This window comes from Neophocaena asiaeorientalis, unplaced genomic scaffold (genome assembly GCF_003031525.2).
Source record: "Neophocaena asiaeorientalis asiaeorientalis breed wild unplaced genomic scaffold, Neophocaena_asiaeorientalis_V1.1 scaffold147, whole genome shotgun sequence".
Taxonomy (NCBI): Eukaryota; Metazoa; Chordata; class Mammalia; order Artiodactyla; family Phocoenidae; genus Neophocaena; species Neophocaena asiaeorientalis.
Window position 1 is genome coordinate 348091 of NW_020173758.1, and position 142858 is coordinate 490948.

The 142858-nt window shown below is 42.7% G+C and overlaps 4 protein-coding genes, 1 long non-coding RNA gene, 1 other non-coding gene and 1 pseudogene across 8 annotated transcripts in view; 3 read left to right on the forward strand and 4 right to left on the reverse strand.

Annotated features, from left to right (window-relative positions):
• Nucleotides 1-13711: 13711 nt before the first annotated feature.
• Nucleotides 13712-33972, forward strand: LOC112403637 (uncharacterized). Of its 2 annotated transcripts, none has more exons than XR_003003950.1 (3): nucleotides 13712-14111; nucleotides 25522-25700; nucleotides 33465-33972. It is a non-coding gene; the product is annotated as an uncharacterized LOC112403637 (long non-coding RNA). The 2 variants fall into 2 exon arrangements; XR_003003951.1 differs by lacking the exon at nucleotides 13712-14111 and adding an exon at nucleotides 23348-24313.
• On the forward strand, nucleotides 14013-14097 carry TRNAR-UCU (transfer RNA arginine (anticodon UCU)). The gene is given in 2 exon segments: nucleotides 14013-14049; nucleotides 14062-14097. It is a non-coding gene; the product is annotated as a tRNA-Arg (tRNA).
• On the reverse strand, nucleotides 29232-42890 carry DNTTIP2 (deoxynucleotidyltransferase terminal interacting protein 2). Of its 2 annotated transcripts, none has more exons than XM_024751224.1 (7): nucleotides 42433-42528; nucleotides 39897-41554; nucleotides 38192-38330; nucleotides 35260-35355; nucleotides 34037-34201; nucleotides 31973-32082; nucleotides 29232-29957 (listed from the first exon to the last, which is right to left on the reverse strand). In XM_024751224.1, exons 2-7 carry the CDS (start codon nucleotides 41375-41377, stop codon nucleotides 29864-29866), a joined length of 2085 nt encoding a protein of 694 aa, XP_024606992.1. In that variant the 5' UTR covers nucleotides 41378-41554; nucleotides 42433-42528; the 3' UTR covers nucleotides 29232-29863. The 2 variants fall into 2 exon arrangements, with proteins under 2 accessions (XP_024606992.1, XP_024606991.1); XM_024751223.1 differs by having other exon boundaries at nucleotides 29672-29957; nucleotides 39897-41533; nucleotides 42433-42890.
• Nucleotides 42891-47332: 4442 nt separating this feature from the next.
• GCLM (glutamate-cysteine ligase modifier subunit) lies at nucleotides 47333-71253 on the reverse strand. The gene is made up of 8 exons (XM_024751243.1): nucleotides 71230-71253; nucleotides 65837-66205; nucleotides 62690-62755; nucleotides 61277-61361; nucleotides 57849-57908; nucleotides 56671-56873; nucleotides 55479-55593; nucleotides 47333-51430 (listed from the first exon to the last, which is right to left on the reverse strand). The coding sequence occupies exons 1-8, from the start codon at nucleotides 71251-71253 to the stop codon at nucleotides 51261-51263; spliced, it is 1092 nt and encodes a 363-aa protein (XP_024607011.1). The 3' UTR covers nucleotides 47333-51260.
• Nucleotides 71254-86864: 15611 nt separating this feature from the next.
• LOC112403646 (hemoglobin subunit mu-like) lies at nucleotides 86865-99342 on the reverse strand. Its single transcript, XM_024751244.1, has 5 exons — nucleotides 99296-99342; nucleotides 96986-97027; nucleotides 89740-90024; nucleotides 88705-88750; nucleotides 86865-86933 (listed from the first exon to the last, which is right to left on the reverse strand). Exons 1-5 carry the CDS (start codon nucleotides 99340-99342, stop codon nucleotides 86865-86867), a joined length of 489 nt encoding a protein of 162 aa, XP_024607012.1.
• A 463-nt stretch (nucleotides 99343-99805) lies between these two features.
• On the forward strand, nucleotides 99806-103687 carry LOC112403647 (poly(rC)-binding protein 1-like; annotated as a pseudogene).
• A 9715-nt stretch (nucleotides 103688-113402) lies between these two features.
• ABCA4 (ATP binding cassette subfamily A member 4) overlaps nucleotides 113403-142858 on the reverse strand; it is a 128896-nt gene continuing 99440 nt past the window's right edge. Inside the window, exons 32-51 of the mRNA XM_024751258.1 lie at nucleotides 142828-142858; nucleotides 141335-141440; nucleotides 141135-141209; nucleotides 140710-140879; nucleotides 138853-139030; nucleotides 135100-135215; nucleotides 133926-134073; nucleotides 130964-131087; nucleotides 130467-130596; nucleotides 127953-128073; nucleotides 127467-127529; nucleotides 126318-126424; nucleotides 124189-124330; nucleotides 120368-120502; nucleotides 119505-119608; nucleotides 119326-119418; nucleotides 117325-117574; nucleotides 115743-115829; nucleotides 114117-114183; nucleotides 113403-113730 (exon numbers count right to left, since the gene is read on the reverse strand). The exon at nucleotides 142828-142858 is cut by the window's right edge and continues 2 nt beyond it. Of these exons, the coding sequence (XP_024607026.1) occupies nucleotides 114148-114183; nucleotides 115743-115829; nucleotides 117325-117574; nucleotides 119326-119418; nucleotides 119505-119608; nucleotides 120368-120502; nucleotides 124189-124330; nucleotides 126318-126424; nucleotides 127467-127529; nucleotides 127953-128073; nucleotides 130467-130596; nucleotides 130964-131087; nucleotides 133926-134073; nucleotides 135100-135215; nucleotides 138853-139030; nucleotides 140710-140879; nucleotides 141135-141209; nucleotides 141335-141440; nucleotides 142828-142858 (2216 nt within the window). The 3' untranslated portion in view covers nucleotides 113403-113730; nucleotides 114117-114147. The remainder of the gene's footprint in view (nucleotides 113731-114116; nucleotides 114184-115742; nucleotides 115830-117324; nucleotides 117575-119325; nucleotides 119419-119504; nucleotides 119609-120367; nucleotides 120503-124188; nucleotides 124331-126317; nucleotides 126425-127466; nucleotides 127530-127952; nucleotides 128074-130466; nucleotides 130597-130963; nucleotides 131088-133925; nucleotides 134074-135099; nucleotides 135216-138852; nucleotides 139031-140709; nucleotides 140880-141134; nucleotides 141210-141334; nucleotides 141441-142827) is intronic.

Here is a 142858-nt window from a genome sequence, read left to right on the forward strand (position 1 = left end):
CTCTGTAAGCCCAAAGCTGCCTGCTAGGGCCTCTCCTCCTCCTCATTCCTTCTGTCTCATCCAAAAAAGGCACTTAATCCAGTGGAAAGCTTCCTTCGGGGCACTTGGCTCTGCACGCCCAGGTGGCCCTAGAGGGAGGACTCTGTCGTCCTGAGAAGGGTTCTGTGAGAGAGGCAGCTTTGTCAGGCTTGGCTGTGAACTGCACACCTGGCTTTTGTTCCAAGCCATACCCTTCCTGAGCTCTCAGGCAATCCATCAAAACTCAGAAGCACTGACTGAGATGCCTCAGCGGGTTTAGTCAGCTCTGGGATGGATTCCCTGGGTGACATTTACGTGGATGACATTAGCTCTACACCCAAGGTCAAGTCAGGGAGCCAATACACACGAAACCTCACTCAGTGATACAAGATAAAATAACTGAGTGCCACACCTATGTCCCCAAGTCAACCTCAAAGCCACAGTCATTTCCAAGGCTGTCACCTCTGAGCCTCCTCCACAGCTGGCATTTCCCCGGGCACAAGTCAGCCTGCAGTGCACTGGCCCTGGGCAGCCCAGCCCTTCAGAACTCAGCCTGCCCCACTCTGCTTTGCTTTTAGGAGCTAGGTAGCAGCCTCCATGGGCAAATGCTCCCTCCTACCCACAGGGAAGAAATGAATTTTGCAGCATTAAGCTCCTCCCTGGTGGAGCAAAGCAACCAAGGCATTTAAAAGTTTAAAGTCTCTCCAGAGAGAGAACCAGAGGTCATCCTGGAAGGAGACAGTAATATTTCTTTTGTGGAAAGCAAACAAGGTCACACTCCCTGCCTTTCTGCATTCTCTGCCTGCCCCTCCCAGTGGGGATTCAAGATGCCCTTTTCTCTATCCTGAGCTCGGTCTCCTGCCACCTCAGGGCCAGAGCTTTGGACCTTATTCTGCTCTCTCTTCGCCCCATTTCCATGCTGGCAGCTCCGCCAGCCTGGCCCCTCTAATCTGTGCCCGCTTCGGGACCCGGCCAAGAGCCTGTTTCTGCCTTGTCGGCCTGCATGCCAGCCCTCCTCTGCTCCCCCAACCACAGTTCCAGCCCAGTGGAACCGCTTCTGGTTTCTGGCTGGATTCATTTTTCAAAGCTTTCAAAGAGAATGAGAAGAAAATTCTCTCCAACTTTTGACACATAAAAGGAGTTTGGTAAATATGAGTTGAATTTGGTAAAGGATGGAAGGAAGGGAGGGAGGGAGGGAGGGACCTCAGGAGGAAAGAAGGAAAGGAAAGAGGAGGCGGAGGGAGAATCCTGTTCTCTGGACCTCCCTGCCTTCTTAAGGACTACAGAAAGCTCTTAAGCAAGGTGTCTGGGGTGGGTGGAGGGCAGGAGAGGAGAGACAGAGCGGAAGGGAGAAGCGGGCCCGGGGCTGGGAGCCCACAGCTTCCCTGTGTCTGCCCTGCTGACCGTCTCCCCAGGCCCTGGGAACGTTAGAGGCCCCACCCCGTGTCTTCACTCCTGCAGTCTCTTCTACCTGGGCTGCTCTTTTCTCTCCTCTTCACCTTTCTCATTCCTCCTCCTTCAAGACCACGTAAAAGTTTCCCTTGAGGCCTTCCCACCCGTTCCTTCCCCATCCCTGCAGCCAGGGGCTCTTTCTACTCTATCAGCCTTTGTCACATTCCCGTCTGTATTGTCTGTATGTCTCTCCCTTTCATGACTTCATTCATGCATGTATTCATTCATGTGTCATTTATTGAGGGCCTACTGTGTGCCGGCAATGATTGAGAGAGACCTGGCCCCCCAGCGCCACCAGGGAGGTCACAGTCCAGTGAGGGAGAAGAAGACTTCAGGAGATGATGGTGAATGTTTTGAAAAGGAAAGTCAGGGTGCTATGGGAATATATAAGAGGGGGTATACTTTAGTCTGGGGTTGGGAGCAGGACAGTCAGGGAAGGTCTCCCTAAAGATGGAACATTTGCTGAAACCTGCAGAATGAGGAAGGCATGGCCAGGGAGAGAGGGGTATGTGTGTGTGTGAGTGTGTATGGGTAGGAGTGTGTGTGTATGAGTGCATGTGCATGAGTGTGTGTGACTATGTGTGTGATTGAATGTATATGAGTGTGTGTGTGAATGTGTACGAGTGTGTGTGTGTGTGTGTGTGTGGGTGGGTGGCAGGGGCGGGGCCCCAGTTCAGACTGAACATGTGCATGTGTAAAATCCACACGGGGAAAGAGACAGTGTTTCAGGTGGGAGGAACCCAAGCAGAGCCATGTAGACGGCGGAGGGAGATAGGCTGGAGAGTCAGGTAGGACAAGACTGAAACACCAGCAAGGCCATGTTCCGTGCCAGCTCCAGAAAGGGAGGGTCTGTGACTTATTTGTTTTTGTATTCCTGGGGCCCCTGGGAATCACAGGTGCTCAAGAAATGTTTATTGAAAAAATAAAGAAATGAAAACACTTTAACTAGAGAAACAGAGTTTAACGGGACATAGGGATCTGAAAAATGAAACAAAACCACCCCTTGAGGCCAGCTGTGCCACCACAAGGGCCATTTCAACATTCAGCTGGGAGCCAGGAAGCATCACATCCATCTGACTGGCACAAGGACAGGTTTGTAGTGAGCACATACAGCCTGACTTGAGTTGGTGAAATTTTGCAAGACAAGAGTGCCATTCATCCAAAGCAGGCCTATCTGGAGCCCATGGGGGAGATCGGTGACATCTGCCAGGCTGGGACTTCACACAGCAGGGAAGTCTGGCAGACAGAAACCCAGCCAGGGGCTGTCTTGATGCCACTCAGAGAAAGGCTCTCTCTGCTTCTCCCCGCAGTCTTGTGGACCTCGGAGAGCCTGCAATTTTAGAGCGAGGGGGGACTCAAGCGATCATCTGGTCAGCTCCTAATTTTACAGACACTGATGCCAAAGAAGTTGAGTGACTCACCCTAAGTCAGTGGCAGAAAGAAGCTAGGTCTCAGGTCTCCTGGTCCTAGTCCTACATCCAGTCCTCTTATAAGAACATCTCAGGGAAGAAAGGAGGAAAAGAGAGAAGGAAAATAGAAGAACGGGGGGAGGAAACTACATTTGGGCTGTCCCATGGGAATTAAAACAAAGAGCAGATCTCCACAGTCAAGGGCAACTTGGAGTTCTACGCCTTGTAACATACACATAACCTGAGTTCAGGTGCCATGTTGGAAGGCAATGAGTGAGAACCCAGTGTTCATCTTTCTCAGCTGAAGGCTCAGCCTCTGGGAGGAGAGTTTCCATCCCATAGATCTAAGATGCCATTGGCTGAAGATATGACCACAGATCCTCCTACTTAGGGACGTTGTTCCGTCCCTAACCAGTAGCTAGGCGCTAGGATCTGGAACGAAACAGCCAAAGTTTGGCTAAGCCCTTACACTCGCATAATCTCCCTATACTTCTCACTTTCTTTCTCGCAGTAAGACTCCTGGGTTTTAGCTGGCACGTTGCTGCCTGAAATAAAGATTACATTTCCCAGCTCCTTGTGGCTAAAAGTTGCCTCTGTGACTAAGGTCTGATCAGTGGTATGTAAGCAGTGGGATCAGATGCAGCCTCAAGAAGTCAATTAAAAGCAGTGGTTCTCTATCTGGATAGATTTTGCCCTCCAGGGGACACTGGGCAATGTCAGGGGACATTTTTGTTTGTCACACTTGGGAAGGAGGAAGTTACACCGGCATCGGGTAAGTAGAGGCCAGGGATGCTGCTAAACAGGACAGACCCTACAACAATGAATTCTCTGACCGCAAATGCCAAGATTGAGAAACCCTGCCCTAAAGGGAGGGGGTGTGCTCATCTTGCTTCTCCCTCTTTACTACTGACTGGAGTGTGGACATAAAGGCTGGAATCTGAGCTGCTATCTTTGTTCATGCAGTGGAAGCCACATGTTGAGGACGGTGAAGTAACAAGATTGAAAAAATCTGGATCCTTGATGATCCTGAAATTGCTCTATCAGCTATGGAGGGCTCACTTCCAAACTTTGTTACCTAAAACAGAATGAAGTTTAAAATCTCTCTTGTTTTGGGCTTTCTGTCACTTCCAGCGGAACTTCACTGATAACCTTCCTCCCTCCTGCTCCTTTTGCATTCCCCTCGACTTCAGTGAGCCTCTGTGCACCCAGCCCTTGCTCCTGGTCTCTCTTCCCGTTGCACCCCTTTGTTGCTCCCAGCTTTCACCTCCAGATTTACTCAAGAGCCATATTCATCCATTCTCAGTTTGATCTACTTTGAATTCTGATTGATACCTGCTCCAGGATCCATTTGTTGCAGCTCTGTCAGGTCCTGCTCCTTCCAGATTCCCAGCCAATCAGTCTCTAGCCAGTCCTATGAGTAAGCCATATCAATTGGGTTCTAAACATTTCTTTGTAACCCAGTTTGCAACGTGGAGCCACGTTCTCCCAGACTAGGTACGGTCTGTAATGACCCATACGGTGTGGGTACCAGCCCAGCAGAGTGGAGGTCTGGCCAATGGGAATGGACCCTGGCCCTCACTTGAGGCACTACCAGCTAGGTATATGGGTCATATGGTCATATTTTAGCCTGAAGAATTCATCCATCTATTCATCTATCCATCCATCCATCCAACAGTTCATTCAACACTCGCATGAGTCATTTCAAGGCTCCAGCACGGAATCTGCTGTGACAATACCCTGGAGGTCTTTCCATTTATCATTATTGTTTACCACAGGCTGAAAAATGACAAATCCTTGGCCACCAAGGAGGACAACTCAGAGAAAGAGACAGGAAGGGCTGGACCTTCTCTTTATTTCTTTACATCTTCACATTGCTAGTGTTGGAGAACTTGATATTAACTAGCCCTTCAAATGAATTCAAATGTGAATTCATTTGTATAATGGTGGGGTCACATATATACAACCAAATTGTCAGGGATCTGTAAGTAAACCCTTTGTATTCAAGGGCAGATATTCCAGAACAAGGAGGGGAATTTCAGTCAGCATATTTGATACTGCCTGAGCCTGTCTACCTGACACCTTGAAGATATAACAAAATGCATAGAGTGGATTCTTTCAAGGGGAAAGTGGACAAGGACCAAAGAACAGTAAAACAAGGACCATTCCAGTGGATCTCCATGTCCTTCAGAAGAACTGGGATAAATTCTGAGTCTAGTCCCAAATTTCTGAGTCATGACTGTAAACCTGATATGAGGATGGAAGCTTCCAACTCAGTCAAAGTAACTTAGTGTGAGAAGAGCAAAACTGAATCACTTCAACTATCTTCCTTTTCAGAATATTTGTTGATTGGAGTGGAGGAGGGAGAGTATGTCTGCCATATTAAGAGGGGGCAGAAAGTAACATTAAAGATGCTGTGGAAGCCAGCCTCCCAGATGGACCCACCTCCTGTTATTCACACCCTTGTGTAGTCCCCTCCCACATTGTATTAGAGTTGATCTGTGTGACCAATAGAACACAGAAGTGATGGTATGTGACTTCTGTGGCTAGGTCATAAAAGACATGTGGCTTCCACTTCTCTCTTAGATCATTCACTCTGGGGGATGCAGCCCTGTAGAGAGGGCTGTGGTGAGGAACTGAGCCCTCCTGCCAACAGCCATATGAGTGAGTCATCTTGGAAGCAGATCCTCCTTCCCCAGTCAAACCTTTAGGTAATCATAGCCCCAAACAGCTTCAAGAGAGACCCTGAGTGTAAACCACTCAGCTAATCGGCTCCCTGACCCACAGAAACTGCAATAATACATTTTTGTGCATTCAAGCTGCTAAGGTCTGGGATAATTAGCTAACGCAGCCACAGGTAACTATTATACCCCTTACTGTCAGTCAGTGTATGTCAGCAGCTCAGTTACTTCTCACGACAATCCTGTGAAACAGAAATGATTTTCTCCATCTCAGAGCTGTGAAAATAGGTTCAGAGAGGTCAAGTAATTTCCCAGGGCCATACAACTGCCTTCAAGTCCCTCTAAACCATGCTGCCCCACACAGTCATGCCTCTCTGAGACTTTCTCCTCCTCCCCCCACTGACCTACAGAGGCGAACCAGGCTGTTCTGATACTGGCCTCAGGTTTAATGGTGAGATTATATGATCATAGGATGAGGAGTAGATGAGGGTTTGAAAACTACCACTGCCTGCAAAAATCTTATTCTTACATACCTTGTGAAGCAGTTTCAAGAACTTGGTAGAGATGAGGAGAAGCAAATGGCATTCTAAAATAATGGCAAATAAACGAAAGAACTAAAAATTGGACAGTGTTTCTAGTTAAAGTCAGAAAGTTGATGACACACAAGACCTCCATTGGGACAAAGGATTGTTGGTGTCATTTGTGGAGCTATGACACAGTCATGCCATGGAGAAACAGTTGAAGCCCTGAAAGCTTGAACACCTCTGGCTGGAGGATTTTATCAGTCACCTTGGGAGCCCAGGTGTGGTCTACCTGTGGCCCTGAGTCTATGTCAGACGGAGGAGGACAGCCTGGAGTGATTCTGCTGCCTGTTCTGGAGTGGACTCGACTGAGGTTCTATGGGACATCACTAGCAATAGACCTTTTCTTCCCCAGTTCCCCGCACAGTGGGAAGTAAGAGGGCATAGTTTCCTCTGAGGTCATTTTTTTGGCCAATAACTCAGATTGATTCAGAGCTTTTTTTTTTTTTTGCGGTACATGGGCCTCTCATTGTCGTGGCCTCTCCCGTTGTGGAGTACAGGCTCCGGAGGCGCAAGGCTCAGCGGCCACGACTCACAGGCCCAGCCGCTCCGCGGCATGTGGAATCTTCCCGGACCGGGGCACGAACTCGTATTCCCTGCATCGGCAGGCCGACTCTCAACCACTGCACCACCAGGGAAGCCCTGATTCAGAGCTTTCTGATGGAGTTTTGAGATCTGCTTATTAAGGACTTAATGCTTAAGGACTTAATGCTAATAACAGAAGTGGATTAATAAGGGTTTGAATACCTAAGCCCCAAACCAGTGCTTCTGAAACTTTAATGCAAATAAATCACCTGGGACATCTATTAAAACGCAGATTTGGATTCAGCAGGGCAGGGGTGGGGCCTGAGGTCCTGCATTTCTAACCGGCTCCCAGGTGATGCTGAAGCTCCTGGACCATGGTCAGCATTTTAGCAGGAAGGGCAGAAAGCACTTGTTCTCACACTTGCTTGCTTATGAGAATCACCTGGGATGGTTAAACAAATAATGATGCCAGGGCCCCACCCCCAGAAAGTCTGCTTTAATTGGTCTCAGGTGCATCCTGGGCATCAGGATTCTAGTGTGTGGCAGAGTTTCAGGACACTGGTCTAACAAGCTTGTTCCCAGTTGCTTGCTGGTTCCCTCCTGATCCCTTTCCTGGGAGAAGCAGCTGCAGTGCAGGGTAACTGGGGACTTGGGGCAGGTACCTGGACCCATCCTGCTTCATTCTCTGTGGCTCGCCTTCCCATCCCGGGACAGGGGCAATGACTCTGCTCCCTCAGGGGGTCAAGAGAAGGATGGAGCACATTCATGTATTCACGGAGAACTCAGTATAGCGTCTGGCACTATGCGTTATTACTTCATGATTACTCTCGACTGCTGAAGGCTTAAGATTAGTTAAGTTTTAACAGATGGTTATCCATTGTGGGCCAGGAGTGGGGAAATGCCTTTCTTTGGCGAGAACTTGGAAGGAAGAGAAGTGGGTCTGAGTGGATGGAATTCAAGACCTACTCCCACAAACTGGGTAATTGAAAGCAGAATTAAGACACCGAAGATCAACTTCTACTCCCACAAGATCATTCAGGCAACATTTCTGGACTGCCCACTCTGTACAGGACATGGTGCTAAGCCTTGGGGAGAATTGCCTAAACTAGAAAGCAAGGATATTTAGCTTTCTAGAACTTCTGGTTAAAAAAGACAAGCTAGGGAATTCCCTGGTGGTCCAGTGGTTAGGACTCCACGCTTTCACTGCTGTGGGCCTGGGTTTGATCCCCAGTTGGGGAACTAAGGTCCCATAAGTCACGTGGCACAGCCAAAAAAAAAAAAAAAAGGACAAGCTAGGCACGTGGTCCAGTAGCTTCCTGATTGCCTACAGGACTCATCCATTTACTCAACCAATATTTAAAGGCGCTTGCTGTGATCTATCCACAAGAAGGCATGTTCCTTCCCCCCAAGATGCTTATAGTCTCGGAGAGGATACAGAAAACAGATAGAAAATTATATGACTCCCAAGGTGCTTTGGGAACCCAGAAGAGGAGCCCCTCCCCACCAGCAGACCAGGCTGAAGAAGGTGGTCTGGGAAAGCTCGTGGAGGAGGTGATATGGGCTGATCAATTTCAGGTCCCCATAGCCTTGCATTCAAAGTCCTTCGGGATCTTTTTCCCACTGACTCTCTCAGCTGTTACCTCCTGGCAAGTCAAGTTCACTTCCATGTACCTATCCACGCTCTCCTGTCTTTGCTCAAGATTGCAGGGTACATGGGAGCAAGGAACGCATTTGTCTTCCTCACCACAGTGTCCCCAGAGACCAGCAGAGACCCTGGCATTTAACTGTGCTCAGTGCTTAAATGCATAAATGTGCTTTCTGCCGGCTCAAAGGCTGTGCATCTTTGAAGATCCAGGTCAGGCCAGGTTTGGCCTTTGTCTAGCCGTCCCGACAGCAGGTAGTGACTGCCACCTACAGGATGGTCCTATATCCTACCTGAACTCTTCCAGGCTTGGAAGCCTGTTCAGCAGCCCTAGTCAACCAGCCACGAGGTCTGGAATCATTGGTGCTGCCTGCCTCAGACACCGTATACCTGCTTCTGCCTTAGTTTCCCTTTGTGACTAGACCCCCTTCTCTGAATACCAGCCTACTGGTCCGAGACTTTCAACCACCTCTTCTCAAACCCTTCCCTTTGGGGACTGGATCATGTTCCATTTATCCTCAGCTGTGATTCTTGCCCTCTTGTGAATGGGCTGATGGCACAGAACCGGAACTGATCCAAGCCTGACTTTGTGACCAGTGCCCTGAACCCCAGTGACCTTCTCCACCAGTGCCTGCTGCAACCAAGGCCAAGTTAGCTGGAGCCTTTTAGACACGGTACACTGGACTGCTCAGCTGCTACCATTTCCCCAGCCCTGTCTTATCTTCTTCTTCCATCCCTCCAGTCTGTTTGCTAACCCTTACCTGGAATTCCTTGCATGCAAGTTGGCCCTAGGTTAGGTAGCTTTTTCCAAATGCTTCGCCCTCTCAGGATGTAATCTCAGTCTCTCTCCCTGAAGTCCCAAACCACTGTACCTGTCTCACTTGGACACCTTTTTACCTTCCACCACAGTTGTTTGTGTACCTGTGTCATCATTTCTGCTAGGCAGTAGGCCAGGCACATGTCTTTTTCTTTTGTATGGATATGTCAACTAGACCCTCAGTCACTGCTTGTTGAAGAGATGAAGTCGTAAGACCAAGCACAAATCCGATGAGATGTAACAGTCTCCCCGACCCTCGGGCCTCATTCCATTCAGCCTGTATATCACCGCCCTACATGAACCATTCTAAAACACAGCCATTCTCATGCCAAAAGAAACTGTAGCTCCCCATTGGCTATTGCATGAAATCCACGTGCCTCATCCTGAATCAAGCGTGCCCCAGCCCCTTTGCCACATGTGGCCTCAATCCGACTTGCCCAACCTCCTGACACTTCAACCCCCTCACCCCAGCTGTACTTTCTTCAGGACCCATTTGTCCCTCTTTTCTGTGTTAATATCGAAATTTCTTCATCCTGGCACTTTTTTTTTTTCCCTTCGCCTATTCCCATGTTGCCACCTAGTTTAGTTATTGGCCTGGCTGAAACTCAGCGCTAAGATTTTTAGGATGAAAAAAGCCATCATTCAAATGTTATGAGCAGATTTTGTCTGGCAAGAGAAGAGTCTTCACAAATCCTTCAGGGAAAGATTGTTTTCCCCTTGTTTTCGGAAACCACGTGGTTGGACACATGAAAATAAGAATCCACCCAAGGTTCTGGGGGGAGAACCGTGAGGGAACCATGAAGCTGGAGGTAGATGTTTTCAGTCTGAGAAGCTGAGCGGTCTGTTTGGTACATTATGTAGATGTGATGTCTATAGCTGAGTAGGAGTTGGGTAAGGAGGCGGAGAATATTTCTTGGGTTGCAACAAATTTAACTGATGCTATATCTGAACTTTGGTTTGTTCCTGCAAGATGTGAGATTTCTTTATTGAGAGTTGCTTGCTAATAATAACAACCAACAGTTACTACACACTTACCATGTGCCAGAACAGAGAGAAACCCTTGCAAGGATTAACTCCTATCGTAACAACTTTAGGATTTTTTGGATGAGGAAAAGACGGCTCAGAAAAGTTAAAGATCATGCCTTACAATTAGAGGCAGAACCAAGATGTGAACACCAGGAGTCTGACTCCACAGCCTATGCTCCTAACCTCTACTCTCAAGAGTCTTTGATTTTTAAAAATCTCATCCTTTAGCAGCCGCATAGCACGCAGGGAGATCAGGTCGGTGCTTTGTGACCACCTAGAGGGGTGGGATAGGGAGGGTGGGGGGGAGACGCAAGAGGGGGGGGATATGGGGATATGTGTATACGTATAGCTGATTCACTTTGTTCTACAGCAGAAGCTAACACAACATTGTAAAGCAATTATACTCCAATAAAGATGTTAAAAAAAATCTCATCCTTTAAAAATTTCTTTCTAAAAAGATAATTAGTATAGTATTTATTATATACTTATTACTTGGAAATGCAAACTAAACAATGTTTTACTGGTAGGGATACCCAATCACATTTTGACACTTTTTCATATGTCATCTTGCATTATTTTGCTTATTGTTTCATATTCACAGGTATTTCTTCCAAGGAATCTGAAGTATCCTTGAAGGTAGGGATTGTGTCTTAAACTTCCACTTTTATCTCCCACAGTAGGCCCAAATGTATCCTCCCTAAATACTCATTGAATTGAATTAAACTGGTACTCCAACGACCTTCTCCCTCTAGAGCAAAGCAAAGCAAGTGAAAATATTATAGAAATATATAGAAATAAAAAATATATAGAAATACAGTAGATTTCTAGAGCTTCTGGGGAAGGCTGAAGCTGCTTCCAAGCTCTGCAAATAGAACATAGAAATTTAAAAATAATCCTTCTGTACAAACATGAAAAACGTTATTGCAGACTCCCAGAGGTGTATAATGGATTTGAACTTTAAAACAGCAAGATGAAGTAGCGCTTAATTTAGGGAACTCAAATTGCAAACTGCAGCGATCAGCCCACTCACAGGCGGTTATAGTTCATGCTTTGGTTCCCTCTGTCGGTAGAAAGGAAGAGGTGTTGTTTTTTGTTTTTGTGTTTTTTTCCTGCAGGAATTCTTGGTTCAGGTTGTGTGATGGCAGCTGTTCACGGCATGCACTGCCTGAGAAAATTCAGCTCTTAGATTTAGGAAAGGGGAAGAGAAAACCTACTGGATCTTTCTCCTTAGATGGTAACTAAATACACATTTTTATTCCTTTTACATACTACCATTGCTGCCTCTAAAGCCAGACTCATTACAAACCACTCATTAATTGTCAGAGAACACACAGAGAGTTTGTTCTGCCATGGCTTTCCCAGGCTTCTAATTGTAAGGCGTAAAAAGTACACCTTGATTGCTCACAGCGTTGGTCACACAAGCCCGGTTTTCCCGCACTGTCTGCTAACCCCATATCTTGGTAATGTTTTCCATGACATAGACAAGGCGTTTTGATCTCAACTAGTGAAAGGAATCAAATATCTAAAAATTCTTTGTTTGATTTATTAAGTGGAATTAAGGACACACGCATCTTTCCTTAGCATGTGATTTCTTTCTCAATTCCCCCTTCCCAGAACTTTTATATATGAGTCTGAATTGTTACTTAATCATATCAATGACTCATCATTTGAGATTTGGCTCCAGTGCCCTCAGGAGAATTCCTTTGTATGGTATTCCAAGGAAGCATTAAGCATCACTCCTCCCCTGTTCAGCCATGTGCAATTCCAAGGACCAGTGAAGACTCTGAGATGCCACTAGTGCTTGACACATTTCAGAGTTCAAAAAAGATTTGTTTAAACCAATACAATTTGAAGTCATTTTCTATTTTAAGGGTTAATCTGGTATATGTCAGAATTCCTCCTTCCTGCATGTGAGGGTATTTGTTTTATTTCATTAATCTTAAAGGGGGCATAACAATGTTTTACATAAAATGCTTACTGTCAAGGAACTTTATTATGGTAGAATGAAAGAGACATGCCTGGCATCAATCAGGGCTCTGCCACTGTTTGGAGAGGCAATGAACGTGGGTCCTTAGCATCCTTGCACATTCTTGCTGAGTGTGCTAAGAATGTAAGATCCTGCTCATTTGGGCCATTCTTCAGAGTTGTGTTTGCAGTGAGCAACCTTGAAGGATGAGGGAATGTCCCTCTGTGGGACAAAGAGCAGGCTTGCTTACTGCTTGCTATAAACTGGTAGGTCCCCCAAGCTCCGCATTCCTCTTCTATAATGCCACCCATTTTGTGTGCAAGCATCCATCTGGGCCCACCTGCTTCGTTCCTGGGAGAACTGGGGTTCAGAGAACCGACACGATCATGTTGACACTGGCTAATGCAGATTCCTCAAAGTTCTTGACACACCAGGGAGGTGTCGCTACACAAGTTATTCAAACTCCTATAGCTGCAGTTTCCCTTCCTTATAAAGAGGACGATAGTATCTGGCTCATAGCATTGTTGTGGGGTGAAGTTAAATAAGAATGTACAGATCCCGACTCCACTAGACCCTTCCTGGGAGCTCCCTTCCCTCTTTAGAACACGGACGGAGCCTGCTTTGCTTTGATGCCTGATGTAGCTGAGCAGCGTGGAACGGAGTGGACCACAGGTCACAGCAGCAGCTCCGCAATTTCTACGTAGGCGGGGCTCAGAAAACCGCAAGCCGATTGGAGCGGGGACCAAAAGTTTTGTATGCAGAGGCGTTTGCAAGGCAGCCAGGCGATTTTACTTACATCGTCTCTTTCAAGTGGCTTCGGGGTCTTACTGATGCGAATTACAGGAGCACTGAAAAATACCCCCTCAGACCGACCCTCTGATTCGTGGCGACCGCGCCCTTTCGAGCAGCGGGTAGCTCGTCCGGACTCCGGCTGCGCCGCCTCCTTCGGATGCCGGCTGCCTCCGGAAAGCCACGCGGCTCCGCTCGGGCGCGCGCCCCCAGACCGCACACGCCCGCTCACGCATGCTCCCGGCGCTCCCACGCGCGCAGGCCCTTCACCGGCGCCGCCCACGCAGCCTCGTGCTCCGGGCGCGCGGGCTCCGCTGCTGCGCGGCGCCCCCGGAGGCAGTTGCCGGAGCTGGGATGAGCTATCGGAGGATGCTGCAGCGCGGGGCGCGTCGCCCCCCTCAGTCCACCAGAGCCCGGATACCTCAGAAATTCGGCTCTGGGTCTGTGGGGAGCGAAATGCAACCCAAACACCGTTTTACCGAACCCCGCGCAAATAAACACGCACAGGCACTCACACAGACGTCGCCGCGACCGGCGCTTGCCGCGGCGGATCCCGGCCGCGGGCGGCCCAGAAAGAGCCCGGGACCCGGGAGGGGCCGCTGCCCACGCCTCAAAGTCCAAGGTGTCGCTGCTCGGGATCGGCCGCTAAAAGGTGCGACGTAAGTGCCCGGCGTCACCGGCCCGGCTTAACGGCTCAACGGCGAGCCTGGGGCCTGCATCGCCGGGGCGGGGCCAGGCCGGGCGGAACCGGCCGCGGGAGAGCGGGTAGGCGGGGGCGATCAGGCAGGAAGGGAGCTGGGGAGGAAGAGCGCGGGCGTGATTTGTCCTGCGCGGCCAGGTACGGCGGTGCCCAGGGCGGGCCGGAGACGGGGCTGCGGCTGTCCTCAGACGCACCAGCCGGCACCCGGCGGACTCGCGCCCGCCCTTCGCTTGCAAGACTCGCCGGTTTCGTTAAGAGGCGGTCTCCGGGTGAGGACGGGCGCTTGCGGCCGGTGTGTGTCAGTGTCCTGGCCTCTGCGATACAGACCGACGGCTAAGGGGGCGGTGGGAAGGGCGCGGGGCCGTTGCCTCTGGCTTAACAGAGCAGATGCGCAGAGAGTCCAACAGGTGGCTCCGTGGCGCAATGGATAGCGCATTGGACTTCTAGAGGCTGAAGGCATTCAAAGGTTCCGGGTTCGAGTCCCGGCGGAGTCGCAGTTTTTCCCCCAGTACGTAATTTATTTTCTACACTTGTCATTTCTCTCATTTTCCTAAAGGGTTGAACTGGCCTCGCATCATCTGCCCACTGCCTTCGGCTTCTGCAGCTCTTTCACCTCTAGCCGCTCGCACCTCTAGTCTCTCCTTCCCTCTGCTTCCCTGGCTCAGTGGCTCTTGGCCCTGGACCCTGCAGACTCCGGAGCCGGAGCCGGGAACTGGGAAGAGCGGCCTGGGCGGCGGCGAAGCGAAGCCTCGCGGTTTCAGCCTGAGCAGAGCGCGGGGGAGGCCCGGGTCTAGGGTGTTTTGGGAGACCTGCCCCCAGGCCCCGGGGGTACGCCCCTCGCCAGGAGCGCGCGCGTGGCTGCTAGGGAGGGGTGAGCAAAGGACGAGGAAACGCGCCCACACAGTGAGCTGCCCCCCCAGCCCAGAAGGCTTACGAATTGACATGTACTTGAATCCCCAGTGGGATCCTGTCAGAAATGCAGATTTCTGGGCGTCACTCTCATTCAGTCGATCAAGGTGGGGCCCAGGAATCTGACTTTCGAATAAGAACGCCCTCTCCCCTTTCCACGATTCCGGTGCAAAGAGACCCGAGGTCCACTCTGCTTGTCAGCTGCTCTAGGCAGGGATGACTATCTTGTACTTCTTCTCCTGACAGTTCATAGCTTTGCACGAGGTTAGGTTTCCACCTCGCTAAAGGCGAATGAATGAATGAATGAAATTTTAAAAACCCATTGTAACAAACAATTCATGCAAAAAATACAAAATCCAAAATTGTCAGAAAAGGTACAGGGAAAAGTAAACATCCTTGTTCTTCCTATATCCCAGCCTTTCAATTCTCTATAAGCCATCAGTGAAAATGGTTTCTTGGCAGTATTTTCAGATTTATTTTATGCACATGTCAGCATTTCTATATCTATTCTCTTTCTTTATGTTTGTTGATGTTACTGATATAGGTGATATAGCATTACGATTGGTAGTATATTATGCTTGCTAGTTCACTTATTAATACAATAGAGCTGCCTTGTTCCATTGTACCTAATGATTTAATAGTCCCCAATAGTTGGTCATTTAAGTGTCCAGTATTTTCCTGTTACAAACAATGTTTCAGTGAACATCCTTATTCTTACATCATTGTACACAAGTGCAAACGTATCTGTAGGATAGATTCCTAGGAAGTTGAATTGCTGTGTCAAAGGTTTATTTGTGCATTCTTTGATAGATACTGCCAAATTGCTCTCATAGGGATTGTATCCATTTTACCCTCACTAACAATGATAAAAGTGGCATTTCAAATTAGTGTAGAAGAGGAAGAATGTTCATTATCAGTGGTTCTGGGACAAAATTCCCACTTCACTCCTTTTACAAAAGTATATTCCGGATGAAGAAAATACAGGTTTAAAAATAAAACCAGGAAAAGCACTAAAATAAAACGTGATGAAGTTATTTAATAAACTGAGTGCGATATAACCCCAAACCTAGAAGAATTTAAAAAATTGATAAATACAAATATATGAATTTCTCTAAGACAAAAAATAAAGTACCATAAACAAAATCAAAAGACAAACTGGGAAAGAATAATTACCATACATATCACAAAAAAAGGGCTGGTTTCCTTAAAATGTAAATAACTCCTACAAACCAGTAAGAAAACGACCAACGATGCAATAGGAAAATGACCAAACTCAAGAACAGATAAATTACAAAAAAGAAATACAAATTATTCTATGTATAAAAAGATGCTCACCTTCATTCATAACAAGACATGGATTGAAACTACAACTAGAAACCATCTTTCAGCTGTTTCATAACATGTAGGGTATGTTGTTGGTGAGATTTACATTTAATTTTCTTCTGTAAATGCAGCATTGTTTAAAATGGCCTCCGGAATTCCCTGGCAATCCAGTGGTTGGGACACCACGCTTTCACTGCCCGGGTTTGATCCCTGGTCAGGGAACTAAGATCCTACAAGATCCCTGCACGGTGGGTAAAAAAAAAAAAATTTTTTTAATAGAATGGCCTCAAGCTGGAAATAACCTACATGTCCATCAATAATGAACTGTTTGAAGAAAGTATGGTAGAGCCTTGTAATTGAACTGAATACAACGCAGACCTTTAAAAAATGAGGAAGATCCATATATACTGCTATGGAAAAATAACCAAGATTATATGAAAAAAATTGATACGTAAATGAGTACTTAATATTCTTTTTATGTTAAGTAATGCTAATAATAATAGTAGTAATAATGTATATTAGCATGACTGTGTGTGCAGAGAAAATTTCTGGAAGGATATATGTACGGTTAACAGTGCTGGGGCAGGAGGGACAGTGGTATGAAGGGTTGGGGGTCTTTTTACTGATTGCCTGTTTGTAATGTTTGAGTCGTTTTCATAATAAGCCTATCTTATCCTTGTAATAAGTTAATTTTAAAAAGATAGAGCAAAAGAATTCCTAAGCTAATGAGGAAGGAATAAAAAGCATTTGGTGCCTGTTCTTAAGTTCACTTTCTAGTAGTCAGCCCTGATACTGCTTATCCATTAAAGATTTTCTGAATTTGATTTAACAAACATTTATTAACTCCTTATGTTCTGCTCTGTGCTGGATCTCAGCCATAAATACACCCTTTAGGAGCTCCTCCTACTAAGCATAGAGAAATATGTCAACAAGATATCTCTTTACAAGGTGATTCCAGCAGGGACCATGTCCTGAAGGTCTTGTACACCATGTTAAGGAGTGTGGACTTCGCCCTAAAGGCAATAGGAAACCATTGCCTAGCTTTTTTCTTTTTTAAAGTTTCTTTTTTTTTAGATGTTGGGGGTAGGAGTTTATTAATTAATTTATTTTTGCTGTGTTGGGTCTTTGTTTCTGTGCGAGGGCTTTCTCTAGTTGTGGCAAGTGGGGGCCACTCTTCATCGCGGTGTGCGGGCCTCTCACTATCGCAGCCTCTCTTGTTGTGGAGCACAGGCTCCAGATGTGCAGGCTCAGTAGTTGTGGCTCACGGGCCTAGTTGCCCCGCAGCATGTGGGATCCTCCCAGACCAGGGCTTGAACCCGTGTCCCCTGCATTAGCAGGCAGATTATCAACCGCTGCGCCACCAAGGAAGCCCCACCTTTTTTCTTTTTAATTTTTAATTTTTCTTATAGAAGTATAGTTGAGTTACCATGTGTCAGGTGTCTGGCAAATTGATTCAGTTATACATATACATTCTTTTTCAGATTATTTTCCAATATAGATTATTACAAGATACTGAGTATAGTTCCCTGTGCTATACAGCAGGTCCTTGTTGTTTATCTATTTCATATATAGTAATCTGTGTCTATTAATCCCAAATTTCCCTCCCCCCCTTTCCCCTTTGGTAACCATAAGTTTGTTTTCTTTAGTTGTGAGTCTATTTCTGTTTTGTAAATAAGTTCATTTGTATCATTTTTTAAGATTCCACATATAAGTGATATCATATGATATTTGTCTTTCTCTGACTTCACTTAGTATGGTAATCTCTAGGTCCATCCATGTTGCTGCAAATGGCATTATTTTTTATGGCTGAGTAATATTCCATTATATATATATGGAATATATAATATTAATATAATATATAATATTCCCTGGTGGTCCAGTGGATAAGACTCCACACTCCCAATGCAGGTGGCCTGGGTTCGATCCCTATAAAAAATAAATATATTTTTTAAATTCTATACATACACACACCCCCCCCCATCTTCTTTACCCATTCTTCCATTGGTGGACATTTAGATTGTGTCCATGTCTTGGCTATTATAAATAATGCTGCTGTGAACATCAGGGTGCATGTATCTTTTTGAGTTAGAGTTTTCTCCAAATATATGCCCAGGAATGGGATTGCTGGATCATATGGTAACTCTATTTTTAGTTTTTTAAAAAACCTCCATACTGTTGTCCATAGTGGCTGTACCAATTTACATTCCCACCAACAGTGCACATGAGTTCCCTTTTCTCTACAACCTCTCCAACACTTGTTATCCCCTGTTTGTTTGGTTGGGGTTTTTTGTTGTTTTTTTTTTTCTGATAATAACTATTTTTACAAGTGTGAGGTGATATCTCATTGAGGTTTGATTTGTACTTATCTGATGATTAGTGATGTTGAATGTCTCTTCTTGTACTTATTGACCATTTGAATGTCTTTGGAAAAATGTATGCATTTCACTAATAATTAGTGATGTTGAGCATCTTTTCATGTGACTGTTGGCCCTCTGTATGTCCTCTTTGGAGAAATGCCTGTTTAGGTCTTCTGCCCATTTTTTTTATTGGGTTGTTTTTTAGATATTAAGCTGTATGAGCTGTTTGTATATTATGGAAGTTAATCCCTTGTTGGTAGCGTCGTTTGCAAATATCTTCTCCCAGTCCGTAAGTTGTCTTTTTGTTTTGTCTATGGTTTCCTTTGCTGTGCAAAAGCTTTTAAGTTTAATTTTGCCCCATTTGTTTATTTTTGTTTTTATTTCCATTACTCTAGGGAACAGGTCCAAAAAAATATTGCTGCGATTTATGTCAAAGAGTATCCTTCCTATGTTTTCCTCTAGGAGTTTTATAGTATCCAGTCTTACATTTAGGTCTTTAATCCATTTTGAGTTTATTTTTTATATGGTGTTAGAGAATACACTAATTTCATTCTTATACATGTAGCTGTCCCCTTTTTCCCAGCACCATTAATTGAAGAGACTGTCTTTTCTTCATAGATTATTCTTGACTGCTTTGTCATAGATTAATTTTGACCATAGTGTGTGGGTTTATTTCTGGGATTTCTATCCTGTTCTGTTGATCTAGGTGTCTGTTTCTGTGCCAGTATCATACTGTTTTGATGACTGTAGCTTTGTACTATAGTCTGAAGTCAGGGAGCATGATTCCTCCAGCTCTGTTCTTTCTCGGGATTATTTTGGCTACTATTATATTTGGGGTCTTTTGTGTTTCCTACAAATTAAAAATTTTTTTGTTCCAGGTCTGTGAAAAATACCATTGGTAATTTGGGATTGTGTTGAGTCTGTAGATTGCCTTGGGTAGTATGTTCATTTTAACAGTATTGATTCTTATAATCCAAGAACATGGTATATCTTTCCAGCTGTTTGTGTGGTCTTCAATTTCTTCCATCAGTGTCTTATAGTTTTCGGAGTGCAGGTCTTTTGACTCCTTAGATAGGTTTGACTCCTTAGATATCACTTATATGTGGAATCTTAAAAAATGATACAAATGGGGCTTCCCTGGTGGCGCAGCGGTTGAGAGTCCGCCTACCGATGAAGGGAACACGGGTTTGTGCCCCAGTCTGGGAAGATCCCACATGCCGCGGAGTGGCTGGGCCTGTGAGCCATGGCCGCTGGGCCTGCGCATCCGGAGCCTGTGCTCCGCGATGGGAGAGGCCACAACAGTGAGAGGCCCGCGTACCGCAAAAAAAAAAAAAAAATGATACAAATGAACTTATTTACAAAACAGATACCTAGGCATCTTATTCTTTTTTTTTTTTTATTTTTTTTATTTTTATGGCTGTGTCGGGTCTTAGTTGTGGCACGCAGGATCTTTGTCAAGGCATGCAGGATCTTTTGTTGCAGCATGCGGGCTCTTCATTGCAGTGCGTGGTCTTCTCTCTAGTTGTGGTGTGCGGGTTTTGTCTTCTCTAGTTGTGGCATGTGGGCTCCAGAGTGCATGGGCTCTGAAGTTTGTGGCACACGGGCTCTCTAGTTGAGGCGCACGAGTTCAGTAGTTGTAGCACATGGGCATAGTTGCCCCACAGCATGTGGGATCTTAGTTCCCCAACCACGGATTGAACCCATGTCCCCTGCATTGGAAGGCAGATTCTTTATCATTGGACCACTAGGGAAGTCCCTCTTATTCTTTTTGATGTGATGGTAAATGGGATTGTTTCCTTAATTCTTCATTCTGATACTTCGTTGTTAGTGTATAGAAATGCAGCAGGTTTCTGTATATTAATTGTGTATCCTGCAACTTTACTGAATTCATTGATGAGCTCTAGTCATTTTCTGGTGGCACCTTTAGGATTCTCTATGTATAGTATCATGTCATCTGCAAACAGTGACAATTTTACTTCTTCCTTTCCAATTTGGATTCCTTTTATTTCCTTTTTTTCTCTGGTCGCTTGTCTAGGACTTCCAAAACTATGTTGAATAAAAGTGGCGAGAGTGGGCATCCTTGTCTTGTTACTGATCTTGGAGGGAATGCTTTCAGCTTTTTATCATTGAGTATGATGTTAGCTGTGGGTTTGGATGTGTGTTCTGTATCAGCCCTCTGTCCACATTGTGGATTCCAGGCTGGAATAGCACAAGACGGGAGGCTCTACAACCAGTTCAGGGCAGTTAAGGTCATCTAGGTAAGAAAATTATGAGGGCTGGAACTAGGGAGGTGTTTGGGGAGTGTGATAAGTATACAAATTGGAGAGAGATTAAAGGAGTCCAAATTGATGGGACTTGATGAATTAAGGGATATATAGAGGAGAGAAAGGGAACAGTCAGAAAAGACTCCCATTTCTAATTAGGGCAGATGAGTGGATGCTGAAACAGTCACAAAGGAGACAGAAGGAGAGAGAAGTGGGTTTTTGGGAAAACTAAGTTCATATTTCTATGTGTTGAGCCTGAGGTCTCTGTGGAACATCCTGGAGAAGATGTACAGTTGGCGGTTGATATTCAATGCCGAGGACATGGCAAGCTCTCAATAAATATTTATTGAATGAAAGAACTAAAGGAAAGTAAATATGTAGGGAGAGAGGAAAGGAAAAGAAGAGAAGGTCTGCAGCTGAGGAGACTGGTCTAGGCTTGAGATTTAAAATTTATTCACCTACAGATGGCACTTTAAGCTCTGGACACAGGTGAGATTGTGCAAGGAGAGTATAGATCGAGTAAGGAGAGATGAAGGTTGAAGACAGAAACCCAGAGCACAGACAGTTGAAGGATAGGCAAAGAATGAGTTCTTCAAAGAGAAAAAAAAGGGTAGCCAGAGAGGTAGGAAGAAAACCAGGAGAAGAAAGCATTATCTCCAAGAACTGATGGAGCAAGTTTCCTCTTCAGGAGAACGGAGTCAAGAGGAAAAGGAAGACATCTCACATTTTTGTAAACACCTGCTTTATGCCAGCAACTTTATTTAACCCTTGCCATTTAATTATCCCTCCAGTCCTAAGAAGTATGAATTATCCCTGTTTTATGGATGAGAAAGTTAGGGTGCGAAGATGTTATGGGGGTAAGGTGAGGATTGGCCTCGGCTTGATGGAAAAGTGCCTGCTCTTCTGAGGCAAGTAGGAAGAGGGCAGAGGAAAAAGCATGAAGGTGGAGAAGGGAAAATCATAGGTGTTCACGTTTGAGGACCTATTTCCTTTGTGCCCTCTTTCACTGCTCTACCTCACACACCCAGGATTCCAGGAAGGTAGTCACAAAGTGGGAGCTGCCCCAAAGGTGGAGACATTCCCATCTTGTGCCACCTGTACCCAGTACAGACTCTAAAGACCAGCGGCTAGGGGTGGTTTCATTCCAGCTTCCTCTTGGGCTTTGTACAGCCATCAGCATTTTTAAAATATTCTACAACTTCATCCACCTTCTATTCTATTCTATATATATATATATATTTTTTTTTTTTTTTTGGAGAAATACAAAGTTGAGTAAGAGTGCATTTTCTTACAGCGTTCGTCCTAGTGAGGGAAGGGGGCCATGGATTGGTGATTCCATTAATTAGGGTTGGTTTTGCTATGAGTGACAGGAAACCAAAGTAACAGTGGATTTGGCGAGATAGAGGTTCCTTTTTTTTTTTTTTAATAAATTTATTTATTTTTGGCTGCATTGGTTCTTTGTTGCTGTGTGCAGGCTTTCTCTAGTTCCAGCAGGGGGGGCTACTCTTCGTTGCGGTGCACGGGCTTCTCATTGCAGAGCACGGGCTCTAGGTGCGCGGGCTTCAGTAGTTGTGGCACGTGAGCTTAGTTGCTCTGCGGCATGTGGGATCTTCCCGGACCAGGGCTCGAATCCGTGTACCCTGCACTGGCAGGCGGATTCCTAACCACTGCGCCACCAGGGAAGTCCAAGATAGAGGTTTCTTTGTCACGTGAAAGTCCAGGGAATGGCAGCTGCTTGATCATGAGACCCAGGCTCCTTATTCTTCCATCTTCAAAATACAGGTTCCACCTCATGGTCCAAGATGATTGCTCCTGCCCCTGCCATCAGGTCAGCATACTAGTTAGTGCGGAGAAGATAAAGGGACAGAGCCCCATTCCAAGCTCACCCTTCTTTGAAGGACACCTCCCAGAAGTTGTACATACCACATTCACTCACATCCCATGGAAAGGTGGGAATCTTAGCTTTTTTTTCTTTTTCCCCAAGGTGGACACAGTCCCAGCTAAAAACCATGTGTTCTGTAACTGTAGAAGAAAGGGGAAAAAGGCAGTTTCTGCTGTTGATGCTGAAATAGGCATGCAGATAGCTATAGTGCAAGGCTAAAATGAAAGTGTGACAGTTATACGCACTAGCTCTGCGACATGAGGCAGGTTATTTAACCTTTCTGTGCCTCGGTTTCTTCATTCATAAAACGATGAGGTTAATAGTAGCACCTACCTCTTCGGTTTACCTAAAGGTAAAACCTAAATCGTTACCTATATGTGTAATATGTTTCATATGTACATACATACATAATGGTTACATAAAGTAAGTTGAAAGTCCTTAGAACAGTGCCTGGCACTTAAGTAAGTGCTATATAGTGTTTATTAAAAACAAAGTAAAAATAAGCACAAATGGAAATTTCAAGAATGTACATATCGGTGGGGAAAAATCTGAAAAAATATCTTATGAAGAAATGTAGAGTGTCAGCTCAGTGATGCCTGGGATGGTCTCATTCCTTCCCTGGGCACCGCCAGCACCTGGCACATTGCCTTGCACAGAGTAGATGCTCAAACTGCTGGTTTCTGAATGGGCTTGAAAGGTCAGTAGTATTTTGTTAGGTGAGTTGGAGGCAAGGAAAATATTTTAGGTGGAGCTACCCATATGAACAAAGATAAAAGGTGAGAACTCACTGTACCCAGCACAGTAGCTGGCATGCACAGCACTTGGTATATGTTGACTGACCACTCAATATCAACTAGTTTGGTTTGGCTGAAATCTGTCGGGTCTAGGCAGGAAGACACATCACTTTAGAGAATTTAATATGGGGAATTGTCACACAGGTGATGAAAGTGTAGGCAACCCAGATATTGCAATAGTAGGAAACCTCTATCACCCCTAGTGCCAGGGGGATAATGAGAGGAGACGGTGTTCCCAGAACCCAGAATCCTGGGGTATCCAATGGTGGGAGGTTGCCTGGTGGGAGGTGGGAGATGGCAGAGCTGCAACCCAACCCAAGGCAGAGAGGGAGAGAAATACCCTGACTTCTTGCTTCTCCTCCCCTTGTCTTAGGTCAGTGTCTCGCTGCAAAGTCATTTGGCATCTGGGAAATGTCATTTCCTGTAGTCGAGAGCAGAGCAGTGAGAAATAGGCAGATGACCCGCACAAATGAAGTTTGGAGCATGAGCGGGGGAGTGATGTGGTGTCATTTTAGTCTTGAATGTCAGATCTTGAATGTAGGGGTTTCCTCATGTTTTGTTAGGCAGAGGTAGGCCATAGAAGGTAAAAAAGCAGAAAGGCATCATTAAAACTGTTTTAGGAAGGCTTCCCCAATGGGGAAGATGGAGAACAGGGAATAGTAGCTTCCCTTTGAGTACCTGTCACGTGCTAGGCACGGTGCTAAGCACTGATTCATCTCAGAAAGATGATGTATCTGGTTCTGGATATGTTGAGTTTGAGATGACGTCACGATACATATATGGGCGTATCACATAGAACAGGAACTGTGCATCTGGAGCAGGGGTGTAGAAGTGTAAGGATGGAGACTTTGGAGCCTTCCACGGAGAGGTGAGAGCAATGCAGAAGGAGAGGGAGGACAAGACATTCAAGTTAGACAGTATAGCGGAAGAAGATAAGAGGGTAGGCATTATGGGGGACCAACGAGCAGTGGGCAGAGTAAGAAAACCAGTGAAGGGAAAAAGAATAAAGGGATAGGAGAAGCTGAAAGTTCATCTTCTCGCAGGAGCAAAGGGAAGCTGGAGCTTCAAGAAGGAGAGTAAGGAGTGTCAAATAACATTTCCTCGCCAGAAGAGATGAAGACAGAGGGAAAAGCTATTGAATATAGCAGCTGGATGCATGGAGGAATCGTTTCTCTAGACAGGTGAGGTCACAGAAGGAAAAGTGGGCGTTTCCTTGGCTGGGAGTGGCAGGTGAGAGTATCAGAAAAAGAAAGAAAGAACAAGACTAGTGGCACATACAAAGACATGTCTGACCAACGGATCCAGATTGATTAGGGAGGAAAATGTATCTTAATGGGGGTGGAGGATTGGGAGAACGAGAGGGGCTGAAATACTTGAGATCATGAGTTTACAGTCTTTGGAGGTGGGGCCCAGGCATCAGTACTTCTGGAGCCACCTCGAATAATTCCAAAGTGCATTCAAGGTTGGGTTAGAGGGAACTGGAGGGAAGGCTAACAGGATAACAGATTGGGGTAGTCAGAGTTCAGTATCTTGGCCAGTTTCAAGTAAGTCCATGATGGTGACTGACTGAGGTGGAGTGAAATTGAGGGTAACTGGAATTGATGAGATTGAGCTTGAAGGAAATGCAGGCTCGTCTTGATTCAAATGCCTTCGGCTAAATCGGGACAATGATTTCCACTAAAGGAAAAACCCAGAGTCAACCCTGAAGGACTACAGTCAGGTAAAATACGTGAAAAGCGTTTAAGTTGTGATTCATCCAGCAGTCACCAAAGCACAGGTAGAGGCACTGAGCCAGTTGTTGTGTATCTTTTCATCTCACTTTATTTGACATCCACTCCCTCCTGGCAGGTGAGGGCAGCTGACAGTTGAAGGTGGGTAAAGTGGCAGATTTGGCTAGAAGGGCAGATGTTACAGATAAATCGGCCAAGGTTTTGATGAGCGTCACATTACAGAATTAAGCCATGACCTGTTATCATTGTCTCATAGCCAGCCGTTTTGGTGTGTGTGTGTACACATATATAAAAATGGGAAAAAAATAGGTCTACCTGATAATGCCAAGATATAGAAAACTTTTATTAACTACAATGTGTACCTTGTTTTTGTTCTCTTTAGTACGCTACTCCTGTGAACTTCCCTGGGTTATGGGGGTGGAGTAGATGGAGGAGGGAGGGGCTGAACAAAACTTCACATACATTTTTTTTCATATAGATGACTGCGTGCACATATTTCTTTCCTACCATTTAAAAAGGTTGAGGAACACCGCTCAAAGTCATTTATAGTATCCCTCACTGCATATGAGAGCTAAAATTCATATGGTAATTGGGTTAAATCTAACCATAGTTTTCATATCCATATTTCATTTTTCTTCCCTTAATGAACAAAACCTCAGAACTTCAATACATTGGATGGGGTTTGAGGTCAGGATTTTGGTGCCTGAAACCTACCAGTTCCTGCTTTGCAATTCTGCCAAGGAGGTTGTCATCATAAGGAAGATGAGCCAATGGAAAAGAGAGTATACCACTCATGGAACAGCTTTAGAGGAGCAACCCTGACCGCAGGATTTCTCAGGTAAGCCGAGATTGAATGACGTGTTCCTATCATCCCCTGCCATTCACAGAGAAAGCCTGGCTCAAGAAGGCCCCATGTCTAATTTCCCACCTCGTTTGGAAGAGAGGATGAGAGGCCTGCCCTCTAATAGGGCAAAAGTGACTGACTGCAGATCGTTTCTGACCTCTTAATACAGCAACTTCGTTCATTTGTAAAACTACAGCTCAGTGAGTATCCTGGGCTCACTTCAATCTGGTTAGCAACTCCTCTTCCCTCAGGAGGGGTGACTAGGAAGGAGGCAGGTGGGGAAGAGCAGGACTTCCTAAACACTATGCAGTGCCAAAGTGTGTGGGTCATGTTTTGGCTTTATAGCAATTTCTAAGCTATACTACCATTAAACTGAAGATAAATTTCCGTTGTCATCATGCTTTTAAAAGAAAATGTTACAAGGTGTCAGGCATGTCAGGGAATGTCTTAGGCCTTCCAGATCTGCTCAGCAGCCCGCTGAATACCACTGAGCGACCTCATTCAATACCATGTAGAGCAAAAATCACCTAGCTAAGCCCTGGCCGACTGAATCATGAGATACAATAAAACAGTGGTTGTTCTGAATCACTGAGTCTTGGGGCAATTCTATGCAGTGATAATTGGAATGAACATACATCATCCACCACCTATCACCTGAACCTAAAATAGTTTTGCCTTTTTCACAGTTGGTGTTCAGTATTTATTGATAACCATTTCCCTTTCAGAACCTCCTCCACTGTTATATAAAAATTCACATTTCATAGTTTGAGACATTCCAGTTCTTTGATAAAACACTGATCTGCTTAAGACATTTAATTGCAGGTCATGCTACTGACCCTGCTTCTGGGAAGCTATTAGAAATTGAAAGCATTCATTCTTCACTTAAGTTGTGTAACAATGAGACCTGAATTTTACATTCTAGTCAGATGCTTGGGGAGTTCATAAATCATTTTGTTTCAATCCTAACTGAACGCTTTCAGTAAGATGTTGTAGGTATTCTGAGCAGTAGTTGTCATTGCCTGAGGTATTGAACTGAATGAGCATCTGCACATATTCCAGAAGTGGTACTGAACATTTTTTTCATGTGATGTTTTCTTATAATTTGCTATTTCTGAGAGTGGGACCCCTTGAATTTATCCCAGTTGCTCAAAGTTTCATTAAATGTTTCTATACAGCCTTTCTTCCTTTTAAAACCCTGCCATTTATCCTCTGGACAGCCAAGCATGGCCTGTAGTCTGACATCCTTGTTATGAGACCCATGCGACATTTCTTCAGGTCTTAAAAATAGGTCTAATGGTGTTTCTCTAAAGCAGCTGTTTTGTTTTTATATTATGGCAGAACACTGAACACAGAGCTGATTTTTGTGTTAGATGCCAGGAAGCTCAGAGCTTGCCTTCATCAACTGTTAGTTTTCTAACTTCTTCCATCTTCATTTTCCTTTCCCTAATTTCCTCACTTTAGAAAATAAAAAAAAAACTAGCTTTGTAGGCTTTTTTTTTAAAATAAGATGTCTTAAAAGCATTTCAGAAATCTTTCAAGACCGTAAGGTATTCTGAAGGCCCTCCTTTCATTAGCACACTACATCAGCACTTTGTACACTTTACAATGCTTTTCAGTTGAGAAGTCCATGTACTTCTGATAGTCATTAAGCCTTAAAATAGTTCCAGTAAGTGAACTGAGTTTAGTGACACAAGCCAAAGTCACTAAAACTTTTTCTCAACAGTTGCTTTGCTTAAAAAAAACAAGACAAATACATACATTATTCAAGTATAGATTTTTGTAGAAGGCTGGGAGCACTAAGAGACTTCGTTCTGACCTTTACCTAGTTATATAACTGTGCCACCAGGGAAGCCCATATTTTGGTACTCAGTTTTGAAGATTTAAAATAAATTTGTGAAGAGCACATTTGAGATGAAGTTACTATGCATCTTACCAGTTTTAATTCCTTAAAGTAAATGTTAATAGAGATCACTTTAAATGACTTTTAGCTGAAGCATTTATTTCACTGAATAAGGTATTTTACATTCGTTGATAACTCTCTACTCTGTTCCAAGTTACTTATGTGGCTTACAAAAATACATATGATTAAAAAAAAAGAATCAATGGAGACAAAAAAAGAGCGTGTTAAAATGTAACTATAATACATTTGACCCTTGAACAACGCAGGCTTGAACTGGGCAGGTTCACTATACACAGATTTTTTTCCCAATAAATCCATACTGAAGTACTGATATTACATGATCTGCAAGCAGTTGGTTCTCAGATGCAGAACTGTGGATACAGAGGGCCTACTGTTAAGGTTTCTGACTTTCAGCTGCATGGGGTTCAGTGCCCCTAACCCCCGTGTTGTTCAAGAGTCAACTGTACTCAAAACACGTACTGAGAGCACCTCTAAGGTGGGTTAGTGAGAGCTGAACTTGGCGCTTAGGTTCGGTTCTCGTTCCTCATCACTGCCTTCCAATCCAGAGCTCTAATGCTGCTCTGTGTGGGAAGGATTAGTTCTCCAATCTTGCTTTCCCTGTAAAATGCACTATAACGTACCAAATATTTGTCATAACTGCAGTTCTGAAGTATCAAATAATTCAACCTATTCTAGCATTCACTAGTCAGAAACCAGCATGAAAGTCATGAATAAAGTTGACACACACCTTGAGCCTGAGAAAAAACTGCGTAAGTCCTCAACTGCGCCGAGAAACACCATACAAAAGGACTGACAGCTTTGACTGTTCTTATAGCATAGTAGCATGAGCTGAAGAAACGTTCTACTAACAATGTCTCCTTCTGGAAGAATGTGTAACGGGTAAATTATTTCTTGTTTCTATATTTAATTCTCTCATAGCAGGTCCTTATTTTACCCAGAAGGCAAAACTTAATATTCTTGGAATAAAAGCTTTTCTATAAGAGAACAGATAGAGATGTTTCACTAACTCCACCTATGAATGTTGTTGTTTTACTACTAGGCTGCTTATGATCCCAAGCAGTAAACACAAAATAGGAGATTTCTTATTTACTGAAATCCCAAGAAAGCAGTATGCTACAAAACAGACGTCCCGTGAATAACGACATGAAGGAAGCAATAACCCACCAGGAAGCATGAACAGAAATGGCCAACACTTCTTGGGTGTCGTGAGTTGCTTTAGCCAGGATGCATATTTCTGCCACTGGAGATAAGATAGGCTGGGCCACTTTACCTCCTGGCCAAATTAAAATTATATTAATACTATTTCACTGGAACACAATATTGAATCTGGAGAAAATCTATCTTTCCTCCTGTTTCAGTTGCTAAAGAAGGAAAATAGCTCTCCTGCTTCTACCTTTAACCCAGACTTCCCAAGTAGTCTATTTTTTAAGTCCTTTTTATAGCTTCATTTAGTTCTTTGGTCATATACTAACATACACATGCTCCAAGAACACTTTTTTATTTTTCTTTTGGCGGTACGCAGGCCTCTCACTGTTGTGGCCTCTCCCGTTGCAGAGCACAAGCTCCAGACGCGCAGGCTCAGCGGCCATGGCTCACGGGCCCAGCCGCTCCGCGGCATGTGGGATCTTCCCAGATCAGGGCACGAACCCATGTCCCCTGCATAGGCAGGCAGACTCTCAACCACTGTGCCACCAGGGAAGCCCCAAGAACACTTTTAACATTTCTTTGGTTTCAACTGTGACTGTCACACTGGCAACAAGATCTCTGTATCCCAGCTTCACCAATTTTCTGGACTTGAATGTGCACCTGACAAAAGGGCACCATCTCCCCCCTACACACACCTCTCTACATAATAATTACAATATTGCTCACGTATGTTTGATCATATTACTTTAAAATTTTTGAATGTTAGCAAACTTTATATTTTTTAAATGTTTTAAATTTTCTTTAAATAACCAAATGTTGAAAACTTTACAAAAATGTTAAATGACTGAGGTTACTTTCCTTTTTTTCCTCCTCAAAGGGTCTAAGCATGAGTGGATCCTTTGTAGACACCCCTATTTTTATCCCAAGGGGCATGTGATTAATCCTCTCTAAAATCAACTTTTTCCAAAGAGAAATCCCTATATATAAATAGGGCCAGGCTATGTTAATTTGTTTGATGGTTGTGTCAGTTTTCAAAATATCTTTAGTAATAAAGGGGAGATGTAAAATTTTGTGATTTGCTTGGTGAATCTTAATTGCGAAACTTCTTCTTCTTTCGAAACTTCTTTCCTGCTGCATTTGCTGCCTTTTCAGCCATAATCTCTGAGTACTTCCTTCGGTTATATCTAAAAAGAAAAACCAAACCTTTAAGTTCTAAAGTATGACACACCAAACATTAGAAGTTAATGTAACCTTTTGGTGGGAGAGGGGGGTGGCGGCGGGGAGGCACTTCTAAATTTCATGGTTTTTTTGTATTTTCACTATCTATTCATCACATCTGCACTAAGTTCCACCATGTGTAAGAAGCCATACTAGGTGTTGCGGACAGAGCAGTGAACCAGCCAGCCATAGTAGTCCCTACCCTCAGAGCTTGCAGTCTAGTAAGAAAAAAACGGCAACGGTACAGGAAGACTTTAGAAAACTTTCAGCCATTGGAGACCCATGCTGTCATTTCTAAGACTGCCATCATGAAGATTACAAAATATAGGTCAATTTTAAGTAAGCAAAGACTCAATCACCTTGTACCACACACCTCTGTGGGGAAGGAAACAGACATGCTTGAGAGATAGGAAAATGGGAGGGACTCTGACAGTTTGAACATGGGACTGAAGGGAGAAGAGGTATTAGGACTTGGCCCTAATGGACAGAGGGTGATGCCGTTTGGTCATGAGATACAGAACACTGGGAGAGGACCAGAATGTACAGGGAGGATGAGGTCAGTAGACCTCAAGTTAGCTCTTAGAGGGGCCTGTGAGATGCCCATTAGATATTCCTGAGGCAGTAGCTGGTTATGGGCTCTGGACTCAGGAGAGATCTAGACTAGAAATACATATTTGAAAGTCAACAGTATATAGATTAATACAACTCTGTGGGGATGAGATTTCCAAAGAGAGAGAAGTGAGAAAAGAGCATTGCTTGTTTCTAAAAATTTCACCATAAACCAGACTCATTAAATAGTTTACGTAACACTCAAGTTAAACTTGTTTTCCATGTCTATATATTACACCAGTTTAAAAAACCTTGAAAAACATTTTCACTTTTGCTACTAAACGAATCTAGAAGTCTGGCAGAGGTTTCTATATGAGGTATGCTTTTAAATCTATACTATACACATACCTACTTCAAGGATATTTAAACATACTCAAATTGCCCCCATCTCAGGAAAAAAAAAATCCAACTCCATCCACTAGCTGTGACTCTCTCATCTTGCTCACAACCAAACTTCTTCAAAGATTTCTCCCGTATTTCTTCAGTTCACTCTCAAGTACCTTACAGTCTGCTTTCCTCCCCATCACTCCCCTGAAAACTTCTGCCAAGGTTACTGTGACCTCCATGTACTAAATCCAAAGATTTTAGTTCTTACCTCAACTGAGCTCTCAGCAGCACTTATTACTGTTAGCCACTCCCTCCAGCTTATACCTGCCCGTAACTTGACTTGACTTCCCCCCCACCAATTTATTTATTTATTTGGCTGCGTTGGGTCTTCGTTGCTGCGCGCAGGCTTTCTCTAGTTGTGGCGAGCGGGGGCTGCTCTTCGTTGTGGTGTACGGGCTTCAGTAGTTGTGCCATGCGTAGTAGTTGTGGTGCACAGGCTTAGTTGCTCCGTGGCATGTGGGATCTTCCCAGACCAGGGATCGAACCCGTGTCCCCTGCACTGGCAGGCGGATTCTTAAGCACTGCGCCACCAGGGAAGTCCCTTTCCTTGACTTCTATGACACTGTGCTCTCCTGGTTTTCTTCATGCCTCCCTGGCTATTCTTTCCCAGTCTCCTTTGTGGGCTCATTCTCCTCTAGTCAGCCAAATACTTTCACGCTTCCCTCTAAAGCAGTGGTTCTAAGTTGGGAATGCTTATGCCCCACAGGGGCCACTTGAAACTGCTTGAAGACATTTTTGAGTGTCATGAATTGGGGGGGAGGGGAGTGCACTACTGGCATCTAGTGGATAGACACCAGGGAGGCTGTTAAAGATCCTACAATGTACAGGACAGTCCCCCCTAATAATTATTCCATCCAAAAAATATAATAGTGCTGCTGTTGAGAAACTCTGTGCTAAAGCATTTAAAAATTGTCTTGAATTTAAAGTTTATGCATATTCTAAGGGAAAGCACACATATTATAAAGTGAAACATAAATTCCTTTACCTTCTGAACTCAGAATCGGCCAGCAGTTCCTCCACAATAGTTCTCTTCCTTTGTTTCCTGGGAACTCGTGAATGGTAGAAGTCAGCTGGATTGTCAACAATGGTTCCAATCTATGAATGATTGATTGAAATAAGTCATGCAATACCTGAAGGCCAAGTATCTTTCATATCTCAGGGTAGCTAGCTCTAACAAAGTATATTTATAGAAAGTAACGGAAAACACAGCTTACAATTTACCAATATTAAAATTAGTTTTGCCGTTTCTTAAAGAAAAAAATCACTTATTCAATCTGCACTGGGTCCTACTAATGACATTTCTTCATTAGAGTTTACAGTAAAACCAAAATTCCTTTTATATAAGTGCTAGCCAGTAAATTCTTGATGAATAGTCTAAATAGAGGAGGAAAAGTGGGACAGATAGTCTTTTGTTTTAGTTTTCCAATTTAACGAAATTGATACATACATTCTACTATATACCTATTTGATCTCCTAGGTTATCATAATTGCTGCCAACTTAGAACCTTCTTACTGACCACTCTGCATCTGTTCGTACGTTCAACCAAGTAAAATTTACAATGTCTACTATGTGCCAGGCACTGTGCTAGGTGTTAGGGAAACAAAGACAAAGAATATCTGGTCCCTGCCAGTGAGGGGGCCAGAGTCTTTTTAAAAAATTTTATTTATTTAATTTTAAAATAATTTTTTAAAGTAATTAATTTTTTTTGGCTGCACTGGGTCTTCGTTGCTGCTTGTGGGCTTTCTCTAGTTGTGGCGAGCGGGGACTACTCTTCGTTGCAGCGCACAGGCTTCTCACTGCAGTGGCTTCTCTTGTTGTAGAGCACAGGCTTTAGGTGCGTGGGCTTCAGTAGTTGTGGCTCGCGGGCTCTATAGCACAGGCTCAGTAGTTGTGGCGCACAGGCTGAGTTGCTCCGTGGCATGTGGGATTTTCCCAGCCCAGGGCTTAAACCCATGTCCCCTGCACTGGCAGGCGGATTCTTAACCACTGCACCACCAGGGAAGCCCCCAGAGTCTCAAGGAAGATCCAAAGGTACGCAACTAAAAAATTAAAGCATAACCTAATATTATGCTGAACAAAACACTCTAGATGCTCTGAAAACTAAATGGCGAATTCTACCGAATGGAGGTAAAGAAGGCTTTACAAAGGATGACATTTTAGCTTGGATTTGTATGGGTAAAATTTCACCAAGCAAACATGGCAGAGCCAAACACTTGTAAAGTCAGAATGACTAGACCAGTCTGTGCATATCCTGAGAAGACTGAGTAGCTGAGTGTGTTGGAGCTTAAGAGGAGACTATGTGACCAAAAAAGGGGTAGTGAGCTGGTTTGGGTGCACATGGTGAAGGGCTACATTAAAGGGTATAGATATAAACTCTATCCTATAGGTTGTAAGAATCACTGAAGGTACCATTGAATATCTTGATTATCATTGAGCAGAGGTGTGTCATAAAACAGATTGCTATTATTTTTTAAAGGAAAGATGACTGCCTACAATGTAGAGGATGGACCAAAAGGGAGAGCAGACCTGGAGGCAAAGGACTATTACAGTAATCCATGAGTGACAAGAAAGGTAGCCAAGAAGAACGAAATGAACTTGAGAGCTACCAGAGGGTGAATCAATTGGACTTTCATCTGAAAACACTTTGGAAACCAACTTTTAACTTGTTTTCTGAATAAAGAACCTTGAAAAAGAGAAGAGTTTGGTGTACATGAGTCCCTCTTTCCTGCCCCATCCTGCAAGGAGTCTTGCTCTTAGGCTAATAATACTCATATATGGTACACCCATCTTGTAAGTTTCATAATTTTTAGAGAAGAAATTATGAAAAGCTAGTTACCGTTTGGAAACCTAGTTACCATCTGGAACACCATCTTTCTATATGGAAAGCCATTACAAGCTGGTGGCTGTCTGAACTGGGTTCTGGCCATTATTATACGGCCCAAGCAGATGTGCTCTGTAAATATTCATTTAAGAGTAAACAAATCACTATAGTGCTTTCCAAACTAAAATCCTCAGAACATCACTACCATTATTCTGTTTGCTTCATACCTGGAAGTACTTGGGGAAGCCATCTCTATCATTTTTCTTGTAAAACCTTTTTGGGTCCATGCTAGCTCTCATCTTCAGTGCTTTGAGATCATTTTTCAGTTCATCTGTCAGTTCTGGAGCTTTCATACCAAACCAGCCATCACCTGCTGTTTTTTGTCGCTCTTGCTGAAATTCAAATTTCAGAAACAATTAGAAAATTCTAATTTTAATAAGCAGTGTATAAACTGTACCTCACTCCCCCTAAAATTATAAAGAAAATTTCATGAAAAACAAATAAGGTTACTTTACAGGAATGTATATATTAGTCTCCAGATTCACCTTTCATAAAATGATTAGATCACAAAAAGTGATTTCTCTGATAAATTAGGCACAGCACTGTCAGTTTCTTAAATGAGGGCTCCTTAAAATTTACTTTGTATCTTAGTAAGAACTGCTGACTTGTTGGGAGAGTAACCCATAGCTTCAATTTTTATTGTCTAGAATACCCTACACAAGATGTAATGTATAAAAAACATTTTTACTTCTGAAGCTTTTATGTAAACATTAACACTTTTACTGAGTCACCGAGTTGTCTCAGAAAGTTACTCACTCCAGCAAGTCCAGAAATTTCTATTATTTCTAAAATTCAAAAACTTTCTATTTTTTGAAAACTCCTAGCAAGTTATTTGCTTAATTTCATTTTTTGTTCATTCACCCAACAAATATTGGAGTGTTTACCATGTGCCAGGGTGCTCTGGTCATATTAGTGACATTACTGGAGCACCATCCTCAAATTTCCTCTTAAGCTCTCTCAATAATTTCTTTATCCTTATTAGGTGAAATGGAAGTAGTCCCCTGTATTTTACTAAACAAAATACCTTCTATGCTTTCAGTTGGCAGACTAAATAGGCCAGTGTTTTGAATGGTTACATTCAGTTCCCTATAAAAGCCCACAACAGAGCTCCCAGCCTTCTGTGAACAGTATCTATAAGCCAAGAGGTGTGGTGTGGACAGTGACCTCATATGCTGGCTGCCACTGTTTTTAAGGATGGTAAAAAAGAGCTTTCACTTTGTGAACATATATATGAAACGTTGTTTATGGAACCATATTTTACGGGCTCTTAGATATCTGTAACAATTTTCTTTGGAAACGTATATATTTCAATTGTACAGCCATGTTAGATAAACTGAACATATATAGTCAAACACATTAAACATTCTAAATAATGAGTCACCGTACTCACTCTGCGTTTTTTCTGAAGTTTATACTTTGATTCACTATATGGTGGGACACAGTAGTTTTTTTCAAAATCAGGAGTAATGACTGCTTTCTGCAAAAGCTGCAAAAATATTAAACTGTTTTTAAAATGTCAGAATGTAATTATTGTTTCACCATTATTGCCTTATAAAGGAAACCTCTCCCATACTGAAGACTACTCCAGATATATTAACCTTCTATATGGACAAACATACTACTGCAAAGTTGCTCTTGTCCTTAAATTTGTAAATTATATCAAAATAAAAATGCTTTAGAAGACAAACTGAAGGGTTTAGGCAATCTATAAAATCAATATTCATCTCAAATTTCTTTTTCTAATCTGAATCTGCACACACCAGATATACGTTAATGTGTCCACTTGCATTTCATTGGTTTGCAACCAGCCACCTGTACCAACCAACTGGAAACGGAAGACAATAGGAACAATGCCGTAGAGTTCTTGAACTCCCTGGAAAAAAACCTGACTAGGCTTTAATAAGTTCTTCGATGCTGGTAAAACAGCTTTCTGTGATCTGAGGAGACCAGCTAGACTACTGATAAGAAACAGCAGTATAGATTTGGATTAAACAACATATGCTTTTTATGGTATACCAATGAAATTATGCCATCGAGCAAATCTGCTTTTGGCAACCCAACAATATATCAAAGATGCTCTTTCAATGTCAATTCATACAAAGATCAACTTCATTCTTTTTAACAGCTGTTATGCATAATTTTTCTTCTTGATATTTAGTTTAGTAAGTCTCCATTACATTTTCCATGAAACATTGTAAACACCATCTCTGCACACTTGTGATTATTTCTGTAAAACAGATTCCAAAATGTGTCATTTAAATTTTGATAGGGACTACTAAATTGCCTTGCATCCAAGTAGTATAAACACCTACCAAGAGTTAATCAGTACCATTTTCTTTACATAGCCAACACAGGAGATTATCCTTTTGTGTTTTGTCAGTGGTACTTCATGAATGTTTCCATTTGCTGTTGATCAACTTTTTGTGTATTTATTAGCTATGTATTGTAATATAAGTCTTCTTCTGTGGTATGCCTGTATTTTGGGGGGGGTTATTTTTCATTTTTATACAGGGTTGTGTTCTTATTAATTTGTAGAAATGTATTTTGTATCTTGGTATTAACCTGTGGTCTTTTACTTGTCTTTAAGGTGTTTTTATTTGCCCAAGTTTTAAAATTTTAAGTAGTCAGATCTGTTAATCTTTTCCTAAAGAAAGATTCTGCATTTGTTGTTACTTGCCTAGGGTGATTAAATACTGTCTTAATACTGTGTATGTGACTGAAAGGAACCTGAGGGCTATTAGTCATTTCCCCAGTATAAGAACTAAAGACAGCTGCTCCTTAACCCTCAAAACAGTTCACAGGAATACAGCAAATATTAATTTGGTCAATAACATTTGAAATTATCAATTTAGAAGTCAATTATCAATTCAGAAATCCTCAATTCAGGTTCAGGACTAGAAGTTGCTGGGTAGCACAGTAGCAGTCTAGACTTTCCTATCAGAGAAGAGAGCATGACATTTATTTAATAGATTATTAAGAGCTGGTTGTGTGTCAAGTACTATAGTAGGGTTTAGACTGGTTCTCAACTGAGAGCAACTGGCAATATCTGAAGACATTTTGAGGTGGGGGGACGGTGCACTGGTAGAGATGGATGCTACTGGCACCTATGGGGTAGCGGCCAGGGATGCTGCTAAAAAATATCCTACAAGGCACAGGACATTTTCCCACAACAAAGAATTATCCAGTCCAGGAATAAAAGACAGTAAAAAAAAAACAATGAATACCACATGATCAATAATCACTTAGATCTATACTGGGTGTTGCAGAAGCAGGGAGGAGGTAGGGGGAAGGACTAGGGTCAAAGAATGCTTCCTAAAGGTTGTGATTTATAATCTCTGCATTGGCCTGGGAAGGACCAGGGTGTGTTCAGGGAACTATAGGAATTTTCAATGGTAAGAACACAGCAGGTGGACAGTCAGAGCTAGAGGAACAGAGGCACCTTGAATGCTCTGAGGAACTACTACAGGACTTAAACAGAATATCATGGTCAGATTTGTATTTTTAGAAAAAGAAATCTAGCAAGACCATGGAGGATGGCTTGAAGAAGAGTAAGGAGGCCACTACAATAGCCTAGATGAAAAACACAACAGATGTCACTAGTCAGTGACAGTGGGGTGGAAAGGAGGGGGCAGAGTAGAAAGTATGTAACAAGCACCGTCCCCCAGGCTTAGTTGTTGAGTGCAAAAGGGAAACAGATTTTCCTTTGCAAAAGGAGGAACTGGTTTAGGTAGGGAAGAGAAGGGCAATTAGTGAAGTCAAGTGCCTGAGCACATCTGAATGAACAAACAACAGGCACCTGGATTTAAAGACCTGGGTAGGCTGCAAGGCTAGAAAATACTGATACTAAAGATTTGTAAGTCATTCAAGGTGACAGCTGAAACTGAGGGTTTGGATGAGGTTACCTAACCTGTAATTTCTTTCTGAAAATATATGTACAATTTTATGTCTATGCGCACATGTGCTTTTTTTCTTGGTGGGGTTAGTGGGCACTCGCAGCTTTCAGATTTTCAACACAGTCCAAAGCAGTTAAGAACTAAAAGTATAGCAAGAAAAGAAAAAACACAACCCTTGGGATCATAACTGGTGATTGCAAGAAGAGTAACACTGATCCTATATCACTCTAGTTTTCAAGCCTCATCTTCTATAGCTGGGACTTTATAATAAAAAAGAAGAAATGATTGTCCTGGAAAGAGGGAAAAAAGCAGCACAGTAGGCTAATGTGGTTGCACTGTAGGAAAATTAGTCTCTTACCAAGGACTAATCATTTCTAGAAGTGACTGGTTAGTTCTATGAAAACCAATGGGATGCTTTGTGCAACTTACCTCATTTTTCTTTTTCTCCTTGATCTGTGTTAGGGTTCTCTTGTTCAACTGTAGCTTGTCTGCATTGACATTAATATACAAACCACCCAGCTGCTTAATACTCAGACCAGGATCTATGCTGCTGCTAGTCAACTTCAGACTGAAAGAGAAATGATCACTTTTAAGTGATTAAGAAATGATCTTTAGATCATTTAGTAATTCAAAATGGAAACAATTGAGACTGTATTTTTATTTAGAAGAAAATTATGGGATGAATAATGAATTAAGCCTTTTGGAAGCACCTCAAAATTTATTCCCTAGTTTCTCTTAGAAGAGGATTAAGGCCATATTACATGACAACAGACTTCATAAAGGGATTTTATAAAGAAAGAATTACAGAAAAGAGGAGGAAATACATCTGGCAATTTGCTCAACTTCACGTATACGTAGTAAGTTAATATACGTCCACATACTTCCATCTCCAAAGCCAGTGAGAAAGACAGGGTCTTCTACTCCGAACTTCTAAGTTATCCAAATTTGGAAAGTTTTTCTGGGTAATTTAAGGGCATTTAGTAGTGCCTCTAAATCAGTGAGTTTTAAACAATGAGCATTCGTACTTTCCACTGGAGCTTTAAAAAAAATATAACTGTCAAACCCTGGATCCACCAAATCAATCTTCTGCAGTTGGCTTGGGCTCCTGCTATATTTATGTAATAAAAATTTCTACTTTATATTACTGAAGAGTCCTTTTTATAAACAAGTACACTTGGACTTACAGTCAGTTTCTTTCCTAATTATTCATATAAACTGAGCAGTTGAAAGTTTTGATAATCAACCTCTACTGGAAAGTGAAATCATTCAATTGTAGTGCCTTGGCAGTGATTCTCAACCCTGAGTGTACATTACAATTATCCTGGGGAGGAGGTGTGGCTTTTAAAAAATAAGTACACCTGAGACTAGCCTCAGCGAGTTCACTGGTTTACAGTGAAGACTAGGCATGTTAATGGATAGTTCCTTACCAAGGATGCCTGTATTTCCAGTGGATACACTGCCACCAAGGGCCTGTGCCTAGGAAAAACAAATTTGAAAAACAAACAAAAAAGAAACTAAAGAAATAGCCCCCAAAGAGTGCTTTTCAATGGGTGGTAGATGGGATTATAGGTTATTGTTTCCCTCTATTTTTCAATTTCTCTACAATCAACATGTAGAAAAAGCCAAGTTACCTCCCTTCCCTTTTATATGTTGCTCTTAATAATCGTGCAAGAAAACCTTAACAGATGATTTTTTTTTTTTTTTCTTTTTGTGGTATGGGGCCCTCTCACTGTTGTGGCCTCTCCCGTTGCGGAGCACAGGCTCCAGAGGCGCAGGCTCAGCGGCCATGGCTCACGGGCCCAGCCGCTCCGCGGCATGTGGGATCTTCCCGGAGCGGGGCACGAACCCGCGTCCCCCACATCGGCAGGCGGACTCTCAACCACTGCGCCACCAGGGAAGCCCCAGATGATTTTTAATGTACCATGAAACAGAGTACTTTTAGCTCTCATTGGTGGGAAAAATATGACTAACAAAGATACCCACATAAACAAGGGAAATGCTGGATAAAAAAGCTCTTCCATAAAGAACCCAAAGTAATAATTTTTTCAATTTCTATGACTAATATTTTTAGGGTAAATTAGCCACTTCAAACATGTATCAAAAACTTACTTTAAAAAATAAAGATAAAACTTACAGTTTAGATTTTGTGCTATTTAGTAAGTTGTCTTCATCACTAAACTCATTATCTTTACTTCTGTCACTGTCTGATGGTTCTTCTTCACTTTCTTCCTCCTCCTCCTCTTCTTCCTCAGTGGCAACCTCACTTGCCTTGTCTTCTTCATCCAAGCAAAAATTTTTATCAGCACTCAATCGAGGAGTTGTGTCAATTACAAACAATGCATTGTCAGGTGATGTATTTTCTGAGTCTCCATTTAATGACTCTTTTTGACCACTATTTTCAATGAAACACACAGTGTCCTCTTCATTCTCACTGTTTTCAGACTGCTGGCTTTCATCACTGCTGAGAACTAATAAAACAGAATCATCTTTATCCTGAGATGTGCTGGGCTCAACTTCACACAGTTTGGTATCACACTCAAAATCTACATCCCTTTCTTTGCTCCTGTCTTCACCAACACCTATAACTGTGCACTCTTCTTCTTCATCAGTATCACCACCATCACCAAGTTCTATCCAGTCACTTGTTTTTATGCTGCTGTTTCTCTCTTCATTCCATCTGTCCACTTCCACAACTGCAAATGTTTGAGCTAACGATTTCATTACAGCCTCACAGTTCAGGTTTGAGGATGCTGAGGTGGTTTTGTTACTTTCAGGGGTTGAATGCCTTTGCGAAACTAACTGCTGAAGGCTAGTGTCCTGAAGTTCAGAAAGACTCTTCAACTGAGAATTTTTCTCATTAATTTCTTTTCCCGCATCTATTATTCCTTTGGCTTCTTCCTCTAAGCTCTTACAATTCTGCTTTGTTATTTCTTTGAGAGGTGAAACGTTGTCTTCTTTTTCCTCTCTTATATTAAAACTTTGGTGTTTTTGCACTATTAGTTTTTTTCCTGAATTTCCAAAGGAGTCATTATCAGGGTCATCGTAAGTTTCATTATTAGATATATTTGGCTTATTTATCTGAGAAAGCAATCCTGCTAGTAAACGAGAAGTTCGTCTGGTATCTGAATCCTCTAAATTCACAGGTGTATTTATGATTTGCTTTTCATTTCCTGGTACAATCTTAGTATCATTCTCCTCAGTTTGTGCCTGTAATTTCCTTTGCATACTCCTTGTTGTTCTCCTAGTTGCAATTCCAGAAAATGAAGAAATGTCTGAGCATGATGACTCAGCATCAGAATTAGCTTCCACATGGGATTCTTGGTTTGGATCGGTTCGGGATTTAGCCTTACTCCTCCTGGTTCTTGTTATTTCTGTGGGATGCACAATTCTAGAAATACCTGAAATATGTGATTCTGCTTCAGAGACTTCTTCTTCAGTATGAGACTCACTTACTTGAGTTATTTTCAGCTTTTTCCTTACATTGGAAACTGGGGTGCCTGCAACTAAGATCTGCCTTCTCCTAGTTACTCTTAAAATGGGATCCTGGGCCTCAGACACAGAAGAACAGTTTGACTCTGCTTCAGAGATCTCTCCATCAGTAGAAGGTTTGTTCATTCCTGGTAATGAACCTGTAGTTCCGCTCTTCCTCTTCCTGGTTTTAGGAGCTGGACTTTGTTCCCTACTGGTCTCTGACTCAGCAATACTTGGGTCATCAGATGGAGATTCCTTCCAGCCTTTTGGATGTGTGTGAATTCTTGAGGCAGCAGAATTCTACAAGCCAGTGAAAATACACTGTGATTTAGGTAGGGATGGGACAAGAGCAAAGTGAATGAGGCACTCCCCTTAGAAGCAAATTTTAAGAGGGCACTAAAAAACTCAGTAAACAAGATTAATGCAAAACAATAACAACAACCATCACCACCCTCAATTAAAAAGAAAATCAATACTTAAATACTGGATCTGACTGCATTTGCAGGCCCTGCCTCACTAGCGTCACCTAAGTCCTGGATCTGACTTCAGGGAACAAAACAAATAATTGAAAAAGAAAATTTTCTCCACTCAAAGTCACATATGCTAGGTGGACCTACATTCCGACATAACATATAGGAAAAGACGAAAGATGGAATCGGTCGCGGTGCTTACGTTTTCATACCTAAGCGAATTAATGCTCCCTTCCCTTCATCGCAATACCAGAGGCAGCGGACGACTAACGCCACTGAATTACTAGCTGGCGTCACCACAGCCCTCCCCACGCCAGAAGGAGGTGCTGTCGGGGCACAGCCTGTCTTCCCACGTGAAAATGGTGCCTCCTCCATCCAATCCAGCTAATGAGGCTCACGCTTGGTGGCCGAAATTAATCCTCCTTAGCGCGGTGTTAGCAGTAAGATTAAAAGGCCTGAGCTGTGCATCGGCATTACGGAGCTGAACTACCGCAAAATAAGTTACCTAATCTCTCTATTCCCTGCCAAGCATTACGTTAAAAGACCCTAGTGAGGTCCGAGGAGGAAGCTACAGGCTTAGCGCGGAGCCTGGTACACAGCTGCGCGCTGCCAGTTCCGGCTTTTCTGCCGCTCCTCCCCAGGCTCCGCGGGACCCCAGCGCCACCCACCTCCCTGAGCACCGTTCTGCGAACCAGCGAGAAGAAATGAGGGAGCCTTGAGATCTCCTACCTTCTGCTGGGCGCTTTCAACTGACGTGGTTTGGCTCCCGGCCTGAGGCCGCGCGGACCTAGTGACCACCATCTTCCAGGCTTGCAAGCCGCCGCGGCGGCCCCACCGCGCTCCGGAAGTGCGTCAGAGAAGCGCCACATTCGCGTTTTCCCGCGAGAATCCCGGAACTCGAGAACTCGTACCGCCTCCGCCCCTCCGACCTAGGCCGAGGCTGTCTCACCCCGGGAGCCGGAAGGAGACGGGTATTAGCGTTCACGGCAGTGCGGTAGAAGACCCAGCAGCCTTGTGTAAGGAGAGACCTTCCCGGCGTGGCCTAGGGCCCTCGTCCCCGTTACACACGAACGAATTGGAAAATAGCATCATCTGTGGGAATGTAAATTGATACAGCCACTATGGAGAACAGTATGGAGGTTCCTTAAAAAACTAAAAATAGAATTACCATATGACCCAGCAATCCCACTACTGAGCACATACCCAGAGAAAACCATAATTCAAAAAGACACATGCACCTCAGTGTTCATTGCAGCACTATTTACAATAGCCAGGTCATAGAAGCAATCTAAATGCCCATGGACAGACGAATGGATAAGGAAGATGTGGAACTATATACAAAAGAATAAAACTCAGCCATAGAAAGGAACGAAATTGGGTCATTTGTTGAGATGTGGATGGATCTAGAGACTGTCATACAGAGTGAAGTAAGTCAGAAAGAGAAAAACAAATAGCGTACATTAATGCATATATGTGGAACCTAGAAAAATGGTACAGATGAACCGGTTTGCAGGGCAGAAATTGACAGATGTAGAGAACAAACGTATGGACACCACCGGGGGAAAGCAGCGGGGTGGTGGTGGTGGTGGTGGTGGTGATGGTGTGATGAATTGGGTGATTGGGATTGACATGTATACACTGATGTGTATAAAATGGATGACTAATAAGAACCTGCTGTATAAAAAGTAAAATTCAAAAAAAAAGAAAAGAAAATAGCATCATCTGCTCTACTATGTCCACTCTCATTTGTTCAGCAGAGGTCTTAATGCAGCCATGGGTATGGCCGAAGGAGACGTTTGCATTATTTATAATACCTTAAAAAATCATATACTCTTGTATTACTTGTGAAGTTAAATATAAAATAAAATTTAAAGACGTAATTCGGGTAAAAGATGTATATGTTAAATGCCCAGGAATTCGGAGGCTGGTTAGGAAGCTATATAATTTAAAGGTGCAATGGTGAGTAGAAATTGGGAATAAGCAGAATAGAAGAAATGTTAAATTGTAAAGGAGAGAGATTTAAAAAAAAAGTTTTTGCAGTGAAAGGAAGAGAATGACTAGAATCAAGAGACACTTTGATTTTTCTTTTAGGATAAAGGGTGGAGAGCTAGGATATGTTTGAGGGTAATGGAAAGGGATTGAGGAAGTAAGTAAACAGTCGTTGGAGATGAGAATGAGCTCCTCATCAAATCTCCCTTACTTTAGAACAGAAAACCATTTTTTTTTCTTAAAGTCACAAAGTACAGAATTTTCAGTGGGCAAACTGCCATTCAGCTAAATAGCTCCTTTCATAGTTCCTCTTGCAGCCAGATACAGCTAGGTTTGGACTAATTACAGATCAGTTAAGTGTTGTGTAGTTCTCTAGGGACATCTTAAAAGAGAGGAGGTCCTCCTTGCCTTCTTTAACTTCATTTCACTCTGTGGAAAGTTGTGTTCCCTGGTTTTCAAGCAGCAATCTTGTGCCATGAAGATGAGGGCCATGCTTTAAGGATGGCAGAGCAGTAGCAAAGAAAAAAATTGAGTTTCTGACAAGTTGTGGAACTGCTGTATCAGTTCTAAATAGCCTAATTTTGGAGCTGTTTCACCTGAGAAAAACACCTCTTTTTAAACCAGTTATTTGGGGGTTTTCTGTGTTTTGCAGCAAGCCTAATCCCAACTAAAGAATGGAATTAAAAAATGGAGATGGAGGAATTAGCCACAAAAGAATGCTCCTTCCTTTGAGGCAAGAGGGAAGAGTTGATAATTGAAGCAGAGAGGAGACTATAAATGCAGGGAAATTAAAGGGGGAAGAAAAGGAGGGGATTTGAGGTAGATAACAATCTCTGTAAGAAGGTGATTCATCTGCTCAGAAGAATGAGAAAAGTTTAGATTGACTGTCATGGGGAATGTGGTAAGGAGCAAAAAGAAGTTTTAGTAGGGCCAAGTAGCAATGAGAGTAGGTAAGAGAAAGAACAGAAGACGGGCTAAATCTGAAGAGGATGTGGAGTGGTGTAGAGGAAGGAAGATGAAGCAACTGGAGGTGGGTGGTGGAGACAACAGCATCAATCATAGTAATAGTAGAGCACATACTGTATGCTGGGTACTAAGTGCTTTACATACATTAACTCATTTAATGTATATGACAACTTTAACATGAGCAAATGCATGAAAATAGAAATTAAGATCACAGGAGTGGGTGTAGAAAATTGGGAGAGTATAACACCAGTGTGTACTGTTCACTTACAAGCATGGCCCCTTTAAAATGAAACAAACCAAAAAACCACTCCCAAATATTTACAATCTAAAAAGTTCAAGAAACAAACATTAAATACTAAAATTAAAATGTTAGTACATATTCATAATATAAGAAGACTGAGCTGGTCTGCTGATCAGGGGCAAAACTGCAAAGTATTTTTTTTGTTTTATGCGAGCTTACCAGGTCTGCCATGTTTCCCTATCTCTACCTTCTTTACCTGCTTTCTTCTTTACCCAAAGTGGATTTGGGGAAAATACAGTATAAAAACACAGTAATTATTACACAGGCCCAAAGGGAAACTCTCCCATGACTGTCTATATTTTGCTAACTAAAACTCTTATAGGGTTGAATCTCTCTGGAATTTTAGGCATTAACCAAAAGATGAGCGTTTTAGTGCATAAGCCTTCTAAAAGTACATTTTGCATTATTACATAGAAAACATTACTTTTAAACTAAGTTTGACGGGTAAGATGGTCTCCAATGATCCTATCCTCTGGTCTTCATACCCTTGAGTATGGGCTTATAATGAAAAGTGACTTATAATGAAAAGAATGTAACAAAAGTGATGGGTGTCACTTTCAAGATTAGGTTACAAAAAAAGTTGGCTTGCATCTTGCGATTTCTCACTTGTTCATTCTGTGCTTGTTATGAGCTGCCCTACGGGGAGGGCCATGTGGCAAGGAAGTGAGGGAGGCCTCTGGCTAGAGAGGAACTGAGTCCAGCCAACAACCTCACGAGCGAGCTTGGAAGCAGACCAACCTCAATCAAGCGTACAGGAGAGACTGGAGTCCCAGATGACCCTGACTGCAACATTTTGAGAAGCCCTGAGGTACCCAGATGCAACAGATACTACAGTCACTATTCATTTTGTCTGTTCTAAAAATTTCATGTAAAGGAAATTATGTATTTTCATGTCCAGCTTCTTTTACTCACTGTATTTCTGAGACTCATCCATGTTATTTTGTATACCAGTAGTTACTTTTTATTGCTGATTATACTTCAACTATCCATTCAACTGTTGATAAACATGTGGGTTGTTTCCAGTTTTCAGCTATTATGAAGAAAGTGCTATAAACATTCATATATGGCTATTTCAAATATATGATTTCTCTTGAGTAAACACCTAGAAGTGGAATTGCTGGGTCACATGGTACATGCACGTTTAAGTTTGTAAGAAATCCCAAGTGATTGTATCGATACCATTTTACAGTCCCAACAGCACTATGAGAGTTGCTTCCTCCACATCCTTGCTGCACTTGGTACTGACAGTTTTTTAAAATTTTAGCTATTTTAGTGATAGTTCATTGTGGTTTTAATTGGCATTTCCCTGATGACTAATGATGTTGAACATGTTGTATATTCTTATTGACTATTCGTGTCTTCTTTGGAGAAAAATATGCTCTAACGTTTTGCCTACTTTTTATTGGGTTGTCTTAAGCTGTAAGAGTTCTTTACACATTCCAGATACAAGATTCTTATCAGATATGTGATTTTCAAATATGTTATCCTATTTTATGGGTTGCCTTTTGACTTCCTCGATGGTGTTTCTGAAGTTTTTTAAAAAATTTATTTTATTGAAGTATAGTTGATTTACAGTGTTGTATTAATTTCTACTGCACAGCAAAGTGATTCAGTTATATATATAAATATATATATACATTCTTTTTCACATTCTTTTCCATTATGGTTTATCTTGGTGGTGTTTTTGAAGTGCAATTTAAAAAATTTGATTATGTCCAATTTATTTTTCATGAGAAATATTACAAATATTTCATCCCAGTCTGTGGCTCACATTTTCACATTTTCAAAATACACTGTTTTCTTAAGTATATTTTGAAGAACAGAAGATTTTAATTTTGATTAAATCTGGCTATTGATATTTTCCTTTATGATTACTTTTTTGGTGTTATCAGAAAACTCAGAAGCCCGTTTTCATTTTCTTTCTTTATTCTAATTTCATACACATAAAAATGAATAGAATAATTCAAATGAAAAAAACGTGACCAGAGGGAAAAACAGATTATTTCTAGGGAAGAAAATCCAGGTTTTCATTTGCAAGAGTATAAATGCTGGAAATCAACAGAATGTTATCTTCAAGATCCTGAGGGCAAGTGTTTGGAAACTTAGAGTTCTATAATGTCAAATGATGATTTAAGACTGTTGATAAAATAAAGATATTTTCAGACAAACAAGACCTAGGAGGTTTACTGCCCAAAGACCTTCAGTGAAAGAATTACTAAGGATATACTTAAGAAAAAAGTAAATGTAAATGGAGTAGGGGGCAAGAATCAACAGTGAGCAAAGAACAGAGGAAATAGAACTGAGTCCAAATAAATAATGCTTATTGTAAAACATGAACCTTCTTAAAATAATGGACCAAAACACAGACCGAAATCTTGTATGACACTTTATACATTTATTCATTGCTGAGGGATACATATTAAGGTTTTGTTTGACTTTTCTGGTAGTGAAACCACATAAGCTATATCCTAATATATTTAGGGGATTGGGGCAAGTTTCTGTCTCTCTTTTATAAAATGTGACTTTTCAAACCTTACCTACTCTTGTCTCACTAGAAGCCATTCCTTTCTATCTGGCAAGAACAAGCTCTTGAAGAAAGTGTTTTCACAGGATTTCTGAAGTTTACATATAAACTGTTCATTATTCAATATCAATGTATTTACAAACCAGGCATACCCCCACCCCATCTTACGATCCTACTCTGAGGCTAGTTCCTGCAGGGGAGCCTTTCTCGTCCTTATGCTGCTTCCCAGCAGTCCCATTCCTTCCACATGACCCCACTCCCTTTTCACTGCTTCTGTCATTAACAGATGCAGCCCTTTATTGCTCTTGTTCATGTACAGATCTCTCTCGCCCCCAAAATATACTTATCTGCTCCTTGAAGATAGGGCTGTTTTCATCTCTGTTTCTGTCTGCCAACACCTTGCACACTACCTGGTACATAGCAAGAATTCAATACATCTTTGTTGAATGAATGTATGAATAACTTTATGGCTTGGTATTTCATTATTTTTCATAATTTATTTTCAAACCATACTCAGTTTGAGTTTAAATAGTTCAAAACCAATATAATGTTCCAAGATGCTTACAACTATTAAAACAACTCAATTAAAAAATATACAACTCACAATTTAAATTCATAAATAGGTAAAATTAAAAACTTATAATCATTTAATAATGCTTTATATTTTGCCTTCATTTTAGAGTACACTACTAAAGACACACAAAAGTAGAATTATCTAATTAAAACATTTTCCCCTCCTAAGTATATTTCTAACTCTGAAAACTATAAAAAAAATTATAGTACATATTTAAAAAAAATAAAACTGACATATCCTGCCACCAACTTTATGGGAAAATGGCAGGTACAAGTTCTGGTATGTTAGGAACTTTGAAAAACATAGATTTGGAATCGTAAGTTGGTATATTTGAGTATGAAAACACAAATGGACTAAATTCTCATTAAAACTTCAAATTTCTCTAAATGTACATTTGGCAGAAAGATGAATTGTCAGCCAATATACTATATATATATATATATATATATATATACACACAATATATATATCAACTGCTTACATTCCCAAATATTGAATCTGGGTGGAAAAGTTAGAAAGAAAATCTGCTCTAAAAAGAAACATAATTAAGACTTAGACCCTTATCACTGAAAATCAAGATCCTTATTTCAGTTACTACTTGGCTCTGGTAGGGAAGTCTGAATCATTCATTCAAAATAGAATAACTTCATTTTCCACTTCACACAGCTGTCTAAAATGATATTTCCCATGAATGGAAAAATTATGAGCTATTATTTGTGATTCAAGTTCTAGCACTGGCTATTCCTAAATTAATTCTCTATTACCATACTGGCACAATGTGGTCTTCATAATGTACACCGTGTGAACATATTTTGTAAGACACCTTGGTCCTTTTGTTGACTACGGTTTCTTAGACGAGAATTCAAAACAGACTCATCACAGAAAAAATTCCAAGTTACAGTACATTGTGTTAAAGTAAGGCTCCAGTGTATTTTGGACATGTAATAACAAGCTGAAGCTTCTTGTCATATTTACTGGAAAAAAACTTATACCGTGGGTCACTGGATACACATCTCCCCAGAAAACATATCTGTTATATACACTATTGTTAACTTAGCTTTCAGCTTTAAGCAATTATTTGGTAGTATTATCACCCTATTTTATGGCTTTTTAAACATTAAGTCCCTAAATACTTGAAAAGCATTCACTACATTCTGATAGTTCACCAAAAAAAGAAGTGATTATCAGCTTAGAGAAGAGAAAGCCTTTAAAAAAATCAGTTTTTTAAAGAAAACGTTATTAAATAACAGAAATTAAAGGTATAGAAGCGAAACAAACAAAAAATTCATTAAAAAAAAGCCACACATGATCCCCTTCACAAAATGAATCTATAATCTTGCTACTTTGTCAAGAGTTAGGGAAAAAACACAGAAAAAGCTCCTGCTGAAGTCTGGATGTATTAGCAACATACGTTTTTTTCTATTTTCAGAATGACCTTTCAAACAATCCATTTTTGTAAGTCCAGGGTTTTAAAAAATAATAAATGTGATATTAAAGTGCCCTCTTAAAATATCTTGGCCAATTCACTGTATAGGCTTAAATTAAAATGAGCATTTGTTTAAAGACTGACATTACATGAAAGAATGTTGTACATTTCCAAATTAAAAAGTTAACTATATACATTTAATAACATTACATACAATTAATATAAAGGCTATACATAAGGCTTTAGGAAGCTCAAAGTCTAAGGTTTTAGCAGGTAAATCAGCTGATTTCACATTGCAATTCTAATGATCAAATTATCCAACTAGTAAACCACAAAACATTACTTAGAACAGGAAAAGAGTCTTATTTGTTTATTTATCAATTTTTAGTGTATTTATTTTGAATATGGAACCACAGATCTTTTCCCTAAGTTGAAAAAACTTGGGCAAAATTAGTTTTATACATTAGTTACATATGTGTGTGTGTGTATGTTATGTATGTGTGTGTGTGTATATATATATAATTATCTTTGTTTTATAAACCATGTATTAATATACATGGTTTAAATGTATTAATTGAGATACAAGAGATTTTTAAAGAATTTTTCAAACTATTTGGGTTACAGATACAAATTTATAGAATTACAAAGACCTATAGTATATACCAAAGAGGTCACAGCTTATTTATTTGCTATTTTCTGGTTCTTAAACTAATAAGGAATTATACTAAATGATCTACAGTCTCTTTTAGTTTTAAAGTTTGGGTTATATTGTTTTGATTTTAAACAGTTAAGACCATGTCTCAAAGTTATCTAAATAGACAACATGATCCTGAATTAAAGATTTTTTTCACCCCTTTTTTGGCTTTTAGTCCCTTGTAGTCAGTTACTAGTGGGGAACAAATATTGCATATTTTACTCAACTGATTCTTAATCCCTGTGCTCCCTCCTCTCTCCAGAACCCACAGTGCCCAGCACATGGTAAGTGCTCAGTACTTATTGAATATTTTTGAATGAGTAGCAAAATATTAAGGACAGATCGAGAATTAAAAAGAATCTGGAGGTAACAATAGTTGCTTTTATAAAACCCCCAAACAATAATTTCAAAGCTCCTAGTCTCCTTTACATATTTACTTTGGTTTGTCTTTGTAATAACAGCAAGAGCAAATATGGCACAAGAATACAGGTTAAATCATTACAGGTAAACTGCAAGCAAGGACAAATAAAAAAATTTAAGCTTCCATTCACATATTGAAGAAAGGACTTTTATTTACACTACTAGTAGGTCCCAGCTATTCCAGTTACTCTGAGATATAATCATCTTATCAATGACAGGAAAAATATCTTCCAGTATTTGTTTTAACAACTGTAATTAAATTGCTTAGTTATACTGTAGAGTAAGAAGCAATTAATGAATTTTTTAGAAATAAAAAATATGTATATATATTACCCTGATGCCTAGGCCAAAATATATCTAACAACAAATTTTCTTGATTTCTACTGTCATAAAAATAAAGGAAAAATATATTGCAAGTATCTTCATTATAGACAATTTCAATTAGAAAACAATAGTTTAATAAAAACAATATAGTGGTTCATGTGAGTGAACGGATATGGAAGCAAGAGAAGTATTCAAACTTGACAGATAACATATTGTCAAATATAAAGAATATCTGCCTCAATGACACATTTACAGGCAGTAATTCGATTTTTACACATCTCAATTTTATCTTATATTCAAGGAAAATACAGGTCAGTAGGTTATGGTCCTAAATCGTAGTTAAAAACCCTTTCTTTTAGCTTGTAAGATGTAGCCTTTTGATTTGATAATTCCTCTACTTTTAACAATGACTGAATATCGCAGTAGCCACAGTGGCACCCACTCATGTGCTTGAATGTCAGGGATGCTTTCCTGAAGTGCTTCTTGGAAACTTGCTTCAGAAAGCAGTTCTTAAAACAAACAAACAACAAATAAAAACCCAAACTGTTAAAACTTGAAAACAAAAGCACTTTACTATGTAGGTAAGCATTTAAATACAACAAAAGAAACAACTCAAAACTGAATATAAATTATACTTATCCTTAATGTGTGCTATGAATCTGAACCAGAATACCAGAAAGACCCAGGCAGTTCTTTAGAAAGTATCTACACTTGTAACCCAGCCAGTTTAATCCATAATTTCTGGTGAGTGGAGCCTGGATATTTGTATTTTTTGAAGATCTCTAGGTGATTCTAACGTACAGCCAGGGACAATACAGGAAAGTACAAGGAAGGAAAAAAAGTTACCCATAATCCTATCAACCAAAGATGGACCATTTCCATTGCCATGTATTTCCATCCAACTATTTTTCTGTATATATTTATGTATATATGTATGTATCTAGCCATATCTTAAAAACTAGAAATCATACTGTAGTTATAGCTTAATTTGCTTATTTTTTTCACTTATATTATGAATATTTTCCCATGTAATTAAATATTCTGTGAAAGCATGTAATTAAATATTCTGTGAAAGCATTTTTAATAATTCTCCCAATATTACATTTTATAGATATAATTTATACACTTTCTTGTTGGTCAAAAAATTAGTTTTTTCCTAATATTTTGCTAATAAAAATAATACTTAATGAACATCCTTAAAATGCATGCCTGGCTATGGAACGACAAGGTCGAAGTACATTTTCTGAAAGCTTGATACACAGTATATTGCCAGCTGCTTTCCAGAAAGACTGTACTTTACACTTAATAGATAATATTGGAATGCCAATCTTACCATATCCTCACTAGCACCAGCAATCATTTAAAACATCTTTCCCAGTGGTTATCTTTTAATCAGCATCTCCTTGATGAAATTATTATTTTCTAATTCCACATTTATACCTAAACCCTCTACCATTGTTCTGATCTGCCACTCCCCTCCTCACTTCCTCTTCTCCAGCCACACTGGCCTCACAGCTGTATCCTGAAATCCTCAAACATATTCCCACCTTGGAGTCTTTGAATCAGCCGCTCCCTCTTCCCTGAGCACTCTTCTTCCAGATACCCACAAGGCTCTCTCCCTTCTTGCAGGTCTCTGATTAATGTACCCTAGCAGAGAGGCCTCCCCAACCATCCTATATAAAACAACAACCCCTAACCTGGACACTCTTTCCTCCCTCAGCCAACTTTTCCCCATAGCATACACCACCATTTATCACATTCAACATTTATCTTAATTTGTGTCTCATCCCATCAGAATATAATTTCCATGAGGGTTGAGATTTTTGACTTGGTGCTGTATTTCTAGTACTTAGAACAATGCCTGGCACATAGTAGGTGCTCAAATGTCTTTTGAATGAATCAGTCAATATGGAAAGATTCCACTGGGGTCTGAACCAATCCTATAGATAAGGATTAGGTGACCATCTATACAATATGATTTGGGAATGCCAAAGAACATGCCCTAAAATGAACTACCATGATATTTGAATAACATCAATAGTAAACGCTCAGTAAATATTAGCTATTGTCATGTGCCAGTCACTTTTCAGAGTACTTTATTAACTCTTTTAATCCACATGTTAACCCAAGAGATAGGTAATATTATTTCCCTTCACAGGGGGAAACTGACACAGAGAGATTAGATAACTTGCCCAAGGTCACATAGCTAGTAAATGGTAGTTTTAATAAATGAAATGCAAACAGCTCTTGGAAAAGTAACATTAACGTGGATTTGTTTACCAGATTGTCTAACCCTGAGGGAATGCGGCATAGTATAGATTAGATTTAATGGGAATGGTGAGAGGAGGAAGGCAAATAAAAATGGGAAAGTTCCAAAGTCAGAATCACCTACTTCACAATTTTACCCTGACCGTAGTTAAACTATTACCACAACTTCTAGGACAAAGAATAATGGAAAATAAACCTTTCTGAAGAAAAAGGGTAATTTTAGAACAGAGGAAGGCCTTTAGGTGACTTATAAACAAGATTCTATTTTAGATGACAAGCAGAGTTAACTGTTTTACAACTTGATCGCTTAAAAAATAAATCTGACACAAAGTCAGAGAACTATGCTATTCATGAGCTACATACTTTTAATTCAACTATGTTAACTCTTTAGAATCAGTAAACATGACAAAACTTTTAAGAGAATTGATTCATTACAGATCAAATTGTCTGAAGATCCATCTATAGTATATGCAGGATCAAACTATAAATTCTAATTAAAGGGTTCAGAATTAAAATTAAAAAGACAGCCAAATGTCAAATTACACCAGTAAAACAAAAACATTCTTCCCCCCAAAGGATTAAATCTCTCTTTTCATATACATGTGCAATATATTTTTCCATAACGATGATGTATTAGCACATAATCCACATGCCCACATTTAGATAACGTGGAAATAAAATACTAGACACCTTAGTCTTTTCCTATTTCCTTTCCTACTGGAAAAACGATAGAGTGTTTTTCAGGTGGAGGTGGAAGGGGGTACAGGACCACCCATCAGCTGTTGGTAACAATTACAGTTGGAAGAGTCCCCATGAGGAAACAGAAAAATGATATATTATTTGCCAACATATAGAAAGTTAAAATTTCAATCGTTTATATTTTAGAACAAATCAGCACAGCAATTCTTTGATTTTCACTAAAATGACCTTTTTTAAAAAAGTGAATCTAATTACTCATGTGTGAAAGCTCTGCTGGAGGGGAAAAGTCCCTATGTCCTATTCTGGTACGATTTAAATGGAAACTCATAAGAAAGTACAGTTTCAGTCTGAAATACTACAATACTAATGTTTCAAGTCAGAGAGACAGTACGGTATGGTGGGGAAAAGGCTCCAAATTCAGCCAGGACCTAGATCTAAGTTCAAACTTTGCCCTAAGCCAGCTGGGTGACCTTGGGTAGTTTCTTAAACTCTAAGGCTCTATTTCTTCATCCATAAAGTGTCTAGTTTCAGTTGCTGTAAGGATTACAGATAATCTCTCTGAGACATTTACCATGATGCCTAGCATTTGAGAAAGAATATCAAAACTCCTCCTCTACTTCCTACAAAACAGTAAAAAAAAAAAAAAGAGGCTGAGGCAGACTGCTAATAAGGTATAAAGTCTTAAGAGGTTATCCATAAGCATCCTAAAAATAAATTGAATCAAACCACCTATATAATGCCGTCTTTTTAGAAATGAAAGTAAAAACGGAATGTTTTTCTCCAGGAATCACCTATAAAATATAATTGCCTCGAATTTTTATTAAACTAGAACTTCTACAAAAATGTCATGGAAATTTAAAACTTTCACAAGATATCTCTCACTTAACTATACCAAAAATACTGTTTCATAGAGCCTGTATATTTAGTAAGTAAAATATGCTTAATATATTTACCTTTGCTCCCTAAGAAACTGTGAAAAAACAAAAATGGAGCAGACTGCTAATAAAGTGTAAAATATTATCTTCCCAGCTTTCCAAGTTATCTTGTAAAATGTTGATAAAAATTATTCTACAAAAGGCAGACAAGCCATTCTCATTAATCAAATGTTTCTGACTAACATCAAGCATATGTCTTGATATCAATGATTAATAAAATATCTAATCAAATACCTATCCTAAGATGCTTAAGTTTCAAACTGAATTTTATCTGCTTCTTTTTCCAGATATTTATCCTTTTTAATTAAGTGGCCCTTTGGTGCAGTCTTTGCTATACTAGACAATATTATATGTGACACTATTTAGAATATCTTACAAGATCTTTTCTGTGTAGCTTAATATTTATAAACCTCAGCAGACTGGAAGTTCAGGAAATGACCCCTTCACTTCTTTTCCCATTGGTACAAAGACAAAATTAATGCTTTCTGAAACTAAAATAAAGGCATATATGTTTTGAACTAACTATTAAGAATAGCTCTAGGTGACAGCATTGTACCCTTATCACTGTACACAATTAAAAATTACATTTTAACAAGTAGCTTCTTATAAGATAAAAGCTCATGATCAATCTCTATAAAGAAAATCTCAGTCTTACCTTTTGGATCATTATGAGTCAAGAGCTGTATGTCAAATTGTTTAGCAAATGCAGTCAAATCGGGTGGCATCACACAGCAGGAGGCAAGATTAACTTGGTTACTATTTGGTTTTACCTAGAAGTGGAGAAAAAAAAAAAAAATGACATCTCCAATAAATTAAGTACTACAAAAAGTAGAAAGCAATAAAAGGATTCAATTTTAGAACACATGAAATATCACATTCTACAGTACTTAAAGTTTATAAAATGCTTTTACATGTATATATTTATTAATGTATGCTGTTCTGACTCAGTGGTAACAGAGGAAGGAAAAATAGCTCTACAAGGGGGAAAAAGCCAATATATTACTACACTATTAAAAAAGTCTCACGCTCGAACCTGCCATCTAACACCTCTGCCTTGGAAACTAACACGATTCTAAGTGGTATGGTTCCACCTACAAAGGAAATATGTCTTAAAGATAGAGGATCAAATACAAATGATAAGTATGTTTAATGTTGAAGTATACAATATGGTTATTAGTCAGACATTTGAAAAAGAGAAGAATCAGGTAATTTCTAATAGATGCTCTAGTTAATTTATAGATACATTTCAGATCATCTAAGTCTCTCCAACAGGATCTTAGCCACATTCCGGCTATCACCAAGCCAAAGTGACAACGGGCAACTTTTCTCTAGGGTCTTCCTGCCCGTAAGAAAATGAAAAGGCTGGGGATTATAAATGCAAAGGAATAAAGAAAAACACAGAGAGTAAACTACTTGTAAGCAAGTTCCCTAATCATTTTATAGGTTATTAGGCTAGAGAGTGGCAGTGATTGATTTATGACTCCATCTCCACATCAAGTTCTGTGAACAGAAGGTCTTATATATCTTTAAATAACAGAGCAAAATATTTGTTATATATGATATTCTCTCACTTAGGAAATAAGAACCATGGACTAATAAAACCTGAAGGAAAACACAATATTTTTATCACATAATTAAAACTGAAGGATAGAGCCTTAATTCATTTGGCTATGAATGCTTCAACACACACTTTCTAGTGTTATTGTCAAAGCCTGCTTCAAAACTCCCATATTTGGAACAGTCACCCCACAGTGGTGTCCACTATGTGCATGATGTTTAATGGGATGCAGCAAAGACTGTAAAAGACAGGCTCCTCCTGGAGTGCTCGTGATCTAGACGTCTTTTACCTGTGCCCACTGATAAAGCTGTTCCAACTGGGTTTTGTCCAGATCAGAGGTACCTATAGCAACGATCTTTTTGCTGTGGACTAAGTTTTGTAATTCTTCCCAGTAAGGCTGCAAATGCTCCAAGGAAAGATTAACTCCATCTTCAATAGGAGGTGAAGCAATGATCACAGAATCCAGCTGTGCAACTCCAAGGACTGAACAGGCTGATGTGAAGGAAAACACAAAGAGGATAAATGTTTGTTACATAATAAAAACAAGTTGCTTCTAATGTCCTTTAAGTACCCCACTGAATTCTGTCCATATAGTTCACTAGTATTCTACAAAACAGATTATTTCATTAGGTTTCATAATTTACCTGTCATTTAGAACATTTCCATCTTTTAAAAAAGTATAAAGTGCCCATTCATCTACTTGGTCTATGTGGCAGATATGTGGGTTTCTTTGACCTGCCTCATTCCTGGGGAAGCTCACAACTACTACAGGTTCCTCTTTCTGAGGAACAGGCCTCCTTGTTTCCTAGGCCCCAGGACTTTTTGGTAGCTTCTGACCTAATAGTCTATAACTGGTAGTCAGAGCAAAGAATAAGCTTGAGACTCTGAGTGAAAGACTGAATTTATGGTCTTCACCTATATATTAATCTATGTTTATAGATGTAGATAATCTCTTAATTTTTATAAAAATAATTTTAAGAGTTTATTTTTAATGATTATTGTTCGCTCCATGGTTATATTAAAGAGCTATTTAGTTAACTGTTCAATGTATATAAATACTGGAAGGATATTTTAAAATAAAAAACACTGAGTAACTATAATGCCATAGTAACCTAACCAAGTGCTGAAAACAGATAAAAATGCTTGTTTCTCTTGTGGTTATTCTTTTGATATTTCACCTGTAGTACTAAAAGAGCTAAGAATATGATTAAGGAGAATTTCTATCTCTAAACATATAGTTAACATTTAATTATGTTACATCTTTCACATTCCTTTTATATATCAAAATATGACCTTACATAAGTTGATGTGATTCTAGAGAAGCCTTAACAAATTAGGCTAGAACTTTAAAAGATAAAATTGCAATGAGCTCATTTTCTTTTTAACCTGGACCTGAACACAAGATATAACTAATACACCTACACTAATTTAAAGTCCACATGAAAATAAAGTTGAAATTTTGCTTACCCATGTCAACTGCATTTCGAGTTGATGATGAAGAGTTTGATCCTACAATGAACAGTTTTGCTGGGTGACAAAGAAAACAAAACAGATTACTATATTTGAGTAACATTCTACTACATAGTAGTAATACTGCTAAAATACTAAGATGACAGATAATCCTGAATGAATTTTTTCCTTTCCTAGTTGCATTGTTTTATAGTTTTAATTTTAAGACCTAAAAGTATATTTCCACTGTAATTTTAAAATTATATGCTAGTTGCCAACAATAATCTGATTGTCAAAACAAAAAAGCAAATATTAATTTCCCCTTTATTAGAAGGCAGGGCAGATAAATATAGAAACATTAAAAGTGTATATTTTTATGAATTAAACATTAATGGAGCATATTATTTTCTCCAATAAACTAAAGTCTATATAAAGCCTAAATTAGAATTGCTTATAATGAGAAGAAAGTTGAAAAAACACCCCAAAAACCAAAAACAAACAAACACTCCACAATCCTACCCTCCTAATATTGCATACAATCATTTTCATTTTTAGACGACATTACCTTCAAGTTCTTGGTCATGTAAAGCAGAGTATATATTTTCTACTTCCACATACTCGGTTTACCCTTATGTAACAAATATTTTTACATCTCTATGCAGTATTATCTTAATTTTTTAAAACATCATAACAGTAATGTATTCACTCTAGAAATAAGGAAAACCTATAGGAGTAGGGGGGAAAAAAAAACCCAAACAAACAAACAAAAAAAGCTCTACCAATAGTCTCATCACCAAAAGCAATTACTGTTTAGATTTTTAAGTACTCTGGATTTTTCTTTTCTTTCCTTTTTTTTTGGCCACATGGCTTGTCGAATCTTAGCTTGCCAACCAGGGATTGGACCCTCAGCAGTAAAAGCAGAGTCGCCAGGGAATTCCCTGTACTTTGTATTTTTAATGAATAATTTTACACACTCATTTTTAATGGTGAACATTATTCTGTAATTTTGATAGGGTATAATTTACTGAATGATTTCTTACTTTTTGGACTTTTAGATTAGTTCCAGTTTTTTGTTACTGAAATAAACATCTATGTTAACTTTTTTTTCAACTTTATGCCTGAAGCATTTCCCAAGGACAAACCGTCAGAAATGTGACTATGAGTCAAAGAATAGGATCTGTTTTTTGTGAGTCGTGCTCTATTTTATTTACCTACTATTTTATAAAAGACTTGTACCAGTTTACCAGAGCACTAAAAGTTAGGAGTTGCTCTCCTAACAATATAGGATGCTATTAAACAAAATGAAACAAAAAATATATATATATATTTGCTAATTTGATAGGTACAAAATATACCTGCCCAGAACCACATTAACTGGCATTTCTTTGCTTATCAGGAAAGTTGAGTAGTTTTTCATATTTATGAAATTGAGGCTTTGGCTTGATTTCAACTCAGCTTTATATGTATATATTTACTTTATGTAAACTCACTGTTCAAAAATCTAAATTTACTCAACAAATAGGTGGAGTAATAGGAAAGCAAAGAGGAAAATCAGAAAGGGGAATAGAGAGAAAACAGGGTTAATGAAACACCCTTATGTAAAGTGCCTGGCATTCAACATATACAACAAATTTTTCTTGTACAACATTTCTTACATTTGTCATTTCCTTTCTACTGCTAGATAATCCTCCTAAAACATTGCTTTCCTCATGTTACTTCTCTATTTTTTTTTTTTTTTTTTTTTTTTTTTTTTTTTTTATTTGTTACTTCTCTATTTAAATGCCATCACAACTTCCTTACCAGGTGACAGTCAATCTTTACCACTTTGCCCCAGCCTTAGCTCCTGTAATTATACTCTGTGAACACCCTCCCCATCACTATCCCTCTGGCCATGAATTTGTGCCATTTGAAATGGTCTCCTCTCTCTGAAAGATGAGGCATTTTTAGGTAGGTGAAGAGAGGAAAGCTCTTGATACTTATCAAAAACCTCAAGCCTTCCAGGAACTGAGGACAACTTGTAAGAGCTCCAAGATGGATCTACACCATGATGAACTGCAATCAACCACAGAGAAATGTTGCTCTGATGTCCTTTCCAACACAAATAATAATGTGAAATTAACAGAAAGAAATGGGTTTTGTAGTCAGGCATACCTGGATGGATTCCTGGTTCAACCACTTACTTGCTGTATAACAACTTTCAAGTTATTTTTTATTTTTTTTTTTTTGTGGTACGCAGGCCTCCCACTGTTGTGGCCTCTCCCGTTGCGGAGCACAGGCTCCAGACGCGCAGGCCCAGCAGCCATGGCTCACGGGCCCAGCCGCTCCGCGGCATGTGGGATCCTCCCGGACCGGGGCACGAACCCATGTACCCTGCATCGGCAGGCGGACTCTCAACCACTGCGCCACCAGGGAAGCCCAACTTTCAAGTTATTTAATGTCACTTGTGCAATGGGGATAATAAACCTACCCTGTAGAATTGTTTTGAAAATTATATGAAGAAATGCAAGCATAAAGTGTCAAGTACAGTGCCTGGTATAAAGCAAGATTCAACAAATGGTAGTTATTATTATTAGAGTCAAAAGACAATGCCCTATCTCATCTCACATGTTCATCCTAATAAGAGTAATAATAAAATAACAACAACCACAACACAACCACAAATGGTAATAAATAACAGCTACCTGGCACTTACTCGTGCCAAGCACCATGCTAAGTGCTTCTTTTGTTATTTCATCTAACTTACAAAGAAGCCTGTGAAACAGGTGTATCCCCATTTTATAGATGAGGAAACTGAGCTCAGAGAGGTTAAATCATTTGTTAGCCCCCGATTATATCAGTCAGTAATCTGCACATCCAGGAATTTCAATTTAGTTAAGCTCAAGCATTTAATGGCTATGTTATGCTGACTGTAGGCTGAGGACAAGAACATCTTAATTCCTTGAGCTTAGCATTATCTCTGGAAAGTAGGAGTCATTTCATCTTTGTTGAATGGGTAGAGTATGTATTTGATTTCTCTTCATGCAACTTGTTGCCAAGACTTCTTTCTCTGCTCCCAGGCAACCTCAGCCATTGCTTAGCAGTATCACACCAGGAAGGGAGGGCTTATGCTGGCTTTAGGTGGGCAATGCTCTTAAGTCTTCCCTTTATTCTTTCCATTCCCTACACCTTACTCTTCCTACTGCTCTGATGTCCTACAAATAAATTAATGAGAACAAAATGAAGAGGTGAAGTTCTATTCTGACTCCATTGAAGTAGCCAATAGTGACCTCCTATAACTCCCTTTTTAAAGCTGACTTTAAAATTATGTTATAAAAAATCTCTACATTTCCCACACTTAGTGATTGAGTTATCATTACCAGAAGTAAGGAAAGGTTTAGTCCCATGCTTGACAAAACCTCACTATCATCCACTGTCTAACAAAATGAACTGTAAAGGCTGGACTTTACCAGAAACTTTCATTTCTTCTCTTTCATCAGGATTTATCTTTTCTACTGCATGAGATACAGTACATTCCAAGACATCTGGAAACTCCTATAATAAACACATGATATTTACAATAAATATAAAATTAGTGTTTCTGATTAGCTATATATTTTCTATTGTCCATAACACTCTTTAGAAGCAGAGAACCCATAAAACAATAGAGTTCTTTACCTGAAGGGCCTAGATGGGCTTCATAACACTTGCAAAGCCCTGAAATAAAGGTAAAGTGCTGTGTGTGTGTGTGTGTGTGTGTGTGTGTGTGTGTGTGTGTGTGTGTGTGTGTGTGTGTCCATTTTCTGGGAAAAAGTGTCCCATTTTGATGAGATACTCAGAGGGATGTCTGATCAAAAACAAACGAATAAACAAACAAGCAGATTGGGCAGTATGTGAGGAGTTAGAACCACTAACACAGTAAACACTTTTACTCAGAAAAGAAACCAATGAAAAGTAAATAATATTTTCCTTCTGGATACTGACATGTTAAAACACTTCCTGTATATCAATCACAAACATTTTAAGCCAAAATATATTTTTTTCTGAATGCAATGGAAAAAAAGTAAAGGCGATTCCAATGCATAAAAATGAGTAGTTAATGAGTGAAATGATAAAATATTAGTACACATAAATCAGAAACATACTAACTCACATTTACAAGATTAAAACAAAGTAAACGGTGAGGATTTTCCCATGATTCTTGATCATATTACAATGCCTGGCACATATTAACTATTTACAAGTCATGCACAGATGAATGGTCACTTCAGAAAAAGAGACAGATAGAAGACATTAATTAATGTCTGCCTAGCAGCCACAGAGTTACAAACTTGCAGTATGCTCAAGGAAACACTTATTTTCAGCATATGTCCTCTTCCATACTTTTTAAATAGTCTATGTAATCTGTTACAAGCCTTTGGCTAAGTTGGATTCTGAAGAGTGGTTTACAGACAGGTGTTTTGTATATTAACATTTATGATAATGGCCATATACTGACATTCAATGAAACACAGTTCTTTACTGTTTCATAAGAAACTGATACTTAAAAAATTATTTTTAGTGGCTATATTTTGTGTTATAGTCTATCAAAGCAATCTACTAACCCAAATTGTTTGATAGTCATTCCTCTACTAGACCAAATATAAACTGGAACAAAACGCATTTTGAGAAAACTGTGGTGGGACTCTTAGTAGCTTGTCTAGTTGTAGAGTTGACTAGAGTCAGATTTTCTCTTTCATGCTTAAGCCTACTGGGTCAGACTCCCACCTCAGCAAATCAACCACAATAAGTTTCATGCTAATTGCCTGTTTGACTTCCCTATCAAACCTGAGGAAGTTAATTTCCTGCTTATTACATGATTTCTTCATTCACAGTTCACTCACCCTGACCAAATCTGTGCTAATTTGGGAACTCCACTCATTCAAGGTCTTCCGGATACAATCTCGAAGCTGCAAAAGAAGTGCATTTTGAAACTGTTAATCATATGCTACACTTTTCTGTACTTCTACAATAAGACTGCATTAGTCTGTTTAGGAAAAGGAACATATCAATAGTAAATATCATACAAAAATTTTAATTCTATAAGGTTTTTGCATCCTTTAACAAAGATTGATTTAGACCCGTTTTTATCCTACTCTTAATTCTCAAAGGTTCTTGACCTAAAGCAGTAATCTAATTATTTAAAAGGTATTTTTGTATCAATGAAAATTTAAGTAAACTTCTGAGACGTAAAAGCATTCATAAAGAAACAAAAAAATTTTTCAAGAATAAGGTTTATAAATGGAGGAACTTCAAGCCCAGGCAACCTGACTAGAATTAACATTAACCAACCACTATGCTATATTCCTCAAAGGCAAACAAATGATTCTCTAAGTGTGGCCAAAGAAATTCCTACATTAGACTCACCTGTGGTGTTTATTAAAAGTTCAAATTCCTGAGCTGCATCCTAGACCTCCTGAATCACTTTCTAAGGGCAGCAGAACTTCCATCTTAACAAGCATCCAAGTAATCAAAATGCACTCTAAAGTCTACAAACCACTATATCCGTATCTTGCAGAAGTCAACTTGCATAAAGTCAGTCCTTAAGTCATTTCCTAACAGTTAGGTAGACCTTCCATCTGTCTTCAATGTTTTCTTATATAAACAAACAATTTTATTACACTAACATTATAGCATTTTGTTAATTCATTAAAGTGTCTACTTATCTTTTATCTCTTATGACAGTGTATTTCCAACTTATTTAATAGTGGTCCAAAATAATAAGACACAGTGAGTAAGGACCTACACACATATAACAACAAAAATTCATAAAGCAATCTTTATGCTTACTACATGCCAGATACTCTGAGGGCTTCTATTATGAGTTAGAAAAAAAATACGCTTCTCCATGACTCACTGAACTGATAACACAAATGAGCCAACACTAGCAGTTTGAAATCACTGCCTTATAAATACCAAGGGCACAGTGCTTTGCATTCTGTGGACAATCAATGAAAAAATAAATGAGTAACTAGAAGTACAGCCCTGAATTGCAAAAGCACTTTCCTAATACCAACAACAGAGATTAAACTTCTGAACTCACTATCTGATCTATGATTGTTTATGATAAAAACTGACACAAGCACTTTATTGCTTATATCTCAGTACAGGTAATTACAATGGACAACTGGCTTATCAATTTAAGAGCTCAGAGTCACCTGTTTAAGATTTATAGTCTACAACAGCAATTCATGTGCTAGCCACAATAACCCACATGAATCCAATTTACAGGGTCTATATCTTTATGAAAGGTATATTTGTAATCAAATTTAAGTCAGTAGATAAAAATAAGTTGATAATCATTCTAGACAGAATTACAAGTCAATATTCTTTGAAAAATTAAGGCAGCAGGACCAACTAGAAGTTAAGAATTCTATCAGGGGTGCTACGGCTCAAATCATGGGAGAATTTTTAGAAATTTTCCTCTGGAAGGATGGTTAATTTGCATAAGGCTTTTCCGATGAATTTCTCAATTCATGAAGATAAGTATATTTTCAGAGTGCTTGCCCCCTTCTGTCAGGACAAATCATGGAACAGCCCAATGTTACAATAATATGATAAATTCACTGACTATATCACAAACCTAGTGATTTTAAATTTTTTATATGTTATCTATATTGACTGAATATTAACCTTGTACTTTTTTGTTCTCTGCTCTTTTCATTCTTATTATACACACATCACAAAGTATCATGGAAGATGAGTGTCATGATAATTTAGTGTATCATTAGATCTGGGGTTGTATAAGAGTTTAAAAAATGCTACATGATCAAATACCCTAACAACAAATAACTGGTCAGAATAGTCCTATAATGGCCCATTTTAAAAACAAGATTTGATTTCATAAAATTCTAGTGAAACAAAATCTGGGCAGAGATCATAGAATAATTAAAAAAAAAACAACAACCAAACATTAGACTAGAAAAGACCTTTTAGGAAATTTAATGATCTCTCTCTACCCAATGTGCAAATTTTCTCAATAATGAGTGATTTATTCAGTTTCTTTATTCAATGAGGTTAAACTGTTTCGAGTAGTGTATCCCATTTAGAGCTCTGGTTGCTACAAAGCTCTTCTTTACATAGAAACAAAACATGCCTCTCTATTCTAATCAAGCTGTCATGTTTTCTCTACATATGCTATCATATCTTCAAGTTTTCTCAAACGTTTTCAAGTTTCTTTAGTTTTGAGTCCCTCTTACGCAGCACCCAAAGTAATATACACAAATCACAATTCATCTTTTGAACGATGTTTCTTAAACTGTGGAGTGTGACTCATTACTGCATTAAGAAATCAAGTTTTAAAAAATTAAAGAGAAAAAATCAGAATACACAGTATATAGTAAGAGTTAAAATCTTTTCATGAAACTCGTGTGTTTGTGTGTGTGTGTAAAACATGAATTGGACTGCCAAGGCAAAATGCTTTTTTTTTTTTACTGGGTTTGCAGACAAACTGAAAACGACTACTTTAGCATGTGTTGAGTGAGATAAGAGAGAAAATTTCACCCAGTATTATTTACGTGCAAAATGCTGTATTGAACCATCAGCCCTGGAAAAATTAAAGGTGTAGTATAAAACACAGAAGTATTTATCTTTGGGAGAAATAGCACAAGTGAGGGTAGTTTAAAAAAAACAAGAGAGACAAACTGAGCTGCATCCTGGACACAATATGGTAAGGATTCTGATTCCTACTAAAGTTACAATCAAGAGCACTGACAGAGGCGGCACTGGGTGTGAAGATGCACCTGCCGAAATTTTAAAGACGCTGTGCCCCCAACAGTAGGTTCGGATGCGACATCGCGCCGACAGCCGACCCAGCCTCCTCCGGCGGGCGGAGCCCAGGTGCGCGCCTCTCCCGCGACTACTGCGCGCCCGGAGCCCGACCACCCGCCCTCCCCCCCCAGCGCCTCCCCGCCTCTCGGAGCCGCCCGGTCCGGCCCGCGCGGCCTACCCCAGGAGCCCTGCGCCTCCGCCGGCACGCACGCCACCCTCACCTCCTCGCTGTGCGTGGACGGGCACTTCTTCCGCAGGCGGCCCCAGTTCAGCAGGTTCCCCGTCTGCAGGTGCAGGGTGCTGGCCCGCGCCAAAGCCCATGGCAGCAGCCGACGGACCTGGCCCGGCGGCGCCGGGGAAGCAGGCGGGGAAGGAGGCCCCCCGTAGGACGCGGCGCCCGAGGCCGGAGAGCAGAGCGCGAGGCAGCTCGCCCCGCGCGGCGGGACCCCGGCCTGCGCTTGGGCCCGAGGGAGGCCGGGAGGCGGCAGGGCGGCGGCGGAGCGGCGGTCCGGGAAGGACGCGCTGGTGGCTGCGGCTCCTGCTACTGCGGCCGCCGCGGGAGAGTTGACTCCCAACTGAAGAGTCGTTTCCTGGAAGACAATGACTAAGCAGAAATCGCGGCGGAGAAAGTGCTTCGTAACAGTTACCAGTCCCGCGGCAGGGCGGGGGGACGCAGCGACCAGGCTGCGGGGGCGTCGGCCCGCGGGTGATTAGCCCTCGGCCTGTGGCCGGCGTGGCGCCAGGCGGAGGGTTGGCGCAGTGCGGAGAGAGCAGAGAGCTGGGGGCGCGCGGGGCGGGGCGGGGCCGGCTGCCTGGGGCCCGGCGCTTGGCAGGGCTCCCCCTGTCGGTCAGAGGGCGGCGCGCCACCTCCACCTAATACCTCAGACTGCGCTCGAGGTCTCACCTCCCAGCCGACCGGCAGTCACGCTGGTTATACTCCTAGCCATCTCTTTAAAAACAGAAATTAGGGGCTTCCTTGATGGTGCAGTGGTTAAGAATCCGCTTGCCAATGCAGATATAAACAGGTTCGAGCCCTGGTCAGGGAAGATGTCACATGCCGTGGAGCAACTAAGCGGGGCGCCACAGCCACTGAGCCTGTGCTCTAGTGCCTGCGAACCATAACTACTGAAGCCCGCGCGCCTAGAGCCCGTGCTCCGCAACGAAGAGTAGCCCCCGCTCGCCGCAACTAGGGAAAGCCCGCGCGCAGCAATGAAGACCCAACGCAGCCCAAAATAAAGAAATTTAAATTAAAAAAAGGGAAGTTACTGAGGCATTGAAATACCAGCCGGTTTCAGTTCTCAGAAGCGAGCCTTAATGGGAGAAGGGCTCCCATTAAGCGAGAAGGGCTCCCTTCTCCTTCAACTTTGCTTTGCTGCCCACTTGCTGGTTCATTTCCTTTCTCAAGGGCTTTCCCCCAAAGTGCTCATTTTTCTTCAAGTCCGTTAATTAAAGGTCTATTGATTCACACTATTTGCTGGCCAGTGTGTGAAGTCAAAGAATAAGACAATCTCTGCCCTTGAGAAGCTTAAACTCCAGTTACAGATACAAGGCCTAAGCGTATGAAACAATGAGTAATAATATAAGAATATGGTAGATTCCAGATGAGTTCAGATTAAAGAGAACGCTTAAACCGGTGAGATCAGGGAAGATATAACCCATTCCCTTACAGGTGGTTGTGATTCTTTACTCCTATTAAATTTCATATGTAGTAGACTTGGTATGAACCTCAAATTTAACATTTATTGAGCATTCCTCAACAAATTTTTGCTTTTGTTGAGAGTAATCAGATATACTAAAAAGCAAAATGCTATTAAAAAGAGATGAATTCCAGTTAGTAAGAATTAGAGGAGGGGTGTAAGAGGTTAGAAATTGAGCCTGATCTTGAGTAAATATTTGTAGGCTGAATGAAGTTAAGAATTCATTGAAGATAAGGGTAATCCCAGAAGCAGGAACAAACATGGGCTATTTTAATTAATGTAAACATTTGATTTAGGCTGCATTTCCTGTGGCATCATTTCTTGACTTTTTTCGTATTCTCTAGTACCATGCAAATAATACTTGAATAAAGCTTATACCTCCTAATCTATTGAACTTATCTCCTTGCTGGTGATTTATATAGCACACTGGTCACTGACATAAACCCGTATGGCTTGCAAATCAGACTTTGCCAGGTACTGGTTATTTTAACTTAGACAAGTCACTTAGTCTCTGTGTTTCACTTTCTCCCAGTCTCAGCAGATGATAGTTTAAACTACATGACATCGCTGATAATCGACTATTTTTGATCTACAGAAATGTCTAGTTCCCATGGTTCCACCTAATACAATATCTACTACATTGGGTAGGTGTGAAGAACTAATGAGGGAACTTATGAAAGCCCTTGGTACAGTACTTGGCTCGTAGTAAATGTTCAGTAGATGAGAGCGCTTAGAACTAACGCCTCTGATCTTTCCAGCTTACAATCCAGTTCTCACAACACTGGCAAATTCATGATGTAATTCACAGCAGCATCACATCATGTTTTTAAAATTTACATTTTTAGGGGAATTCCCTGGCGGTCCACTGGTTAGGACTCTTGCTTTCACTGCGGGAGGGCCCAGTTTCCATCCCTGGTGGAGGAACTGAGATCCCGAAAGCTGCAGGTCACCGCCAAAAAAAAAAAAAAAAAAAAAAAAATTTACGTGTGTGAACTCCTTTACTCTTCACAGCAACTCAGATAGGTAATTTGTTGAAAACCTCAGGCAGTACTGAGTGTTGGGGACTCAATCAAAACCTAGATCCTCCATCTTCAAACTCCTTACCTTTCTGTACAATTTACTTTATACTACATAAAGTGTAGTTATTGAGGTAATTTTAATTCTTGAGTGTGTATGTGCATGGTTTACATGCTTTTTGTGCTTGTACAGCTTTATTTTACAATATATTATACTTAATGATACCCTTGCCATGACATCATAGTTTTGGGAGAAAAAAGCTTAATCGTCTAAATTTATTTGGTGACAAAAACAGGGACTGCAAAATCAGAAGAATTTTACTATATAGTTATTTTGAATGAGTCTTTTTTCCCCCTGTCTATGGAAGAGGAAAAAATGTTCAGTATGCATTTTGGTTTTAGATACTTAAAAATTCTTCTGCAAATGCCTGTAAATACGAAGAGTCACTAACATTGACTGCCCTTTTTTCATTCTCCTTGACCTTTCCAGGATCTGATACTACTGTCCACGCTCTCCTTTAAAAAACACTCTCCTCGCTTAGCTTGAAATAAACTGCACTACATGCGAGAGTTTCCTCACCACGTTTGATAACAGAACACTTTTAAAAATTATAATGTGTTGTTGGAAGCCCAACAGAGGCTCACGAGCTGTGTTTAGATTAAAACAGACAGCAAAAAATGGTCTCGTAAATAAATTGTTGTAGGAAGTGATCACATTTTCATTCATAGTCTTTATAAGAACAAACAAAATCTGAAAAGTAAATTTTATTTCACCTTATTATGGGACCACCTGGTAGGTACATTTTATGCTTAATCAGGTAAAATTGATTTAAATTCTCAAACTTTGTTTTAATTTTTAAAATTAGTGCTACCACATCCAGGAGTCACTAACTGGCTCATGGCCGCTCTGGAGGTGAAGGTTTTTAAAAGGATTTCTCTAGGATATTTTTGAAACCCAAATTGTTTGGAAATAATACAACGGTCACTATTTGTCACACAATTTGGAAGAACAGACCAGTGGTTTGGAATAGAAAGAACATGAGCAAGTGCAGAGGAGTGGAAACACCCACGGCACTTTTTTGAAGATAGGAAAGGGAGGTGCCTACTTTGAGCAGAAGTACCCCTTAAAGGTGAAGGGAATGAGAGTGTGGTTAATGGAAGACCATTAGCAGCAAGCTGGGACTTTTGGGTTTAGTTTAAGAAGACTTTGACCTTGAGTAAAGCAGAGTCTGGACTCCAAGAAATAAATAAGAAAAAAAGAATCTATATTTAAAATAATATTAATTTACTCAATAGATATTTCTTACGTGTCTATTATAATACTTGTCAGGCGCTGGACTAGGCACTACAAATATTAGGGTGAGCAAAGTGTGACTCTATCCCTGTCCCCACGTAATTTACAGTCCAGTAGAGGAGGCCGACTTCAGTCACATACTTACAAGTAGATGTAAAATTCTACTGTGGCTGTTACTATGAAGAAGGGGCACAAATATTATGTCTACAAGTGGTATGTAAAATGGTAGTGGGAGTGATTCAATGCCAAGAGACCAGTGTGAAGACTCTGGTAGTCACCTAAACATAGGTTAGTGAGAACCTGGCCCACAGTGAATGGAGGCTGTGACAATGCATTGGAACGGAATAGATGTGCCTTCATTTTGCCCTAGTTAGTGGAAAGGAGAGAAATCAGGTTACCATGGTGGGGTTAGAAAAACCGCTAAGATTTACTTAAAGCAAACAAAGTAGAAAATAAGGCACGGAGAAAAGTCAGAGAGCCAAAACGTAGCAATTAGCCTTTAATGTTATTTTTCCATCTCAATAAGAGCACAGAAAAACTGATGAAATCCTAACACTCTCTGCCCCTCATTTATCACATCCAGTTTTCAGGTGTGTGTGCAGTCACTTTATGATAATTATCTATTACTTATCAGATTGTGGATTATAGGATGTATCCAAAGGAGTGATCTATTCGTTCATATAGACAGTATTCCTGATAGTACAGATCAAGTGCCTGGCACGTGGTATGTGCTCAATAAATATTTGTTGAATGAATAAATGAATGAATGAGTGCTATTTCTGATGATTTGTTTCAGAGCTGGGATGAGTGTCCACATATTAGTTATTCTCTGAGGTCACAATCATCCGGATAAATCATCCTCATTCTGCCACCGCTAAACTATTACTGTAGCAGCTGGAACCTAAGGGAAAGAAAGGGCCCAAAGCAATCCCCTCTTTCCCATTCTCCAACCCTGGCCTCACTTCCCCCTGTCCCATAACGCTGCTGGGGAGTCTAGGCAAAGGAGGGGAAAACAGTCCTCTCTAAGAGAGCAGGCAGGTGGGCGATTTCAAATGGGTTATGCCTGATAGAAAAAGGGAAGTAGAATCAGTCATTCACAGGCCTTATCATGCACAGGACCACAACATCCCTGGAAAATAAATGGCATAAATTGATTTATTCAATCATTCAGGAAATCTTATTGAATATCTAATGCGTCATCTAAGAACTTTTCTAAGGGATTTGGACTGGCTCTTCAAGATAGAGATGTTCCTTAATTTTAGTACATAAGATGTACAAAATAAAACTTTAAAATGATTTCAAATAATATTTAAGGCTATGAAGAAAATGAAAGGATATTGTGATGGAGTGTAAGGGAGATTGACCATCTTTATAACAATGCCTATAATCTGTTCATTTCTGTGCCCAGGCATTGTGCACTTGAGTTGTACCATTATAGCTTCAACTGTTACGTTTTTCCATTACTGGGAAGAGGAGATCTAGGGTCAAGTTACTTCTACCAAGGAGAGTGAGCAGATTTTTAATGAGGCTGTGGAGTTATTTTTCAGAAGGTCAGTAGGCAGCACTTTCCTGAGAGTCTCTCTGGTTTTCAGGTAGGCCTCGCTCACCTTCACAAAGCAGGTTGGACCCATTCTCCTGACACCAGACAACTTGGCAAGAATTATGGGCAGCAGGCTCCTGAAATTCCAGTATTTCACTGTGAGTAGGGCACAGCACCCACAGACCACCCTGGTAAAATGACCAACCATCTTCTGGAAAATCCAGACATGATGTTATCTAAAAATGAGGATTAAATGAAATTCTGGTCTTTGGAGTCATTCAGTACTAAGTTTGGTTTCCTTTCCTATCTCTTTCTTTCAAGGCATGGACTCTGGAGCCAGACTGTCTGGGTTGGAATCTCAGTTCTACCACTTAGCAGCTATTTGACCTTGGCCAAGTAACTTAACATTCTGTATCTTGGTTTCTTCATCTGTAAAATGGGTACAATTATAGTACATTGCTCATGGTGGTGTTTTGAGAATTAAATAAGTCAAAGCCAATAAAGCTCTAGAATAGTGCCTGAAACATGTTCAATAAATGTTAGTTATATATGTGTTTTTTGTGTGTTTAACGTAAATGTGAATACACTATTATTTTATGCAATTTATTTTAAATTGAATTATATATACACGTATATAATTTATTGAATAATTATATATACACATATATATGTATGTAGGTCAGTACATAGATTTCTACTTCATCTATATTTTAAAAACCTTGTATTCTATTATATGAATGAATATACTATAATTTATTTATTTTCAGTATTGATGCCCAGGTACGTTGTTTTCAGGTTTTTACTAGAATAAACAAGGTGGCCATAAGCATCCTTAGTACTTGCCTTTTTATACATGGGGGAACGTTTTTCTTGCATAGATAACTAAGAGTTGTATTGCTGTCCTGAAGGGTGTGCTTATTTTCTACTTTAACAGCTACCACTGAACCAATTTACACTCAAATGTAAATTGCATAAGACTACTCATTTCCTCCCATAATTTCCAACACTGGATATTATCAGTCTTTTCAATATTTGCCAATCTGATGGGTAATAAGTGGTATCTCATTATTCCTTGATTACTAGTAAGATTTTTGTTGTTTTATGATATATTGTGATCATACTCTATATAATTTTGCATGCTTTTAAAATTAATATTGTATCATAAGCATTTTCCCCGTGTTATTATACTGAATTATTTTCTAGTCTCTGTTAACACTCAGACAAGAATGTTGCTAATTCTTGTTATTTTTTTTGGTCTTAGAACATGTTTAATCAAGGCAGTTCTCACATATCTATTGACAGTATATAACCTCTTGAGACAAGCTTTTAGCAAGAGGTGATGTAGACAGTTAAAAAAATCCACAAGCCAAGTTTCTTCTCTCTTGCTTCCTGTTTCTGTAGCAATTCCAATGGAGCATATTAGATAACATTGCATACCTCTTCATAAAGCACTGGAGGCTGCCATCCAGTTACTGAGTTGGTGGTTTGCCAGTGGAACACAGACCACAGTGCCTCGCAGCTAAAGGAATTCAGTGCTATGTTATTTGATAATGTGCTTTGTGGTGAAAATCTTAAATTGCCATGTAATCCTCAAATTCCTCCTGGGGTGCCTTCCTGTATGACATAGACTGCAAGCGCAACACTGTAATTAATTCTCAGATTCCCTTGCAAGCTCCTATTCTAGGTACAAATTATATTACATAAATTCCATGTACTAGTTTTGGATTTCAAAGGTGGAAGTGTGACGGAGGGCATCTTCCTGCACTGTCAGCTGTTGAATTTTGCTGCAGCCATGGTCTGATGTCCTAGACGCAGCTTTGCTGGGGTCAGGATGTCAGGGAGGCAGTTAGAGCCACTTTCTGATCCCTGGATCACAGTGATGACGACTCCATGGCAACCTCCTGATTGCTCATCCTTCTTACTGTGGCTCAGGAGCAGCTAGCTCTCCTGGAGAGACAGCTGAGCAGTGTCACTGTGTCATTCCTAGAGACCCGGTCCAGAGCTTGTTTGTCCAACCTTCAATTTTGTAAGCACCTAACTTCCTGAATTAAATATCTTCTGCTTAAACAGAGTGGTTTCTGTTTGTTGCAATTGAACCCTGACTGATACCATTTCTGTTCTTATAATCAAATTTAAAATGTGTTACTACTACGAAAAAAGTGTACTACTATGTTGAAAATGTAATATAAATTTTTTTCTCATCTCTGGCAAACAAATATCACTTTATAATTTTTAAGTATACATTGATTACAAGTGTTTACACATTTGGGCAAAGTACTAACTTTATTTATTTATTTATTTATTTGTAATTAGTGCGAGTCTCAACACTGGCTTTTAAAAAAAATTTTTTTTTTTACATACATCTTTATTGGAGTACAATTGCTTTACAATGGTGTGTTAGTTTCTGCTTTATAACAAAGTGAATCAGTTATAAAAAGCACTAACTTTAGTTTGCAATCATACCCACAAAACCACACCCATAAGTATGATACACATATTTTAAAATTATTATATGAAAATATAATAGCAGAGTTCTAGAAGGATTGAAAATAGGGAAAAACTCAATTCTGATGTGCATGTTTGAGGGTTATATTCATTGATAGATAGATGAATGACAGACGATACTAGCCAGAGAAGCATGTACTAGAACGGTTGGGAGAGCAGGAACATTGCATCAGACAACCTTAGTTCAAACCTTGGCTCCAATACTTGCCAGAAGCATGTGTTTGGGTAAGTCTTTTATTTCCTTGAAGGCTCTGTTTTCTCATCTATAAAATGGGGGTAATCCTAGCACCCAACTCATACAGTTGCTATGTAAATGAGAGAAATATATATAAAATTCTGAGCATAATGTCTAGCCTCAATAAATGTTAGCTATCGTGGAAGTAAACTACATTTTTTTGCATGATTTTCTTAGAAAATACAAGACTATTAGGACAAGGAGTCTAAGAGTTTCTGGCAAAGAAACTGTACTTATTGGTTTCTAGTTTCAGTTATTTATATTTATTATTTCATATGCTCTACGGTATGTTGGCCCCCTTCTTCAAAGAGTCATCCAAAATCCCTGAGGAATTACTAGATGATGAAAGAAATTACCTTTAAATGTCTTTGAAACTTGTTAATACTTGCTAATTCTGTACAAGTTATATTTAAAATCTGACTAGCGTTGAGCCCATTTTGGGCTTTCATTAAATCGTGGCCTGTTGGTTTGGGGACTGGTGGACGTTAGCAGCAAGTCTAAGCATCAGTGCGCAGTGGAATGTGGAAACCTAGATTCTGCCTTAACTGTTCCTGATGATGCCTCCATCCCAAGATGAGCATGTTTGCCATGAAATGACAAATTACCATTGGCAAACTGCAGGGGGTGGAGAAAACCCTGGGCTGCTGGGGAATCAGGACCCCAGGGAGCAGGGGAGCAGGGGCAGGGCTCAGGCTGTCAGCAGCGGAGAGGACTTGAGCAAACTGTGAACTTTCTCTGGGGTCAGAGCCTCATTTGTGAAGTGAAGGAATTGAACTAGACGATGCTGTTGCCCAACAACTGGCCCATTGGCCAAAAAGAACTTTTCTGAATAACTGGCAACTGGGAAAGCAAAGTTTTAAATGCTTATTATCATAAGGTTTGAAATTCAGAGATAAAATAAGGAACTGTATTATAATACTTAGAGACATAATGAGAAATTTGTCCATATTAGAAGAGACTGAGTTGAGATATTCATATTATACTATTTGGGGTTGTCAGATACAATTGTATAGTAGGAATCAAAGACTGGCAGCTGTGTACAGCCAGGCGGATTATCTTGGTTTGGGGGATGGGGACTGGAAATCTGCCCTTTTAAACAAGTCTTCCAGGGATCTCTAGAGTCACTGCAATTTGAGAACCATTGGTCTTGTATATGTATTTTCTTTGACAGAGACAATTCAATTTGTTAAGGAATCCTAAATTATTTTGCCCAGAATTTCTCTTTAAAAAATATTTTTTCACCAAAAAATATATATTTTTCATTATAAAGAGAATGTAATTTTATTGCAGAACATTTGTAATATGCAGAAAAGTAGAAAGAAGGAAAATCATTTATACTACTCAAACATATCTACTTTATTTTCTCAAATACATATTTTTTACATGACTCTTACTCATACTGTCTCAACTGTGTATCTTCCTTTATTTTCCAACTGAACATCATAGCAAACATTCCTCCATGTTATTAAAACTATCTCAAAGCACCATTAACATTTTTAAACTTGCATTTATCTTATGACAAAATTAATACCTATTTATTATAGAAAGATTAAAACACGCAAAGAAAAAAGAGAATAAAATCCATAATCCTACCATCCAAAAATCACATTGTACTATGATGTATCACTGTCTCGATTTTTTTGCATATTTATATAGATTTATTTTTAAAACAAAACATGATCATACTGTTTGAATTGTTTTATAATCTATTTCTATTTACTATATTGTAAATATTTTTATGTTAACAAATAATGCATAACATAAAAGTTACTATATAAATTCCTGACAACACTGGTTAGTAGCATTTCTTTTATTATCTCCAATTTAAAAACAGTCTCAAATACTGCTTTTCTCATGTAATTCTATGTCCTGTTAACATCCCTATTGTTGGGCTTAGGACTATTTCTAGTTCTTTGCTATTACAAACTACTTTATATTGAATATTCTTGTGACTCATTGTTAGGCTGTCACCCTGGTAAGTCTGTAGAATAGTTTTCTAAAAGTAAGATTGCAGGTCATATGAATACATATTATAAATGTTGTCAAATCACCAATTTACAGTCTTAAGAACAAAGTACTGAAGGGCCTGCTTCTAATCATTATCACCAACACCAGATGTTGTCAATTTGTAATTACCAATCTGATAGGCCACAATGATATATATATTTTTTTAAATTTGCATTTTCCATATTTATAATGCTGCACTTTCTTTCACATGCTAATTAGTCATTTGTCCATGTTCTTCCAGTAGCTGTTGATACCTGCTGTCTCAGATCATGTGGGCTGCTATAGTTAGTTACCACAGACTGGGTGGCTTATAAACAGCATACATTTATTTCTCACAGTTCTGGAAGCTGGGAAGTCCAAGATCAAGGTGCCAGCAGATTTATTGTCTGGTGAGGAGTTGCCTCCTAGTTGTAGACGCTCTCTTCTCCCTGTGTTCTAACATCTCAGAGGGGCAAGAGAGCTCTCTGGGGTCTCTCATAAAGGCAGAGCCCTCATGACCTAATCACTGCCCCAAAGCCCCACCTCCTAAGACCAACACACTGGGGATTAGATTTTGTCATATGAATTTTGCGGGGGGGGGGGCACAAGCATTCAGTCTATGGCACTTTCCATCATCAAATATTGATTACCCTCACTCCCACTAGCAGTGGAGTCCATTTACACAACCGATTAAGGTTAGGCTTTGCCATGTGACTTGCTAATAAAATGTTGGCAGAAGATATGTGACTAAGGGTCTAAAATGTGCTTAGGTAGTGGGGAGTGTTTGTTGGTCTTTTGCCATCGCTGCAAAAAGACATGCCCTGGCCAGCCTGCTGCTGGAAACATGGAACAGGCCTGGACCCTGCCTGTACTGAGCCCAATGCTCAAAAGACCTTAGTTGACCTGCCTGTCATCAGTGAGAATAAGTATTATTTTACACCATTGAATTCTGGGCCTCTTTATTATTTATTATTTTTTGTGGCAATAGCTAACTGAGACATCACGCTAGCTGCTTTTCCATTGCTTTATTTTCTTACTGATTTGTAAGAACTATGGACATAATTACTTTGTTAGTATGATGTCACATATAATTTCCCCTTTTGGAGTTTTCTTTTTAGTTTTGGTTACTGTGTTTATTGACTTACTGAAGCTTTTTATTTATTTACTTTTTAATAGACAAATCTGGCATTCTTTTCCTTTATGGCCTCAGCCTTTGGTATTATGCTTAGAAAGGGCTTTCAAGATAACATAAATATCTCCCTCTGTTTTCTTCTAGTACTTTTATTGCTCTGGTTTTTACACTAAATCTTTACTCCATTTGTAATTTATTTTGATAAAGGATATGAAATAGGTATCATCTAATTCATACACATACTTGGGTCTGGTTTTTTAAAATCGAGACAGAATTGAAACTATATTTGTTTCAGGTGTACAACAAAATGATTCAATATTTGTATATATTTTGAAATGATCATTACAAGTCTAAGTCTAGTTAACGTCTGTCACCATACGTAGTTATAATTATTTTTCAATGAGGACTTTTAAGATCTACTTTTTAAGCAACTTTCAAATATGCAATACAGTATTATTAACTATAGTCACCATGCTGTACATTACATCTGCATGACTTATTTATTCTTTAACTGGAAGCTTGTATCTTTTAACCCCCTTCCCCCATTTCACTCACTCCTCACCCCCTGCCTCTGGCAACATGCTCTGTCCGTGAGAATGGGTTTGGTTTTGTTTTGTTCTTTCCAGATTCCACATATAATTAGATTATATGGTATTTGCCGTTCTTTGTCTACCTTATTTCACTTACATAATACCCTTGAGGTCCATTCATGTTGTCACCGTGCCAGAATTTCATTCTTTTCTTTATGACTGAAAAATATTCCATTGTATATACCACATTTTCTTTATCTATTCATCCATTGTTGGACACTTAGGTTGCTTTCATATCTTGGGTATGGTGAATAATGTTGCAATGAGCAGAGGGGTGCATATATCTTTTTGAGTTAGTGTTTTTGTTTTCTTTGGATAAATACCCAGGAGTGGAAATGCTAGATCATATGGTAGTTCTGTTTATAATTTTTTGAGGAAATTTCATACTGTCTTCCTTAGTGGCTGCACCAATTACATTCTCACTAACAGTACACAAGTATTCCCTTTTTTTCACATCCTTGCCAACACTTGTTATTTCTAGTCTTTTTGATAATAGTCATTCTAACAGGTGGGAGGTGATATCTCATGGTGGTTTTGATTTACATTTCCCTGCTGATTAGTGATGTTGAGTACCTTTTCATGTGCCTGTTGGCCATCTGTGTGTCTCCTCTGGAAAAATGTCTATTCAGATCTTCTGCCCATTTTATTGTTTTCTGGGTTTTTTTCCCAGGCAGGAATTAACACTTTATTTATTTATTTATTTTAAACATCTTTTTTGGAGTATAATTGCTTTACAATGGTGTGTTAGTTTCTGCTATATAACAAAGTGAATCAGTTATACATATACATATGTTCCCATATCTCCTCTCTCTTACGTCTCCCTCCCACCCTCACTATCCCACCCCTCTAGGTGGTCACAAAGCATTGAACTGATCTCCCTGTGCTATGTGGCTGCTTCCCACTAGCTATCTATTTTACATTTGGTAGTGTATATATGTCCATGCCACTCTCTCACTTCGTCCCAGCTTACCCTTCCCCCTCCCCGTGTCCCCAAGTCCATTCTCTACGTCTGTGTCTTTATTCTTGTCCTGCCCCTAGGTTCTTCAGAACCATTTTTTCTTTTTTTTAGATTCCGTATATATGTGTTAGCATACGGTTTGTTTTTCTCTTTTTGACTTACTTCACTTTGTATGGCCGTCTCTAGGTCCATCCACCTCACTACACATAACAGTACAAATAATTTTGTTTCTTTTTATGGCTGGGTAATATTCCACTGTATATATGTACCACATCTTCTTTATCCATTCATCTGTCAATGGACATGTAGGTTGCTTCCATGTCCTGGCTATTGTAAATAGAGCTGCAATGAATATTTTGGTACATGACTCTTTTTGAATTATGGTTTTCTCAGTAATGGGATTGCTGGGTCATATGGTAGTTCTATTTTTAGTTTTTTAAGGAAGCTCCATACTGTTCTCCATAGTGGCTGTATCAATTTACATACACCGGTCAGAACGGCCATCATCAAAAAATCTACAAACAATAAATGCTGGAGAGGGTGTGGAGAAAAGGAAACCCTCTTGTACTTCTGACCACTTTAAATTGGATTTTTTGTTATTTTGCTATTTTTTGTTGAGTTCTTTATATTTTTTGGATATCAACCCCTTATTAAATATATGATTTGCAAATATTTTCTCCCACTCAGTAGGCTGCCTTCATTTTATCGATGCTTTCCTTTGCTGTGAAGATTTTTAGTTTGATGTCGTCCCAGTTGTTGATTTTTTTCTCTTGTTGCCTTTGTTATTGGACTCAGATCCAAAAACTCATCTCTAAGACTGATATCAATAAACTTACTCCTTATGTTTTCTTCTAGGAGTTTTATGGTTTCAGGTCTTACTTTCAAGTCTTTAAACCATTTTGAGTTAATGTTTGTGTGTGGTGTAAGAGAGTGGTCCCATTTCATTGTTTTACAGGTGACTGTCCTGTTTTCCCAAGACCATTTATTGAAGACTGTCCTTTCCCCTTTATATATTCTTGGCTCCTTTGTTGTAAATTAACTGATCATTTATGTGTGGGTTTATTTCTGGACTCTCTGCTCTATGCCATTGGTCTATGGGTCTGGTTTTATGCCAGTACCATAGTGTTTTGATTACTATAGACTGGGTCTGGTTTTATGCAACTGCCATTGTGTCTTCATTACTATAGACTGGGTCTGCTTTTATGTCACTACTGTCATGTCTTGATTACTATAGGCTGGGTCTGGTTCTAGTCTTTCAATCCTCTTCCATTGATTTGTAGTCTATCCAGTAGCACATCATCATGCTTTAAATTTTTATTTTATTTATTTTAATCTCATGATGTAATTTACATTGATGAGACTATGCTAGCCCATCCAGTTGAGGATGCATACGTAGATGTGAAAAGTTGGAAGTAAAGGATGGAACTGGTAGTCACAAAGTTTAGGAGAGGGGTTACTTCTGAGAGTGATGGTGGGGTTGTGAACTGGGAGGTGCACACAGCTGGCTTCTGGGGTGCTGCCACATTTATCTCCTGACCTGGAGGAGATTACACAGGGATTCACCTTACAATAATTCTTTAAGCTGGATCAATATGTGTTACTTACTTTTTCTATAAAGATGATAAGTCTCAAATTTTATGAGTGTTTTTAGAAGTTCTTACTGTACTCAGAGTACCTTTCAAGCACGTGTGTAGAGAGGATTTAAAAAATAGCCAGGGGTGGGGGCTTCCCTGGTGGCACAGTGGTTGAGAGTCCGCCTGCCGATGCAGGGCACACGGGTTCGTGCCCCGGTCCGGGAAGATCCCACATGCCGCGGAGCAGCTGGGCCCGTGAGCCATGGCCGCTGAGCCTGTGCATCCAGAGCCTGTGCTCTGCAACGGGAGAGGCCACAACAGTGAGAGGGCCGTGTACCGCAATGGGGTGGATTTTTATACTTGGAAAGTTTAGATGTATCATTGAGATAAACATTATTTTGGCATAGTTCACAGTTCATAGAAGCAGAAGGTCTGTGAGGATGTTTGTTCCAAGCCTCCTCTCCCATAACACGTTCAGACTTTCAGGTCAGGCCTCCAGATGTCCCTCTTTCCTACCCTTCCCAGGGCCCACATTCCTGCTGAGGTCGGCCCTGCTGTGTGCCTGGCTCCTTCCACCTGTCTGCCGAGCCTCAGTAGTTCTCCCTGATCCATCCTGACCATGTTGACTACCAACTGAAATGCTGTGAATCTTGCCGACTGTTAAGCAGTGAAGTTATCGTCACCCAGTGCTCCTCACACACAGTTTCTGTTCCAGTAAGTCCCCTTATCAACCACTTCCAGGGACTCTCACTGCTCTTAGGACAAAGTCCAATTCTCTACAGACCAGCGCCTCTGGTTCCAGTCTGCCTTTTCCCTCACACCTTTGACTTCCTAGTCACGCCCTAGGCTGAAGGCAGCTGGACATTGTGCTTTTCCTCATCTGGGCCACATTTTCCAGCCTCCATGACTTTGTTCTTCCATGACAACGTCGCAAGGTTTCTTCAAGGCCTACCTCACACACTCTCTTCCTCACACAGCCACCCTCACCTCTGTCCTGCTCTGCTCCTCTCGTGCTCTCACAGTGCTCTCCCCTGGGTTATGATCGGTTAGCTGTTTGCCTGGTTTTCCCCTACTCCCACCTCTCTGATGCCCCATGTCCTTTGTCCATTCCGGGATTGCCCATGACCTCCATGATAAAGTCCAACTGGGGTTAGGGCCCTCAGACCCCCTCCAATCCTGCTTAGGTCACTCCCATGTGTGGACCCTCTGCGCCAATCAGAATTGTCTCTTCTCTAGTCTTGAAACACTTGGTGGTACCCATGTCACACCTTCAGTCCATTCTCTCCCTCCATCCTAGCTGCCCTCTCCTTTATTTGCTTGTCCAAACCCGGCTCATCCTTTAACACTGAGTTTAGATGGCACGTCTCCTCCATGAAATGTTTCTTCATTACTCTGGTTAAACTTCTATTTCCTACCTCTGAACTTTTGTGACATTTCATTTCTATTGACATTTATTCCATCTGTCCTTACATTCTCATTTTGGTACTTGCTTATCTAGACCATTAATTATCAGCTCCTGGAGCTGGTGTTCTATTTCTTAGGCTTTTACTGTTTTTAATATCTCCCATGGTTTTGAGTGTTGTGTCTCAGTATTGTAAGTTACTTGGTGAAGACATATCGATTGAATGCTAACCATGTACCTAATTTAATTCTGAGTAACTACAGGGTTCCCTGGCTTGGAAACTGTACATTTACCTTCTTCATATTTTTCTTTTCTTGCTTGCAAAATGGTGATAGTTTTATTCCATAAAAGAATGGATGGGACAAAGCTAAATTGGACATATGCTGTATTTTTCAGTGTTGTGTATCTTTATTATTACTTAAAATAAATTTGCTTCCTAATTCAGATGTAACAGAGGAAGCCAGTTTCTCTGGGGTATGGCTGCACTCCCCAGCTAACTTGTGGTAAAAGCTGATAGGGTTTGGATTCTACTAGATAGCTTAGGAAACACCCAACACAAAAGTTCAGTAAATTCTACTTACTAAAAGCCCTCAGAGTAGAGTGCTAAAACAAGCTCTGCTGCACGCAGGGGAAATAGGTGATGCTTTTTCCTTTAGAAGTTAAAGCTGAGGCATGAACCCAGCCTGTGCTGTAGTGCACCATCAGACCCCTACGCCCATCTCCCCGCTGGACATCTCCACTTGGAGGACCCACCAGCATCTTGAACTCTTGACAGCTGAAGCTGGTTCTTTTTTTTTTTCGTGGTACGCAGGCCTCTCAATGTTGTGGCCTCTCCCGCTGCGGAGCACAGGCTCCTGACGTGCAGGCTCAGCGGCCATGGCTCACAGGCCTAGCCGCTCCGTGGCATGTGGGATCTTCCTGGACCGGGGCACGAACCTGTGTCCCCTGCATCAGCAGGCGGACTCTCAACCACTGCGCCACCAGGGAAGCCCGAAGCTGGCTCTTTATTTTCCTTCTGAAGATCTTCTTCATCTCCTGTGGTGGCACCACCCTCCAGCAGCTCTCGGGAAACAGGCGAGCCAGGGGAACCCTCCTGTCCTTTTCAGTGCTCCCATTCCTTATGCTGACTTTCCTCCTGAAAACCACCATTGTCTTCCATTCCTACTCTTAGTCCCCTAGTTCAACCGTGCAGAAGCCTCTTCGTGCTTGAACTTCCACAGTGCCACCTCGATGGTCTTTCTAAACTGCAAATGAGCATCTTCGCCACTGTTTGCAACCTGTTTCTGTCTTCTCTGAACCAGATGCCTCTCCTCACCTGTCCACCTGCAGACAAACTCATCCTTCAAAAGCCGGCATGGATGTCTTTTCTGCTGGGCCATCTTTGGTTCTCCCAGTGAATTGATCTCTTCTCTTCCTTTCCCTCTACTTGTGTAGCTACCCCACAGGTCCACAACTGCAGTCTCATACTCTCTCTAGTTAGGGTTTCCAGTCTGTTTTCTGTACTAGACCAGGAGCACCTGGGATGACAGAGTGACTTATTCGTTTTTGTACTGCTGTAGCCAGCGGGCTTCCCAGCCCCTGACAGCAGATGCTTTAATGTCTGTTGACTTGACCATGCAAATAAATCATCGCAGGCTGGTAATCCAGGAGGAAGGTGGGATATGCTGTCTTCTCATTTAAGTAGGCACCTTGTGGCCCCCAAACAGCTAGTAGCCACTACATGACTTTGCTCTGCTCTGTCCCTCTGTGCACTGGACAGGGCAATACTTCTCCTCTTGTGCTCCACCTCCCCCTCTGCATTAGGAAGCATATTTTCCCTACCCTCTGCTTGGTGCAATGGAAGGGTCACTGAGTTTGGATTAAGCAGACCTAAGGACTCGTCCTGGTGCTTCTGTGTGACCTTGGACAAGTATTTTTTTTCTCAGCCTCAGGTCTCCCTTCTGCACAATAGCAGGGCCCGTGTAGTTAGACCACAATGAGTGGTTTTAGAAGTGCTCAGGGGTAGGGGGCAACAGCTGGAATTGGGGCCTGGATCCCACCTTCAAGCACAGCGGCTCCATCTTGGTGTGTTTTTATTTGTTCATACCTTTTGGTAATATTTAGTTTGAACAAGATGTTCCTCAGCAAAACCTGTTTGAAAATCCCTGGCTTAGATGAATTTTAAAATCCCTTTCCTGCTTGTATTATCTTAGGCACCATACTTCCTCATTTACTAATAAGAAAAAGGCTGTACTGGTCTTCTGAAAAGGATTATTATTGTCCAGGAAGATTTCTCTCCTTTTAGTTTTCTTAAAGTTGAAAACTAACCATAGGTCCAGCTGGTTCTCTGAACTGACTTGACTTGTACAGCCCTGGCTTGTTTATATTTTTATTGTCTTTCCAACCTTTGTTCTCAGTTCATGCTGAGATTTGCTAGTTGACTATAAGACACAACTCTGCAGTGAGGTCACCTTGGAGATTAGCTTTCTGCTCTAAGAGATCAGAGGCAGGCCCAAACTTGCCTTCCTGTGAGCTGGGTGGAAAGAGAATCATTGGGCATTGGCAGAATTCATTTTAACATCCGCCGTTTAAAAAAGCACTTGTTAAAAACAAGTTGAGGTGCAAACTAAAATTCAATACATTAAAGTATAAAAGAAAAAAAGGCATTTGCTGGATACCTGCCTTGTGGAAAGTGTGTTGGAGGTAACGTGAGGAGTAAAAACAAAGGCTGTACTATGTCTTCTCTTGGGAGCCTACAGACCAGAAATCATTCAAGAACGTATTCAATTAACCTAAAATTTTGAGGGTCATAAATGTTTGTTTCCTATTGAAAATAAAAAGGGGACTTGTGAGCCCTTGTGACCTTGTTGGTATAACCTCCAAAAATGCCTTGAGTTCAGCTTGTTCTTTGAGATCTGAACCCGAATTCCCTGCGGTTGGTACATTAATGGTTCAACGGATAGAAGGCACGTTACAAACTCTGTAGTAACGGTTACTCAGTGACTGACTTACCGTGTGTTTTATCTTTTAAAACGAAGCAAACTCACCCAGAAAGCATGGACTTTTGCCTCCACACCTCTCCACGTGCTGTCACTCAATCTGGAACACTCTCCTCCCTGTCCTCATATCCCCTTACTATGATTAGCTGATGCTTTAAGTCGCTGTTTAAAGGGTGGTATCTTTCGGGAAGCCCTCCTGAGTCTGGGTTTATGGACCCCTCTTGTGTCCTCCGAAGACATCTTGTACTTAGCCTTGATATAGAGAGCACTTGTATTTTATTGTAGCAGTCTGTTTCATTATCATTATAGTCTGTAATACTAAATTATATGTAAGACTTACTGGGTACTAACCATAGACACACTTAAAAATATGTGAATTCACTTAATCCTCTCATTGCTATAAGGTGGGTATTGTTATCATCACCATTGTATACACCAGGAAACTAAGACACACAGGGTCTACGTGACTTGTCCAGGGCTACGTAGCTAGCATGCAGCAGAGCTGGGATTCCAATCCAGGCAGTGCAGCTCCAGAGCCTATACTCCTAAGCGTGATGCCAGGACAGTCTTGCTTGCAGGTGTATCCCAGGGCCCAGCAATTTGCTTGGCACGTAGAAGGTATTAAGGCATACTTGTTGGAAGAGTGGAGGAAGCATGACCCTCACCTCCAGGCACTTCCTGCATGGTGGCCTGGGCACAGAGAGCTGTAACATGGGGTCGGGGCAGAGATTTCAGGAAAGGTATAGACCCAGGGCTGAGGGCCTGATGAGGACGGAGAGACTCATGCTGTCTGGGAGTTGGGAACTGACCATGGGGGCTCAACATTCTCCCAGGGAGCCGGGTCTCCACCAGGGAGTGACTGCCCTTTCTGGTTATGTCAGAACAACCTGGAATGTGTTTTGTTCTGAATCTTGAACTAGTCACCCAGATGACCTCAATTTTAAGAGAAATATTATGTATTTGATTTGTAGAAGTCTATTAAAAACAAAAAATATTTTCTCTCAATGTTAAACAGCAAAAAAATTAAACTTGCAGGAACCATCTGCACAGCGCAATTTCCAAAGCACAAAGAAAAAGCAATTTTCTTTTCAAAAGAATTCTGAGCCTAAAGAACTTGTGTGGAGGGGGCTGTTGTGACCCTTCACTGTTCGCAGAGCCCTAGGCACTTGGAGGGAACAGGACGTCAGCAGAGGCTGGCTTAGGGAAGGCGTGGAAGGATGCCTCCCTCCCTGCCCGCAGCTCTCTCATCCTGAGTGCTAGCTGCTAAAATTAACAGGGGTTTTAACAGCACTCATTTGTACGTGTTCTGGTAGGTTTTAATTAGAGGTTAGATACATTACAGCAGGGATGTGAGAAAATTTGGCTTTAACAAAGTCTGTGTTTGGTCTTGCCCCCTGCTTCCTGAGGACGCCGGACTCCTTCCGAGCACGTGGGTGCCTGGCCTCTTCCCCTTCCCCGGGAACCCCTCCAAATCCTTCCCCCTTTCCACTGAGGCTTCCCAAGTAACTTCATGGCTCACTAATCTGCCAATTTTTGGAAATCCTACGTTTGTCGTTGGTAGTAAAATTTTTAAAGCCAGTATTACATGATACCCTCCCACATCAGGAAATGGGGCTTAAGACCCGCTGCTGCCAGTTTTTTGAGCCACTTAACCTCTCTGAGACTTTACACTAATAACAGTTCCTGTAGTACGGGGTTATTACGAGGATTAACTGAAGAGATATGGTGCCAGGCACATACCACCCCCTCATGGGCCAGTCCTGTACAATAGGACCCGAGAAGCCTTCCTTTGTCTCTGGGTCCTCTCTGGTCCTGGTGGTGTCCCAGAAGTGACCTGTGGGTGGAGATGGTCTTCTCACCCACCACAGACAGCAGACACAGGCACAGGGAGGTTGAACAGGGACTGAAGCTACTAATCTAGTGTCTAAGTCCCTCCTACTGTGAAGGATCCCGTCTGGGCTACAGAATAAAATGTGCTAGAGCAGCTTAATCACTGGCTTATTTATTAATCAACTCAGGGAGAATTTGGCTGAGGAAGCTAACTTACATTTGGGGCATTAGTCTTTATTAACCCTATTGCCTGTCTCATCTTGATCCTTTGGTTTGGTTTCGTTAAAAAAGAAACTGAAGCCAACCCAAACAGAACAAAACGGTTTATTGCCCCAGAGCTGGCAGAGGTACCTGGACACCCGCCTCTCAGTTCCAGGTGCCACCTGTTATCACGCACCCTGAAAGTGCTCCCAACATCCTGGTACTTATTCCTCTACAAAGCAGGCCGCAGGGATCTTTCAGGAGATTAAAAAGTAACCATTCCGAAGGTCTCACTGTAAGTAAGCAAAAGCTCACTGGGGTAGAGGCACTGCAGCCTCAGTCAGTAACTTGAATGTGGGCAACCTGATCTCAGGGCTGCACTGCTTGGGCAGAAAGGACAGCAGATCTGAGCTGTGGGGATTCCTGGGGTTTGGGTCTGCCGCTGGGGTCAGCAACAGGCTAGTCTTTGCCTGGGGATTTTCATTTTTACAGTTCTCGGTTGTTTAATCTAAAGTAGCTGGAACTATGGGGCAGTGAGTGGGGTGGCATGAAAAGGCCTGACTTCTGGGCTATGGGTTCAGGATTTGATTCTCATCATGACTCATGGGGAAATTCTTTTAAAAACACAAGCCCCACTGCTCTTGCCAGACACTTCCAGGCTGTTAACAGTTGCTGACATTCGCTAAGCAACTAGATAGGTCCTGTGCCGTGTGTTTGACAGATGTCATATCATTCAATCCTCATAACAACCCTGCAAGGTAAGCCTTCGAGGTGGGCATTCTGTCCCCACCCTGCAGATTCGAAACCAAGCTGGCCCAATGTCAAATCATTAGAAAGAGGCAGAATTGACACCTGAATCCAGGTCTGACTGATGCCCAAGCCTGTGCATTTTGCAGAATAGAGGAAAAATATCAACAGACTCTCTCCTGTCCCCCAGCTCAGTGAAGTCCGTGGCAATAGACGTGTTCCCCTCTACCTTGTAACATGGTCAGTAGCTTCCCAACTCCAGCACCTTGGAAAGGGGGTGCGGATTTGCCTCCAGAGTTGCCGCAGGGAAGGAGGCTCAGGCTGGTGACAGAGCCCAGCACTACGGGGCCAGTGATTGCTTGGTCTTGGAGAAATAAGGTCCGAGTAAAACCTGTACCCTGGGAAATGGGGTGGAAGGAGGCCTGTATCCTTCCCCTCAAAGGAAAGGTGCCAGTCCAATCTAGATTTGCTTGTTTGTAAAAAGCACCAACTGCAAGGGCCTTGGTGAGGTTCTTGCCCTGTGACCCAGACTGAATGTCTGCTGTGAGGAGAGCTTATATAAGGCAGGAGGATTTGAACTGGGCTGTATCCAGGGCTGAGGTCAATGTTGGGTGGAGCCCAGTGGATGTGCTTTTCAGATTGGTCGGCTCTTCTCCTACCTCCCCACAGGGCTTAGGGAGCATCTGACCCAGGCTTTACTCCACAGGCCTCAGGGCAGACAGGCCTGAGAGGTGAAGGGATTTGCCCACAATCACAGAGGTTTGGGGTAGAGTCCCAGTTAGAATTCCAGTCCCCTGTGCTTTCCTCTGCCCTGCCAGGCTTTGTGACTCCTACTTGTTCCTGGTAAACTGACACACTGAGAACTTTGTGTGGGAGGTCTGCAGTCCCAGTTACGTCTGTGAGCATTTAACTCTCTTTTTGTGTTGAAGTTTCTCTTCCAGGAAGAGACACTTTAGTAAGTGCAGTTATTTCCTGGACTTTTGCCACCATCCTTCCCTCATGAGCCGTGAGGAGCATACAGGTGAGTCAGTCAACATGCAGGGGTGCCTCCTGTGAGGGTGCCTGAAGGGTGGGTCCAGGCCAGCAGGTTTCCTGTTCAGCAAATATTTATGGAGCCTCCAGCCCAGAACTGGAGGCCATTGTGATAATACTCTCACCTTGCCAGACAAAAAGCTGCCAGTTAGCTGGGGGCCGCGGACATGTAGTCAGGCGACCATTCTACAGAGTGGTGATGTTCAGAGCATGACCCAGGGTGTCCGGAGTAGAGCTGATGGTATCTCACCCAATGAGGGCTCAGGGAGGACTCTCTGCAGGGGACAACAATGCAGCTGGGGATGGAAGAGTGAGGGAAGGGGCAGGGGAGGGGTTCCAGGTTAGAAAGAGGAGACCGTGTGGGGACCATACCTGGTTCAGTGCCAGGAACACAAGCTGGAAGAGGAGATAGATGAGGCTGGAGAGGAAGGCAGGGGCCAGGCCTTGTGAATCACGATGAAGACGTTGGACATTTTCATGAGGGCAGCAGATGGTGAGACCTCAGTTCCATCTCTCACTTGCAACCTAGCATGTGTGAGAGAGAGAAACTCTTTGAATCTGAGTTGACTGCCCACAAAGGGATGTGTTCTTCTAAGAGATCTCAAGGCAGAACAAGTCAGGGCCTCTATGCCAGGGATAATCACTAGCCCTGACACTCCACGCTGGCCACCAAACCAGCTTTTGCCCTTGGACGTGGTTTAGTTCCAGACACTGAGGCCAGGGTAGCTCTCGTGCATCCCACTGCTCTGTGCTTTATTCCCTGTCACAGGTCACAACATACACTAGATGACTAATTGTGGGCTCAAACTGTCACCAGCCACACTGCAGAGCAGAGCTCCATCCTTGAAAGCCAAATGCCATATTCTGGGTATTTTTTGTTTTTGTTTTCCTCAATGGGGCTATCTTTTTGTACGTTACTATTATGAAAGTAATATACGTTCCTTATAAAACACTAAACATCCTGGAAATGTATACAATAGAAGGTGGAATTTCCTCTCTCCTCTCATAATCCCATTTCCCCAAGAAAACCATTATCCCGCCAGACTTTAAAAGAAATGCATGTGTATGTATGCCCAGACATTTTCCGCTGCAATATCCCAGGTAAAACAAGGCTCTCAGGCCCCTCAGAATGTCCTCCAGTTCTTTCTGGAAGTCACCAGAAGGGTGCCTCAACTGCGTCGGTAAACCTGTCTGTTGGTTGTGTCTCCATATGGCAACCTCTCTGTTTCCCTTGTTCCCTGCTTCTTGTGTGTCTGCTGCTCACGGAAGCTTGGAAAAGTTCACAGACGCCAAACACCAAAGTCCATGCCATGGGTGCTGTCTCCAAAGTTTCCAATTCTTTTTTTTTTTTTTTTAAACTTTGCCCAGCCTTTTGAGGCCTGTTTATTGACATGCGCAGACCTATACCCGCGGTGCCTGGAACTTCTCCTCAGCACCGCCAGGCCCATCAGGAATTCATCCCACTCCGTCAGTATCTCCACTGTGAACTTGCCCTGCAACAAGATCGGACACTGGACAGCAGTGGGAAGTTGGTGGGGCCAAGCGTAGCCCGCATGCAGGTTGTCCACATGCCGCACGGTCATGCCCACCGCCTCCAGAATGTGTGGTCCGTGGCTCAGCAGCTGCACCTTGTCAGGGTGGCTGCCCAGGGCCTTGAAGTAGGCCTTGGTGCGGGGGTACACCGTGAGGAGCCTGCGGGAGCAGGGGCGAGTGGGGAGGGCGATCCCTCCAGCGCCTGCACCTCAAAGTTACCAATTCTTGTTCGGCAGAGTTGGGATGTTGAGTTTCAGGCAGAGCTGGGGAAAGGGTCACCTGCTCACTGTGTGCCAGCCACCCTTTGTCACTGGGGGCCCCAAGGCTGCTCTGCTTATATCCTCAGTCTCAAGACATCTCTACCGAATGGTCCCATCAGCTTCTCTGCTAAAGCCTCTTGCAAGGGCCGCAAATTCAGTCTGGGGGGGGGTCAAGTGGAAGGGGAGATGCTCTTCCCTCTCATTGCTCTTTTCTGTTTTTTCTGCCTCTGCCCACCCTCACAAACAGAAGTCTCTTCCCTCCTGTCCTTTATCTTCAAAGAGTTTATATTAATGTGTAGAAGCTCTGTATACATTATCACTATTAACCTTCTTATTGATTTATATTAAAATATTTGTATCAGTTTATTTTTTTTTGAGGAAAATTATCAATGGCAGAGTTTATTTTAGAAACTGTAAAGCTAAAATAACAAAAGAAAACTAGAAACTTAATCTAGCTTTTTAAAAAATAATTTTCATAGAATTTTATATCTATTTTGATTACATTATGACTCAAAAGTTTGTGTCATGCTGTCTTTTTTTTTTTTAACATCTTTATTGGAGTATAATTGTTTTAAGAGTGGGACTGCTGGGTCACATGGTAGCTCTATTTGTAGTTTCTTAAGGAACCTCCGTACTGTTCCCCACAGTGGCTGTAAGTTTATATTTAACATTGTTAGTCTTGTTCTTTATTCTTAAGAAGTTTCCAAATTTATTTAATTAAATCCGTCTAATTTTTCCTTTGTTACCTCTGTGTTTTCTGTTCTGCTTATAAAGGACTGTTCTGTCCCAAGATTACAATACTATTCTTTTGTGGTAATGTAGGAATTGTATATTTAAGTCCAACTGTCTGGAATTTCTTTTTGTGAATGTCATGTGTTGAGTGGAATTTCTTTAAAATTCCCCATAGATTTGGGTGTAGAGGCTAAAAGCTAAGAGAAGAGATGGAGGGAGCAACTCAGCTGGCTCTTGGATGCCCTGTGTGGGGGAAGCTTGTTTGTTGAAAACACAGAGGATTGTGTTCTTGGCCAGCTTGGAGTTCCATCTGCTTCCTGCTGAGAATGACTCTCAAACATGGTGTCTTTAAAGCCAGTCTTTCCCGTGTGATTTTAATCCAGGCTTCAGAGGTTGAGAGGAATACGTTCAGGGCTGCATTTTGTTGCATGTGAGGGCAAATTGAAGAATCACTGTGGCCCATGAGGACTGAGTTTCAGAGAGGGCCAGGCCTCTCCTGTCCACAAGGCCTGGCTCCATGCTGGTGGGGTGGGCAGAAAACCATGAGTTCTTGAATTGTTCTAAGACCCATGGCATCAAGTGGCATCCTTGTTACCTCCTGGTTAACTTCATTAATGATGAGGCCTCAGTGCCTGGCATGTGCTGGGACCTCAGAATATTTATTTGTTGAATTGTTAGAAATCCATTAGGAAGGAATGGGGATTCCCAAGAAGGTGATGGTCAAAACAGGGGAAATTTAATGGCAGTCCTGTGTAAGATGACATCCATCCCTTTACTCATTCAGCAAATACTAGGTGAATGCCTGCTATGTGCCAGACACTTTTCTAGGAGAATAAGTGTGCTATTTTTCCAACAACAACCAATTCTCTGCTTCTCCAACACCAACTGGGTATTCAACAGTTCACTTCAATTCTGCCATTAACTGCTTAGAGTTATCGTATACTCCATAGGTTAAGAGCTCAGTTCCACAAGATTGCCCAACTTCAGACGCCAGCCAAAAATGGGGCCCTCAGAGTACCCGCACTTCTGCCTGGCTGACTACAAAACTGAGGTTTCCGTGACACCCTCCTTCCCCTCAGATCTGATAATTTGCTAGAGTGACACACGTAACTCAGGAATTTACACTGATGACCATGGATTAAGGATGAAAATGTACAGCCAGATGAAGAGGTACATAAGACGAGATCCAGAAGGGCTTCAAGTGCAGGAGCTCCTGTCCTGGTGGAGTCAGGGTGCACCACGCTCCAGGCATGTGGTTTTGTTCAATGAACTGGAAGCTCTCTGAACCTGCTGTTTAGGGTTTTTACGTGGGGTTTCATTATACAGGCACAATTGATTAAATCATAGACCATTGTAAGTGAATTCAAATTTCAGCCCTTCTCCCCTCCTGAGTGGGGCTGAAAATTCCAACACTCTCATCACATGGTTGGTTTCTCTGGCCACTGGCCTCCATCCTGAAGCTATCTAGGGCCTCACCACTAGTCATCTCGTCAGCATTATTCAACTGTGGTTAGAAAGAAGTTTGTTATGAATACAGAAGACACTCCTATCACTAGAAAATTCCAAGGGTTTAGGAGCTCTGTCCCAGGAGCCAGGGGCAAAGTTCAGATATATATGTACCACAATAAGATATCTGCCCTTGTGGGGCTTGCAGTCTGGTGGGATAATATACACAATAACTTATGTGATATGTTGGAAGGTGATAAATACTATGGGAAAAATGGCAGAGCAGAGTAAGGAGGGTTTGGAGTGCAGGTAGGTAGGGTTGGCAAATGTGTTACAATTCTAAAAATGTTTCAGGTGAGAACTCATTTAGTTTTAGACAGAAACCCAAGTACTGCGGTTGGTGCAGACTAGAATCATTAAAAGAAGGGACATGGAGGGTGCAATAAGAAATAAAGCATATGGTTGAAACGAATTGCCTTGATTCATTATTCCTTCTAACAATGAGTTGTGCTCAATTTTGTGTGGTCAGCACCAGACAAGGGTAATGTCAGCACTAACTCTGAATCAGGTTCTCAGCTAATTTGAGGCAGGCTTAAAATAAAGTACTGACCAAAAACCCAGCACAGTAATGTGACATTGTAATCATGTGGTCTGCTAGGTGATCCAAGGACGGATAGAGCACTAGATAGGTGTGGAAGAAGCCCCCTTGGAAATGGGGTCCGTGAGGCCAGCACTGAACCTAGAATTGGCAGATTTATCTTTTCTTCCCTCGTTACAGAGCTGGATGTTGACATTCTTGAGATGTTGTACTCATTTTTTTCTGTAGGAAGAAGCTTCAAACAAACCCTGGGGTCCATCAAAACATGCACATTCCTCAGAGAGCTGTGTTAAAGTCTTACTGAAGTGACTGTTACACGAACCAGCAAGAGAGACTTGGAACTGAGGGTAGGTTTAGAAGACGTTTGGCCATCTACTTCAACACCTCATTTTATAGATGCAGGAATTGCCCAAAGACACTGCAGAGAATTAATGGGTATCGGGTCTCCTGACTTCTTATATGGTGTTTTCCCCACCATATTGGTCTGTCCATATTGTAATTTTGTACTTAGAGTTTGGAGTTAACTATAATTTTTATGAATAAATATTAAGAGTGACTAAGAACTCTGCCCCTCATAGGGGTGAGTCTGGCAGCCATGTTTCTACCAGGTAACCCTGCTCCACAACTAACTGGATTAGTTGGAACCCTTCACTTCTCCTTCCGAGAATTTGGCCTGAGTCCCAAAGTTGGGAACTGAGTCATGAAAGCTGCCTCAGCTGTCAAAGGAAGGTCTTTAAATTCCCTACAAGCTGTCCTCCCCTAGTTCTTGGATTTCATCCTTCCAATAAAACCCTTGCTTTATTGATGCTAACTCAGATTTGTTTCTGTTATTTGCAACCAAAAAAGTCTTCGCCAAGAATCTTAGAAGCTGAGGACTAAGCACATCATTTATTTTCAGAGAAGAGTTTTGTTTGTTGGATTTTTTTTTTTGCAGTACGTGGGCCTTTCACTGCTGTGGCCTCTCCCGTAGCGGAGCACAGGCTCCGGACGCGCAGGCTCAGCGGCCATGGCTCACGGGCCCAGCCGCTCCGCGGCATGTGGGATCTTCCCGGACCGGGGCACGAACCCGTGTCCCCTGCATCAGCAGGCGGACTCTAAACCACTGCGCCACCAGGGAAGCCCCAGATATGAGTTTTAGATTTAGAAGTCATGGTTCTTTAATATAGGTTACTACGACATTACCATTGCAGTTATGATGTTAAATTATGAGGGCGTGTATTAAGACTTAGTCTACTTGGAACTGTGAAGAGATTGAGCAATCACTGTGAGGGGCTTGTCCTCCAATAAACTTATTTTCTTTTGTGTTCTGTTAAGAGTCTTGACTTGTGTATCAATAATACTTATATGAGACAGTGTGGAAAAATGCTTGAGTTGAGTGTTCCAGAGGACAAACTCATTTCAAAAGCAATCTCAGTTTCTTCATCTGTAAAGTAGCCATAATAATACCTTCATCACTATGTGAAGAAGAGTAAATTCTACTGAATGAAATAAAATAACGTGGGTGTTTAGAGCGGCAGACTTTGGTTCAGATCCTACTTTGCCTCTCACTAGCTGTATGAGTTTGGCAGATCATTCAGTCTCCCGGAGCTTGAGTGGTCTCATCTAAAAAGCAGGTGTAAGAATAAATACTTCACAGGATTATTTTGAAAGCTTTTTGCTTGTAATGGGAACTTGACAATTGTTAATGTTCCTCCCACACCTATTATGTCCTTTCAGGCTTCTCTGTTTGCCATGGGTGGGTTACAGAGTCATAGGCTTTGTCAGATGATTGTTACAGCTTGGGTAGTTGGAGGTTATGACCTAAGGTGACAATCTGAGAATGGGAAGGACTCAGCCCAACCCATCTGAAGTACAATCTCTGAGAGGGACCAGGCAGGTGCACACAAAGCCTTTTGTATGGCTGCTAAGATGAAGGGCAGACCAGATGTGTGTGTGTGTTTATGTGTGTGTGTGTGTGTAAATATTGGTCTCCTGAAACTCATTATGTCATATGGTGTCTGAAAACTCTGTGCATTTCTGAGTAGTGTCTCTGAGCTGAGGGCACTTGGGAAGGGTGGAAGCATGGCAGTGGGGTCCCTGACTTTGATTCCTGCCTTAATGGCACTGTATAAATATGCTGGGGGTCATCCTAGGCCAGTAGGCCACACAGGACCAATAGGTAGAGTTTTTGTTGTAATCTTTTTTTTTTTTAATACATTTATTTATTTTATTTATTTATTTTTGGTCACGTTGGGTCTTCGTTGCTGCATGTGGGCTTTCTCTAGCTGCAGTGAGCAGGGGCTACTCTTCACTGCAGTGCACAGGCTTCTCATTGCAGTGGCTTCTCTTGTTGCAGAGCATGGTCTCTAGGCAGTACTTGTACAGCGGGTTTCAGTACTTGTGGCACACAGGCTCAGTAGTTGTGGCGCACGGGCTTAGTTGCTCAGCGGCATGTGGGATCTTCCCGGACCAGGGATCGAACCTGTGTCCCCCGCGTTGGCAGGTGGATTCTTAACCACTGAACCACCAGGGAAGTCCTGTTGTAATCTTTGTTTACATCAGAGGGAAATCCTTGACTATAAGACAGAGAAACAGCTGTGTCTTCTGGGCAAGGCAGCAAACCAAGGTATCATAAGTATGGTGTGGCGGAAAGAAAGTGTGGTGGAAACAATATGGGGACTGTGGCAGACAGATCTGGGTGAATCCCAACTCCACTACTTACCAGTTATATTATCTTGAATCTCTGAGCCTCAGGTTAAGCCTCTTAAAGTTGGGATAATAATATCTGGAATTAAATGACATAAAATGAATGTCATGTATGTGGAAGTGCCTGACATGTATGTCCTTACTTTTAACAAAATAGCTATAAAATGACACAAACATATCATTTTGAAGGCTACTTAAAAGTCTGTTTTAATTAAAATAAACCAATTCCTAGATCTTAAAGTTCTCTTGAGATTTTAGTTATCTTTATCCCAGGTCAGAATGCATAGTGACAGGGCCAACCAGCTGGGCCAGTTCCAGACCCCTGGTGCCCAGACATCACAGGCAGTAGAGAGACAATCATCATTGGATTGTCCTGACCTCTTGGCCTCTGTACCAAGACATATGGGTACTTGGCTTGGTCTCACTAACGCCAACCTCTCAACTCCTCATGTTAATGAACTGTAATGACTTTAGTTCTTTAGAGTAAATAAGTATCCTTGTTGGCTATCTCTTCAAGTTTTAATCATGGTATTCAAAGTTAATTACAAAAGATCAGCTCTCTAGAAACTCAGTAATTATAAATGTTTTTGACACCTATGTCAAAACTTACCTTTCAATTAATAATATCAGGTTGATGTTTCTTAGATTTTTTTAAGGTATCAACTACATATTCACAAATGTCATTAGATTACACACACACACACACACAAATGATGTTTAAATGTTTATGGCCTAGAAACTGACCAACAAGTTAACATAGAAAAGCCAAAATGGGGCTTCCCTAGTGGCGCAGTGGTTAAGAATCCGCCTGATAGTGCAGGGGACACGGGTTCATGCCCTGGTCCAGGAAGATCCCACATGCTGTAGAGCAACTAAGCCCGTGCGCCACAACTACTGAGCCTGCACTCTAGAGCCAGCGAGCCACAACTACTGAGCCTGCCCACTGCAGTTACTGAAGCCCACGTGCCTGGAGCCCATGCTCCGCAACAAGAGAAGCCACCGCAATGAGAAGCCCGCGCACTGCAACGAAAAGTAGCCCCCGCTTGCCGCAACTAGAGAAAGCCTGCACTCAGCAATGAAGACCCAATGTAGCCAAAAATAAATAAAAATTTTAAAAAATTAAAAAAAAAAGAAAAACCCAAATGTTTGAGGTAGGCCCCCTGTAGCTGATTTAAATGGAATCATCTCCTAATGGCTGTTTAAAGCACCTGAATAAGACGATTTTTCCAGTTTCTTCTCTAGATCCTCAATGGTGTCTTGCCAGGTAGTCCGTGAGGCTCCATCCCACCAAATTCCAGTCAGGATTCAGCTGGCAAAGGGGCAATCCTGCTAAGCATAAGCCAAAAAAATTATCTGGGGAGAGTTCAGGAGACAAATGTCCTAGTCTAGGGTCTGGTGCCTGGGCAACAGCAGATCTGAGCCGTTAGCACTTTTGTGGAGGCTGAGAGTGAGGGCCGGCCCACCCACACGGAGGCCTCTTGGTCATTTCAGACCTGCTCATCTGAGTAGCTGCTTGGTGCAGGGAGCCAGAAAAAAGAAGCCCAAGACAGGGTTCTTGCCCTCTGAGATGGTAGAATATGAAACAAAATGTTACGGACCACAGCATTGTCCAACTTTGGGAGAGATGAGACTTTTGCTGTGGAGGAGGCATGGGAAGATTGAACAGGTGCTAGGCTCTGAAGGCTCATGGGGCTTGGATCTTGGGGTGGGCGTGGGTGGTGAACTGGGGAGAACATCACCCAGACTTCTGTGCTGTCAGTCAGCATCAGTCAGCCTGGATTTCTTTATTTTTTTAGTTTTTTGGTCACACCGTGCGGCATGGGGGATCTTCATTCCCGGACCAGGGATCGAACCCGCACCCCCTAAATTGGAAGGGTGGAGTCTTAACCACTGGACCGCCAGGGAAGTCCCAGCCTGGATTCTTATCATGCTCAGAATCACCAGGTTATAAGAAGGCAATTTCTGCAGAACTGCAGCTCAGTTGATTTGGCAGTTCCAGAAAATGAGCGTGCAGGCTCTTGGTTGGAATGTCCTTGTTGTAGCCATCACAAAATACTTACCAGTGTATTTATCACCATTGGCTGCAAGAAACTAGGCCACGCTAATCAGGATGGGTTCGGTTCTCTGAGATGCCATAAGAGGTATCTCAGGGGTAAACAGCTGACATGGCCTGCACCCAAATCCCCCTGGGTCTTTGTCAACCAAAGGAGCACAGTTTCTGTCCCGTCAGGAGCTCCTGGAGGCCTGACTAGACTAGACATGGATCTGATCCAGGCTTCAGCCCCCAGCAGAGCCTGTGTCCTCCTGCACCCAGAAGTCCATCAGTGGACTTGGGGCCCCAAGGCTTCCATGATTTCACAATCAGCACCCCTTGCTGCCCTGGGTTTGGGGCTACAAAGGTCCAAACAACAGTCCAGGAGCACGCAGGCATAACTTTCCCAGTGGCCTCTCTTCTCAGGAGACTGTCTCTTTCAGAGCCAACTCCGAGCTTTGTAGGCTCTGGGCAACAGAAGGTTACTGGAGGATTACCAAAGGATTAGGGGGCTTTGCTGAGTGAGCATGTATGGGTACTTTCTGCCAGAGTGATTTTTCTGAAACAGATCTGATCACGCCACCCCTCTATGGCTCTGTGTCTCCTGCAGCTGTATTTGGAAAAGTGTTGCCCAACCATACTCTGCAACAAACTCACCCAACCGATGGAGTAGTTATTAAAATGCAGATTCCTGAGTCTACTCCCTCATTGGTTGAATCTGAATTTCTGTGTGCAGCTTTCAGGAAGCACAGTTAAAACAAGCTCCCCACTAAAGTCGGAGAACCAAAGTATATTACAGGATAAAGTCCAAACTGCTTAGCCTGGAGGACAAGGCCCACCAGGATGTTGTTACGCCTCTCTATCTTCTCACCCCTCCTGGAAGCACTTACCTACCCTGCACCCCCAGTGGTGCACCTCATAGAATTAGGGTCTCCCTCTCACCCCCATGATGTTCCTACTACTTAGAACCCTCCCTCCCAGCCCCACTTCCCTTCCCGTTACTCCTTAATTCTTAACAATTAGCTCAGCCATTGTCTTCTCTGGATTAGACATGCTTCCTCTAGGTACCTCTTAGTGGTGCCCAGACTGACTCATAACCGTTTGGTACTTGTCTTTCTTCCCATTGGACTATGAGCTCCATGAGATGGGGCCATGTCTTGTCCTGGTTTCCAAGTGTGTATTATGTTCCCTGGCCCTTAGTAGAGGCTCAGAAACAGTTGGGAATAAATCAAGTTTTCAAGTTAGAGGTACCAAAGCCTTGGGTCTATTTGGGTTGAGTACATCTTCTTAACAAAACTCAAATATTGGCGGTGGTGATTGTTTTTAAATTCTAATCTCTCAAAGACAACGATGGGAATAATAAAGAAGTAATAAACTTAGGCTATGAGATGAATTATGTACACTTTACTGGAGATTGTTAGGCATTATATGTGCAACAAATTTCAAATGGAGGTACAATCATGGTGTGGCCCTGTCCTAACTGTACAAAATCACACTCAGGGCGCCGGAGTTAGATGGTGGGGGTGTTGGACGGGTGGGCCACCGCTGGGAGTTGAGGAACCCAGGGCTGAAGCTAAGATAGGGGGTCAGGACCTCCAAGGAGAAAGGAGTCAGAGGTCTGGGTCAGCACTGGCAGGTGTCCTGAGGGTGGTTGCTTCCAGCATTAAGTAACCTTACCAAATCCTGAAGGTAGCAGTTTGCAGAGGCACAAACACCACTATCATCAAGAGTCAGGAGCTGGGTAAAAAGTGCGCCAAGAATGGTGAAGAGTTTGGAAAAGGCAGGCCAGCACTTCTCTCCAGGAGCCCTTGGGATAGCACATCAGGCCTCCACGATGGGGTTTTATAACAAAGGCCTTGTTTGGGGCAGTCAGCTGAAGGTAGCCGTGGGCCCTGGGCACATGTTCATGGGAACATGACATCTAGGGGAGGATGGGCATCTGGACAGGATGGTCAGGAACCCCTGATAAAATTCTTACCAGCCTCCCCCCTCTTTCTCCCTTTAAAAATAAACAGCAGAAATTTATTTCTCACAGTTCTGGAGTCTGGAAGTCTGAGGTCAGGGTGTCAGCCCAGGAGAGTTCTGGTGAGCATCCTTTTCTGGGTCACAGACTCCTGACTTCTCACTGTATCTTCACGTGGCCAAGAGCAGAGAAAGGAAGCAAGCCTTCTTGTTCTGTCTCTGACTATGGCACTGACCACGGCTTTTGTGGTTTTGGAGAAGGCCACCATCCCTCTTCCTGCTCTGGCCAACCGTAAATGGTGACATTTTCACCAACTGCCCTGTCCCCCCAGTGAAGTCATCTCATGCAATGGTGAGCCTCTGAGTCTGCGTGTTTGAAACTTCAGTAACACTCTGAAAGCTGTGGGCCGCTTTACAGCAGGTGTCTCTGATACAAGCTGCAGGTCGCTAAACACTGCTGCCTGTTTCACCTCTGCACACTTTTTTTTTCAACCTTGGCTTGACAGGAAGCTCCTGTTTGGCCTCCCTGGATTAACTGAGTCTCTTCCCAGAGCCCCGGGGAGTGTCAGCACTGGAGTGTTTATTCCAAATGTCTCACCACTCATGCTTCTTTAGCTTTCTTAAATCCTTTTGTCTTTTTATTTCCAGTTTGGCCAGTACCTGCCATTCTTTTCACCTCATCAAAAGGTTGAACGAAACAATGTTTGTTCACCAGATTTCCCATGGAACCATGCTTCTGGGGAGTATCAGAGAGGCAAATTGTTTCTGTGTTCTCCAGCCTCTGTCCTGGGCCTTGGTCCTCCCAGCTTGGCTGTGTGCATGACCTTGGGAGTGTGCCCGCCTCCAGGTGGCCACCCTTACCCCCTAGTCCCACTGTACTCTGTTTCATCATCATTTCAACCCCTTCTCCATCCAACCTTGCTGTTCCAATCCCAGAGTTTGTTTCTCCTAGTGTTTTAAGCTCTGCAGTGCCCTTTGGAGGTCATTGTAGATGTACTGTGCCTTTGAGAAGAGGGCCTGACAAGTATATACATGCAATTTGGGGCCTTTGCTTGATACTGGTCTGTTGCTGTGGTACTTTTTTTAATTAAAAGGGAGGGAGGTATGAGCGTGGGCTGAAGACAGGACTGGGGTCATCAAGACTTGAGCCTGATCTATCTCTGACACTGAGTCTCCCTCTGGCCTTGAGTGAGTTCCTTAAATTTTGAATGAAGACTCTAATGAAAGGTCCAGGAGTTTCTTGGGGACATGCTAAATATTGTTGAAAACACTAATTATTGAAAATATCTTCTCAATGGCACAGCTGTATCCGTTGGCAAATGCCAAATTTCTTTTTGCAAGTCCAGGGTCAGGTACCCTAGCTTCCCTCTGCTTGAGCACCGCCAGATAGCTGTCTCATTTTTCATCAAAATAGGAATAGCAGGCATGGGCATTCATTAATTGTAGCTATTAAAAAAACAAACAAACTCCTGAGCAAATTCAAGTAGAATGTGATTGTGAAAGCCAAGGTCTGTTGCCAAAGAAAGGTGTGTTTGTGTGTGTGTGTGTTCGCTCTGGGCTACCTGCTATGTTATGTAATATCTGATCCTTGACCCCTGGATGCTATCCAGCGAGTAGCTGGTTGGATTTGGGGTCTAACATGCCTTGGGAGCTGTTCATAGCCTTGCTGGGAACTAGATGACTATGGCGCTTCAATCCTGCTTGATAAACAGTCTCTTCCCCTGGTCCATCTGACACAGCCCGGCTGGTTTGCAGGGCCGGCAATCGCCTACTGTGTCTCTAGAGAAAGGCTCTGAATGGTCAGCGAGGAGCTGCCACAGAGCTCTTGGCAGCCCATCCCAGGTTTGCAGGAAGGGTTTTGGGGAATTTTGAGGACATCTATTCTTCTATGCAGGGATTTATAGGCTTTCTCTGTTAAGGAACTTTAACATTCTAAGCAGCTGCTTGAGTTTTTTGGAGGGAACGTATGTGTTACTTCCACTCTAAGCCAGGCTCTTTCCTTGGGGCTGGGCCAAGGCCTGTTGCTGCCAGTACACAGGGCCTAGGGGACCGCTACAGCATTGGATTTGTCTAGAACAGCCTATTTTTAGCTGTTGGGTGAATCAAAATGATATTTGTATCACACCACCTAAGTCAACCAAGCTAGGCTGCTGTAATGTAACCAAGATACAGACTAATTTGAGGCACCTAATGGTAGGGGGCAGTGGGCTGCACTGCTAGACAGCTCTGCTCCACACACACACTCAGGGCCCAGAGTCTTTCCATCTTGCAGCTCTGCCATCCTGAATCCTTAAGCTTGTTTCCATGATTACCATAAAACCAAGTTCCAGTCAGCAGAGTTGGGGAAAGAGCATGGAGGGGCCCACCTGGTCCGATGTCACACCTGTCACTTCCACTCCATTCTGCTAAAGAGAGCTTAGTGACCAGGCCACATGTGCCACAAGGCTTGAGTAATGCTGTCTCTACCTGGGCAACTTGGCACCAAGTCACTGCTCTGTTATTGTGGAAGAAGAAGTGAATGGATGTAGTGCATAGCTAGCAGCCTCCCCATAGCCTATTCTTTTAAATCATTAAGATACTTTACGAGTTCTGTGTTCAAAGCCTGCCCTCAGGGCTGGATTCATGGGTGGGAGGCCTGTGTGCTTGTGCTTGGTTTAATGCCCGGCTATTGCCATTTGAAATTCTAAATAATTTTTTAATAAGCTTTCATTTTTCACTGGGCCCACAAAATCATGTAGCCAGTTCTGCCTGCCATTTCCCAAATTAGCATTTTCATTCTACCCTATTCAATATTAACTGAAAATCCATTTTATAGTAAGACAATCATGAAAGGTCACAGGAGGGATGGGATGCAAAGGTGAGTAAGGTTCAACATCTGGCATCTTCCAATTCAGCAGAGGGGTGAGAGAAGTGGAGTAGTTATCATTCAGAAGAGTCCTCTACACGCTGCTGTGAATATTCCTGGGGTGGCCTCTGATGGCGGTGGTGTTGTCAGGGGGTAGCGGGTGGTGGTGTAAGATATTAGCTCTGGATAGGATAGTCTTTAAATGAATTGTTTCAAGCCTACAAGAAATAGAGAGAGTAATCTTACAACTATCTATGTATCCACCCCTTAGTTTTGTCAACTCTTAATACGTTACCATGCTTGCTTCAGATATTTTTAAGAAATTTGAAAATTACACATAGAGTTGAGCCTCCTTTGTGTCTCTTCCTGAATCTCATTCCCCTCCCTCCCACCTAGAAGCGATCATGTCCCGAATTTGGTGTTCATCATCCTCAAGCATAGCATTTTTCACTGCTTCTATATGTATCCATAAATAATTTTTAGTACTTTCACATGTTTTAAATTTTATAAAAATGGCAGCATATTCATTCATTAATTCAACAAATACTTACTGAGTAGCTACTACGGCCAGGCACTGTTTTCGGCACTGGGGGTGGGGGAAATGCTGGCCAAGTCCACCGAGCGGGCCGTCACCATTGCTGGTGTGCTGCAGTCTGTCACCGAGTGTACCAAGCAGATCTGCCTAGGCATGCTGGAGATGCTCTCCCAGTCCCCAGAATGGAGAGTCAAGACCATTTTGTACCAGCCCATGCCAGATAGATCTCTAGTCATCTGTGAGGGTGGCCAAGCTTGGTGCAGAGATGCTGCAGGCTACCGCACACCAGCGATGACCTGGAGGGACCACCTCTAGAGGCCTGCTCAATTCAAGGACAACACACCATTTCTCCACTCCATCTGGCTGAGCTGAACCAGGTGGCAAGACAACATTCTCACTTTGCCGTGATGCACGGTGAGACTGGATTTGCCAGAATTGACTCCAGCCTTCCAGAGATCAAGGCTGTTGGGCAAGTTTGGATGCATTTAGTCAAACTACCCATGAACTCACCATTTCAAATAACTTAATTGGCTGCATAGTCAAGCACCAAGGCACCAACATTAATGCTATCTGCCAGATGTCTAGGGCCTAGATCAGAACTGCCAACCCAGTGGAAGGCTCTCCTGGAAGGTAGATTACTGTCACTGGTTCTGTTGCCAGTATTAGTCTGGCCCGGAATCTAATCAATGCCAGGCTATCCTCTGAGAAGGGCATGAGGGGCAGCTAGAATGGTGTAGGTTCACTCATAACCCCTTTATGCTGTATTCTCATAATCCAGCTGTGCAATTTCTGGTCAGTGATTTCCAGGTTTTAAATTATTTCTAAGTGTTCAGTTTCTACACAACTTTATCTTCCCCAGGAATTTAAAAATCACATTCTCTGTTCAGTTGTTAATGCTGGGATTCATATTTAGCTTATTTTATCAGCTTTTCTCTATTTTTAGTTTTGTTTTGGGTTTTTTGGCTCATGGATTTTATTTATGTTTGTTGATAAGAAATTTAAGAGCAGAATGTTAAATTCAGTTTAGTTCTGTAATGTCAAGAATTAAAAATAGAAAACGGTTTGGTTAGTAACAACCAGAAAAAGTAAGAGACTAAACAAAAATTCCTGCCCTCATGGAGTTAGTATTCTAGAGGAGCAGAGAGACAATAAGCAAGAAGAGAAAGTAAAAACATGGTATGTTTGATAGTGATAACTGCTAAGGATATAAGAAAAAGCAGAGAGCGGGGTATGATGTCAGGATGGGGATGGGCAGTTGAAATTTTAGACTGAGTAGCCAGGAAGGCCTTGCTTTTTCTATCCTGCTGCCATTAGATATTTTTTCTAACCATTAAGTTTTGAGATTTATCAATTTTGAAATACATACTTTTAATTAGTTCCTTTCCACTGCTTCATGACAACAATAGCATGAATTGGACATAATTCATTTATCAATTCTTTGGTTGATTAATATTCAGATTGATTTTTGATATTCTGCTATTAGAAACAAGGCTACAAAGAGTACACCTGACCGTGTCTCCACATGCACTAATACAGAATAGACCTAAGAGGAGACTGTTGGGCCAGTGGACATGCATGTCTTCAACTTCATTAGATGTTTCCAAATTGCTGTTCAAAATGATCATATCCATGTACACTCTGCAGAAAAGGGTTGCCATAGCAGACCTGAAGCTGCTGCATTCTAGAAGGACCTGCCTGCTAGGTTGGCCCTTGGCTGGTGCCTGCGAACTCAGATTTCTGGAGTGTTCTCACTGTTCTTTAACAGATAAGGGTGGTTACCTGTACCTCAACTGTGCAACACTGTTGTTTATGCAGAGCACCTGCTTTCCCTCTGGGAGTCTGGAATTTTGGAACCTGCTAGTTGGAAAGTGCTTATGTGACAAAATAAAAACCTTGGGTGTTGCATCACTAATGGGCTTCCTGGGGCAGAAACACCCATGTGTTGTTGTGTTTTTGCTGCTGTGAAATGACTTTTTATTTGGATTTTCATTTCCTTGACTATTAGTGAGGTTAAGCATCTTTTCATATGTTTAGTGACTGTTTGAGTTCCTCTTCTGTTATGTGCCTATCATATTCTTTGCTCACTTTTCTTTTGGGTTGTTTGTCTTATCTTACTGCATCATAGGAGTTCTTTATATCTGGATACTAACCTTCTGTTCCTTATGTGTATTGAAAAATAATTTCTCTCTCTTTAGGGTCCGTCTTTATTTTTTAGAGTGTGTTTTGTTTTATCGAAGTTTTTCATTTTAATGTATTCCAGTTAATTATTCTTTCCCCTGTGGTATGTGTGTGTGTGTGCACGTGCACATATGTGTTTGTCTTGTGTGTCTTTTTTTTTTAATTTAATTTACATTTTTATACAGCAGGTTCTTATTAGTCATCAGTTTGGGTTTTTTTTGTTTTGTTTTTGTGGTACGCGGGCCTCTCACTGTTGTGGCCTCTCCCGTTGTGGGACGCACAGGCTCAGCGGCCATGGCTCATGGGCCTAGTCGCTCCACGGCATGTGGGATCTTCCCGGACTGGGGCACGAACCCATGTCCCCTGCATCGGCAGGCGGACTCTCAACCACTGCGCCACCAGGGAAGCCCTAGTCATCAGTTTTATACACATCAGTGTATACATGTCAATCCCAATCGCCCAATTCATCACATCACCACCCCCACCCCCCGCTACTTTCCCCCCTTGGTGTCCATATGTTTGTTCTCTACATCTGTGTCTCAACTTCTGCCCTGCAAACTGGTTCACCTGTACCATTTTTCTAGGTTCCTGCAACTTTACCAAATTCATTGATCAGCTCTAGTAGTTTTCTGGTGGCATCTTTAGGATAGTCTATGTAGAGTAACATGTCATCTGCAAACAGTGACAGTTTTACTTCTTCTTTTCCTATTTGAATTCCTTTTATTTCTTTTTCATGTTGTAGAGCTGGTTTGGTGGTGCTGAATTCTCTTAGCTTTTGCTTGTCTGTAAAGCTTGATTTCTCCATCGAATCTGAATGAGATCCTTGCCGCGTAATCTTGGTTGTAGGTTCTTCCCTTTCATCACTTTAAGTATATCATGCCATTCCCTTCTGGCTTGCAGAGTTTCTGCTGAGAAATCAGCTGTTAATCTTATGGGAGTTCCCTTGTATGTTATTTGTCATTTTTCCCTTGCTGCTTTCAATAATTTTTCTTTGTCTTTAATTTTTCCCGATTTGATTACTATGTGTCTCAGAGTGTTTCTCCTTGGGTTTATCCTGTATGGGACTCGCTGCACTTCCTGGACTTGGATGGCTATTTCCTTTCCCATGTTAGGGAAGTTTTCAACTATAATCTCTTCAAATATTTTCTCAGGTGTTTTCTCTCTCTCTTATCTTTCTGGGACCCCTATAATGCGAATGTTGTTGTGTTTAATGTTGTCCCAGATGTCTCTTAGTCTGTCTTCATTTCTTTTCATTCTTTTTTCTTTATTCTGTTCCACAGCAGTGAATTCCACCATTCTGTCTTCCAGGTCACTTATCTGTTCTTCTGCCTCAGTTATTCTGCTATTGATTCCTTCTAGTGTACTTTTCATTTCAGTTATTTTTTTTGTTCATCTCTGTTTGTTTGTTCTTTAATTCTTCTAAGTCTTTGTTAATCATTTCTTGCAACTTCTCGATCTTTGCCACCATTTTCCTTCGAGGTCCTCTATCATCTTCACTATCATTATTCTGAATGCTTTTTCTGGAAGGTTGCCTATCTCCACTTCATTTAGCTTTTTTTCTGGGGTTTTATCTTATTCCTTCATCTGGTACATAGCCCTCTGCCTTTTCATCTTATCTTTCTGTGAATGTGGTTTTTATTCCACAGGCTGCAGGACTGTAGTTCAAAGAGTGGAGTCTCTGTTTCCCCCAGTCCTGTGGAAGTCCTGCAATCAAATCTCAGTAGCCTTCAAAGTCTGATTCTCTAGGAATTCCTCCTCCAGTCGCTGCACCCCCAGGTTGGGAAGCCTGACGTGGGGCTGAGAACCTTCACTCCAGTGGGTGGACTTCTGTGGTATAATGTTCTGCAGTCTGTGAGTCACCCACCCAGCTGTTATGGGATTGGATTTTACTGTGATTGTGCCCCTCCTACCATCTCATTGTGTCTTCTCCTTTGTCTTTGGATGTGGGGTATCTTTTTTGGCGAGTTCCAGTGTCTTCCTGTCGATGACTGTCCAGCAGCTAGTTGTGATTCTGGTGTTCTCACAAGAGGGAGTGAGAGCACGTCCTTCTACTCCGCCGTCTTGGTTCCTCAGTTGTGTGTCTTCTGAGAGGTTGTATGGAATAGTGATTAAGAATATGGGCAGTGGACATAGACATAGAGAATAGACTTGAGGACGTGGGGGGGAAGGGGGGAAGCTGGGGCAAAGTGAGAGCAGCATCGACATATATACACTACTGAATGTAAAACAGATAGTGGGAAGCAGCAGCATAGCACAGGGAGATCAGCTTGGTGCTCTGTGCTTTTTGATGACCTAGAGGGGTGGGATAAAGAGGGTGGGAGGGAGGCTCAAGAGGGAGGGGATATGGGGTATATGTATGCATATGGCTGATTCACTTTGTTGTACAACAGAAACTAACACAGTATTGTGAAGCAATTATACTCCAGTAACGATCTATTAAAAATTTTTTAAAGAAGTATGGGCAGTGGAGCAGGACTCTGGGTTTAAATCCCTGACCCACAACTACTGTTCAATTTAGGTGAAGTTAATCTCTCTGGGCCTCTGTTTGTTCATCTGTAAAATGGAGATAATCACAGTTCTTGCTTATTAGGTAGTTGTAAGGATTACATGATTAAACATGTCAAGTGTGTCAAACAGTGCTTGGCACACCCTTGGTGCTCAGTTAAGTGTTAACAACAAACATTATTGTTCAAGAAAACTTTTCTCACCCCAACGTGATGAAGACAGTGGCTAATGTTTTCTTCCTAAAATTTTCAGGTTTGGCTTTTCAAAAGTCTTTCAAAAAGTCTTTGGTTACTCTTCCTATTCCTTTTCTTTTTTCTTTTTTTTCAGTACGCGGGCCTCTCACTGTTGTGGCCTCTCCCGTTGTGGAGCACAGGCTCCAGACGCGCAGGCTCAGCGGCCATGGCTCACGGGCCCAGCCGCTCTGCGGCATGTGGGATCTTCCCGGACCGGGGCACGAACCTGCGTCCCCTGCATCGGCAGGCGGACTCTCAACCACTGCGCCACCAGGGAAGCCCCCTATTCCTTTTCTATTTCCTTCCTTTCCTAAGCAAATCATTTATAAGGCTATTAGCTGGGGTAGAGCAGGGTAGATGTCCACATGGGGCTGAGGGGGAGCCTTGATGGCCCTGAGTGGGGTGTAAGAGCCTAGAAGGGGTGAGGAGGGCATCCATGCAGGAAGGTGGACTGGTGTGGAGAGTTAGAGCCTGAGCAGGGAGAGGAAAGTGTGTATATCAGAGCCCTAGTACTGTGAGGTGGGATCCTTATGGGAGTGAGAGTGGTGGCAGAGATGGAAATTAGTTACTTCTAGGGGGAGTGTTCAAATAAGTAAATACATAAGTAGTAATAGAAGTAGGAAACTAATCAGTTCAGAATTTCAGAGAGTGACAACAATTAAAATAACAAAAAGTGTAAAGTTGTGTAATTGCTTAGCATTCTGTAGTTCTCAAAGCTCATGTCTTTATAGTGGTGAATACCACTGGGTACTCCAAAAAAGGTACGCCCTCTCCAAAGCGGGGGACTAAAAAAAAATGGGGACTTCCTGGTTCTTCCCTGACACCTTTGTCCAAAAGCCCAAATTTAAAAATTTATCAACCCTATTGACCATGCTATTATGTTTCTAAGAGCTTCTGAGTCAGCTGAGGAAACCAACATGGATGTTTGGAGCTGGGCCCTCAAACACCACTAGTTTATAGGTAGGAACTGATGTTGTGCTTTAAGACGTCTTGTTGCATGAAGTGAGGCAGATACAAGGCAGGTAAAAACTCAGGCTCAGTTACACCTTCCTGTAAACTAGGCTGCTGTCAGTTGTTATCACTAAGGATTATCTTGTATGCTGGGGCATCAGTCAAGACTGGAGATCTGAAATGAGAGTTTCTGAGCTTGAAAATTATCTCCATTCTCTGTCCTTGGACTTATCTTTGAACATCTGCTGTCCCATCTAAACTGGAGTTACTTGAAGTCCCTATTATAAAACAGAGGAAAGGAAACAAGTGGTATCAGGGTCCCTAAAAGGCACCTGGAGCTGCTTTTGCTGGTCTTCTAACCTCTGCTTTCTCACTAGAACAGGGGTGGGCACAGTATGGTCTGTGGACCAAATCCAGCCTCGCCCCTTCCATTAGGTATTTTCTACAGCTTCTTCCCTGCTAAAAGAGCCAAGCTGAGTAGTTGCTACCAGAGACTGTATGACCTGCAAAGTTAAAAATATGTACTATCTGGCCCCTTCAGAAAGTTTGATGACCCCTGCATAAGAATGTTAACACCATAGACACATTGGCTGTGTCTTGTGCATTGCTTTAGTTCCAGAACGTGGAGAATTGGATGCTTTCTGCCCCTCCCCTGCCTTCAGTGTCCTCTCACCTTCTCTCTTACCCCTTTGCTTCCCTAGTAGGCATGAGAGGATGGACTCAGCAGTCAGTGTCATTCAAGAGCAAAGAGATTGCCAAGCTCTGGTAGAAAATGAGAATAGCAACACAGCAAAGCTGTGTTGCCTGGGATGCTGTTGACCAGGTGCTATGTGTGCACTGCTTTGTAGATAACATGTGCCCCCTGAAACTCACCACAACCCAAGACTATGGGATTCAGCTACAAGAGGCTGTGGTCCCTTAAAGTTACTAATGTACAATACCAAGAGGATGACTGGTTTGGCCAAAGCTTGACTCACGAGACGTAAATGTCTGAGCCTTGATATCAGGCAGCTGCTCAGAAAGCCAAGTGTGTGTCACGGTGAGCTTTGGGAAAGGCTCTGAGAGTACCTTTTGGGAGTTCTCATCCATATATGTCTCAATTCTTAAAGTAATAAATTAAGCTAAGAAACTGCTAAATAATGACCTCCATGATGACCTAGGCTCAACTCTGGAGTCCCACATTGGACAGTGGTGGTGCAGAGCCAGCTGCCCCATGACTCACCCTGCTTTTCATTGTTTTCCTGCTTTCCCAAAGGGCCTCGTGTGTCATGTGTAGACTTGACCCTGTGTGATCAAGGACCACCTGTGACCCAGGAAAGAGGCCCACCAGGCCCTAGAAGCAGACTTTACACCAGCTGGGCAGGGATTTCTGGGTCTGGTGGGCATATCTCCTCAGACATGGGAGTGAAGTAACTGGAGGAGGACCACAGTGGGGCCTGAAGGGAAGGCTGGATGGCCAGCCATGTAATTTAATCCTTCTGGGACTTGGTTTCCTTTTCCATGAAAACAGTGTAAACCAAACAATTATATAAGGGCTTAGTTTTTGAACAGGGATCTATTTTCTAGCTCTGCAAGCCTGTAGGTCTATGACTCTGAAAACATCTAGTGCCTGTGCTTTCTTCAACTTGACAAACACGTTGGACAAAATGTGGCAGCAATTATGCCCTGTGGACACCAGGAGTCATGAACCGTTCATCCCAGAGGACCTGCTGAGGCACTGAATTACCACACTGAGGAAACCAAGCCCCAAATAGCCTGGGTCCAGGGGGCTGAGTGCTTCTGCCTGTTTCAGAAAGGTAATGCTCTAGGGGAAAACCTTCTTCCATTTTCCATAAGCCCCTCAGGCCTCTGGTGCAGAACTTCCTCCTCACTGGTCCCCGTGCAAATACCTAGGCTGCCACAAGAGACCCTTTCTTCCAAGCCCAGAGCTTTGCTGACCTGTTTTCTGCCCCACTTCCCTCTTCTTCTTTCTTTAGGAGAGCCATAGTAGTGGGACCAAATGAAGCTATGAGCTGTTCACTCATAGTAAAAGAGATTCTCTTGATCCCAGCTGTTTTAAAATCTCGAGTTCCACAAGGAAGTATGGAAGCTTAGAAAATCTGGCAGCAAGTCATATTCCTGGAATATCTGCTGAGTATTTTCTGAACTCTCTCCATTTTCTCCCCCTCTTCTTTGTAAATCTCTCTTATTAAATCAGATTGGGAGATTTTTCAATAGATTAACATGTTCTCAGGAGATTTGGGCCAAGTTTCCAACTTGAATATTACTCAAACCCAAAGTGTGTGCATGCCTCCTCCTTCTCGAGTTTTCCCTGCTTATCTTTCATTACTAGTGTTTTTAATTTTAATTTTAAATGTGGGGGTTTTTTTTGCCCACGCCTTGCACCTTATGGGATCTTAGTTCCCAGAACTGGGTCCCCAGCAGTGGAAGCACGGGGTCCTAACCACTGGACCGCCAGGGAATTCCCCGTGACTAAAATTTTTTAAAGCATAGCATCCCTGTTGTTTTGCCTGCCCTTCGCTACTGCCTTCAGCTGTCTGGAAGCATCATTTTTTGGACCTACTTCTTTTCTGTTTTCTTCTTTTTTCTGAGTTTTTAAAGTGTTCAGTTCAGCAAGTATTTTTTGAGTGTTTTCTGTGAGTCAGGAGCTGGGGAAAATGATGAAAAAGACAGACCTTGCCATTGGAGAGCTCGGGTGTAGTAGAGACAGACAGTTAAACTGAGCTTTCCTCCCAAGGCAGGGCAAGATTTTACCTATACCTGACTCTTCCCAGAGTCCATGATGCTTGCCTCAAACCCTTACCCCCCACCACGAATGACTGCTGATCCCCCTCCCTTCTTAGTCTTCTTTCTTGTGATGTTGTAGTTGCTAACATAAATTTACAGAACCAACTGGACACAACAGGGTGATGTAAGCACCTGGGTGATCAGGTTGATCAATAGTACACTCCTAGGCTCTCCCAAACTCTAGTCTAACCCTAGTTTAAGTGATTTTTTTTGGTTTTGGTCACTGGTAGATTTAAAAAAAAAAAGTCAAAACCAGATTAAGCTCTGAGGCAACCAAAGTGGTTTTGTAAATGCTATCAGCAGTTATTTGCCAAGAATCTACTATTTGCAAAGCTGCAAGCCAGCAGCTGTGCAGGATGTAAGGTTGTGTTGCCTCCTACCCTCTCTCTACCTCTGGAGAAGCACAGGACTCTCCTCGCCCAGGGAAAAATGTCACCACTTCAGGTTCAATTTCTCCCATGTCCCTTTCTCAATAACAGTTATTGGATCTCAGCATTTTTCTCTTCCTCTTCCCTCCCTCCTTTCTTACCGCTGATGAAAGAAGTTTTCGCATATCGAAGTATGGGGAACTCATTCTGGCTTATACCTGAGTTAAATTTTATGCTAAATAAAACAGCCTGTTTGTGGCCTATCAAACATACATTTAATTATTAAAGAAAAGGGCACATTGACCAGAAGTAAAGAATGTCCACGTTGAAAATGAAATGCCCCTCTTCCTAGGACACCAATGTTGGTACTCTTTTGATGATAAGAATCTCTTCCCAGGCTCCAAGGCAATACTGTATATGCTGTACGTGTATGTGCTGGTCTGTCCTTTTTTTTTTTTTTTTTTAAGAAATGTATCCCTGACTTGTTTACTGTTCTTTGTTCTGACAAGATATAAAACTGTGCTGAGAAACACTGCTTCTCCAGAGCAGTTTCTCAGAGTAATCTGGGAAGCTGGCTTCCAGGCTATAGTCCTCAGTTTGGCTCAAATAAAACTCTTTCCTATTCTTATTATTGTTTACAATCTTGTTTATTGATTATTTTCATTGACACCTGCCTGTATCCTGGACTCTGGAATGCACCCACAGTGTAACATGCATTGAGCAGCACTGCTCTAGAAACTGTGTGAACTAGGAAGCCCATCTGCGGGTCACAGAGGGGAGGCTGCTTGGCCAGGAAGCCCATTTGCCGTTCTTGTCCATAAGTCTTTTGAAATAATTTGGTTTGAAAGTATTTTTTTCTGATATTTGGTGTGTTTCTATGTGAACAAGTAGATGTCCTGTAAAGCACTGCCTCCTAACATCATTGCAGAAATGCACACGTCGGCACTGTGGAAATGGCCTCAGCATCTTCAAACAGTTACAAAGACATGTTGGGTCTCATCACCAACCAAAGAGCCACTCTCACCTGTTCTTGCCTCTTTGTATCCTGTCTTAATTATACCTATGAGACAGGCATTCAAATAAGCTGGGCAAACAGACGGAAAACCTAGATGCAAATAATACCCAGCTGACAGTGGATAATGTTTACATGCATTGCCAGTTGGGTATTGTCTTCAAACCATATGAAGCTGACTTGACATGGAACATCAAGACTAGTCCATTCATTTCCACCACAGCATTGCAGAATCTTGCTGTGACTGGCACTCCTGTGGTAATAATTCTCACAGAAGCTCACGCAATGATGGGAAGCCACAGAGGCCCAAAGAATGTCTAAATCTATACCAGATGGTGCACACAGGGAGATCAGTGAATTTGGATAGTTTGTGATAAGTATGTTTGTATTTTATTTTCTCCTTAAAAATAAAACACACACAGAAAAAAGCAGATCCACTTGAAATGAGAGCAGTGTGGAGGCCACAGCCAGTAGGAAGATGGACCAAGTTTTCCACTTCTGTGGTTCCGATGAAAAGGGTTTTGCACTCATTTGGCTGGGTCAGTTTCACCATCAGGTGTTCCAGGTGAGCAAGTCAGTTCTGGTTTCCTTCTAAAAGAGCCCCCATTTGGAATTCGCTGTGTGCCTCACATATGTTTGTTTCTGCTGCCAAGGGATTACTTATGCTGGCTGGCCTGATTGAACGACCATATGGCAAAGGCTCCTGCAATTCCAGCTGCCCAGAGTTCCTTTCCAGCTGCAGCGGAAACACAAGCAGTGTAGAAGGAGATCAGATGGACTCTTCTCATCTCAGTTTTCTGGAGAGGTGGTGAGATGGCTTTTAGATTTCAAGTCAAATAGCTGTCAGTCAATCTCTGAAGGAAGCTCAGCTGAGGGCACCCAAGAGATCACCCAAGCTTACAGATTATGCTTGTTTCCTTGTCTGTAAAGGTTGGAGCCAATGATCCTGCAGGTCCTTCTGATTCTACAATCCAGACGTTTTAAAGACTCACGCCCACACCCCTACCCCACCCCCGCCCCATGCGCTACATGCTGACATGCACATCAGCTACGCCCTCTGTACGATTTCCTATGGTACCTTTTGGTGTGTTTTTTAGCCCAAGAATGTTATCATGTTCTTACTGTCTCAAAAGCCCAGAAGTCACCATTTAGGTCATCCTTGAGGTGCAGAATTCCCTTTGTCCACTTCCTACAGAGGAAAATTGTTTTAAAGTGGGATAATGTAAACAAAAACATTATTACTGTTTGTTTCATGACATTTATGTACAACGCTATGCAGGAGGATTTCTGCAAACCTTTATAAGGGTGGTATGTCACAGAGTCAGAGTTAGGTTTTGAATCACAAATTTATTATAGAAAGATACCAATTTAATAAATGTGTTGCAGTAGGTTTCTAATATTTGTATGCTAAAATGTGACAGAAAAAACAGAAAAATGGTCAAATCTAATAAGGGGGGAAAGTTTGGAATTAAGTGCTGCAGATCATAGCCTGTGAATGCCCCTTGTCGGGCCCAGAGATGACCTAGTATTAGCCCTCTAAGAGGGCATATGCCAGGTTGGGGTGCGGAGACCATTTGTAGCTCTAGGAAACACTTTTGCTACCCAATTATGTATTCTGAGTTATAAAAAGGATTTGTAACTGCAAGCGGCTTTCAAAGAATAATTTTCTACTGGTGTAAACAGCAACTACGAGATCTATAAATTAGAAAGAGTGGCTGGAAAATCTCAGCAAAACTCACTTTCCCTGGTGCCTTTACTTAGGCATTTCTGGGCAAAGTCAGCTTTGCTAAGTAGCCATTAGGTCTCCACTGGTCAAGAGAAAGGGGAAAAATTCATCCCAAGCCGTGCCTGGGAAAGGAGTGTTTCAGTCATTACCTATACTTGGTTTTTCTTGCAATCAAGAAACTGGTGGGAGGAATGAGAACTTCATGGGAAATAAGGCTTTGCATTCTTTGTTTATTGGAAAAATGCTTTGCTTTTATTTGATTTACTCTCCAGGTAAGTCAGGAGAGGATGGCTGAGTTAATTGGACCTTTAACATCCCAGGCTTAGGCCAAGGCACCTGGATCCTGGCACCTCCTCCAGAACTTTCTCCAGATCTCTCTTGTTCTCCTTCTGGGGAACTAGGATTAATGTGCTCCTTACATGGGGCGCTGTGTCAGGGCAGGAACCTGGAGGCACCTACCCTGAGAGTTATCACAGGCCAGGATGCATACCTTCTGTTGTTTCTTCCTTCATCGTCTTGATATTTTGATAAAGAACAAAGAGCCCTCTTCACAAAACAGACAATAAGTCTTGCTCTAACCAAATGAGTCCACCACTGAATGAGTGCCAGTTAATTTCCTTCCTTTGAGACTCAAACATACGATCAGACATATATATCAAGTATCCCAACAACTGAAATGTTTTAATATTCTCTCCTATCTTCCCTGCTTATTTCCAAAATCCAAGTGCTTTTTTGCTGTAAGCAAAACTATGCGGGAAGGTTCTTTTCAAAAATGCTCTCCCATACCACCCAAAGGTTTCCTGATTGTAAAAGGAACCTACACAACTACCGATTGAAAAGTCCTGCAGCACAGGACAGGTGAGGAAAGGCAGGGCGGCGGTGGGGGTCTGGTATGGGCGGGGCTCTCTGCAGGAGGCATATCTGGGCCTTGAGGCCCTGCAGGCCCAGTGGACCAGTTGGGTCCCTGAGCCAAGAATCTGCCTCAAGCAAAGCAGGGGATGGGGAAGGGGTAGCAGGGGTACCTTGGCCTGTCGACTGGCTCCAGCAGCTCGAGGGTGCAAAGGGAGGTCATGAGTTTCAGTCTGCTGCTTAGCAAAGTTCACAAACACCTGGAGGCAGGGGAAGAGCAAGAGTAGGTAGATGTTTCCAGAAAATGGCACCCTCCACCCAGCCACCCACCTTGCTTTCTGTTTTCCCCAGTTAACTACAGCCCTGCTGGAGCAGCTTGTGCCCTGCCCAGGGCACAGGGCTTTTTCTTGGAATTGTGAGCTAAGCCAAAGGAGTGCCCACAGGAGGATTAAAAGGTCAACAAGGCAAGGCAGATTCTCAGCTACTGGTGTCCTCCTGAAACTCTACAGGAGTAACTAAAATACCCCAAGCCAGGAGAGCAGGAGCGGATCTCCCCACTTTCCTCTTCTCTCTTCAGTGTGCCTGTCCCTGCCTCCACCTGCTTATGCTGATAAGAAGCTCCTCAAAGGGTAAACAGAGACTTGCCTATTTCCACTGCTTTACTGAATAGTCTTTAAGGGTGTTTATTTAAAAACCAAAAAAACCCCAATGAAACCCAGAAACAAATGTCCATATGGATGAATGGATAAACAAAACATGGCATATACACGCAACTGAATAGTATTCAACTTTAAAAAGAAAGGATATTCTAACACATGCTACCACGTGGATTTACCTTGAGGACATTATGTCAACTGAAATAAGCTAGGCACAAGAGGACAAATATCGTATGATTCCACTTATATGAGGTACGTGGAGTAGTCAACAGAAAGTAGAACAGTGGTTACCAGTGGCTGGGGGAGTGGTTACGGGGAGTTATTGCTTGATGAATACAGAGTTTCAGTCTGGGAAGATGAAAAGTTTCTGGAGATGGATGGTGGTGATGGTTGCACAACAATGTGAATCTATCAGTACTTAATGCCACTGAAGTGTAATGCCACTTAAAGTGGTAAATTATGGGCTTCGCTGGTGGTGCAGTGGTTGAGCATCCGCCTGCCGATGCAGGGGACACGGGTTCGTGCCCCGGTCCGGGAAGATCCCACATGCCGCGGAGCGGCTGGGCCCGTGAGCCATGCCCGCTGAGCCTGCGCGTCCGGAGCCTGTGCTCCGCAATGGGAGAGGCCACAACAGTGAGAGGCCCGCGTACCAGAAAAAAAAAAAAAGGTTAATTATGATATATATATATTTATATGTATTTTTTACCACAATAAAAAGCGATCACGTTAAAAAAACCTGACACATGGCACACATTTATCAAAACTCACTGAACTGTACACTTTAAGTGGGTGCTTTCTATTGTATTTAAATTAAGCATTAGTAAAGTTGATTTGAAAAGAAAAAAAATGGCCACCACCACAAACCAGGAAGGAAAAATAATGTCCTAGAGTTGTTGGGAAGGATGCTGTGAAAAGGTCCGTGAAGTCTGCTGATGGCTGGAATATTGTTAGAAGACGATTTCTGATATTCCAAGTTTTGCCCTAATGGACAGAGGGACTAGAGTGTTGGCACTTGGGCATGTCCTGCCTCGCTCTCGTGTGGATTCCAGCCCGGCCTTCGCCCGGCCCCGCTCTGCACGTGGCGCCCCCTCGGCCTTGCCTGGTCCAGCGTGGTCTGCGTGACTGAGTACTCCTCGATGAGCAGGCTGTCCCGGTGGGAGACGAGCAGCCGGAAGATCCTGGCCAGGGAGGAGGAGGAGACCTGGAACTGCAGCATGTTGTAGTGCCTCTCCCTCTGCACGCTGCCTGGGAAGTTCCCCTGGAAGAACTGCTCCACGGGGCCCAGGTCGGGAAGCAGGTCGTCCTTCGGGGATTTGATTTTCATTGTGACGATGTAGCCATCTCCAAACCTGAGGGAAGCACATGGCAGTGTGGTACAGGCCTGTTAGCAGTTGGGTCTAAGGAAATCCTGAAATGAGGACTAGACTCATCAAAAATATTGGGGATTAAAGGCATGTACTATAGACCTAGTGTACATGTTTAAAACTAGGATTAAAAGGGCCATGATGGTTCCTGGAGAAGTGGTTTGATACTAGTTTTTAGAGGTCTAAATGCCTTGTGTGGTGAAGTGGGTCTCCAGACCTGTGTCACAGCTTCCTGTGTCCACCTCTTGGAGACATGGGTGTTCCCTGCTCCTTGCCCTTTAACATACTTGCTGAGGTCAAGGGTGGTCTGAGCCCTGTGCTGAGATCACAGGCTGCCCAGTGCTTACTCGTTGGTGGAAAGACTGCCCAGCCCTTTAAGAGACTGGCCTGGTGGGAGCAAAGTTTAGGAAGGCAGCTCTTCCCTGGGGAAGCTTCCAGAACAAATGGAGCTGCCAGGGCCAGGGCCATCAGTGCTTCCCTCCTCCCCTCACCAGGTCACCCACCTGTGGATAAAGAATGGTCCACCAGAGTAAATGCATGGCGAGCTGGCTTCCCTTCACACTTACAGCAGGGTATACTTACTTCAGTGCTCTCTCCATGATCCAGGATTGTTCCCCTTTACAATAAAATGCCTTTACCTTTCAGCCCCGGAAAATTGACCATCCTCCACATGGGAACATTCCCTCTCACGTGCTCTCCCATGGGGATGTTGAGGACTGAGAGGGAAAGGAGTAGGGAGCAACCATGTCTCCAGCAGGTGGCCACTGAAAGTTGCTGACATGGGTCTGGTGACCTCACGTGCTGAAGTCCCCCTAGATATCTGTGTAGTGTGCAAGCTGTAGTTGCTCAAGATATCCTGGGTCAAGTGCCCAAATGCAGCTAATCTACTAGACCTTCCTCTCAGCCACTTATCTGTATGATGTGTAGGAAGCACGATGTGTATCGTGCAAGACGCTCTCCTGGACACACGGAGATGGAGCGTCTCGGTGTAGATGAGGTGAGTTAGGTTCTCTTCCTTTCACCAACGGGCATGGTGACTTTTCTGTCCTGGGCTCTCATTTACCTCTGATAAATGAGTGATAACTGTAAGTCCACCCTTCATAGTTTATAAAGCATATCAGAAGGCAAAGGAGCATGACATTCTTAATAAAATCTTATTTGAAGTGACTGTCGGCTTTGGCGCACAAACTGTTATTAATAACACATTATTTACAGCAGTCTACAATTTACAGGGATGGGATAATCCTGCTGAAGATTACTGGCATTGCTGGTGTGTCATAGGATACATGGTCATTTCTCAAATTCAAAAGCACATGACATGGCAGAAAGGAACACTGATTGCTCAGGCCGTTTGGTCTCTGAATCATTCCTACCGTGGTTGTGGACTCTTATTAAATGGGTCATGGATTCTGGATCTGCTGGGCTAAGTGGTGGGATAATTAGGCAGTGGTAGTGACCCTCCCTCATCCCAACTGGGCTCTGCATTTGCCCCGATCAGAATCCCCATCTGGAGACTCGGTGAGCCTTCAGCCATAGGCAGTTAGCTCAACAGAGAGGAGTTACGTTCAGCACAACAGCTTTCTCCATCTACTGCTGCAGAATGAGGCCCAGACACCACTGCCCGTGGGATGAGGGGGCAGCAGGACTCCCCCACATGTTAGTAGAGAGCTCAGGGCCTGGTTGACCGCCCCTTTCTCCCCAGAAGGTAATTAAGGCAATCCCCACCATATCCTTACTTGTACTTGAGGTGCTGAATGGTGCCCAGACACTGAAAGGTGCCCTTCGCCATGATGGCAAGCCGGGTACACAGCGCCTCGCACTCTTCCATGCTGGGGGCGGGGGAGAGCAGGTGAGGGCTGGGAGGACTGGACTCCATCGCCCGCCTGCTCCTCCCCAGTCCCTAGGAACCTCTTGCCTGTGGGAAGTGAGGACCACGGCTCTCCCTTCTCTGATGATGCTCATGATGGTGTTCCACAGCATGCGGCGTGCCTGGGGGTCCATGCCTGTGGTGGGCTCATCCTGTGGAGAGGCAGAGAGGACAGGGGGCTGGTTCCGGCACCCTCCTTGGCTGACTCCCTCTGAGCAGCTCTGCTCTCTGGCAGACAAAACACAAATTCACTCCCCCGTGGGGCAAGACCCGGGGAAGCCAGCACAGGGCACGGAAGGCGGGAGGTGAATCAGGACCGTGAAGAAACATCATGCACACCTCTAGACCCGTTTCAGCCCGTGAATGGGTTAAGGTTGATTAAGGCAATGACAGCGTTATCTTAAAAAAAGGAAAAAATTCTCTGTATATGTTTGCAAGGAGGCAGGAAGATAGCTCAGGTGAGTTTCAAGGTCCCTCCAAGGCCTGTGATCCATGCCTTCATAAACCCCAGACTACATGGGTATGGAGGCCTCAGGCCTGGTCCAGCTTTGGTGAGAACCACATGGGCTGTTGCTCCAGGCCAGTGCGCCTGTCCAGTTAGGACCCCAGACAGGCCTCGTCAGGCAGTAAAATTTTTGACCAGTCCCTGACATTCTGCAGAGGGGCTAACTTCCCTGCTAGAGCCTGCAGCCCCCAAGAGGCTTCCCAGGAACTCACAGTAGGAATGTGTTGTGACTCTATCTCCCCCCAAGAGCTGTGAACCAAACACTGGGCTGACATTCTCAAAACGAGCAGAACAGGCAACAACCCAGACAAACACAGCCCGCTGCGTTTTCTAAATCTGCTGACCCGAGAACAGAGATGCAGCACTCAGCTCTTGCAAGCCCTTTGGTGGTCCCGGTGGTGCTTACCAGTAGCACCAGCAGTGGGCAGCCTATCAGTGCAATGGCTGTGGAGAGTTTCCGCTTATTGCCTGCACTGTAGGTGCCGGCCAGGCAGTCTGCGTAGAGAGACAGGCCCAGGCTCTGAATACTCCAGTCTGTCACCTAGGGAAGAGAAAGAAATCCCATTTGGGATAAACAAACAAGCAAACACCCCAAACCTCCACCAACTCAAAGTCTTGGGCTCCCAGATCACACATCTTCAGGATGACAGACCCAGCTAGGCTGAAAAAGGACCACCTGTTGGCTCAGGGGGTGGCTCGTGGCCTTCAAGGGCCAGATGTCTCCTTTCCACTGTGGGCCTTAGATCTCCGTGTGGTTTGGTCTGCTCCACACCCGTTGGGTGTAGCCCCCTGAGAAATGGCCTTCAGCTTTACAAGAGTCGGACAATGCTTCTCACCCAGTGTCCTGGATTATGGCTAGGAGTAGAAGAGGAAGAGTCCTAGGGTCTGTTTAAGAAGATGGTGGGTCCCAGACCTGTTGATAGCACCCCTCATCACGGTCACACTTGAAGTCTTGTGTGTGCATCTAATATATACTTATTGAGCACCTTCTATGAACCAGGCATAGAAGGGTGCTAAAGAATAATGGTGAACATGGCCACTGCCGCTATACTCACAGATGGCAGGGGGTGGTGACAGACAACCAAAATACACAGAATAATGACAGATTGTAACAGCGCTTGGAGGGAACTCAACGGTAAACTACGACAGAGAATACTGTGTGTGTGTGTGTGCGTGTGTGCGCGTGTGTGCACGTGTATGTGCACGGAAGGAAAGCTAGGGAGGTCTCTTGGAGACAGGCCCACGATGCCTCTGCCTTGTGCGCCTCTACCTGGAATGTTCTCCCCCAGATATCCACATGGTTCACTCAGGTCTTCACCCAGAAGTCACTTCCTCTGTGAAGCTGTCCCTGGGCCACCCTACCTAAAAGTGCATACCCCACAATTCTTCCCTGCTTTATTTTTCCCCTAAGGACTTTTTACTCTCAAATGTATTGTATATTTTACTTGTTTATCTTTTTAGTGTCTGTCCCTCCCACTAGAATATAAGCTCCATTTTTTACTTTTTATTTGGAATAGTCCCCAACTGACAGAATCGTGTAAGAATAAGAATAGTGCAAAGAACACTCATAGACTCTTAGTCTATTTTTCTCTCTCCTTTTCTAACACACACAAAAATACACACACACACACACACACACACACACAATGTTTTCAGACTCATCTGAGGGTCAGTTGTACTTGGCCCTTCATTCCTAAATACTTCAGTGTCTATTTCCTAAGTATAGGGACATCCTCTTACATAACCACAGTACAGTTATGACTGTCAGTAAATTTAATATAGTCATGATACTTTTTTTTTGCGGTATGCAGGCCTCTCACTGAGTAGGCTCAGCGGCCATGGCTCACGGGCCCAGCCGCTCCGCGGCATGTGGGATCTTCCCGGACCGGGGCACGAACCTGTGTCCCCTGCATTGGCAGGCGGACTCTCAACCACTGCGCCACCAGGGAAGCCCTGTCATGATACTTTTATCTAGGTTATTACCCTTCACAGTCTGATTTTTCCAATTCACTCAGTAATGTCCTTTCCAGCACTATTTTCTCTCCAGTACAGGCTTCAGTGTAGTGCACATTATTCAGTCACTGTGTCTACTTAGCCTCCTGTGATCAGGAACATCTCCATAGGCTTTCTCTGCCATTCCATGTCTTTTATGACTTTGATAATTTTTAAGAATACAACCCATATATACATATATATATATATATATATATATATTTTTTTTTTTTAATAGAATGTTTCTCTAGATCTTGTCAAATGTTTTCTCATGGTAAGGTTCAGGTTATGCATCCCAATCAGAATATTCTGTAGGTGAAGTTGTGTCCTTCTCAGGGTATCACATCTAGGGGTATGGGATGTCCATGTGACCCTCAGTGGTGATGGTGGTTTTGAGTACCCAGTTAAAGTGTTGTCTAATTTCTCCACTGTAAGATTATCAGGCGTCCCCCTCACAACCAATAAGCAATCTGTGGGAGACACTTTTAAGCCATAAAAATATCTTGCTTTTCATAAAAAGTTTCCCCTAGACTCAGCAACCACAAATCTTGTCACAACCCAGTCTTTATTCTGATCCTTGCAAAATGATTTTTGAGCTCTGCACCTTCCTGCACACCAACGAGCTGGCTCTCAGCATTTGACTGTAGGCAAAAACCATCCCTTCTCTCCTGATTATTTACTTATCTACTTAACAATATGGAGTTATAAATCCCTACTTTTCCTCCAATGTTTTATAATTGTCATGGTATTTAATTATGTTGATGCTTAAATAGTCCCACATTTGGCCATTGGGAGCCCCTTCAGGATGGCTCCTGTGCACTTATGACATGCCTCTATCATTTTTTTTTAAAGCACTCTTTACTTTCTGACATAATAAGATGTTCCAGGCTCATTTTACCTATGGTGTCTCAGCCCTGGAATTTGTCAGTTGTCTGAAGAGTCATAATTCCTTTTAGTGGGGAATGGTATTAGAGATCAAAATCTGGACACTTAGATATACTCATTTTTACTGGGGTATTTTTATGTACAATATACATGGGCATATACGGCATGCATGCACAAACATAAGCACACAACTATTTCATGAGTTCACAGTAATAGCTCCAATTCCAGTCCATCCTTACAGGATTCTTTCTTACTTTCCCCCCTTTTCATATTTGTATGTCTCTTCTTCCACACTGAGAACTCTGGCTCCAAACAACATAAACACATTTATTCATTTACTTAGTCCTACAAAACATGTAAAATTGTTTCAGAATTGCTTTGCCCATGCCACTAAAGAAACAAATAAACTAAAAAGAGCTCATAATTTGCTTGTAGCTCTTTCTTTCTGCTCCAACTGCCCAAGACTGAGGATATACTGTCAAATATCGTATCATCAGTTATTTTTATTTGTATTAGTTCTTTTCCTCCCCTCCTGTATGATTATTACATTCATTTGAAATAAAATTGGATTAATTTGTTTTAGTTTGCTTTCAGTGTTAGGATTTTCTTTTTGTTTTCATTTTTACCTCTTTTTCATTCTTACTGATTTAATTTTATTTTTTTGAATATGTAGAACATGAACATGCTTCTAAAAGTTTAAACTATACCAAAAAAAATACCCTGAGAGAAGTGTTATTCTCTCCCATTTCCCTCTTGCTGACCACTACATTTATTGTTTTCCAGTTTATCCTTCCTATATTTCTATTTGTAAAGGTAAGCAGACATATTTACGCTTCCTTATTTTTCCTACTTTCTTACACTAAAAATTAGCATTCTACATGTGCTCTTTTGCACTTTGCTTTTTTCACTTAACTATATCTCCTAGAAAGAACTCCGTATCAGTTCACAGAGATTTTCTTTGCTTTTTCTTTTTTTACAGCTGCATAAGACCTTATTGTATGTATTTATCACAAATTATTCAGCCAATTTCCTATGTCTGAACATTTAGTTAATTTCCCATATTTTATGAGTAAAATGCAGTGAATAACCTTGTGCATATGCATTTTGTACCGGATCAAAGGGTAAATGTGTATATTGTTTTGTTAGATATTAGGGCAGGACTTTTTTTAGTCTATTTTGTTCACTGCTATACCCTTGTTTTCCAGAACAGTACTTGACACATAGCAGACACTCAGTCGAGCATCTGTTGAATGAATAAATGGATAGCGTGCTCCAGCTTTCCCATCTCTAAATAAATGCATTCTCATAAAACAGGTTCTCGAGTAGCCATAACAAACCATGTTTATTTACCCTCTTGATGTTCTCTGCTGGTACACCTCGAAGCCGGGCATAAAGGTAAAGATGTTCTCGCCCTGTAAGCTGGTCATCGATTGCATCAAACTGAGGACAGTAGCCCATACTTTGATGGACGTCAGAAATATTGGTTAAAATACTACAAGAAGAAAAAGCAGTTAGCAGGTTTCCTTCACAAAGTGGGTGACCAGAGATCTAGGGCTGGAGGAGTTTCTGCCAGTAAGATAATGGGAGTTTCTCCCATTTTGCTTTAGAAATGTGCATGACATTTAGCAATCAGAGCAGGGGCGGTTTGGTTAGAAACTGATAAACTCCAGGAGTTCTGAGCTTTGAATCCAGTCAAATTCTCCCGTTTCCCTGTCTAGGATAAACTGAATACCTGCTACCCAAAGACAGCTATGCTTTTGGATTGGTTCACCTCTTAAAAACAAAGGGAAGATCAAATTTAAGAAAATGACTAGTGGTTTTTGATCCCTTTCAAACATTTGGAAAGTCGCTAGAGAAGACGTGTGCTTTCCAAAGGAAGTAAATTTCTCCAGGTGTGTTTAGTGGCAGAGATAGTCAGTGAAAGAGGAACCAATCAGATCACCACCTAGAGCAAGAGGCTGGCAGAAGAGAAGAAGAAATGAAATGAACTGAGTCTATCAACTCCCTTTCACCAATATATTCTCTCCCGCTAGAAAATATATTGCCTTGATGAAAAAATAAACTGTCCATAGACTGGTCTAATTTCTTTCCCCCTTCTCTTATAGCTTAGGGTCTGTGAATAAAGGATGGATGCAATAGTATGCAACAGGATGGGACAGAGAGAGGCCATGTAGTTCCCCACTGTGACAAAAACTACTTAGGTATGGCTGGGCCAATTAAAACCACCCAGAGAAGCAAGGAGTGTACTTCACCAAATTCATAGGAACTACTCCACTGAAGAACCTGAATCCTGTGTCTTAAACCTATACGTCCTTCCTAGCTTCTGTCTTGGTTTTACCTTCTGGGTGGGCATCTGTCTCTCACTTGGACTATAACTTGATGTCTCATGGTAAAACCTATTGTCCCCCCACCTCCACTCCCTGCCCTTTCCCCTTTGTTACCATCATGAAGTCATTTGCTTGGCTAAGCTAGATCTGAAGATGAGATAGACCCAGCCATGGCTCCACCTCTGCCATTCCCTTTGCTTTAGACCCAACAGGGATGGCTGGGGAACCAAATTCATCCTATTTGAGCCAGTGAAGAATGCTTAGGACTCTCCCTACCCAGGGAGCATTGGGCCATATTGAGGATGGCTTTCCCTAGTCAAGCAGAAGTTGGTTAGATATCAGCAGTGCCTAACTCCACCCATCAACCAGGGCAGAGAGTTTCTCTGGGCACATCTAATGTGTGTGAGCTCTGCTGTTCAAAGGGCAGCCTGAAAAGAGGCAGACAAGTGCAGGCTCATGTTCTCTGTACTGTCCTGTGGATGACCAGTCTGTTTCCATCCTCCTTATTTCAGAGAGCAGGAGGCACCCTCCCAGAATCCAAGGGCACATGCCAGTTTTCCCTTTATAGAGGAACCTTGGCCTGCAAAGCCAAGTGTTGACACAGAAATAGCCAATGCAGAACAAGGCCTCTGAGGGCCCCAAACCATCCCCCATCTAGAAACTCAACCCAGAGGAAGGGTGTGTCATCACAGAGGTTCTTAACCTGGGATCCAGGAGTTCCTGTAGGGTCATAAACATGCTTCAGGGCTCAGTAAATTCCCCAAAATGCGAAGAACGTAGGAAGAGAGATAATGGGAAACAATGGTGTATTTTTATAGGAAGAAGGTGTGTGTGTTCATCAGATGATCAAAGGGTGAGATGTTTATGAACCACAAAAGACTAAGATCCACTGATTTGGTGATTCTCAGAGCTTTCCTAGAATTCACGCTAACAGAGGAATCTCTTAACATCACAATTCAATTTTCCAGAAAGTCTATGTCTTAGACTTTTTGGACCATGTCCTCTGGGAGGTCCACCCTGCTGCATGTATCTTTCAGACTCTCAGAGTCACCCTCAGTTACGGGGTCAATGCTTACCCTTCCTATGGTGGGACAAGGACATGGCTTAGGACCTGGGAGAGACACCCCGAGACAGGATGAGCAGGACACTCACCTCTTGCCTGCGACAGTGGCATCCCCTGACGTCACTGTGCTGTCCCCAGTGAGCATCTTGAATGTGGTTGTTTTGCCAGCTCCATTCACTCCCAGGAGGCCAAAGCACTGAGGGAGAACACACAGAATTGGCCTGGCCCTAGAGCCCAGGAAGGTCTGGAGTGGCAGGCCCTGGGGCAGTGTGGTGGTGGGGGGAGGCATTTAGGCCTTCGTGCAGGTCACTAGCCATGTGCAGTGTGAGGCGGCAGAATGTGCCGCTTTGGCACAAGGATGCTTTTGAGCCAAAGGCAAATGAGAAGCAGCAGATGTAAGGAAAGCTCTCTGCCCTCCCCCCATTTGCTTCAAAGCAGGACATAAATTTACAAGGTGTTTCCCTTGCCTCTCTACCAAGATGGACAAAAATTAATCACTGGAGACAACTTTAGACTCTTACCAGTTTGGAGATGAAACCAGAGGAATCTATATAACAAACTTTACTAACTAGCCTTTAATCTACCATTAGTTACCCATATACTTGCCTTCCTACAATTTGCCACCCTAGAAACTATAAGTCCCTTTCCTTTGTCTTGCAACTTCCCTAAAAATGTATTGTTCCTTTGCTAAGATGCTATATAAGCCCAAGTTCTAACCACCCCTTTGGGGTAGTCCTCTCCCCTGTGTATGTATGGTACACATAGTAACAAACTTCTCTTTGTTTTTCTCTTGTTAACCGGTCTTTGGTCAGGCCAGCTGACAGAGCCCCAGCCCCAGAACCTAAGAGGGTAGCAGGAAGGAGAATTTTTCCTCCTTGACAGTGGTTACTGAGCACTTGAAATGTATCTACATGGGCTATAAGCTATAAGGTAAAACACACACTAGATTTTGAAGACTTAGAACAACAACAAAAAAGAATGTAAAATATCTCATAATGTTTTATACGAATTACATGTTGAAGTGATACTATTTCAGATATATTGTATAAAATTAATGATTAAGATTAATTTCACCTGCTTTTACTTTTTTCCTGTGGCTACTAGAAAATCAGAATGACCTGACCTACGGTGGCACGTGTTTTACGTCTACTGGCCAGCTCTGCTTGAAAGGAGACCAGAGACATGCATAGGAGCTGATTTTCTGAGGCCCTTTCACATGTGGCCTGCAGAGTACCCACCTCTCCAGGGCGGACTCCCACACACAGCCTGTCCACCGCTGGGCTGGAGCTGCCTGAATAAATCTGTAAGATCCAGAGAAAGTGAACTGAGGATTGAGAGAGGGTTAAGTAGGGAAGGTAAGAGAGCAAAGGATGGTTTGCTTTGCTGTTATATTTTGACACGAATGTGCAGAGAGGTGCTGTGAGCACTGAGTCTCTAAGCTGACCCCGTGTGGAAATGGAATGGAGAAAGATTAGCGGGGCTCAGTTGCAGGGGCTGTCACTGAGGCCCCGTGTCCGTGCCCAAGATGAATACTAGGGCAAGTGCATTGAGTGTTCTTGGAAGACAAGTTATAACACAGAGGTTTTATAACCTCACATAAAATTAGGGAAAGGAATTGCTTGGATAAGCGTCCTGCTTATTCTACAGAAGGCAAATTACAACGTGGTGCCATCTCTGGTCCAACTGGCACCTCCAAACTAACACGCCGGCAACTATTCCCTTACCTTGGTTAGTTCATTTAGCCTTAAGATATCAGTTTTATTTCCTCCACTAATAATTCTTTGTCTTTCTTCAGCCACATCATCATCTTCATCTATGATAGGCTCCTTAGCAGGCTCGGCAGGCCTAGATGAAGAAAAGAGGACAGTGAGCCGGTGTACAGCATCCTTGACACTGTTCTTTTCCTCTGACATTCTTCCCACTCCCTGGCTTCTGCCTCAGCCTGGCCTTCCACCCCCGCAGGCTTGAACTCTCAAAAGGACTCCCCACAGGAGAGGCGTTAGGCATTAGGCAGAGAGGGCAAGTGCTAGAGTCCAGAGTCTGCCCTGGGCTCCAGTCCTGGCCTTCCCATGTGTGACCCTGGGCATGTCACCGAACCTCTCCAAACCTCACCTCCCTCAACCATAAGATAGGGAGGGGCTGGTTAAGAGCACGTGCCTCATGGGATTGTGGTGGAGACGCACTTGGCACAGTGTCTGGCACAGAGTCAAGACTCCTAACCTGAGAGCTGTTATCATGAAAAAACCCTTCGTCTATGGCAAGCACTCAGCAAATGATAGTTACTAGTGCCCAAGCCTCCTACTTCTTTTAGTCCATCAGGTTATCTCATGCCCCCAACCATAGTTCTCCATCAGCTGTATGTTAAAGCCCTAACTCCTCAGCTGAAATCCCAGAGCCCTGCAGTCAGGCTCCACCTACTCTTCCCACCCGCTCTCCCATTTATATCGTGGACTAACTCCGCCGCCAACCGTTTGATCTACCCATGGTCCCCAGCCCATGCTAGCCTTTCCCAGCTCGAGCCCCCGCAGGCACCGCCAGTGGCTCAGTGTTCTCGTTCTCCTTCCCTGCGGAGCAGAATCCTCCTCATCCTTAAAAGCACAGCGTCTTCTCTGAAACCCTCCCTGAACACCCTGACCTCCATGCTTTCCTTCCTTCCTCCCTGGCCATATCCAGTTCATTACTAAGTATTGTCTAACAGACTTCCTACTATTTACCCAATCAACTTCTTTTACTCCAACTCCTAATGTCCCCATTCCTTTTCAGGTTACCACTGTCTCACGCCTGGGTGCCAAAGCGGCCTCCTGTCTGGTCTCTCCCCTTCTAACCCCGGCAGATCATGTCATTCCCCTGAGCAAAACACCCCGACAGCTTTCTGCTGCCCTCAGCCTTAAATTCTAGGTCCTCACCAAGGTGGGGGGCATTTCACCCCCTGGCTCTGCCCTCCTCTCCAGGCCCATCTCTCATCCCCCTCCCCCTCTCCTTTCACGGACATCCTGAACTCCCCGCAGGCAGGCGTGTCCTCTACCAAGAGCACCTCTTCTTCCTCCCTCTCCTTCCTCTCTTTTCCTGGTTGCTTCTCAGTATGGCCATGGCTGTCTTCTTGAATCCAGAGACTGTGGAATACTTCTCTGGTCTTCTTTCCGGCCTAATGCGGCAGGACACGCTCAATGGTGCTGACACCAGAGTCTGAAGCTAATGAGTCTGTTTCAGTAAATAACTCCTCCCCCTCTCCTGCCCCAGGCCCCCTAAGATGTGGCCAAAGCTGCAGGGGTCCTGTAAGGGCTGAGGCTCCCGTGGACAGCGACTCCTCACACTGTCTTTCCCACACTAGAACCACGTACTGGCCATGTTGTTTTATTCTAAGTGTGTTGACACCCATTATCTCATTCAGTCTCTTTCCAACAATTCAATTCCCTGTGGATCAAAACCTCAAGACGAGTCCTCTGAATCTTTATTTACACGTGAGCACATTCAGCCTGAGAGGATGAGAGGATAAGAGACAAACACTGTCGGGGAAAGCTTCTTCTGAGTGCCCCATGATTTGCAATCTGGGCCTCTGGGCTGAGCCCAGTAAACGTCAGCCTGGGTGGCAGAGGGGGCTGCCTTCTGGAAAGTTGAGCACCCACTTCAGAATGATGCAGGGCCTCAGGCAAGAGCATGGGAAGAACGGCACAGCTGGGGTGGGTCAGGGCCGGCAGGAACCCCCTTCTTCCCCAGCCAGGGGGGCACAGTCACTGCCCCACCCGCTCCACACTGCACCTGGCTGCCTTCACCCCGAATGTCACCCCCATATTACTCCCTTCTTTCCCTGCCCTGTCCCCATTCTCAAATCTCTAACTAGCATAGGGGCCCACTTTGTCTATTTTCTCATGAATGCATAAATCCATTTCCTAGTACTTTGGATACCAATGAATCATTATCATTTGCAATGCTATGATCCAATTTAATATGAGTATCTGTTTCTTAAATGAATGGGATTAAATATTAGTGATTGAAATTAATAGCATTGTATTTTAAACACTTTTTTAAACTTTAAATACGCACAAATTCTAATGTGCCTATATTAATGTACCTCTTCTTGTATTATTCGGAACAAACCAGGCTTCGAGAGCATAAAAAACTTTATGGAGTGGGGCTCGTGAGGAAAGAGATGACCACTTGGATGTAAAATCAAGTTCCCTGACTGACAGGCCCAAGGAGCTGGCCTTGGTACCCTCAGGGCAGCGGCGCGAGCGTACCATAGGGTGAAGAAGAATTGGTACTGGATGAGGAGGGTCAGGAGGAAGTACACCAACCCTTCTACTGCCATGGCAACCAGGTTCTTCCCAATCAGGTCCCACTGGAACAGATTTGAAGAGTGCTCCTCACCTGGGGATGGAGGCCACCAGAAATCGACAGGAATTAAGTTCACTTAACTGCCCCAGCTGTCCCCAAAGACCTAGTTACAACACTAGGCTCAGCTAGACTAGGCCTTATGCAAGGGATTAAGTCAGAGGCAAACCCGAGTCTCATACCGGCTCCTCAAGTGAGAGTAGGGAAGAGTAGGAACTGCCCTTGACCCCTCCTAGTCTCCTTAGCCATGGAAACGGAGGCACTCCGATTCTTTCTAGTGTCCGGGAAATCCCAGACCAACCAGGTGACCCCGGCCCCAGCCCAGGCTGCAGGTTTGTCATAGGAACTCCCACTGCAGCCCTCCCGGCCTTGGAGGATCCAGGGCCATGTGACTGCTACCCACCAAACCGGGCATAGACGTCTGTCACAGCCTGGCTCAGTGCCAGGTCAATGAGGCCCCGGCCCAGGCAGAAGTGGGGGAAGATAACGAGCAGCTTCCTCAGCACGGCACTGAGCCTGAGCAGTGTCTGAAATACAGAAAAGCAGGACAGTCAGTGATGGAGGCCAAGCTTGGCTGCCCCTCCTGAGTGGGGTGGGGCCTGGATGCCCTCACGGACCAGGACCAGTGGAAGGCCTGCAGCCAGAGGGGATGCAGCAGCCAGACTGGCTACTGGAGGGATCCGTCAAGCAGATAGGAAGTTTTGGAATACTCACAGGAGGTGCCTCTAGCCGGCAGCCTGCTTGAGGAGCTTTCACTGCAGACTCACTTTGACAGTACACAGGAACGCTCTAGGGCTTTTGTTACCAGGAGATGCAGCTGCTGGGAGTGTGGCCCAAGTCTCTCTCCTTTGGTACAGCTGTGAGCCACACTGGGGGCTGAGGCTCTGTCACTGGCAATATCTTAGCCTAGCTTGTACCAAACGGGAGAGGGGCCCTGAGCATCTTCTAGCTCTGCTTCTCAGCCCCCACAGGACAGCTACAGCCGTCTGCAACTGTCACCAGCAGAAAAGACGGCTGGAGACTTCCCCTGGTGTCTGGGTTGAGTTGTGGGGACTTGTTTTCGGGTGGTAGAAGGTGCTTGCTGCCTTAGCCTCAAGTGTCAGTGTCAGGCAGAGGGGACACCGAGGGGGTGAGGCTGACCCACTCTTCTGGCCCAACCCTGCTGCACAACCTCCTTCCTCTCCAGCCTCCGAACTGTTGCTCACGTTACCCCATCTCCTTCTATCTACCCCTCCCCACGGGCCCACCCTACTACTCCTGGAAGGAACCATGCTCTCTTGCCTCTAGGTCTTTGCACTTGCAGCTTCTGCTGGCCATTGCTATTAGCTGGGAAGAATGCTTGCTCCCCTCCTGCTCTCTGGCAGATTCCTGCCCTCCTTTAGAAAGCTAGCTCGAATAACCCCTTCTCTCACAAGCCTCTTCAGATTCCCACAGTGAAATATCCAATCCCCTCTCACAGGACTTACCACATTGCCATGATTAATTATTTGTCTACCTGCCTATTTTCTGCACTAGTCACTGGTCCCCAGACAACAGGAACTGGGTCCAAATCATTTTGGTGTCCTTCCTAAACACCTTACAAATGATTAGTTCACAGAAGGTACCTCATTGTTTATTAAATGGGATAATAAAATCCTATTTATTCCAGGCCAGGCTCAAACTTAATTCCTCTACCAGGATCCTCTTGACCCCCACAGTCCAGCTGTTTTGGCCCACTCTGGTCTGCAGTGTTTCATCTGTCTTGCTCCTTTGATGTTCTGCCATACACTGTCTTATGGAATGTCACGTACCGTGGTTTATATCAGTTCCTAACTTGGTGTGCAGGTCATTTACTGACTGGAAGGGGAGTTCCTGGGGCCACGCTTGTTTATATCAGCACATCCATCACATGGTGCTTACCTAGTGGATGCCTCTGGGACCTGGGGAGCCTCCTGTGGCATCCTGGGAATTTCTGCAGCATCTATTCCACAGTTTAGGTGAAAGAAACCAGCTTTTTTTTTTTTTTTTTTTTAATGCAGGGGAGCGGGTGTGCTCGGTAATTGTTGGCTAAATGAGTGCAGCCCGCAGGAGGGAGGGTGTTTTGGGTTGCTTTAAGCTATTTAATTATTCTGAAGTAACAGTTTCGCTTAAGACTTAGTGAGCTGTAAGCCTGTGACAAAAACAGCTCTGAAGAGCAGCATTTTCAGTCTTCCAGGATGCTCTGACCATTGGCAGAGTCTGTATTCTCATCCACCTCCCTTCTGGGGTCTGACTGTGACATGGTACGTTTTTTTATCAGTCATGGGACAGATGGGGTTTTGCTTCTTGTTTAGTGGCCACAGAAAGCCTGACAAGGTCAGGGAAAGAGTCGCTCTCAGGAGGCCATTGGACTGGGTGGTTAGTGCAGGTTTGCTTTGGGTCTTCCCAGCAGTGCCCAGAGGCAGGAGTGGGGACAGGGGCCACAGGACGTCTGTGCAGATGCTCTGGCTGGTACCAACCCTCTCAACTTCAAAGACCTTCTGAGAGAGGGAAAGGCTAGAGAGGTGCTGGGGACACAGGCACACAGGAGAGCCCACCGATCCCTGGGTATGTTCCCAGGACAGTCATGGCCAGGGCTCAGACACAGGGGACTGGGAGAGGGAGTGTGGAGCAAAGACAACCCTGTAGTCACAACCACTGTTTTAAGGATTCATTCTTGTCAGTTCTTTCTGGGCAAGGAGAAGTCTGGGGGTGTGAACGGGACAACTGAACTTCATAGCTCATAAAAGTGAGTCACTCAGCACTCCAAATTCCTAACCCTAACCTCAGGATTAATTTTCATGTACAATAATATATGTTACTCTGTTACAATATATGTAAGAAATTGGGAGAAAGGTTATATATGTATTTGCTTATATGTCTCTAGAACACATAAGAAACTCATATGAAAGGTTGTCTCTGGAGAAGAGAACTAGGTGAGTGGGAAACAGGAGTAGGAAGGAGGCTTTTCATTGCACACCTTCCTGTTCTTTTTAAATTTTGAAATCACATGAATGCATTACCTCTGTGTGTGTGTGTGTGTGTATAAAACCTAACACCCAAAGTCCCCAAGGAAACCTTCTTGAAGAAGTAAGAAGATCTAAAAGCTTAGGATTATGAAAGGTCAATTATAACTTGCAGAAAGGGTTCAGAAAACCATGACACTCAGAGCACACAAATGAACAAGGAGCTTAAAGAAAAAAAGAAAGGAAGGAAATAAGGGAAGGAGGGAAGGATAAAGGAAAGGAAGAAGCAACATTCATTTATACACTAAGATTGTACAGACACAGTGCTTGCCTCTGGCTCTGCTTGACCATCACACTCTCCAGTATCCTAATAATCAAAGAAGCTGAGAAAGTTACGCTTACCTGGTTATTCTCAAATAATTCCAAAACGAAGGTGATGGCACTGCTGTTGATGCCGATGAACAGATTAGCACAAGATAAGGCCACATAGGCTGTGCTGGGGACATCAAATAGGAAGGATGCCGGGTACATCATGGGAATGACTGCCCATCTGTGTGAAATGACACAACACGGTGGACGGAGTTCCAATTTCCGTTCCATCTACTGTACCCCTAGATATAATGCATTCCCCTCTCACATGGGGTGGTACGTTTGAACTGGTGAGAGTCCTGGGGAAACCGAAGAGATACTTCTTCCCTTGGTGTTTGCTCTTCATCTTTGAATGGAGATAACAATGCCTCTCCTGACCACCTCATGGAGTTTTTGTGAGAAGCAAAAGCTGTGAATGTACTTTGTAAATTATAAAGCCTTACATAACATAGGAGTGTTCTTCCCACTCTAGTCTGGCTCAGCAAAGCTGGGCTGAGATCCCAACAGGCTCATAGTTCATTGTAGCTGACGTGTCACAGTCACACTGGTTCCTGAATTCTCTATTTCCAAGACAGATGAATGGAGACCATTGCTCTGGCAAGACTCTACTGGCCCCTGATAGGTAGGGCCAGGTATTATGATCTCCATTTTACAGATGAGGAAACTGAGGCCCAAGTGGGGTGAATTACTTGCCCATAGTTACATACATAGTAAGTGGTGGGCCTGGATATAAAGTTGCATGCTCTATAATTCTACTGGACTTAATCCCTGTGTTATCCTCTGGCCCTGACCCAGAGCAGCTTTTCAGGTGCAGTCTCCCATGTGCAAATAACCCTTGGCTAGTACAGGAGACACTGAGATGGACGGACTGGCCACAGATGAATGAGAGTCAGAGCTGAGTGAGGAAGTGGGGAGTGACGGATTCCCAGACTTTGGTCAGGTCACAGTTTGAGTGGAAGAAGATTAAGATTCAAGCCCTGTGGGGTGTCTCCATTGTACCCGAGTGGATGAGTGGGCTGAGGGGCAGGAATCCCTCTGTGCGTGGAGTCGGAGACAGAAGCCAGACAGATTCCTGGTCAGCAGCCGCAGACCCTGCTGGGAGCTGGAAGCTGACTCTGGCACTGCAAACCCTGGTTTTCTGTCAGAACTGCAGCCTCCTCCCCTGGCTTCCCTTTGGCAACATTAGCTAATGGCCCACACAACTCACCCGTACAGCATGAGCAGTGCGACCAGGGCTGGAAGACTGTCTGAAGAAGTGTAGGCTTTCTTCTGAAACCCGATGAAGATGCCCACCACCAGTGCAGCGCTCACAGTGTAATTCATCTTGAAGAGAGAAGAAGGGAGGGAGGCACTTAACCTCTCTGCACCTGTGCTTCCTGTTCTGCAAAATGAGGGCTGGGCCAGCCTCCTCCAGCACTTATGTTTGGGGATTCTGATTCTATTCGTCTAAACATTTCTTGGGTAGCGAACGTATGTTAAGTTGTCCTTAGTCCTTCTACCCCATGCCACCCCCACCTCCCTACACAGGAGGGAGGGTACAGTCTGTATCTTTTGAAAGAATGAATTATAAAATTCCACCTGATCTCTCCTTCTCTCCTTCCAATCAATCTCAAAGTCCTGTTGATTCTACTTTCTAAGCATGTCTCCAGAATTCAGAAAAGCTTAAAGTATAATCCTTGGCCTCACATCACTTCCTCCCTTCCCTTCATACAGAATTAAGTCCTAAAGCCAGCAGGCTTGACAGGGAAATGTGGGCAGCCACGGTGGGGTAAGGGGAGAAGTCAGAGTGGTCCCAAGCAGAATGAGAGCCTAAGAAGGGTGAGAAGGGCATCCACGGAGGTGGACTGGTGTGCGGTGTTGGAGCCCCAGTGGGGTCAGGAGGGTGTCTTTACAGGGGGCTGATCTGTTGCGGGATATCAGAGCCAGAGCCGCACAAGGAGGACCTGCGCATGGCGGGTGGCTGGAGCACGGAGAGGAGCGTGTCCACACAGGGGAGAGGGTGAGGGCAGAGATGGGGGCTTATTACACACAGGTGTACTGCTCAGGTAGGCACATGAGTCAGGGGCAACAGAAACCAGGTTCTCACTTGTGCAGAAGGGAGTTAAAAATATGGAAAGACAGAAAACCAGAGGGAGCCTGTGGTGCTGGATTGGAACTAGTGGTTTTAGTGAGTGTTTTGTTCAGTGTATAGATAGACAGAGAAGTATGGATGTAAATGTGTGTATGTCTGTGTATATACCTGCATATCTCGACTAGTTCTCTCCACTGAGAAGGCCTGGGACCAGTGAATATATCTAACACCGAGATCTTGGTTTTTGAGGGACATTTTCCCCTGGAAGGAACAAGAGCTCCTTGGGGGAGACGGCTGATTCCAGGGTAGGGCTGTGGGGAGGAACATCTTGCTGGGCAAAGAACTTGGAGGTACTCAACAAACGTGGGGACACAAGTGAAGAGAGCACAGGAGCCAGCTGGAAGGGGCTCCAACTGGCCAGACTGGGGATAATCTGAGCACCAAAATCCGTTAAGAATGGTATCAGACTGTAGTCTGTTGATTCACACAGGAACCACAACTCCATACAGGCATAAATAAATGGAAAGCTTGATAACAAACAAACAAGATATTCACATAACTTCAAAGTACATCTCTCTAAATTCTTATTAATTATAAGGAAAAAAGTAACTTTACAGTGAAGAAGCTCAGCAGACACCATCTTCATCGAGTAACTGAAGGGACCATCGTCAGTAACAGGACAAATTGAAATCAGAAGCTACCTGACAGGATGCAGTGAGCAGGACAGAGCATCCCTTCATGAAACTGCAGCCATGACCCGAATCCAATCATGAGGGAACATCAGGCAAACCAAAATTAATGGACTTTCTGCAAAATAACTGGCCTGTGATCTTCAAAAGTGTCAAGTCATGAGTGTCAAGGAAAGACTGAGAACAATCCCAGGCTGAAGGAGACTAAAGAGTCAGGACAACTGAATGCAGTGCATGATTCTGAGCTAGCTATTTTTCTATAAAGGCATTATTAGGGCAATTGAGGAAACTTGGGTGGGGTCTGAGGATTAGATGGAAGTCATACATCAGTGCTAGCTTCCTGATGTTGACAGTTGCGTTGTGATTGTATAGGGTGAGTCCTCGTTTGTAAGAGGTACACATTGGAGGTGGCTGGGGTGTGTATGTGTATGTGTGTATGAAGAGACATCTTGTTTGGAAGTTACTCTCAAATGGGTGAGGAAAATAGTTTTGAACGGTGTTTACAACGTTTCTGTAAGTTTGTGGCTGTTTCCCAATTTAAAAGAAAAGAAAAACAGATAATATATAAAAAAATAAGAACTTACAACATTGTATATGCGCTGCGTGAATGATATAAACAATGAGTATTTGTTCATTTATTCAACAATGACCCCCCAGGCCAATGTTATCTTTTCGCCACTGGCTAAGGAGGGTGCTTAGCTCCAATACCATAGCTCCCTGAGTTCAGATTCCAGGCCAGCCTTAAAATTCTAGAGCATCAGGAAGCCTGCTGGCATCATAGTCACCATCTCCAAACCCTTCATTAGGCTGCTAAGTGTCTACTTTGCTAGTATCATCTCCCACTCAGACACCCATCCTGTCCTTCTGTCCACCAATTTCTCCTTAGGCTCAGAGATCTGTCTGTAGTCAGGAACACACAGTGGGTCGGCCCCAAGTGTTAATTCTATTCCTTGTCTTAAAAAAAAAAATTGAATGCAAAAACCCAGCACTTTAATAGCTTTTCAGTGCAGGTGAGCCTAGCTCCTCTCATGTTTTAAGCACAGGGCCAACTTGGGTGGCTGCAAGGGATGCTCTCATCCAAAGTGAGGTTTATTGGCTCTGACCTCCTCCCCATGTGTTCATAAGTGTTTCCTCATGTAGACAGAAGAGAGGAGGGAAGATCTGTTGGTACTGATGATTTCTGGCTTTATATTGTTAAGTGATGGCTGCTGAGTAAGTTGAGTAAGATATTTGCCATCATTATTAAAAGTCACAGTGGAAAAGGTTGTTTGTGTTGGTCTCCATCGTGATATACATTATCATCACCATGAAGTGGAGACTCGCATTAGTCTTAGAATGCTGAGATAAAACAAAACATCTTGTTCCCCAAGATGCCTGGAATAGACTGGAGTTAGTGTCATAACAGCTCCCACATTACAACCAGGCCTTCACTGTCAAGCCATTTTGACCCTGTGGCCTGTCGCAAGGTAACCCATCCTGACCCCTCTCTTCCCCCACCAATCCTGATTGTGAGAGAGGTGGTAGTCTGCTGTTGATTTGATAAATAATTTTTTCTTCATGTTCCCCCAAGTGGTGGCTAATCTAATATAGTGAAGCTCTGGTTGGGTAGGCAAAATAAGGCCACTGGATAGGGTTCCCAGATTTAGCAAATAAAACTATAGGATGCCCAATTAAATTTGAATTTCAGACAAACAACCAATAAATTTTTTAGTGTAAGAATGCCATATTTGGGGGGGGGAATTAGGATATACTTATACTAAAAATTGTTCATTGTTTTACCTGAAATTTAAATTGAACTGGGTGCCCCTTATTTATCTGGCAACTCTACCACAGAGCAGTTTCCAGTTTACCCCTTTGAGGGTGTGGTGGGACCTAACAAGAGGATGTAGTGTGAAGGGCCTCTTGATATCATCTCTTCAGCTCCCAGTTACTCTCAGGAAGGCCAGCCTCAGTGCTGCAGAGCAGTGATTATTTGGTGCATCAGAAGGCCCTTTATGCAGGGCCTACAGAGTTCCCACTCAGTGGTTGCTAAGCTGTGCCCTGCATCTTTCCCCAGCTTGGGCCCTGGGCACATCACCTTCCAGCAGCCCTGGCCTTACGAGAGCCCCACCCTGCCACGTCCCTTCAGTCAGAGCACACACAAACGCCCACCCACCTTGGGCCCACGGGGGTGAGGGAGGTGCTAGGTCCTGATACTTACGATGTCCCAGAGGAAGTTGGTCAGCCAGTAGATGGTGGGACTCACTCCACTGACAAACTGGAGGTGCTTAGCTTTGTTCACCCTCTCCTGGATCAAATAAAGGACAAAGCTGGCAGGGACGAAGGACATGGCAAAGATCACACAGATGGCCACCACAGCATCCACAGAAGTGGTCAGCCTGCAGAAGGACGGGAGACAGAGGGAGAGAGGGGAGGAGGAGCGGAAGCAGGAGAAGAACAAAGTCAGGCTCTCGGAAGCCCTCACCAATGCCAGGGAACCGCCTCCAGAATCCCCTTCCCCAGCCTGAAGCTTGTCATCTCACTCAGCTGTGTAAATCAAACTGGGTCAAAGGTAAATGGATATTTGTGCATTTCCTGTTCTACGTTGATGTTGAATATTAAGGTTAATATCAAATATTGTCCCCTGTTAATACAAAAGTCTAGATACATTTTTTTATTACATTTTCTAATTATTTGTTGATTGTGTATAGAAACCGATTTTTACATTAATCTCATGCACTGCAATGCTCTTATTAGTTCTAATAATTTGTCTATAGATGCTCTTGAATTTTTATGTAGATAGCTATAGGGTCTGTGAAAAGAAATAAATTTTTAAAAGAAAAATTTATCTTTATTTAAATTATCTTGTTAAATCACGCTTTCAAGAAACATCATAACATAGGGAAATGTTACGTTATAACATAAATTTAAGTAAAAAGGGAACAGGCTGATTATACAGGATGTTGGATCTTATTCACTCTTTCCCAGATCAGATAGAAAGCATCTGGCTAAGGGGGAAAGTATGGGCTGAAATCCAACCCGACCCTCACATACAAGCCATGCACTCTGGTGTAAGCCAGTGCCCGCCTTGAGAAAGGAGCACCTTTTACTAATTGCCACAAAGGCACCATATGTGCTAGTTGCTGCTCTGTTAAAATTACAAATAGCTTGATCCACACACACACTAAGATTATAACAAATTACTGGAAGGAAACACCCAAAAATGTTTAGAGGAAACACCCTAAACTGTGTTGGGTTATAAATACTAAGTTCTTAAAACTCTATTCTATAAACTTTATTTAATGAGCATATACTATGTTGTATACTATTTTTATAATCACAAGAGACTCCTCTCTCATATTTCATATTCAAGAGGCTTGGCAGGAGGTATAGAAACTTGGGCTAAGTGAGAATGGACATAGACTACTTTTCCTCAGTCGAGGGCCTCAGAGGGTGTCCTGAGGAAGGTCCCAAGGGCCCAGGACCCACCCAAGTTTAGCCATGACCCTGGGCACGTTCAGGGCACTTGGAGTATATTGGGTCCCCTAACTGCCTTCCAGAAGGAGTTTGCTCTAACAAAGGCATTCTCACCAAATGTAGGCCTCGAATAAGGCAAACATGCTACAAATTGCAAAAGAGTGAGGTTTTTACTGCTAGAAGCTGAGCCTAGGCTTTAGGAAGGTAAGGATCTGTCGACATGTCCGAAGCCTGACTGTCTGGGGGAAATTACTGGAATCTAAGATAATTACTACTGGGGCGATGAAAGATTTACTGAACCTCCCAGTTCCTGGCAATCATTTTGCATACTGGAAAGGAGAGTATTTGTGTAAGCTCCAGGAGCAATGTGTTATCAAGAGCCAAAAGGGAACGGAACCAAACATATGCTTACTTTCCAAATAAATATGAGGAGGAAGAATGGCCACGCAGTTTGGCACACGAAGTCTTATGTTCGTGTGTGTGTGTGATTAAACAAACTTGCCATCCAGCCCAGCAGCTTCTGCTAGTGAAAATCCTCTCGGGGTGTTTAGAGTGGAGAAGGTGACTAGAAAGCTGTGAGGCCGGGGCCTCAGTAGCTTACACTGTAATTTCGGAGAGCTGCTCCTTGGTCAGGTTCAGAGGCTGGCTTACAACGGTGATGCCATACTCCTCGGGGTTCCTGTCCTCATGCAGGCTGGCCCGTAAGATGGCGTTGTGGGCCACGTTGAGGAAGCTGACCAGGGCATGCCAGCCTTTGTTGTTAAACCACACCTAGAGGGCGGAGATGTGGCTTTGTTAGGCTCTGCTACTACATAGGAGACTCTGCACTAACAGCAGCTGTTTAAAGAAAAAATGAGCTGCAGGAAAAAGAATGTGAGAGGGAGGAAGGTTTAGGCCGCTGGGAGACATTCCATGCCAGATTTAAACAGGAGGAGGGATGGAATTTAATTAAGTTGGGAAAATGAAAATAAAACAACCAGCTCACATGAGTTTTTAGCTCTAGGGCAGACTGTGCAGGGCCAATACCTTAATGTTGTCTTCAGTTTCTAGATGTTTAAGGAAAGCAGACATTTCTTTAGAGGCTTCTTTGGTGAGAGGGCCCTGGAAAACCATAATAAACAACCAAGAGGTTTTTTTTTTCCCCCCTTCCCTTAGCATTCATGATCATTTCTATTTCATAACTGACAAGTTGAAAGTCCTACGAAATCTCCAGTCTGTTTACATACCCCGCTCACATTCATTAACTGGCCAAGGTCACTTAAAAATCCAACAAGGGCTTCTCCAGTGATGGGGGGAGCCGGGAGCTTTCCTCCAATGGAAATTCCTCCGTACCTGACAAGGGAGCAAAAAGTCCTCAGACCTGTGCCATGAACCATGTGTGTGTGCCTCGTGGTTACCGGAGCTCTCAGTTTCAGTAGGAAAGTGTGTATTTTTGCAGGAATTGTTCGGTCCATCGGGAAACATAGCTCCCCTTTACAAACCAGCTTTAACATCTTCCTCACTGCCTCCAGGACTGACCCCTTCGGAGCCTGGTGTCTGCGCACCTCTCCAACCTCACCCCTCCTCAACCCTTCCCTCCAGTGGCCCATTCCGGCCATGCAATCATTTCCAGAGCTCACAGTGGTCCAGGCTGCCTCTGTGTCTCTCTGCCTTTGCAGGGCTCCCCGTTTCCCCGGGTGCCTTTCCAGCTCATCTGTCCTATGTGATCTTCTCTTTGAGGTCTTCCCTGACTTTCTCCCACCCCTACCAGTGGTCCTTTTTCTGTGCTGCTTCTGTACTTTGCAGGTACTTCCGGTGTGCTGGACTCATCGAAACTGGTCCAGTCCTGCCGTGCCTCTCTTGGTGCCTCTCACCCACCCCTGCCTTGACTCCTGCTCTAGTCCTTAACTGGATCCTAGCCTTGGGTCCCTCCCACTCTAAACTATCTTCCACACTGCTCTGGAAGTCTTCAGTAACGGTGCTCGAACACCGGCCTGGGCGTGTCACTCTCTGGCTTAAAACCCTTCAATGGCAGCATAAAAGCCAAACTCCTCAACAAACAAGATTAATTTGTTGGATAGGCAAGGCAGAGGAGAACTTTATTTCTTAGGGACTCAACTTGTCCCCCCGCCTTTCTGCTTCAGCTGAGGTCCCTCACTTTCCTCTTGGGAACAATTCTAAAAGCTGAATTTCACTTTTATAGTCTAGGATTTGCCCAGGAAGTCAAGTCCACATCAGCTCTGCATTCATTCTAGAGGCCCTGTTCCTGAGGGAGCCCGCGAGGCGGGCTCACTCCTAGGTGATCCCTAGAGGATTCGCAACCTTGGGAACCGTGTGAACCTTCAGGATGCCTCAGGAACGGGGTGAGTCTGGGGCTGGGCCAGACGCCCTGAGGCTTAAAAGGAATGGGCCAAGGAGTGCCAGGGCTTAGGTTACATGTGCTCTTGTTCTAAACTGTTATTTGCTCGGAGGTTCTAGAACCTTCCTGGAGTGAGAGTGCTCTGGAATTCCTCTTCAGGGAACATCACCTCTCATTTATGCCCTCCAAGGAGATCTACTGCTGAGCATCTTCTGGGCCCAGGGTGTGTGTAGCCATGTATCCTTCAAGACATGTCTTATGAATTCCTGAGCACATACAGAATAGCTCAACCACATGACTTTGAGGTGTGGCTTTTTTATGTGCAATGAATTTAAATAGATCACTCTGAGATTTTTATTTCTTATAAAAATAATTTCTTACCTCTGTTCATTGACCCAGTATTTGCTCTTCA

What these genes read in the sequence shown, in the direction of transcription:
- DNTTIP2 (XM_024751223.1), bottom strand. Translation starts at nt 42,504, where the DNA reads ATGGTGGTCACTAGGTCCGCGCGGCCTCAGGCCGGGAGCCAAACCACG. An exon ending in AACTTCAGAAAAAACGCAGA is followed by an intron (nt 34,202 to 35,259) that starts GTGAGTACGGTG and finishes TTTGAATTTCAG; the next exon opens with CAAGAGCGACAAAAAACAGC. An exon ending in GCCGATTCTGAGTTCAGAAG is followed by an intron (nt 29,958 to 31,972) that starts GTAAAGGAATTT and finishes TTTTCTTTTTAG; the next exon opens with ATATAACCGAAGGAAGTACT.
- GCLM (XM_024751243.1), bottom strand. Translation starts at nt 71,253, where the DNA reads ATGGGTCCAACCTGCTTTGTGAAG. An exon ending in TTAGCACAGATTTGGTCAGG is followed by an intron (nt 61,362 to 62,689) that starts GTGAGTGAACTG and finishes TGTTTATTATAG; the next exon opens with GAGTTTCCAGATGTCTTGGA. An exon ending in GACTCATAATGATCCAAAAG is followed by an intron (nt 51,431 to 55,478) that starts GTAAGACTGAGA and finishes GTTTGTTTTAAG; the next exon opens with AACTGCTTTCTGAAGCAAGT.
- LOC112403646 (XM_024751244.1), bottom strand. Translation starts at nt 99,342, where the DNA reads ATGATAGTGGTGTTTGTGCCTCTGCAAACTGCTACCTTCAGGATTTG. An exon ending in TCAGATCTGCTGTTGCCCAG is followed by an intron (nt 90,025 to 96,985) that starts GCACCAGACCCT and finishes CTGCTCCCGCAG; the next exon opens with GCTCCTCACGGTGTACCCCC. An exon ending in TGTTCCTGGCACTGAACCAG is followed by an intron (nt 86,934 to 88,704) that starts GTATGGTCCCCA and finishes CTGCCCAAGCAG; the next exon opens with TGCAGCCCTGAGATCAGGTT.